Source organism: Artemia franciscana, unplaced genomic scaffold (genome assembly GCF_032884065.1).
Source record: "Artemia franciscana unplaced genomic scaffold, ASM3288406v1 Scaffold_253, whole genome shotgun sequence".
NCBI lineage: Eukaryota > Metazoa > Arthropoda > Branchiopoda > Anostraca > Artemiidae > Artemia > Artemia franciscana.
The window spans coordinates 1,139,607-1,283,785 of record NW_027063379.1 but is presented as its reverse complement, the minus strand read 5'-3'; the positions used below and the strand labels follow the sequence as shown (position 1 = coordinate 1,283,785).

The 144,179-nt window shown below is 34.5% G+C and overlaps 4 long non-coding RNA genes across 6 annotated transcripts; 2 read left to right on the top strand and 2 right to left on the bottom strand.

The window, feature by feature from the left end:
- Positions 1 to 27,090: 27,090 nt before the first annotated feature.
- LOC136042946 (uncharacterized) lies at positions 27,091 to 48,257 on the top strand. 2 transcript variants are annotated; one of them, XR_010621499.1, is made up of 3 exons: positions 27,091 to 27,305; positions 40,635 to 40,903; positions 48,078 to 48,257. It is a non-coding gene; the product is annotated as an uncharacterized LOC136042946 (long non-coding RNA). The 2 variants fall into 2 exon arrangements; XR_010621500.1 differs by lacking the exon at positions 48,078 to 48,257 and adding an exon at positions 44,152 to 44,267.
- Positions 48,258 to 58,873: 10,616 nt separating this feature from the next.
- On the top strand, positions 58,874 to 138,790 carry LOC136042945 (uncharacterized). Of its 2 annotated transcripts, XR_010621498.1 has the most exons (5): positions 58,874 to 59,705; positions 63,205 to 63,317; positions 70,355 to 70,506; positions 78,447 to 78,604; positions 131,046 to 138,790. It is a non-coding gene; the product is annotated as an uncharacterized LOC136042945 (long non-coding RNA). The 2 variants fall into 2 exon arrangements; XR_010621497.1 differs by lacking the exon at positions 131,046 to 138,790 and having other exon boundaries at positions 58,880 to 59,705; positions 78,447 to 83,036.
- On the bottom strand, positions 108,422 to 113,160 carry LOC136042956 (uncharacterized). The gene is made up of 3 exons (XR_010621513.1): positions 113,113 to 113,160; positions 111,328 to 111,629; positions 108,422 to 108,616 (listed from the first exon to the last, which is right to left on the bottom strand). It is a non-coding gene; the product is annotated as an uncharacterized LOC136042956 (long non-coding RNA).
- LOC136042947 (uncharacterized) lies at positions 129,514 to 134,002 on the bottom strand. The gene is made up of 3 exons (XR_010621501.1): positions 133,909 to 134,002; positions 131,684 to 131,777; positions 129,514 to 129,627 (listed from the first exon to the last, which is right to left on the bottom strand). It is a non-coding gene; the product is annotated as an uncharacterized LOC136042947 (long non-coding RNA).
- Positions 138,791 to 144,179: the final 5,389 nt, after the last annotated feature.

Below are 144,179 nucleotides of genomic sequence, written 5' to 3'. Positions count from 1 at the left end.
TCTGTTCGTTTTAAGTTTTAATGTTGCTCCTTACTTACAGTTAAAAAAACAAGTTTTTTTATTTAATTTCTAAACGTTTTTGAATTAATGCATGCTTGATTTTTGCTCTCCTCACATAAATTATTAAAATGAAATTTGCATATTAATTCCTTTTTTTGGCTAAATGGCTTTCTCTTAGTTTTGATCAGACGATTTTGAGAAATAAAGGGTGGGAATGGAAGCCTAGTTGCTCTCCAATTTTTCGGTTACATAAAAAGGCAACTATAGCTTTTAATTTTTAACGAACGTTTCTATTAGTAAATTAAATAAAAAACCCTAGTTTTTTTAACTGAAAGTAAGGAGCGACATTAAAACCTAAAACGAACAGAAATTACTCTGTATATGAAATGGGTTTTCTAATCCGTAATCCCTCGCTCTTTACGCTAAAGTTTTTAATAGTTTTAAAAATTAGAATTGTGGCAAAGAGTCAAACTTTAGCGTAAAGAGCGAGAGATTGCGGAGGGGAAAACCCATTTCATACACAGAGTAGTTTCTGTTCGTTTTAAGTTTTAATGTCACTCCTTACTTTCAGTTAAACAAAACTACGTTTTTTTATTTAATTTCTGAACGTTTTTGAATTAATGCATGTTTGATTTTGGCTCTCCGCACATAAATTATTAAAATGAAGTTTGCATACTAATTCTCTATTTGGCTAAATGGCTTTCTCTTAATTTTAATCAGACAATTTTGAGAAATAAGGAGTGGGGAAGGAGGTGTAATTGCCCTCCAATTTTTCGGTTACTCAAAAAGGCAACTAGAACTTTTAATTTTTAACGAACATTTTTATTAGTAAAAGTATACGTAACTTAAGAATTAACTTACGTAAAAAACTTTTATATTCTTATATTTTTATTATGTATATGAGGTGGTTTGTCCCCTTGTTAATACCTCGCTCTTTATACTAAATCTTAAGTTATGTTCCAATTCTTTAAGAATGAACCCTGAATCAGAAAGGCCATAGAATAAGTAGTTGAAATTACTAAAAATACTTTAGCATAAAGTGTGATGTATTTATCTTCTCCTAAATACCTCGCTCTTTATGCTAAAGTATTTTTAGAACCCCTCATATGCTTAACAATCTCTGTTGCTGATATAATAATCTCTAATGCTACTCCTTATTTTCAATTGAAAAAACTTTTTCATGTTTATGTTTTCATTGTTTTTTTTTTATATTAATGTTAGAAAATCCTCCGCCATTTTCCTTGAGTTTCTCTTCCCCCATGACATATTTCTCCAAGGAAAGATACTCCCACATAGCTCCCTCCCCTAAACACAACCCCCAGACCAAAAATCCCCCTGAAAACGTCTGTACACTTCCCAATAACCATTACTGTATGTAAACACTGGTCAAAGCTTATAACTTGCAGCCGCTCCCCTAGGGACTATGGGGGAGTAAGTCATCCCCAAAGACATAATTACTATGGTTTTCGACTATGAGCAACAAAATGGCTATATCAAAATTTTGATCTATTAACTCTGGGAAACAAATGAGCCTGGGAGGGGGCCTAGGTGCCCTCCAATTTTTTTGGTCACTTAAAAAGGGCACTAGAACTTTTCATACCCATTAGAATAAGCCCTCTTGCGACATTCTAGGACCACTTGGTCGATACGATGACCCCTGGGAAGAAAAAAAAACCTCTTATTTTAAATCCCGACCGGATCTGGTGACATTGAGGGAGGGGGGAAGTTGTGGGGAGGAACCTAAAATCTTGGGAAATGCTTACAGTGGAGGGATAGAGATGAAACTTGGTGCGAAAAATAAGAACAAGTCCTAGATACGTGATTGACATAACCGGAACGGATCCGCTCACTTTGGGGTAGTTGGGGGGGGGGGGGGGTTAATTCAGAAAAATTAGAAAAAACGAGGTATTTTCAACTTGCGAACAGGGGATCAGATCTCAATGAAATTTGGTATTTAGAAGGATATCGTATCTCAAAGCTCTTATTTTAAGTCTTGGCCGGATCTGGTGACATTGGGGGGAGTTTGGGGGGACCTAAAATCTTGGAAAAAACTTAGAGTGGAGGGATCGGGATGAAACTTGGGGGGGATAAGTAGAAGTCTTAGATACGTAATTTACATAATCGGAACGGATCTACTCTATTTTGGGGAATTGGGGGGGGGGGTTAATTCCGAAAAATTTGAAAAAATCACGTATGTTTAACTTACAAAGGAGTTATCGGATCTTCATGAAACTTCATATTTAGAAGGACCTCGGTACTCAGATTTCTTATTTTAAATCCCAACTGGATCCAGCGTCATTGGGGAGGGGGGCAGTTGGGGGGAAGACCGGAAATCTTAGAAAATAATTAAAGCGGAGAGATCAGGATGAAACTCGGTGGGAATAATAAAAAAAAGTCCAAGATACGTGACTGTCATAACCGGATCGGATCCGCTCTCTTTAGTTGAGTTGGGGGGGATAATTCGGAAAAATTAGAAAACTGAGGTATTTGTAACTTATGAACAGGTGGATATCAAATCTTAATTGAAATTTGTCTTATTTTATATTCCAACCAGATCCTGTGACATTGGAGGGAGTTGGAGGGGGATACCAGAATTCTTGGAAAACTTGAAAATCGGGGTATCTTTATCTTACGAATAGGTGATCGGATCTCAATGAAACTTGATATATAGAAAGATCTTATATCTTAGATCCTCAATTTCAATTCGGATTGAGTCCGGGGACATAGGGGGTTGGAGGGGGAAACAGAAATCTTGGAAAACGCTTAGAGTGGAGAGATCGGGATGAAACTTGATGGGAAGAATAAGCACAAGTTCTAGATACGTGATTAATAAATTGGAATGGATCCGTTCTCTTTGTAGGAGCTGGGGGTGTTAATTTGGAAAAATTAGAGAAATTAAGGTATTTTTAACTGAAGAAGGGGTGACTGGATCTTAATGAAATTTGACATTTAGAAGAGCTTCATGTCTCAGAGCTCTTATATCAAATCCCGAACAGATCTGTTTATATTGGGGGGAGTTTGAGAGGGAAATCGGAAATCGTGGAAAATGCTTAGAGTGGAGGAATCGGGATGAAGCTTGGTGGGTTGAATAAGCAAATGTCGTAGATACATGATTGACGTAACCGTACTGGGTTTGCTCTCTTTGGTGGAGCTAGGGGGTGGGGTTCAGTTCTTTGACGATTTTGGTGCTTCTGGACGTGCTAGGACGATGAAATTTGGTAGGCGTGTCAGGGAGGTGCACAAATTGACTTGATAAAGTCGTTTTTCCTGATTCGACCATATGGGGGGCTAAAGGGAGAGGAAAAATTAGAAAAAATGAGGTATTTATAACTTACGAGTAGTTGATCGGATCTTAATGAATTTTTATATTTAGAAGGACATCGTGACTAAGAGCTCTCATTTTAAATCCCGACCGGCATTAAGCCTCTGATTTTCCTTTTAAATCAATCTATTGATTCTTAGAATTTTGTTAAAGCTCATACCATATGAGCTCTTGGCTCTTCTAGCCTCGTCACAAGTGTCATATGAGCTCTTAGCTCTTGTTTGTTTTATTGATTGTTTGATAACAGCCAAAAATCATTTATTATGCCAAATTGGCTAATCATGACGAAACGAAAGAACTGTAAATATGAGAGACTGCAAATAAGAGAGAGCGACGATAATACCAGCCAGTAAAGAATGATAGAAAACTATGTAAATATTTCAGTCGACACCTTTACTTGACCGTCTTTAAAAGGCAAAAAAAATACAGGTGAAAGCACGATAAAATAAACCATACTAAAATAACTTTCAAGTTTGCAAAATTTAGGCAAAAACAAGTTATGGTGAAATGGTTCACCTATTTTAAGGGCATTGTGAAAAATTTAAAGTAGTAGATAAGGGCAATATAAAGGCAGTGGAGGGTAGCCTCATAATAATGAATTTTGATTCTTATAGTTTTTTTTTCAAGTGAATATTCTAATGGGGTAGCCGTCACACTCTTCCCAACTTAACTTAGGATTAAACGAAGTTACTTCTTTTGTGATGGTCTCCTTAGGAAATTATTCAATGAATCATTTAAAAATATTGAAAATGCCTAAACTCGAGATGGCAGCATTGCTTAAGAAGGTCATCTAAAATCGAGGAAGTCCCTGCGTTATGTGAGCTTAAATACCCTTTTCATTGTGTTGACTCGTCAAGTGAATAATTCCATTATAATATTAGATGACAGGTATTTGTATGGAGATCTTTAGTATTATTGAAAACAAATTTTATATGATAAAGAAAGTTGTTTATTTTGAATTACTGCGTTTTTCTCTGTGAGCTAGGGATTTTTTAAATAGTAAATTTAGTGTCAATTTCTAATTATTTTTATGCCTTTTAGGTGAGGCATGTTTTTCCCTCAGATCCATTGTTTGTGTTTAAATCAACCCAAAACTCGTGGCAAATCTTTAAAAATGTGCATGATTATGAACCTGTAATTACAAAAATAAAATAAAATTGTAGTTTATTATTCTTTTTTAGGCTAATCGGTCATTTTCGAACAGAATACTATGTTCGCTTCCATTAAATGTCACAATTGGCATTGGATGAATCATTTTGCATTTTATGGCCATCTACATTCTTTCATTTGGTCTTAAAAATCCTTGATTCAAAGCTGTCTTGGCAGCTTATAATTTACTTTCGCCATTCAGGTTGATATTTTAGACCTTATTGATTGTTCTGACGGTAGAGCCAAAACGCTCTTCAGCCTCTTGGAAAGTAATCCGAAAAAAAAGAATCACTCCTTTAAAGAATTGAATTGATTTTTTTGCGGATACTTGCAAGGTCAAGTTGTGATCAGACAACTCAGTACTAAGTAAAATTGAACTGAATATCCGTGGGCTGCTTGAAATAGTTGTATTAGCCTTGTCATTCATTTTGTTGCGTTGTACGCCTGTAAATAGCTACCAAAGTAACTGGAGGACTTTTGTAAAAATTATATTGTCTATTAACAAGCTATGTGTCAACAGACTATCCTCCTTACTGCAAAAAAAAAATCTAAATTTTCTTTTTAACTTCTTACATAGGGTTGAATGACTTAATTGTCTTCACTTTGCGTTCTTTTTGTTCTAATTTTATCTATTTAGCTAGTGAATACCTTAGCAATTAAGAATAAAATAAAAATTATCAAACAACGTAAAAACAAATAAGTTAAAATTTTGCATCGTTTTGTATTAATAAAAAAAATATCTTGTTCATTGATAATGGAAAAAATTATAATCTCGAAAAGATTTTATCCCAGCTAAAGAGGATTCTTGGCGGTAAACCGTTTAAGACCAAACGAAAAGCAGGTCGTCCTAGAATGGGACGGGAGAATGTCGTAAGGAAAAAATTGACATGTAGAGCTGTGTTGGCCTCAAGTGCCCAAATCTTCTGGGTTTCAATTAAACCCAGTTGATTTTTGACATTCTTACAAAATATTTATCATTTATTTATAACTTCTTTCTCCTTTAACACCAAACCCTATTTAGACAAGCTCCCCATCGTTAAATAATAAAAATTTTAAAGACTTTTATCCAAAACATAAACCATGTCAAATTTTATAACTTATTCTTTAAATTCCAAATTCCCCAATTCCACACCCAAATTTTCACCAAAATCAAGTTATTTTTAAAGTAAATCTAGAAAACAAGAAAAATTCCAACTTCCAGGTTGTAAATCTACTCATAATTGTCAATTTTTTGCTTCCTGGATATTTTTTCCAAGTTCTTAAGTTTTGCCTTACAGCGCAACTTTTGGTACGAGAAAGTAGTGAATATTTCAAATTTTGAAAACCTTGCTTCGATGGAAGCTAGCAAATGAAACAAAAAGGCAAGATCAAAAGATGTGTTTTGGAAACAAAATAAGCTTTATATTGAACTTGTGAGATATTTTGCTCATAGGTTTTCTTGTGTCGCATCCTCGCTACCTAGCAGATTTCAGAAAACATTAAAATCAAGAAAGCAGAAGAGAGAATTACTACTCATTGATAAAAAGTTATTTTCGTTTGAAAAATACTAATCCAAAACGTTGGAATATGCTTCAAGAATAATTTGGTACAAAAGCAATAACTAGTGCTATTTGTTTTTCTTTTTTGGCATGTTGTTCATTAGTTTTTAAACTTTACTTATTAAGAACCCAAAGAATCAGCTACAGCTGATGAATGTGAGGGCTAATTTTTTGTGTGATATTCTGCACTCATTTCTTATGAGTTCCCACTGTCTTTGTCCTTTTTTGTGCCAAAAAGAATGAATGAGGCTCTACTCTTCCTGGCGTTGAAATGTCAAAAATTTCAGTCAGCTAGAATCTTCAAACTGTCTTACTGACAGATTTGGTTTAAAACGTCATATTGCAATATTGAAAAACGAGTACATTTTAGCAAAAAATTTAATCTAAAGAATTATGACAGAATTGGAATAAAAAAAAAGAAAATTAGAAAGCTATCAAAATAAATCGTTTTTCTAATCAAGTAGATAATGAGCTTTTGTAAATTTTATTAACTCCAAGGACAACTTCAAGTAATAATCCTTTATAAAAACGGAATTATATCAATCGAAGAATGCTGTTACTTTATGCCTCTGTTAATAGTTAATTGTGGATTGTTTTTCGATAATATAACCCATAAAATAGTTGCTATTTTACTCTCTTAGTAGCCACTATTATTGTCTTCGTTTTTGCGTAGACGCAATGCAGCGTTATCAGCAGCGTATAATTTTTTTCCTTATGACTTGTTATTTCGTCGCTTCATACCACCCAGCTTTCTGATTTTCATTACCAAAATAATAAGTCGTTCTCGAAAGGGGATTTCAACACAAAATAACAAAAAATAACGCCCGTGTTGGACAAAAGGCTCATTATGTTTGAAAATTGGGTTCCAAAATATGTTTTTATTTTTTTAAATGTTAATTCCAAGACGGAGTGTGTAGGAACCCGTAAAATTCTTAGTATACCCCCTAACTGGCTCCTAATGGTGTCAGGTCAAGTTATTGGGGCAAAAGGCAGCTGCAGCTCTGTTTGACTTAAAATCACAATAATTATGTAAGGAGTATAAATTTTTAAGAACAATATTATCTTTCTTTTGAGACATTAAGCTGGTTTTTATTATTTACCGTTCCAAAGCTATGGCCCGATATGTCAGCGGCCGAAAATTGGATTTTTTCAAACTTTGAGTGAGGAGGGGGACGTGCTAACGTCGTCCATTCGAGCTCAAATTTCGGATATCTCAATATCTGGAAAAGGTAGACATTGCTGGGGTTAAGACTAACATAATTACGACATTGATTTTTTGCAGTCCCCCTTATCTACCTAGTAATGTAACACAACTTGGATTCGGGTAAGTCATTTAAAACCGACGATAATCTTGTACAGTAAATAAATAACAAAAAATATATAAAAAAGATGAAAAAAGGAGTAGCGGTATTATCTAGGATCTGTCACATGTTGAGTCCATTTTGATAGTTTTCTAAAATAACACGTGGAGGAGAAAAACGAGATATGAGAATAAAAAGGTCATATTTTGTTGCCTGAATCACCTTTCTCCATGAACCTCCCCGTTTAGTGAAATCTGTTGAGAAGGGGACAGTGTGTATATTATCCGTATTATTTCTTTTGCCCCCCCCCCTCAATTTTGAAAATATTTTCTTGGGCAATTTAGTTGGCAAATGCCTTTTTTGTCAAAAACCTTGAATACTAAAAAAAAAATTCCCCCACCCCTAGATTGAAAAAACAATATTTTGCTCCTCCCTAACTGTCAGGAATTGAAGCCAATTTCTCAATTTGAATTGTCGCTGAATACCGTCTGTAAGCAACTAATCGAGTCTGAATACTGTCTGAATTCATCTGAATACCTTAATAGATAACCGGTTTCGTTGTTTGTAAATTAGAACAAAGCCCGGTATGCATGTACTTAGCGTCATTGCCAAAAAAGGATGCAATTAAGCAGATTGTTTCTTAGTATTTGAAGAATTAGAATCTAACTGTTTATTTTCGCTTTACATATTGGGCTATATCGAGAAAATAAATAAAAATCGGTTATTGTAATGCATTCAGTCAATTTAGGTTTTTATTACAAAGAGTACAAATATCAAACTAGGTAAAATCATTTTATATTAAGCATTAGTTCTTTTTTCATTACTTCTTTCAAGTCGTTTTAACGGTTGGAGTAATTTTAGCTTACTTATCGGTTATATAATAGACACTCGGGAAGTGAAGTTCGATTAATGAAATGAATCAAAATACGATGAATGTATAATAGATTAGAAACAAATGTGGGCTATATATTTGCACATTAGGGGTTGGGGGTAAAGCGTAGCATATATTAAATGCTTAAACTAACCATTGCTGTATTTAATATATGCTATGCTTTACCTCCATCCCTAACTTGCAAATATACAGCCCAAACTTTTAATAAAGCTAATGAAATAAAACTAACCGGTTACTATCCCATCTGATCTTCGCCATCCAAATGATTTAAGGTATAAAGAAGTTACTTGACCAGTTTCTTGTGTCGAAATTTTATAGTGTCTATTATATAACCGATAATGACAAATTTTAGTTACAGTTTCTGTCAAAATTTGAAGAACTAAGCACATTGTCCAGCATTCATACATTTCTTGATATGCAAAAACGACGAAATAGGCCTTAACAATGTCATGCAGAGCCATTTGGAGGGGACAGAGGCAACTGAGAAAGCTGACATAATTACCATGACAAGTGGCTGGAGGAAGCATGTAACTGGGGGGGGGGGGGGTCTGTCAGAATTTGAAGAACCAAGCACATTATCCAGCATTCATACATTTCTTGATATGCAAAAACTTCGAAATAGGCCTTAACAATGTCATGCAGAGCCATTTGGAGGGGGCAGGGGCAACTGAGAAAGTTGACATAATTACCATGACTTAAGTGGGTGGAGGAAGCATGTAACTGATTAAGTTTTTACTTTGGTTTCCCTTTCTTTTCTTATTTTTGAATCGAGAGGGGGGGTTACATTTTACTTTCCACTTGCTTAATGATTTTTGTTTCTTCTATTTACCTATTGTGTATGTTTAACGAGACCATTAATTTTGATTTCTGATTGATTTTTTGTTTCTTGATTGTTTGATAGCAGCCAAAAATCATTTCTGAGACCACACTGGCTAATCATGACAAAATGAAAGAACCATAAATATGAGAGACAGTAAAGAAGAGAGAGCGAGGATTAATTTTGATATAGAAATCGCAACTATTTCTTTTAGCCTTTATTTTGTATTGTGCTCTGTCCTTTACTTTTTAATTAAATAAAAAACAAGTTTTCTTTAAATGAAAGTAAGGAGCAACATTAAAACTTAAAACGAACAGAAATTACTCCGTATATGGAAGGGGCTTTTCCTCCTCTACGCCAAAGTTTCTTACTGTTTTAAAAAGTAGAGTTAAGAGAAAGAGTCAAACTTTAGCGTAAAGAGCAAGGCGTTGAGGAGGAAAAGCCCCTTTCATATACAGAGTAATTTCTGTTCGTTTTAAGTTTTAATGTTGCTCATTACTTTCATTTAAAAAAAACTTTTTTTTTTTGTTTAATTTCTGGACGTTTTTGAATTAATGCATGTTTTGATCTTGGCTCTCCGCACATAAATAATTGGAACGAAATTTGCATATTAATTAATTGCAATTTGGAAAATTTTTGGAGGATTTTGAGAAAAAAGGAGCGAGGGAGGAGGCCTAGTTGCCCTCCAATTATTTGATAACTTAAAAAAGCAACTAGAACTTTTAATTTTTTACAAACGTTTTCATTGGTAAAAAATATACGTAACTTACGAATTAACTTACGTAACGAACTTCTATATTCGTATGTTTTTATTGCGTTTATGAGTGGTTCAACCCTAGTCGATACTTCGCTCTTTACACTAAAACGTAAATTTTGTCCCAATTCCTTAAGAATGACATCTGAATCACAAAGGCCGTAGAATAAATAGTTGAAATTACTAAAAATACTTTAGCGTAAAGAATGAGATATAACGAAGAGGTAAAACCCTCACATGCGTAATATTTTTTTTCGTTTAAGTTTTAATGCTTCTCCTTACTTACAGTAGAAAAAACTTTCCATATTTATTTTTTCATTGTTTTACAAATAATGCTAGAAAATCCTGCGCCCCCTTCATTGAAATTCTCTTCCCCCATGAGCAGTTTCTCCATGGAGATATCCTCCCACGTACCCCCCACCCTCAACTCTCCCCCCTAAACCAAAAAACTCCCCCTGAGAACGTCTGTACACTTCCCAGTAACCATTATTACTATATGTAAACACAGGTCAAAGTTTGTAACTTCCAGCCCCTGCCACGGGGACTGCGGGGGAGTAAGTCGTCCCTAAAGACATAATTATTAGGTTTTTCGATTATGGTGAATAGAATGGCTATCTCAGAATTTTGATCCGGTGACTTCTGGGAAAAAATGAGCGTGGGAGGGGGCCTAGGTGCCCTCCAATTTTTTAGTCACTTAAAAATGGCACTAGAACTTTTATTTTCCGTTAGAATGAGCTTTTTTGTGATATTCTAGGACCACTTAGTCGATACGATCAACCCTGGGGAAGAAAAACAACAAAAAACAAACAAAACAAGAGCTAAGAGCTCATATGGCACTTGTGACGAGGTCGGAAGAGCCGAGAGCTCATATGGTACGAGGTCGGAAGAGCCAAGAGCTCATTTGGACGAGGTCGGAAGAGCCAAGAGCCAAGAGCACTTGTGAGAAGGTCAGAACCTAAAGTTAAACTTTATAGCACAAGATCCTTCTAAATATCAAATTTCATTAAGATCTGGTCACCCTTTCGTAAGTTACAAATACCTCAATTTTCAAAATTACCTCCCCCCTCCCAATTCCACCAAAGAGAGCAGATCCGGTCCAGTTATGTCAGTCACGTATCTTAGACAGGTTTCTATTCTTCCCATCCAGTTTCATCCTGATCTCACCGCTTTAAGTATTTTCTAAGATTTCCGGTCCCCCCAACTGCCCCCCCCAATTACGTTTGATCCGGTTGAGATTTAAAATAAGATATCAGAGTTACGAGGTCCTTCTAAATATGAAGTTTCATGAAGATCCGATCACTCCTTCGTAAGTTAAAAATACGTTATTTTTATTATTTTTCAGAATTACCCCCCCCCCCCCCCGCAATTGAGCGGATCCGTTCCAATTATGTAAATTACGTATGCAAGACTTTTGCTTATTTTTCCAACCAAGTTTCATCCCAATCCCTCCAATCTAAGCGTTTCCCATCATTTTAGGTCTCCCCACCCCAAACTTCCCCCAATGTCACCAGATCCGGTCAGGATTTAAAATAAGAGCTTTGAGCCACGATATCCTTCTAAAAATCAAATTTCATGGAGATCCAATCACCCGTTCGTAAGTTAAAAATACCTCATTTTTTCTAATTTTTCAGAATTAACCCCCCCCCCCACTACCCAAAAGAGAGCGGATCCGTTCCGTTTATGTCAATCATCTATCTAGGACTTGTGTTTATTTTTCCCACCATGTTTCATCCCGATCCCTCCACTCTAAGTGTTTTCCAAGTTTTAGGTTCCCCCTCCCAACTCCCCGCCCCCATCACAAGATCTGGTCGGGATTTAAAATAAGAGCTCTAAGACACGATATCCTTCTAAACATCAAATTTCATTGAGATCCGATCACCCGTTCGCAAGTTGAAAATACCTCATTTTTCTAATTTTTAAGACTTACTCCCCCCCCCCAACTACCCCAAAGAGAACAAATAAGTTCCGATTATGTCAATCATGTATCTAGGACTTGCGCTTATTTTTCCCATCAAGTTTCATCCCGATCCCTCTACTCTAAGTGTTTTCCAAGATTTTAGGTTTCCCCCCTCCAACTCCCCCCAATGTCATCAGACCCAGTCGGGATTTAAAATAAGAGCTCTGAGACACAATATCATTCCAAACATCAAATTTCATTAAGATCCAATCACCCGCTCATAAGTTAAAAATACTTCATTTTTTCTATTTTTCCGAATTAACCGGCCCCTACTCCCCCCCCAGATGGTCAAATCGGGGAAAACGACTATTTCTAATTTAATCTGGTCCGGTCCCTGATACGCTTGCCAAATTTCATCGTCCTAGCTTACCTGGAAGTGCCTAAAGTAGCAAAACCGGGACTTTAGGTTTTCCCCCTCCGACTCCCCCCAATGTCATCAGATCCGGTCGGGATTTAAAATAAGAGCTCTAAGACACAATATCATTCCAAACATGAAATTTCATTAAGATCCAAATACCCGCTGATAAGTTAAAAATACTTCATTTTTTCTATTTTTTGCGAATTAACCGGGCCCCCACTCCCCCCCAGATGGTCAAATCGGGAAAACGACTATTTCTAATTTAATCTGGTGCGGTCCCTGATACGCTTGCCAAATTTCATCGTCCTAGCTTACCTGGAAGTGCCTAAAGTAGCAAAACCGGGACAGACCGACAGACCGACAGACCGACAGAATTGGCGACTGCTATATGTCACTTGGTTAATACCAAGTGCCATAAAAACACCCATTTGTGATCTGTCTTCTGGCAAAAAAGGCGAAATTCCACATTCTTGTAGATTGGAGCTTGAAACTTCTATAATAAGGTTCTCTGATACGCTGAATTTGATGATGTAAATTCTGCTAAGATTGTATGACTTTTAGGGGGTGTTTCCTCCTATTTTCTAAAATGAGGCAAATTTTCTCAGGCTCGTTTCTTTTGATAGGTATAACCGATCTGGATGAACTTATATATTTAAAATCAGCATTAAAATGCGATTTTTTTGATGCAACTATTGGTATCAAAATACCATTTTTAAGAGTTTCGGTTACTATTGAGCCGGGTCGCTCCTTACTAGTTCGTCACCACGAACTGTTTGATTTTGCCCTTTTCGAATTTGACGGTCGAGCCCGTTTTTAGCATAGTCAAATATGTAGCGACGGAAGAAAGAAACAGATAGAAACCTGTCAATTTTATTGACAATTGTAAATTAAAGACCTCTACTACAGGTTAAACTAAGCTTAAAGAGAGCGAAGCTATAAGTTTGGTCGTTGTTTTCCGACAAAAATCTTTTTCAAAAATTATAGAAGGCAAAGGATCAGCCACAGCTGATGAGTGTGAGGACCAATTTTTTCCATAATTTTCCACATTCATTTTTTATGAGTTCCTTTTTATTTGTTCTTTTTGTGCCAAAAAGAATAAACGAGTCTTTACTTTTTCTGGTGTTGAAATGTCGAAAATGTCAGTCAACAAGACTCTTCGACCTGCTTGATTGCCAGGTTTGATTAAGAAGCCATTATTGCAATATTAAAAAAAAAAACATATATGTTAGCAGGAAATAGGATCTAAGCAGTCTGTGTTTGCCAGGAAAAATTTTGGAATGTTGACATAAGTTTTGTTCAGGATTTTTTTTACCGAAAAATGATGGGTTATTATTTCTTTTTTTTAGCGTGGAAATACTGGTCTTCAGTTGCATAAAGGATTTTTCAAACAGTTCGTGGCAACGAACTGTAAGTAAGGAGTGACCCGGCTCAATAGTAACAGAAACTCTAAAAACGGAATTCCAATACCAATAGATGGATCAGAAGCATCTGATATCTTATGCTGATTTTAAATATATCAGTCTCATCAAGTTTAGTCCTACTAATCAAAAGTTACGAGCCTTAGAAAATTTGCCTTATTTTAAAAAAAGGGAAACAACCCCTAAAAGACATGTAATTGTAATGAAAATCGCACCATCTGATTCAGCGCATTAGAGAGCCCTAATGTCCAGATTTCAAGCTCCTATCTGCACATATGTGGAATTTTGTACTTTTTGCCAGAAGAAAGATCACGGATTGTTTTTTGTTTTTTTTTTCCAGTGTTAATCGTCTCGACCCAGTGGTTCTAAAATTTTGCGAGAGGGCTCATTTGAGCTGAAACTAGAAGTTCTAGTGCTCCTTTTAAGTGACAAAAAAATCGGAGGGTAACTAGGCCCCCTCCAAAGCTCATTTTCCCCAAATTCACCGGCTCAAAATTTCAAGATAGCAATTTTGCTCAGCATATTCGAAATATCTGATAACTATGTATTTGATGAAGACTTAAACCCTTAAAGTCCCTGGGGAAGGGTTGGAAGTTTTGAACTTGGCCCATTGTTTGCATATAACCTAGTATTGGTTATTGGGAAATATACATACGTTTTAAGGGGGATTTTTCTACGGGGGGGGGGGGCAGGGGGTCAAGAGAGAGGGTTATGTGGGAAGGTCTTTTCATTGAAGAATTTTTCATGGGGAAGAGAATTTTTGTGAAGGGGGTGCTAGATTTCCCAGCAGTATTAAAAAAAAGAAATTAAATAGAAAAACAAGTTTTTTCAATTGAAAGTAAGGAGTAGCATTAAAACTTAAAGCGAAAATAAATTATTACCTATATGATGCGAGTTGTACCCTCGTCAATGCTTCGCGCTTGACGCTAAAGAGCTATTTATTCTAATTAAACGGTCTTTGTGATTCAGGTGTTATTCTTAAAGAATTGGAACAAAAATTCGAAATTTAGCGTAAAGAGCGAGGTACTGAGGAAAGGGTGATCCCCCTCATATTACGTTTATGAGGAATTTCACCCCCTCTTCAAAACTTTCTTTACACTAAATTTTTAATTTTGTCAAATAACGGCCGATAATAGAAATAATTTGTCTGTGTTATTTTCTAGCCAATCTTAGGATTTAATTTTACTTTAAGCAGCATCATAAATTTGATTTTTATGTGATAATAAACCAAAGATAGTGTATATATTGGGCCTTTTACAACTTAAAGTAAGGAATATCATTAAAACTAAACACAACCAGAAATTAGTACGTATATCTTTAAGAGCCCCATTCATATACGGAATAACTTCTGTTCATTTTAAGTTTTCATGTCCTCCATAGTTACAGTTAAAAAAAATTGTTTTTTTATATTTAATTTTAGACAGTTTTTCAACTAATGCATATTCGAATTTTGCTCACTGTAAATGAAAAATAACAAGTAGTAGTACAGTAGTAGTAGTAGTAGTAGTAGTAATAGTAGTAGTAGTAGTAGTAGTAGTAGTAGTAGTAGTAGTAGTAGTAGTAGTAGTAGTAGTAGTAGTAGTAGCAGTACAGTAGTAGGAAAATAACAGTAGTAGTAGTGAAAATAACAGTAGCATATTTTTGTCAAAATGCTGGGGAGAGGGGCAAAGTTTATCCAATCTTCCAAAATCAATTAAAAATGGTGGTAAAAACTAAAAAAAAACAATTTTGGACCATAAAGGTACTATTTAGTACTACAAAAGTACTATCTAGGTACTTCATAGTACTATAAAGGTAAATATGCACTAACAAAACTGATCCGCTTCTGTTGATGCTTGAAATTTATAAGTTGATTTGGTTTTGACAAGATTTGGGAAGAAACCAAATTTTAGTTGGGGAGGCAAACTGAGATCTTATGGGGGGGGGCGTACTGAGATCTAAGAGGGGCAATGCCCCCTCCATCCCTCCCAATAGCAAGTTACAACCCCTGGTTCCTAATTCCCCTCTTCCCCTTCTTAATAATGCAAATTATTGTACATTACTGCCTAACTTTTGCTTACATTTGATTTTATATTACTGTCAAAAGCATAAATATTTGCCTACCTAAAGAAATTTCAGGTCTTACCCTTGATTGTAGTACGGCTGATTATTTGTCTCCGTAATATATCAACATTTTGATCATCGTGCGACATACTCTCAGGTATATTTAAAAAAAAAAAGCCTCTCTAGTCTGATGAAAGTAGCAATTAACTAATCCATTTTGGTTACTCCAGTACTGCGTCACGAAGTGTAAAAAGCTTTATCAGCTGGTGAAAATTTTTAGATAGAACTGAGTTCGAGATCAGGGTTGCAACCCCTAGTGGTTTATCACTAATTCTAGTGATATTTTATGTCACCTAGTGATTTTATTCTATCTAGTGATATATACTGATTTGTGTTCCAAAAATACCATTTTTTCCTAATTCTAGTGATTTTTTACGAAATACATTTTTCTTGGGAAGTAAGTAGAGGAAGGACTTAGTTCCCGATTTATTAGCTCCAACACATATCGTAGTCAACTGACATCTGTCTGTTGACGTGACCTTCCCTAATTACTTGTGAATTTGATGTAAAATGATATTACTTGGCGTGTGGATGTTTTCACACCCGATTCGTCAACATTCTAAATGTCCTCTGGCCTGAACATGTGATCATCTAAACATATAACTAGGCTGTTAAAGGAAGCGCCTACGCTGTGACAGTTGAAAGCAGTTGCACGTCACAAGCTTGTACCTTCTAGCATTCTTACTGATAGATTTTTAAGGGATCCATAAAACCAGCGTACCAATCTTTTCCTTTAATTCCTCCAGTGTTTCCACTTCAGTTATCTGATACTCTTAAAAATGGCATAAGTGTATGCATATTAACGTGCCTCTAGGGGAGTACTGTCGAGATGCATATTAGCTATAGTTTTCAAATCAGTTTTTAGTCTTTTTTCTTGTTCCTCTGTAAATATTTACCATGTGTTGGAAAAGAGTGTAAAGAAACTCATGTCCAGACTTTGTAAGGGTATATTCAGCTTCTCAAATTTTGTCATATAGTCTTGCAGAGTCACCATGTCATGGCCCTTCCAGAGAATCCGACTGACTTTTTGTAGATTAAAACAGGAAAAACTGCTGGTTTCTTTTCTGCTGCTTCCCAGCCACCTTTCTTTTCTCTCTCTTCTGTTTTGATTTTAAGAATTTTATCTTGAATGAAATTTAACAGGTTCACTTACTAGTTCACCTACTGGACTGACAGGATTAAACAACGCCAGAATCAATCAAGTTTTGTGTTTCGAGGTAGTCTTTAACCTTAAAATATGTTGTTTTCACGGCATTTACAAGCAAAGGTCACTTTTAGACACCTGGGTACATCATACCGAATCTACCCCGGATATTGTTTTCTAACGCAGGTGTTCACCATTCTACGGGATGGAAAAATGCTAACAGAAAACTGGTGAAGATTCCACATCTCGGAAGCTGCCAAAAGACAGGCAAATAATAAGAGGGTTAAACGTAAGTTTACAGCTTTTCTAATATTCATAATTAAGCATAGGTGTGCATACACAAATCAACAGAATTCCAGATTTAATCACCATAAGACGTGACCCAGTTTGGTATTTTAGGTAAAACTATTAATCAAGGCAAGACTTTTTTAAAACATACACTGCCATTGGTCAGAGCTTTTATAGTCCACCTAAAGTCCCCGCAGATTTTTATATTGAGATTATTTGCTTTGGCTAAGCGTGGACCAGTCTCCCCTATACTAATTTGGATTTTAACTTTTGTCCAACTTTGAATTTTTGAATGGAACTCTAAGAAAAAAAGCTGTTATCTAACCGTAATTTGATTCCTGTTAAATTGGTTTTATGGTATTTCTGTTGTCTGGAAAGCAGAAGTATGATAGTGAGGCTATTATAACGTAGCAGGGCAAGAAAAGTAGAACATGGAACATGCTAAAGGTCGAATCTTAGCGAAATATAAAATGACGGGTTTCTAAGAACCTATAATCGAAGGATCTTGGGAAGCTTTTTAAGCCCTTTCCCCTATATCACAGAATCGTCTGCCCCCTCTTGACAAGATACAGCCTACCTCCATGCCAAAAAAAAACTATCCTCGCACAAGAAAGCTAAACCTTCTTGAACCTGTTGGTGCCATATGTTTCCGGCTTAATTTTGATGATTGCTTTTTTTTTCTTCACCGATTTACTTTTTAATTTGGTGCGTAATACTGTCAAAATTGCAAATATTTACATGAAAATTTTTCAACAAAAATGAATTTACGGTTTCCTTTCTAAATTCTTAAGATACTTTTTGTATGTAAATTCCTCTTTTTCCCATTTCTTAGCACTTTTCATCGAAACTAAAATAAAAACTCAATTAAAATCATCAGGTTTAGAAACCTTATTTTCCTCAGGGAAGAGGGAGGGGGGCATTCTCTGGGGTATTTTCCAAGGGGGTATTTTCAGGGGATATTTTTCGCAGAGGCTATTTCCAGGAGGGGAGAGGTAAACGCCTTGGACCGTTTTTCATATTTGTCCATGAAATAATATTCATTCTTGAAGCTATGAGACAAAAGATACTGAAGTGTAAACAGGCCAGGGAAGAAAAAAGGTAAAAGGTCCACACATTAAACTATAGAATAATCTCTCTTCGTTTGTAAATAGTTTTTTTGAAATCCCTTAATATTTTTAGCTAGGAACTGCTTAATACATATTCAAACATCCAACTTCAATAATGTCGAAATATTTTGCTTTTATTTTATTCATCCGCAATTTAATATGTCCCAAAAATATTGGAACATCTAAAAAAATTTTTTCTTGGATGGAAAGCTGCTGGGAGATTAGATGGTTTGGGAAAGGGGAGGACGGGACGGTGGTCAGCAGTGTCCCCATGTAGCCCAAACTTATACTAATGTAAGTTGACCTTTTCATTGCAATGTGTTTTACTGACATCTGGCTCTAAATCTGGTTGATTTTTTGCCCATCTACAATAAAATGCCTCCGTCGGTAAAGCTTATAAATAAATTAAAGTTAGTCACAACAGATAAAAAGGATTGCCCATCTAAAGCCACGAGCCAGACAAAATTTCCTTTGAAAAAGGGGGAAGGACCCCCTGAAAGTGAAAGAATATTGACGAAACTCACACCATTAGATTTAGTGTATCAGAGAACTCTATTGTAGAAGTTTAATGCCCTTGCCTACAATAAAGAATTTTTTCCCCCGAAAGTTCATCTTATTGGACCAAAAGTCCTATCGCATTGGGAGAGGGATCATTCAAACGGATACTAAAAGTTTTACCGCCCCTTTTAAGCGATCAAAATATTGAAGGACAGCTAGCCCTTCCCAGGCTCTTTTTCTCCAAAAAATTCTGATGAAAGTTTTGAGATGGCCACTTTGTTCATAGCTGAATGGTCCAATAAATATGCTTTTGAAGATAACAAGACTTCCCAGAGCACCTGGAGATAGTTATTTTTAAGTTATGAAATATACCCATTGTTTATATATAGTTTTGATATTCGGCAGTATGCATACATTTTTGGGCTGGGGTATTTTTCTTGGAGACAATATTGTATGAGGGGGGGGGGTTGCAAAATTTTCAAATAGAATCCTTGAGAGGGGTTTGGAGCCACTTTCGCATTATCCAACGAATTTGATTGTGTAAACAGAATGGGACAAGTCCAAAAATATTAATCGATGAAATAATTTATCTTACTAGGAACCAAAATGATATGCTGGTGCCATTCACCCCTGCAGTTTGCTCATACTTGGGTCTGAGGATTGCCGTCGGGCGGGTCTGGAACTCCAGTCCTGTTGGGATTTGACAGGCCTGTACCTTAGGCTCTTTCAAGAAACAGTTAGATAATTTTTTATTAAAAAAAATTAAATTTAATTAAAATTATTTTCTTCAGATTTGTGAGGTCTGAGTGTTGGTTCCTCGATGTTTGTTTGGTTATTGATCTTTTTAGATTTTGAATCAGTATCCCAAACTCAGTTTCATTTAAAAATTACCACCAACTGTTAAAATTTTGTACGCTTTGTGACGCAGTTCTCTAGTTCCCAAAATAGATTAAATTTACGGTAGACTAGACAGACCGGTTTTTTAATATACCTGAGAGTACGTCACACGGTGGTAAAAATGTTGACATATTACAGAGATAATTAATTATTTGTACTATAAAGAAGGGAAACTATAAAGGGTGAAATTTCTTTAGGTAAGGACATATTTATGCTTCTGAGAAGATTAATGAATCAAATTTAAGCAAAAAATAAGCAATAATATGGAATAATCTGCATTGTATAGAGGGGAGGAGCGGAGTTAGGGAATCTCCCCGTACATTCCTAAGTCTGTAATCCATTCCTGAAAGTTCGTTTTCCTAATTATCTTTCAAGATAGTGAAAAGTAGCTACATATAAACCGAATAGTTGTTTATAAACAAAATATTTATAAATAAAAAGTTTATTATCTATGGCTATAAATTTAACTAAAATTACTATGCAATCTTTCTTATTTAGTAATACCTTAAAATTTTCATCTTTAAGTTTAAAACATACATATTTCGAATTGCCATAAAAGCTGATTCGTTGATTTAGTGCTATAGATACTTCAGTTCAATGATAGGGTCACTCAAAATAACCGCATTTATAGGGAAACCTCCTGGTCAGATTTTCTGTTTTATCAAATGCAACTCTGCTCCATTTTCCAAAACTCATTTTAATTGTCATCGTGATGTTGCGAGTTTCGAGCCGATGTTTCGTAGTCAAGCCTGAACGTTTAAAATGTTCAGTAATGTTGTATTTTTAAAGGAGTCTTTCCGCTGCACTGTCTGTGGATGCAACGTTTCGGAAAAGAAAATATTTCTTTTTGAGAGATTTTTAGGCATTGTGTATGACTTTTTTCTCAAAAATGATTTTTTTTTTTTCAACTACAGGAATTTCCAGAGAAAATTGACTACGAATAGGTAATCTGTTTTATAGAACAATTAAAATTGCAGATTTTAATACTATTTTTTCAATTTGTTCTAAGTTCTAATTAAATTTTTGGTGAGTGAGGTATGCATAAATTTGATCGAGAACGAAGGCCGAGACCGAGTCCATTGATTCTTAATTAAAATGAAGTAGGTTATGTTTAGATTCGTTATGTAGCCCCATCTGTCATTTTATTGTAGGAAAGATAGGACAAGAAGCTGAAGAAGGAGATTAAAATAAATGCAGAATTTCAAGAAACACGAGGCAGGGTAATGGTTTGGAATTTGATATTGCGTTATTTTGATAACTAGAACTAGGTTATCTCTTTTTCAAGCAAAGTAGGGCTACATAAATAAGTGTACAAATGCTGCTAGTCTCCAGTGAAAATATTCTGCCTATTTACCAAAGAGAATATGAAAGCCCTTTGCCTTATCTAGAACACTAGGCCTAGCCTCTTTTTGTGCCTGGTGCTTCTTATCTAGCCTTTTTGTCTCACATCAAAAGTAAAAATTGTTGGCTAACTTGGAAAGGGGTTAGGTTAGGAAAATGAAACTTTCAGGGATGGGTCTATGGTCTAAAGTAGGCTATGTCTTGGGAAGGTATTTTTGAAGTACCTACCTCCACACCTTCATAACTTCACAACTTTGATCAATCCCAATTTATAAAATTTTAAACATATGTTTGATATAGCCTATATGGCTTATAGGCCTATGGCTTAAAATACTAGGCTACATTCTGGTAGGAAAAGTATACCTGGTAGGTAAAATACCTTCCTATGACATACTTTGATGCTTCTTACACATGTGAAATTGTATTGCAAACATTAGAAAAGAAACTTGTATAGGCCTATCAACTTCTTGATAGCCCTACCTGATGTTTAGTTTCAGCTTGTTTAGAGAATACATTTTATTTAAATATTTAGTTGCTATTTTGGTTAGGTTATAATAGGTTTATTTAGGTCATGTATTTGATATATGCTATGCTTTACCCCCCCCCCCCCCTAATGTGCAAATATATTGCCAAAATTTGTTTCTAAACTATTATATTTTTATCATACTTAGGTATATTTCATTATAACTAACCTAACTTCAATTCTTAAGTGTGTTCTAGCTAACAAGGAAGTTCCCATACTTTAGCCCATAGACCCATCCATGAAGTTTCACTTTCTTAACCTAACCCCTTTCCAATAGTAGTCAATAGTAGCATAAGTAGAATTTAACAAAGGTCCATACTAAATTCTTCCCATTAGCGCCTACCCTCTCAATTATTTAGCGAACACAAATTTATAAGATTCTCGGAAGTTAATTAATGCTCAAGAGTAAAGGTAGCCTTAGTTATAAATAGTTCAAGGTCTGTAATATCTATGAAGTAATTAACCAAGCAGAGTGATTTGTAATATTCTGATTTAGCTACCTTTTGCTATTTTGGAAAGGTATTAGATTAGGAAAATTAAACTCAGCAATAAATCTAGGGCTAAAAACATAATCTGAGAAGCTAATACCAAGTTTCCATGTTAACTCTCCTCTGATTTTTAAGTCTAAAAAATTTGCCTACTTGATACAAATTTTGAACTGTTGAAATTTTGACAATACAACAAGTTACCTTAAATTTTAGTTATCAGCTTCTTATTGTATGTTTAGTTCTGAAAATACAATTCCTGTAATTTGAGTAGAATTTTAAGCCATATCTTTGGTTTTTCCTAAATTAAAGAAATGTAACCTATTTACAGATCTTTTAAACCTCATCAATTAGAATTGTGCAAAGATGTGAAGCTGAAAACAGTCCCAGTATTTCATTTGTTACTTGTCTGTTATAGTGCCAACCCCAAATATCTTTATCTAAGTAGAGCCTGTTTCTCTGATGCTGAATCCTATTGAAATATAAAAAAATATGATGAAAACACAATACTTTATCAACAACCTTATAGAAATGTCTAGCTCTTATTCATAACAAGCCATAGATGATCACTTGTAAAACTACAGATAAATGAAACAAATGGCATTCTGCCATAATCAAACTATATATTGACATGCAAATGAGCTTGTTTCTGACATGCCTTTCTCATACATGCTGTTTTGTCTATTGACAAGCTGTTTTGTTTTGGGCACCAGTCTCTTAACCTGGAAAAATCTAATTGCCTCTTCTTCAGCCTTCAGCAAAGACCAAATTTTCATTTGACATCTGTGGTCAGACACTATTCTAATGTAGATTGCAAACTAAAAGAATTTTATACATGGTAAAAAAACAAACAAACAATTCCACATAGGGTGTACTTTGATGAAGAATTTGAGTTTGGCACTATAACAGACAAATACCTTTCATTTAAGCAGATGATATGTTTTGCAAGATTACACTTTCATAGCACTAACAGTTTAAAGGTCATCAAAGGTCACTGCCATCTTTACAGACTTCAGTCTGTAGAACTATCCCTGGAAGTTTTATTTTCACAACAATCCCTTTGCATAATAACAAAAAGTAGCTAAACTAGAATCTTACCAAGATATTCCCAGAATAATTGGGTAGGTAGGATAAATAGCTGATTGAAGGTAACAAATTTGTTTTCTGGTGTTTAAGGGGTATATTATGAGGGAAAATTGTAGACAAGCTACTTTTTGTTATCCTATTGATGTTAAGAAAATGGAACTTTCATGGATGTATCTACTGGCTAAAATATGTCTCAGGAAAGTATTTTGAAGTGCCTACCTCCACTCCTTCTGCCTCAAGAGAGCACTTCAATAAAGAAGCATGGATGCTCTGAAAAGCAGACCAAAATTTACTAAATGTTTTACAGAGAAATTGGCTATGGATTGCTCTGGATACCCTGTTAACTGACCCTATTTCAAACAGTAGACTGTTCAAAAAATGTAGTTCAATGCTGTTTTTAGGGCTATAATTAAACAAAGGTTTAGTTGGCTAGGCCAGGTTCTGTCTATGAAGGATGACAGATTGCCAAAGATTGTCCTTCTCAGTTAACCTTCTAGGGCTAAACAGAAAGCAGGTTGCCCTTATCAGGGGGTGGGAGGGTGCCATAAATAAAGATTTAAAGGAAATGGAAACTTCCTGGGAGGGTGTAAAGTGGGAGGCTTTTAATAGATTGGGTTGGAGGAGGAGCCAGTATACCTGTGTTGGCTCCAGGCAGCTTGGTGCAGCAGTGAGTTATTAGTAGTAGCAGTAGTAAATAAAGAACAAGAAACTAGTTACAGCTTCTGACTTTAGATCAATCTCAATTTACGAGGTTTAAAATTTTTGCAAACAGAATTTCAAAATTTACAGAAAAAACCATTGAAATAGTATTAGAATCAGCAGTAAATATAATAAAATAACAGGGAATCCAGTAATAGCTTAAATAATTAAATCTTAAATAAAATTAAATCTTTCACATAAGGACAGATTTCAAGAAAACAATTCTCACTTCATAATATTTGTAATAATCATAGTTAACTCATTTTGCATGCTGCTAACCTTTTTCTTTACTTCTTACAATGTTTTACACTCTTTCTACCGAATTTTTGGAAAAAAGTATGGATTTGATGAGTATGTATTCTGTTTTTCAACTTGTGCTGAAACAAATTGGATCTACAAAGTTTATTTAAAGCTGCCACTACTTAGAAACTGCAGTGGCATCAACACTAACACCATCAAGATTATATTTTCAGTATGTCTTAAGAAAAACAATGTGAAATTAAAGTTGTATTAACCAGTCAATATAGTGAATCATGCTGTTGGTGAAAAACTTATGCAGTAAGTTCAATGATAAAGTTATGTCTTTTATAGTTTATATCCAACTTAAGATTACATTCAGCAACTTTTGATTTACCAAAATGTTCTGCCCAATAATTTTTTTATGATAATAATAATAATTTTTTTTTATAATAATAATTTTTTAATAATTATTTTTCGCAGAGGCTATTTCCAGGAGGGGAGAGGTAAACGCCTTGGACCGTTTTTCATATTTGTCCATGAAATAATATTCATTTTTGAAGCTATGAGACAAAAGATACTGAAGTGTAAACAGGCCAGGGAAGAAAAAAGGTAAGAGATCCACACATTAAACTATAGAATAATCTCTCTTCGTTTGTAAATAGTTTTTTTTAAATCCCTTAATATTTTTAGCTAGGAACTGCTTAATACATATTCAAACATCCAACTTCAATAATGTCGAAATATTTTGCTTTTATTTTATTCATCCGCAATTTAATATGTCCCAAAAATATTGGAACATCTAAAAAAAATTTTTCTTGGATGGAAAGCTGCTGGGAGATTAGATGGTTGGGGAAAGGGGAGGACGGGACGGTGGTCAGCAGTGTCCCCATGTAGCCCAAACTTATACTAATGTAAGTTGACCTTTTCATTGCAATGTGTTTTACTGAGATCTGGCTCTAAATCTGGTTGATTTTTTGCCCATCTACAATAAAATGCCTTCGTCGGTAAAAAGCTTATAAATAAATTAAAGTTAGTCACAACAAATAAAAAGGATTGCCCATTTAAAGCCACGAGCCAGACAAAATTTCCTTTAAAAAAGGGGGAAGGACCCCCTGAAAGTGAAAGAATATTGACGAAACTCACACCATTAGATTTAGTGTATCAGAGAACTCTATTGTAGAGGTTTAATGCCCTTGCCTACAATAAAGAATTTTTTCCCCCGAAAGTTCATCTTATTGGACCAAAAGTCCTATCGCATTGGGAGAGGGATCATTCAAACGGATACTGAAAGTTTTACCGCCCCTTTTAAGCGACCAAAATATTGAAGGACAGCTAGCCCTTCCCAGGCTCTTTTTCTCCAAAAAGTTTCTGATGAAAGTTTTGAGATGGCCACTTTGTTCATAGCTGAATGGTCCAATAAATATGCTTTTGAAGATAACAAGACTTTCCAGAGCCCCTGGAGATAATTATTTTTAAGTTATGAAATATACCCATTGTTTATATATAGTTTTGATATTCGGCAGCATGCATACATTTTTGGGCTGGGGTATTTTCCTTGGAGACAATATTGTATGAGGGGGGGGGGGGTTGCAAAATTTTCAAATAGAATCCTTGAGAGGGGTTTGGAGCCACTTTCGCATTATCCAACGAATTTGACTGTGTAAACAGAATGGGACAAGTCCAAAAATATTAATCTATGAAATAATTTATCTTACTAGGAACCAAAATGATATGCTGGTGCCATTCACCCCTGCAGTTTGCTCATACTTGGGTCTGAGGATTGCCGTCGGGCGGGTCTGGAACTCCAGTCCTGTTGGGATTTGACAGTTCTGTACCTTAGGCTCTTTCGAGAAACAGTTAGATAATTTTTTATGAAAAAGAATTAAATTTAATTAAAATTATTTTCTTCAGATTTATGAGGTCTGAGTGTTGGTTCCTCGATGTTTGTTTGGTTATTGATCTTTTTAGATTTTGAATCAGTATCCCAAACTCAGTTTCATTTAAAAATTACCACCAACTGTTAAAATTTTGTACACTTTGTTACGCAGTTCTCTAGTTCCCAAAATAGATTAAATTTACGGTAGACTACAGACCGGATTTTTAATATACCTGAGAGTACGTCACACGGTGGTAAAAATGTTGACATATTACAGAGATAATTAATTATTTGTACTATAAAGAAGGGAAACTATAAAGGGTGAAATTTCTTTAGGTAAGGACATATTTATGCTTCTGACAAGATTAATGAATCAAATTTAAGCAAAAAATAAGCAATAATATGGAATAATCTGCATTGTATAGAGGGGAGGAGCGGAGTTAGGGAATCTCCCCGTACATTCCTAAGTCTGTAATCCATTCCTGAAAGTTCATTTTCCTAATTATCTTTCAAGATAGTGAAAAGTAGCTACATATAAACCGAATAGTTGTATATAAACAAAATATTTATAAATAAAAAGTTTATTATCTATGGCTATAAATTTAGCTAAAATTTCTATGCAATCTTTCTTATTTAGTAATACCTTAAAATTTTCATCTTTAAATTTAAAACATACATGTTTCGAATTGCCATAAAAGCTGATTCGTTGATTTAGTGCTATAGATACTTCAGTTCAATGATAGGGTCACTCAAAATAACCCCATTTATAGGGAAACCTCCTGGTCAGATTTTCTGTTTTATCAAATGCAACTCTGTTCCATTTTCCAAAACTCATTTTAATTGTCGTCGTGATGTTGGGAGTTTCAAGCCGATGTTTCGTAGTCAAGCCTGAACGTTTAAAATGTTCAGTAATGTTGTATTTTTAAAAGAGTCTTTCCGCTGCACTCTCTGTGGATGCAACGTTTCGGAAAAGAAAATATTTCTTTTTGAGAGATTTTTAGGCATTGTGTGTGACTTTTTTCTCAAAAATGATTTTTTTTTCAACTACAGGAATTTCCAGAGAAAATTGACTATGAATAGGTAATCTGTTTTATAGAACAATTAAAATTGCAGATTATTTTAATACTATTTTTTCAATTTGTGCTAAGTTCTAATTAAATTTTTGGTGAGTGAGGTATGCATAAATTAGATCGAGAACGAAGGCCGAGACCGAGTCCATTGATTCTTAATTAAAATGAAGTAGGTTATGTTTAGATTCGTTATGTAGTCCCATCTGTCATTTTATTGTAGGCAAGATAGGACAAGAAGCCGAAGAAGGAGAATAAAATAAATGCAAGAAGAGAAGCAGAATTTCAAGAAACACGAGGCAGGATCATGGTTTGGAATTTGATATTGCGTTATTTTGATAACTAGAACTAGGTTATCTCTTTTTCAAGCAAAGTAGGGCTACATAAATAAGTGTACAAATGCTGCTAGTCTCCAGTGAAAATATTCTGCCTATTTACCAAAGAGAGTATGAAAGCCCTTTGCCTTATCTAGAACACTAGGCCTAGCCTCTTTTTGTGCCTGGTGCTTCTTATCTAGCCTTTTTCTCTCACATCAAAAGTAAAAATCGTTGGCTAACTTGGAAAGGGGTTAGGTTAGGAAAATGAAACTTTCAGGGATGGGTCTATGGTCTAAGGTATGTCTTGGGAAGGTATTTTTGAAGTACCTACCTCCACACCTTCATAACTTCACAACTTTGATCAATCCCAATTTATATAATTTTAAACATATGTTTAATATAGCCTATATGGCTTATAGGCCTATGGCTTAAAATACTAGGCTACATTCTGGTAGGAAAAGTATACCTGGTAGGTAAAATACCTTCCTATGACATACTTTGATGCTTCTTACACATGTGAAATTGTATTGCAAACATCAGAAAAGAAACTTGTATAGGCCTATCAACTTCTTGATAGGCCTACCTGATGTTTAGTTTTGGCTTGTTTAGAGAATACATTTTATTTAAATATTTAGTTGCTATTTTGGTTAGGTTATAATTGGTTTATTTAGGTCATGTATTTGGTATATGCTATGCTTTACCCCCCCCCCCCCCCTAATGTGCAAATATATTGCCAAAATTTGTTTCTAAACTATTATATTTTTATCATACTTAGGTATATTCATTATAACTAACCTAACTTCAATTCTTAAGTGTGTTCTAGCTAACAAGGAAGTTCCCATACTTTAGCCCATAAACCCATCCATGAAGTTTCACTTTCTTAACCTAACCCCTTTCCAATAGTAGTCAATAGTAGCATAAGTAGAATTTAACAAAGGTCCATACTAAATTCTTCCCATTAGCGCCTACCCTCTCAATTATTTAGCGAACACAAATTTATAAGATTCTCGGAAGTTAATTAATGCTCAAGAGTAAAGGTAGCCTTAGTTATAAATAGTTCAAGGTCTGTAATATCTATGAAGTAATTAACCAAGCAGAGTGATTTGTAATATTCTGATTTAGCTACCTTTTGCTATTTTGGAAAGGTATTAGATTAGGAAAATTAAACTCAGCAATAAATCTAGGGCTAAAAACATAATCTGAGAAGCTAATACCAAGTTTCCATGTTAACTCTCCTCTGATTTTTAAGTCTAAAAAATTTGCCTACTTGATACAAATTTTGAACTGTTGAAATTTTGACAATACAACAAGTTACCTTAATTTTAGTTATCAGCTTCTTATTGTATGTTTAGTTCTGAAAATACAATTCCTGTAATTTGAGTAGAATTTTAAGCCATATCTTTGGTTTTTCCTAAATTAAAGAAATGTAACCTATTTACAGATCTTTTAAACCTCATCAATTAGAATTGTGCAAAGATGTGAAGCTGAAAACAGTCCCAGTATTTCATTTGTTACTTGTCTGTTATAGTGCCAACCCCAAATATCTTTATCTAAGTAGAGCCTGTTTCTCTAATGCTGAATCCTATTGAAATATAAAAAATATGATGAAAACACAATACTTTATCAACAACCTTATAGAAATGTCTAGCTCTTATTCATAACAAGCCATAGATGATCATTTGTAAAACTACAGATAAATGAAACAAATGGCATTCTGCCATAATCAAACTATATATTGACATGCAAATGAGCTTGTTTCTGACATGCCTTTCTCATACACCTCCAGCAAGGCCTTTTATCAAAAGGTATAAAATAATTTTGTGTCTATTGACAAGCTGTTTTGTTTTGGGCACCAGTCTCTTAACCTGGAAAAATCTAATTGCCTCTTCTTCAGCCTTCAGCAAAGACCAAATTTTCATTTGACATCTGTGGTCAGACACTATTCTAATGTAGATTGCAAACTAAAAGAATTTTATACATGGTAAAAAAAAAAAAAAAACAATTCCACATAGGGTGTACTTTGATGAAGAATTTGAGTTTGGCTCTATAACAGACAAATACCTTTCATTTAAGCAGATGATATGTTTTGCAAGATTACACTTTCATAGCACTAACATTTTAAAGGTCATCAAAGGTCACTGCCATCTTTACAGACTTCAGTCTGTAGAACTATCCCTGGAAGTTTTATTTTCACAACAATCCCTTTGCATGATAACAAAAAGTAGCTAAACTAGAATCTTACCAAGATATTCCCAGAATAATTGGGTAGGTAGGATAAATAGCTGATTGAAGGTAACAAATTTGTTTTCTGGTGTTTAAGGGGTAAATTATGAGGGAAAATTGTAGACAAGCTACTTTTTGTTATCCTATTGATGTTAAGAAAATGGAACTTTCATGGATTTATCTACTGGCTAAAATATGTCTCAGGAAAGTATTTTGAAGTGCCTACCTCCACTCCTTCTGCCTCAAGAGAGCACTTCAATAAAGAAGCATGGATGCTCTGAAAAGCAGACAAAAATTTACTAAATGTTTTACAGAGAAATTGCCTATGGATTGCTCTGGATACCCTGTTAACTGACCCTATTTCAAACAGTAGACTGTACAAAAAATGTAGTTCAATGCTGTTTTTAGGGCTATAATTAAACAAAGGTTTAGTTGGCTAGGCCAGGTTCTGTCTATGAAGGATGACAAATTGCCAAAGATTGTCCTTCTCAGTTAACCTTCTAGGGCTAAACAGAAAGCAGGTTGCCCTTATCAGGGGTGGGAGGGTGTCATAAATAAAGATTTAAATGAAATGGAAACTTCCTGGGAGGGTGTAAAGTGGGAGGCTTTTAATAGATTGGGTTGGAGGAGGAGCCAGCATACCTGTGTTGGCTCCAGGCAGCTTGGTGCAGCAGTGAGTTATTAGTAGTAGCAGTAGTAAATAAAGAACAAGAAACTAGTTACAGCTTCTGACTTTAGATCAATCCCAATTTACGAGGTTTAAAATTTTGCAAACAGAATTCCAAAATTTACAGAAAAAACCATTGAAATAGTATTAGAATCAGCAGTAAATATAATAAAATAACAGGGAATCCAGTAATAGCTTAAATAATTAAATCTTAAATAAAATTAAATCTTTCACATAAGGACAGATTTTAAGAAAACAATTCTCACTTCATAATATTTGTAATAATCATAGTTAACTCATTTTGCATGCTGCTAACCTTTTTCTTTACTTTTTACAATGTTTTACACTCTTTCTACCAAATTTTTGGAAAAAAGTATGGATTTGATGAGTATGTATTCTGTTTTTCAACTTGTGCTGAAACAAATTGGATCTACAAAGTTTATTTAAAGCTGCCACTACTTAGAAACTGCAGTGGCATCAACACTAACACCATCAAGATTATATTTTCAGTATGTCTTGAGAAAAACAATGTGAAATTAAAGTTGTATTAACCAGTCAATATAGTGAATCATGCTGTTGGTGAAAAACTTATGCAGTATGTTCAACGATAAAGTTATGTCTTTTATAGTTTATATCCAACTTAAGATTACATTCAGCAACTTTTGATTTACCAAAATGTTCTGCCCAATAATTTTTTTTGCCCAGATTGCAAGAATAAATGTTATTTTGATGAAGCAGTACATTTGTTCTACTGTCAGAAAAGAACTGAGCATAGAAGTTTTAGTTGTCAAAAAAAGATACAATTACCAACAATATTGTTGTGTCAGACTTTGTGTCAAAACCCAAAAATTTTTCTTTAAATTTAGATAACAGAGATGATGTGGATTCCTTGCAATATGGGTAGAGGATAAATTAAAATTGTGATTAAGCTTTGTAGCTACAGTGAAAAATTTGGTTGTTCAGGGATAATTGTAGAAATTGGAAAAATAAATAATAACAGAGGACATTTTATTGAAGGGCAGTGGGTGTTTGGCACATTGAGGGGGCTGAGAATTTTTTTTTATTATTCCTGTTCCAGAATGGTCACACAAAAAACTTTGAAAGTCTTAAGACATTCAGTGCATGAAACAATCCCCAAGAGTGGTAAATCAGGAGAGCACATGGCAGGCTATCTAGCCAAGTTGTATTGGAAGACTGTTTTCCCAAATTAAGGTGCAAGATTACACCATTTATTGCGTCAGGTGGCTGAGCTGTACAAATCTCACATTCATCAGTCAGTTGAAAGTTCACTGACCACCAGCCAAGGGTCAAATTAAATTCTATCTTAATATTTCATTATTACCAATCATCTTTAAATTAATTCCGTTTTACCAAATTTATTTTTATCATCCATATTCGTTATATTTGATCAAAAATTAATCATCTGTATTTACATTATTTCATCTGACTGAGAAACTGCTATGTCACCCTTACCTTAGACCCTTAGATCCTCCTGTGCCTCCAGAGGCGCCCAGGGCGTTCAAGAAGAGGCTCCAGTTGTCTCTGAAACTTGCAGCTGCAATGTCTTCCCACTCCAGCTGTATTGAGGCATGACGGTCCTGCAGGTTATTGTTTTAGGTACAACAGAGTGTATTTTTGGGTCTTCCTCTGTGGTGGGTGCCATTGGGTGGGTACCAGAAAAAAGTAGACTTGGGAATTCTGGAATCATCCATGTGCAGCACATGTCCAAGGTAGCTCCATCTGCGCCTTTGTATGGTCTTGCTAAGGGATGGTTGACCTTTGACGTTTCTATTGTGCTCGTTTGTTACCTTCTTGGTTCAATGGATGCCAAAAAATGTACATAGGCACATATTTTCAAATGACTGAATTCTCCTCTCTTGTTCTTGATTGAGATACCATGTTTCAGTCGCATAGAGGAGGACGAGCAGGACGTTGCTGTTGAACAGGCAGGGCTTAAGCTGGACAGAGAAAGTACTTGATCTCCAAAATTTTTGGAGTCTGTTGAAGATGCTGCTAGCCTGCCCAATTTGGGCAATGACTTCTTTGGTTGTGGATTCTGTATTCTCAATGGTGCTGCCTAGATATTTGAAATGGACCACTAGTTCCACATCATTATTGCCGCATTTGATGTTCATTGGTGAACTGCTAGTTGCCATGCCTTTGGTTTTACTGGGGTTGATATTGAGGCCAAAACCTTCTGCTTTTTGTTGGATGATCAAGAGCAGTGCTTGAAGCCATGATTTGCAGGTTTTGAGGATGGCAATATTGTCAGCAACTTCTAGGTCGCTCAGCAGGCAATCATTTAGATGCAGCTCAGTTGAGTCAATGCTCCTCAGTACAAAATTTATGACGATTGCAAACAGTAGAAGGGATCTTCTGCTGTTAGTGATAGAAGGGAGTCACCCCTGTTTCACCCCGGAGAGGATGGGAAATTTGCGTGAATTTCCCTCTCCTGTCCTTGCACAACAGGTTGTATCTTCATACATCACCATGATGAGATTTACTATGATATCAGGGATACCATAGTGGCAAAGGAGCTTCCAGAGTGACTGTCGGTCTAATGAGTCAAATGCCTTTTTGAAGTCTATGAAGATCATGTAGAGTTTATTGCGCCATTTGCAGCTCTCCTTTATGAGCATTTGCAGTGTGAATATTAGGTTCATGCAAGAGCAGTTTGGGTGGAAGTCATGCTGTTCTTCAAGCAGGTATTCCTGTAGGTGATGTTGTATTTGGGACAGGATAATGTGGGACAACAATTTGCCAGGAATCAAGAGCAGGGTGGTACCTAGCCAGTTGTTACAGAGCATGGCATCGCCCTTCTTGAAGAGCTTCACAAGTGTACTGTGACGCCATTCTGAAGGTAATTTTGTTGTTGTACAGATGGTTACAAAGAAGTTTTTTCAATAGGTGACACAGGTGTGCATGGAGCATTTCAGCATTTCTGCTGTGATGTGATCTTCTGGTAATCTGCTGTTTTTCAGCATTTGACTGCCTTCAGAATTTCGTCTTCAGTCGGGGGCTCGGTGTTGATGTCTAGCAAGATCTGAGAATCTTCAGGGATGGAGATTGGTTCGTCCGGGGGGGGGGGGAGGGTCTGTTCATTATTTTGTCAAAGGTTTTGGCCCACACCTCCTTCTTCTCTTCAGGACTGGTAACCAGAATGCCGTTTTTGTTCTTCACTGGACCATTGCTGGCTCTCTTCTTCCCAATGATCTCGTTTCTTATATTGCACAGTGACCTGCTGTCTCTGTTCTAGGCAGCCTCTTCAGCTTCTGTGGCCTTTGCTTCATAGAAATGGCATTTGTCTCGGCGCGCGTTCTTTTTGACAGCTTTGTTAGTCCGTCTGTAATTCTTGGTCTTGTAGATCTGATTCACGTCATGGCAGGCAAGGATCTAAAGTTTTGCGACTTTTCTCTCCTCTATGAGCTGCCAAGTGCGGTCTGATAGCCACTGGTCCTTTGGTTTCTTGTGGTGCACAAGGGTCTTGCCTGCTGACTCAATGTAGAGGATCTTTATCTGGTCCCATATCATCTCCTGGTCATCTTGGTTACTGATGTAGAGTGCTTTGAACTTGTTACAAAGTTTGGTAACAAACTTGTGCCTGGTCGTTTTGTCTAGTAGCTTGTCAGAATCAAATTGGGGTTCTGAATAAGGGTGCCTTTTTCTCATTCCTCTTCAACTTTAGGGAGAATTTGGTTACTAGCAGGTTTTGGTCTGATCCAGTGTCCACGCCTCTATATGCTCTCACATTTTGTATACTGGAGAGGAACTTCTGGCTGACCAATCTGGATTCTAACTGCGCCACCAGGGGAGGTACATGACCACTTGTGGACGTCTCTTTGAGGAAAGAGGCTGCCTCCTACCACCAGATTATTGGCCATAGCAAAGTCAATCAGCATTGTTCCATTCTTGTTATGCATGCACATGCCATGCCTACTGAGTGCCTGTGGGCAGTAGGACTCGTTGTTACCAACGATGTCATTTAAGTCGCCAAGAACACACATGATGTCATGTTTTGGAATGTTTTTGACCACTGCCTGTAGAGTGTGGTAGAATTCTTCTTTGGTCCCAACTTCTGCGACGTTCGTGGGGGCATAGTAGACTACTACAGAAAGTTTTGCTTGTCACCCAGTGAAACGTTCTACGAGAATTTTGGCGATATGGCAGTCTATTTCAAGAGAGATCTTGAGGTTTCCCTTGTCATGATGAGTGCAACTCCTTGTTCATGCCTGCTTTTGGTGCCACTGTAGAGGATTGTAGAATGATTGTCAATTTGTTTCTCTCTGGAGCCAGTCCATCTTACTTTGGACAGTGCCAGGATGTCTAGATGGTATCTACACATCTCCTGGCGTACTTGTTTGGTCTTTGATAGTTGGGACATTGTGCAGACATTCAAAAATCCAAATTTTAGGTTGTTGTTGGCTTTTAAAAATCGTGTCCGGGGCATGCGTTTGTCGTTGTAGATAGGGGTTCTGATCCGAGGCTCTTCCTTAATGTTTCTGTTGCAAGAAAATGTTTCCCCAGGGGATTACTCCTCTGGTTCCCGAGAACGGATTGCAAGTCCTTTGCCCAACCCTCCTCATTTGTCCAGGCATGGGCCTTGCTGCTGAGAGGCACGATTTGTGCGTCCAACAGGCAGAGTTAAATGTCACCCTAGTATAAAAAAATAAATTTTTATCCACATTTGTTTAACATTTATTCTTAATTGTGTGTTGGCACCACTGCAATGACTTTAGCAACTTCGATAAGGTTGATGGGGTTTTATTCTGTTTTGACATCACTTCTGATTTCTAAAGCTGTGTTTATAAGCAAACTTTGAAATGGCAATTGTTTCAACACATTCTCTAAAACTAATAAAAATGCTTGTGGATTCCATGCTTTTTTTTCAGAAATTTGATAGGAAAAGTATAGAAAACTTAAAGAAGTGAATATAAAGGTTAGCTGCCTGCAAAATGTGCTGCCTATTATCATTCTGCATATTAAGATGTAAGAATTGTTTTCTTAACATGTTTCCTTATGTGGAAGTAGCTATCTAGGCAATTGCCATAATTCTATTTTCAAAGCTAAAACCTGAGAAAAAGAAACTAAAAACTGAAAAATAGGGTTTAATGTTGTGTCAAAATTTCAATAGGTAATAGACCTGTTAAGCACACCAATTTACAAAACTAGTAAGTAAAAAGATGATTAACATAATAGCTTGGCAATACCTTCCCAGAGTATTTTTTTGCCCTGGGTTCAATGCTTAAAGTTAGATTTTACTGACCTAATCCCTTTCCGAAATAGCAAAAAATAGCTTGTCTAGAATTTTATCATTTAATAACTTGTCAGGACAACTTTTTAAAAGGAGGTTTCAGCCATTTGTGCTAGACCAATGTAGATTTTTCATGTAGCCTTCTAGTTTTTCAATAGGCTTGTATTTTAGCTTTGGATGATGTATCTTTAATTTCTATAGGATATTTCTCTAGCCCTATTTCCTATCATCTATGTCCAAGAATAAGGTTGAGTTAGGACAAAATGTTTTTGCTATTCCAGGATTCCTAGTTGTTTTAGGCTTAGTCTTCTTGACATTCCACTCAATGTCCTACTTAGACTGATTTTAACCCCCCCCCCCCCCACTATTCTCACTGATGCCAACAGCCCTAGCCTGGTCTGCTTAAATTTGAAGGTCTTATTAGTTTGAATGGTCTAGGTTTCTACTTTAGATGTTCTCTAAGTATTAGAGCACAATTGGGGTAAATTTGGAGATGTTTCTATGGTAAAGGTCTAGACTTTCTGTTATTGAGAAGAAAACATGTAAATAAAACAATTCTTAGGCTACTTCATAATATGCAGAATAATTGTAGCTACCACGTTTTGAAACCAGCTCCACAAAAATTTACCCCTCCCTTCTTCCCTTATGTGAAATTATAAAGCCTGTAAAACGAAAAGAGTAGCAAAAAAAAAACAGGGAAAAAAGGGTGTTTGCTCATGTTCTGCTGCCTTCCTATAGGCTTTGATCCTAAATAGGGGTAATAAAAATTCTAATTTGTCTTTGAGTGATCCCTTTAAAAAATTTCCACAAATGTTTTTTTCTATATGATTTGGTTGGAGTAGAAATAAAAAATCAGTCTTCATAATGCTGAATTGTAAGTAAACAGCAATGCCATCAATAACAGAATAATAAGAACCCAAATATTGATAACATTAATTCACATATTAAGCATCTTATGGTGATTCCAAATATGTATCTGTTTGGAGTTTGGAGTCAAATCCTCAAATTATTGGTATATCAGATACTTTGAATAATTATAGAAAAAATAACGAAAACAATTGAAAAAGATGGCATTCTTTATCCAAACCTGCAATCAAATTTAGCAAGTATGCGTACTAATGAGCCAATATCTGAAGTTGATGTAACAAGAAATGTTTTATTTTGTATTTTAGCCCTGAACGAATATGTTTTTTGTGTCTTATTATAATTTCCTTGATTTTTTAACCAAAAGTAACTGTATTGGTCTAGCTCTACACTCTAAGAAAGCTATAATTTGTAATAGATATGTGGTATAAAACCATCTAATATATTAGTGATTAATACCCAAAATTGAAAAAAAAAATTAAGGCACTAAAATTCAATGAAGAATTTCTTAGTCTTAGTTTTAATGCTATAATTCAAACAACCTATTTTGAAAATGCTTTACTTTCTATAACTACGTTTTCTTAAAACATTAAATGTATTGGTGTTTGATAACCAAGTAAAAAAATATATGTGGGCTTTAATAATCTCTGTCCAACGCTTCAGCATTGCTCCATAAAACTGAATGCTAGGAATGCTTATCTTATTTTCAATAAGTAGGCTGCTTTTATATACTTTTTTGTAATTACTTAGTTTTTTTTTTTCATTTCTATATTTACTTGACGATACTGATTTCAAAACCTCTAAAATAATATTTGTTACTAAGCATTGCCACCCTTCAAAAACAAAACCAAGAGCTATGTTGGTATTTGTTTTCAGTTTTCTGCTCAAGCATCAAAATATTGGATTGCAATTTAAATATTGGACAAAATTTGGACATACTGTTCTTACAAATTTTGTGTTGAATAGTATTCTTCTTCAATTAGTCCACCAATAATTGTGCTACAGAATTTTTGGGAGATGAAGAGGTTAATCTTCTTAATATGTTCCACTGTATATCCTACTTTGACAGATTTTCAACCCCCCCCCACCCCGCCCCACCATTCTCACGGACGTCTTGATAAGCCAACAGCCCTAGACTAGGCTACTTAAAATTGAAGGTCTTGCTATTATGGGTGGCCTATATTACTACTTTAGATGTTATCTAGGTATTAGAGCACAATTGGAGTAAATTTGGAGATGTTTCCATGGTAAAGATCTAGATTATCTATTATTGAGAAGAAAATATGTAAACAATTCTTTGACTACTTCATAATATGCAGAATAATTGTAGCTACCACGTTTTGAAACCAGTTCCGCAAAAATTTACCCCACCCTTCTTCCCTGGTGTGAAAAATATAAAGTCCAAATTGTGTATTTTCAATGGGAACCCACAAGGGGGGGGGGTATGAACCCCTGGAAAACTGGGAATTTGAGGTATAAGAAAATCGAAGTACAGAGAAAAGAGTAGCAAAAAGCATGGAAAAAGTGTGTTTGCTGCCTTCATATAGGCTTTGATTCTTAATAGGGGTATTGCAAATTCTAATTAGTTTTTCTCTGAGACACTGAAGGTTCCCATATATGGGAGTATCCTCTCTTATGGAGGATACTCCCGCATTCTTTGTTTTTTTTCTGTTCTTTAAACTTAAAAAAAAAATAAACTTGTCAATTATTAGCGCCTTTGTCACATTACCCCCCTTCCCCTAAGATTTTGCTCTAGATCTAACTTTTCAAATATATACTCTGTTTTTTTTTCAATATTCAACACAGTTACTCATGTTAAACTGGATATATTTGAGGCTACTTAGCACAATTGGTACTACAATGGACCAAAAAAATGGGAAAAAATAAGAGAAAAATATATTATTAAGGCAATAAATGGGTTTATCAGGAGAAGGGAGTACACTGTAAGGGTAAGACTATTATCTTGAAAATGAGCATAAACTAAGGAATTCATTAGCAACAGAAATGACTTACAACCCCCTCATCCTTAATGTACAAGTATATACTCTGAATGCAATAGATTTTCTATTATTTTGAAAAAACCGTTAGAACAATTTGTGTTGTTGTATTCATAAAAAAATTTGTGAAAAAATAGATATGATGCAATCAAACCCTCTAAGTAATAACAGATCTCGTTAAGCGAAAGCATAAGACACCTCTGAGCGTATCATTATTTCAAATATAATTTTTACTTAAATGGGACAAATAACCAGGCTTAGTAAATGTTTTCTGGTACAATAGTTTTGATCTGAATATTTTAAACTTAAATTTCAATGAGTCGAAATTTGTTTTTTTCTACATTAATTTCTTCTTTTTTTTTTTTTTTTTTTTTTTTTTTTTTTTTATACTGAACCTTTTTTCTTAATGGGATCATTCTGATTCCCACAAATAAAAGGAGAATAGTATCTATCCGTGTCTCTGAAATTTTGGGCGTAAGTGCCTGGCTTTGTGGATTAGTAGATGCAAAATCTTCCTATACTCCCAACAGTTTGAGATATGTGAAGTTATGATAGACATAATTATAATTTAAAGTGCTAACTTTTTTTGGAAATAACGAGTGATTTTTAGACTGAATAATATAGTTGATTGCTATAAATATAAAAACAAATGGGAAAATACTTTGACAACCTTAAAAGAAGAGATAAAACTGCACTGACATCTGTCAAAGGGAATATGAGAATATTGTGGAGAACAAAGAGATGGGTGGGCCCAAGTGAATGGTTAAGAAATAAATTTACTAATAGAGGTGTTAAATGAAATGGGAAGAGGAACGAGGGATTGAAAGAAAACAGAGGGATAATGTAAGAGATAGAATAGAAGATGTTCGAGATTATTTGGATCTTGCTTTTGCTTATATTCCTTTAGAATTCTAATGTAATCCTTTATTTAGTTTATTCATCAGAAAGGAAACCAAACCATTAATATACGTATATTCTTTTATATCGAGGAGTTTTTCGAGAGCTCCCATGAACGATTAGCCAAAATTTCTAATTTCAAATCAACAAACAAATTAATTAAATATTCTGTTTCTCAGCCTATTAGGAGGAGTAAAACCCCAACCACATAGCCCAAATGAAAGAACTAAAAGAATCAAGAGTAAAAAATTCCCCTTTAGTATTTATCTGCGGAGGGAATATTTCATTGAGAGAGGAGGTTCCTAAGGGGAATTTTTGGTGAAGGGGTGAATTTTTTCCAGTTGAATTATCTAACAGAGAAAATTTTCTGCAAAAGAGAGCTTGCTTCAAAAGCTCATTTTTTTATTATCTGTTGCTATTTTTTCTTAGCTCTTGCTATGAGTTGGTGGAGATCCTTGTCAAAATATTTTTTTTTATTCTCTCTTTTTTTGCCCAATGGTTGAAAATATCCGTTGATTTCTAGATAATAATTTCTTGTTTATTGTATCACCTCATGCATCTTTTTGTATTTTTTTTTTTGCAAAAGCCTTTTATTTCTAGAAGTGAATGCATTTCTTCTCAAATTAAAGCCTATGCAGAAAGCTATAATTTGACGCTATTTTCAGGCCTATCTAAATCAGGATGGTGAAAAATCTGTTCTTTTTTGTCAAAAAGTAATGTCAATAAAACCCTACATTTTACGCGTCAATTTTATAATATTAATTTGGATTTTCTTATCATTCATACAAGTTTAATCTAAAAAAATGCAGAACAAATTGTGAAAATATAATTGGGTAGATGGATAAAATAGATTCAAGATTATTTATTAATAACAAAACTAACTCGTTAAGTTATGGGAAAAAGTTTCAATCTCCTTAAAAAAAAACAGTAATCAATCAGATGATCAATATAGAAAAAAAACCTTTTGCCAGCTTTGCCTCTTACTCAGACTATCAATCTTGGGTTTTTCTTCAATTAGCCATGGCCCTTAACTCTTTTATTCCAAGGCCACCAAGTTGATTTTAGTTCTAAAATCTATTTCTTTTAAATTTCCCTAAAGATGGAGATCCATTATAGGTGAGAAAGAAAAAGGACTATAAATAAATCCGTTTGTCAGTTGACTTTTGACTATTAAATGAAGGATATTAACTTAATTTAAGAATGTTTGGATTTCATAGTTTAAATTATGTTATGAAAGAGAGAGAAGAAGAAGAGGTAAAAAGTAAAACAACAGAAAAAACACATCAATTTAATTATATTTAAAAGAAAATTACAATTCCAAACAACTTTTTGAACAAAATTGAACATTTAAGTATAATTTTAAATAAAACTGAAATTAAACTAAAAAACAATACATTTTTTCTTGATTCCAGTGTGAGGCGCTACAACTTTGAAAACTGAAGCCTGTTTTTTAATTTAAAAGGTTGAAGTATTTATTTACGGACGTTAACAGTCCATAGGAAAAATTTTTGTACTAAAATCAATAATATTGTTCTTATTTGATAAATTTTAAATTTCAGCAAATGACTCACCCCAAATTCATCTGTCCAAAATGTCCGTTAGACAAATCACAACCATACCATCTAGAAGGAAATATCTTCTCCATGCGATCATGCTGACAAGCGATCTAGATCTGCGTTTTCCCAGTTGGAGCAACTGTCAAAAGTTGCCAGAAGAGCCTACCTGGTGTTGGTTACTACCTGAAGAAAACATAGAGATTGGCAAAATATATAGTCAGTGTTCTTGCTGTTACCTAACGGTGCAATTGAAGCTGAAACCGATATGACAGGTATAAATACATCTGGGAAAGCTTAGCTTTAAATAAAAAAGAAATATGGTTGTTTAGCCATTGAGGGGGAGGGGAGTGGAGGGGAGGCGGCTTTTGAGAGGTGAAAATTAATCGAATAAAAGGTATTACATACACAAGAGCTACTCTCCATGTTGAATTATTATTCAAGTTTTTAACACATTTGAAATAGTGTTTTTTCCCAATATTCATCACAGTCAGTCATTTTAAACTTGATATATTCGAGGCTACTCAGCACAATCGGTACTACGACAGACCAAACAATGGAAAAAAACACAGAAAAATATGATATTAAAGCAATAAATGGGTTTGTTAGGAGAATGGAGAACACTGTCAGGATAGGAAGTTTTATTTATAAAACGAGCATACACTAAGTGATACTAACCGCAGAAATGACTTTCCAACCCCCTCCCTTTTAATGTGCAAATATATACCCTGAATTGCATATAGGTAATAAATTTCCTATTATTTAGAAATACCATAAGAACAATTTTTATTGCAGTGTTGTTAACAAAATGTCAGACAAAATAGATACTACGCTGCCAAACCGTATAAGTAATTACAGATCTAAAAAGCGAAAGTATAAAACACCCAAAGAGTCCTATTATTTCAAACTATCATTTTTACTAAAATGTGACAATTAACCAGGTTTTGTAGTACTTTTGGTAAATTAGTTGTGATCTGGATTTATTAATCACAAGTCTCACTGGGTCAAAATTTGATTTTTCCTACATTCATTTCTTTTTTTTTTTTTTTTTTTTTTTTTTTTTTTTTTTTTTTTTTTTATTTTTATTATTATTACAGCCTATTTTCTGAATCCGATCAATTTTGAATCCCACAAATAAAAGGAGAATAGTATCCATCCGTGTCTCTGTGCGTAAGTGAAGGCTCTTTGAACCTCACTCCTATTAGAACCATGACCGTTTTTCAAAATGAATGTTTTTTTGTTTGCTTTGTTTTTACTGCCGGTTGCCCGAGATCCTTGTCGAAATATCTGTTTTTCTTTTAACCTTTCTTTATTTCCCCAAGGATTAAAATCACCCTCGATTTCTAGATTATAATTCCTTGTTTTTGTCAAATGTCATGCAGCTTTTAAGTAAAAAATTTTTTTTTTCCAAAAGCCTTTTATTTCTAGATGTGCATCTATTTCCTATCAAAAGTCCTACCTATACAAACAGCTGTAATTTGACACAAGTTGCATCTGAGTTCAAATTTCAAAAGAAATTCTTTTGTCTTTTTTTTCAGAATAGTAACGTCAACAAAACCCTACGTTTTATGCGCCACATTTATGATTTTAATTTGAAATTTCTTATGATTCATACAAGTTTAATTGAAAAAAATGCAAAACATTGTGAATATATAATTCAATTTAACCTCTGGGGCTGACATAGCTCCCAAGAGCTGGGGGGTAAGAGTTGTAAGTTGTGACCTAGGGGCATCTAAAGTTATTTTCGATGGGGTTGTCATATCAACTTTGATAATGGCTCATTTGTTTTGAAATTTCTAGTTTTATTTTAATAGTGAAAAGTGATTAGAAGGCAACTAGCCACCTAACGCTCTTTCCCCCGAAGTGTATCTGGCTAAAATTTTGAGATCAGCCTTTTGTTAATTGAAGTCCACTTCTTATATAACAATGCCTCTGGGGTTGCCACAGTCCCCTAAGGTTTGGGAAAGGGTGTCCTGGGGCATATAAGGTTATTGCCAATGGGGTTGTCATATAGATTTTGGATAAGGCTCATTTGATTGGGAATTTCAAGTTCTATTTTCACTTTTTTAGAGGTAAAATTGACAGGTTTCCCACGCATCCTTCCCCCAGCTAGTCCTTGTGTTTTATGACAATTACCCTTGGATTAACAGATCCCCTCAGAGCACGAGGGAAAGAGTTTTAAGTTTTGTCCTGGGAGTATGTAAGATTATTATAGAGGGAATGGTCATATCAAATTAGAAACAGTCTGATTTGATATGGAAAGTTCTAGTTTTCTTTTTAAGAGTCAAAAGTGATCAGTGGGCAACTAGCCCCCCCCCCTCCAACACCCTTTCCCCCAAATATATCAGACAAACTTATTTTCATCCAGAGGGCCATCGAATATTTTGATCAAATTTGAATGATTTAAATATCTGATCAAAATTTTAGATAGCTTTTTTTAATAGTCCACTTGTCATATAACAATGCCTTTGGGGTAGACACAGCCCCTCAGATCTTTGGGGAAAGGGTTATAAGTGGTGTCCTTAGGACTTGTAATCGTATTGTAAAAGCCTGTGAAATTCGCCTGAAAATTTGTAAAATTTAAAATTTACCGAAAACTAAATATATTTTGAACGTTTTAAGTTTTATAACGCTCATAATTCCAAAGTTGCCTAAGCTTTGAAAAACGGATGTCAGTATATACTAAACCATTAGTCTATGTTGTTCATTACTTCCCAGTAATTCTGCTTAATGTGATTATTTTCATTTTTTCTTCTATTATGACAGATAAAAACATACGAATCGAAATGAAATTTGTTAATTGTATGATTCATTTTTGTTTAAAGCTTAAATTGTTATTTAACATTATTTTTTCTCGTTTTTTATTTAATATAGCTCTTTACTTTTCTATGAAAAACTTCTTTGTTGGTAAGATTTTAAAAATTAATTTTTCAAAAACAAAGTGGATTTTTGCTGGGTTTTCTTTAATAGTTTTTTTTTAAAAGTCAATTCTCCCTCCTCTTGACTAAAGGCTAACAAAAAGATTACATATCAAAAATAAAATGGATGTTGTCTTGTCACAGATAATATTTTAGCATTTATTCCCAAGTTTTTTTAATAATGATTTTTTATCGGTTTAGTCTTTCCTTTCAGTTTCTATGCATCATTTGGGCTAAATATGGGACCATTTGGGTTGGGTGGGGATGGGATATTTTAACAACCAACTGGATTGGTATATTTGAAAAAAAAAAAAAACACGACAAAAGGAATTCAGTAGTGTGTCAACTTTCCCTATATCAATTATGAATTTTCGTATTAATTTACCAGAATTGCTGTTGATATGCTGTATTTCCTTTTGTCTGTCCATTGTTGTTGCCTCCCATGTGTTGGTATTGTATGGGGCGGGCACAATGTGTAGGAGGTTCGGTTGGAACCCCTTTAATGTGTAACTTTTTCTGGTTTCACATTCCATTTACTTCAGCCATATTCTTGTTCCCTCCGAGCCTTTAATCTCTCAAAATAACAATTTTGGGGACATTTATAGGAACGTGCAATGTCATCGAGTCACCAAGTTCTATAGGGATCCCCTGGAAGAAGATTGGGTTTTTACAAAGTGAGCCAGGGTTAAATATCTTCGAGTGTTACCTTTATAAATGTATGATTATGGTAAGAACACAGGATAAGACTCGTTTTTTTTATAATTTACTTTTAACTTTTTGTTATTTTTTTCGTTACCCTAGTAGCTAAATATCTCGACACATGTCCATATGACTATGGACTGAAACAAGTGTCATTTCGAACAGTCAAACCAGCTGGTAGAATGTAACACGTTCGATACTATGTAAGAAGTCGGACTGTTAGATTGCATGTTGTATACTTATTTTAAAGGGCAACACAAGTCATATCTGAGCCTTTGACAATGCAGCAGCCCCCCGCTCAGAACTAAGGGGGCAGGATCTTTCAATCCTTTCACTTTACATTTCACAAAAGTTCCTTGTAATAATATTAATCTTAAAAATATATTGAATCTGTAGTAAATAGACAACTTATTTCTTCAGAAGTAAGGGAGGAGGAGATTATAGGACCCTATATAGAGAGTAGCTCTTGTATATGTAAGACTTTTCCATTTTTCAGGGCAAATTTTTAACAAAAAATAGATTGATGAAAAGCCTTGCTAAAATGATCTACAAGTGGAACAGGAGGCTGGGGCATACCATAGTTTTCAATGTCCATATTTTTCTCTTTAATATTACATATTGTTATAAGCATTTTTGTCTGAAAAATTGGTAAGTGGATAAAATTAGAAAGAAGTAAATATTACAAAACGCATGAAGAGGTGCAACTTTTGATAGTTTTGCTTTTCATCTTATCCCTAGTAAAAAGAAGTTGAAATGTTTTAAATTTAAAGAACACAAATAATTTAGTTTAACCGAAGCTAGTTTAGGATAAGGCTATAGAAGCCTGCATAGAGTGTAGTTTATGTATATATATTGATCAATTCTCTTCAGTCAAATCATTTTGTTGGGGAAGTAAGGTATTTGACCGATGTTAAACTTCAGTTTGTTGTGTTTTACCCTACGTTTTTTTAAACAGAGGGTTTTTTAATACAGCAATACCCGTCTTATACGAGTAAAGAAAAATCAAAATAGAAATTCAAGCAAAAAATGGGCATAGGTACGGACATAAAAAGGGTAGTGCATACCCACCGTTTACAATGATTTTCGTTTGGTTAACGTTTTTCTCTCCAATTTTTTCAAAGTGCCCATCTTTTTTGGGGTTCTCAAATAGGCTGGGCAACCTTAGTTACAAGGCCACTTTCAAAAATGTCAATGGAGATGCTGAACTATATAAAAAAATACTTAGTGGATGTAGGGTCTCAAAAAATTGCATCAGCAATGTCTTAGGGAAGCCTGTTAGTACTAATAAAAAGTTTCAGGGCATAATTTGGGGAATGTTTAACTAGCAGAAAACACGATATGGATCATTATTGTCAAAAATATGGATCTGCAATAAATCAGAAGCGGCTGAAGATATCAATTTGAATCTTTCATGGAATGTTCTAGAAATAGTGAACTAAATTATAAGGCATTGTGTACCTCCAGGTGTTCTAAATTAGCTTTTGTGAGATCTTAGGAGCGGCTAATGGAAATAAGTTTGTACTTTCTGGGAATATTGTGGTAGAAATAGAACTTAATCAAAAGACACACTATGTGCTTCCTAGTTTTCAAGAGGGCATATTTGTAATATTGTGGGGATTTTTAATGGCATTATATTGAAACATTCAGGGTACGATAATTAGGGTAATGAAAAATGTCAAACGAGGCTTTGCGTCGTAGATCCGTATAACAGGTGGATTTGCAATGTCTCTGGAATAGCTAAAGGTATCTTGTTGAAACTTTCATCAAGTTTTGAAACAGATGTTGTACTATGTATCAATATTGTCAAAAATATATATATCTGTAGTATTTCAGGAATATCTATGGGTATTGAACAATTGTTCATATGGTTTAGTAGAACCATATTTTAACCCATGCATCTTTTTATACTTGATACACTGCTTTAAATTGAAACGTTCAGGGTACTGTAATTAGGATGCTGAACAATTTTGAAAAAACACTTTTTGTCCCAGCTCTATACAATAGGTGGATTTGAAACGTCTCTGGAATGGCTAAGGGTATCTTGTCATTAACTGTGTTATACACAGTTTAGTTCAACAGTCACAATTCACTTTCAATTAATGGTGAGAAGGCTGTTGAAGTCTCTTCTAGTGACGGAGGTATATCCAAGTTGTCTAAGGGTGCAACTGCAAAATATCAGAAATGCCTAAGTGCATTAAGCTGATATTCAGTGCCTGAAGAGGGGTATGTTTTGCAAAATCATAAGACAGTATATGGACATACTCTGTGTAAATGGTGTACCTGTAATATTTCAGGAAAATCTAAAGGTATTAAGTGGCAGACTATGACTACGTATTGATTTAAATCCAAATAAACTATTTACTTCCAATTTTTCACAAGGGGACATCGTCAACATCTCGGCAATAGCTAAGGATAATCAGTTAAAACTGTCAGGGAACAATGAGGGTAATATCCAACTAAATCCTAAGACTATATATACACACGTTTTAGAAAACGTTTAGATAATATACGGTATTTATTTTAAAAAAATCGCTATCACAAGCCCACAAATGGCCAAATTAGGTCTTTGAAATCGAAAAATCACATGGTTACACGAACACTGGCAAAACTACAAAAACAACAACGAAAGAGAAAAATTATCATGAATAATCAATTGTGAGTAAATAATTTAGCTGTAAAAAGTCAATGAAAAAGTTAAAACGATAAAAGCTAATCCAAGTAAACTTAAACAGATACAAGTATGAAAAAAAAAAATGATAAAGGACATTAAAAAAAGGGGAGGGAGAAATAAGTGAATAAGAAAAAATGAGATAAAAATATACATAGAAATTAAAAGGCACACTAAATAAGTGTCAATAATTCAACTGCATAAAGTAAATAAAAAAGTTAATAAGATATAAACTGGTAGAAGAGGGGGAGGGGTGGACAAAAATAAGCGAATAAACACAAAAAGGGAAACGAAATATACAATATATAAAAGTTAAAAGGGATACAAAAAAAGAGTTGGGGGGGGGGAACAAACAAAAATGCAAGAACATGGACCGGACCATCAGACAATAAAAAAACTAAAAAAAGGCGAAACTTGTGGGATATTTATTCATTTTTCTGTGATGAAAGGGGGAAATTTTTTTTTAATATCTGGATGCAATGAAGCGAATGGGGGACAAAATAGGGATAGGCTCTAAAACAGCCCCAAACGTCTGTAATCTGGGTTGGGAGTTAATTATTACAAACTTAGAGGTTTGACGACTATTTTTTTTTTCTGACAAATCTTAATTATAATTTTTATTTGGTTTTCTACTAGTTCATCCAGGGGCAAGTAATTTCGAGTGAAAACTATATAAATTTGGGACTTAAAATTATGTCGTTTTATTTGGATTTGTTCCTATCATCATTTTTATCACCCATAACACAAGTATGTATTATATAAGAGAACTCGATAAAAATTGCTTTAGATAATTTAGCTTTGAATCACTTTTTCTCACCCTTAATTAATGCATACATTATTAAATATTGTGAACTTGTATCCTATATTTGATGTTAAGTACATTTAAATTGAAATTGAAAATTTTATACTAGTATTTACTGATTTTTTGCCAAAATAGACAATTAAATTTTTTCCAAGTCCGTATTAAATATTTTTGGAAGCAACTAATCAAATATACCAAATTTTTGAAACGAAATACAATATTTGTAGTAAATTCTCAACTATAAAATATAAAAATTGATACTTATTTTATTTTGACCGGACACTTATTTTTATTTTGACCGACACTTATTTTACTGTCAACGCTACCTATGTTTGAAATACATGCTGTTTTTTTCCTTTAAGATTCCTTTCCGGCTTGATTCCACCGCCTTTTAGGAATCTCTCCCGTTTGGTAGCCGAACAGAATCTTCCACTTACAAGACTATCTGCACAGATCCATAATCGACATAAGCCAACAATGAGGCTGGATTTTTCGCCTGACATCGTCTGCGCTAAGGCTTACAATACCCTACCGCTTGAACTGAGAGGTAGGAGCTGCCTTGCTTCTTTCAAAAAGAGAATAAAAAATTATCTTGTTTTGAACTAGTTTTAATTGAATAAAGAATTTAAATATTTATGTGATTTTAGCCATAATTGAGTTTTTTTGTGTGAGGATTGGAGTGGTTTACTCCTGGATGAAAAGGCGGGAACTTGTAAGGATGTTTTAGTTGGTAGGGGCCATAGTTGTATCGAGAAGTGGAGGCAGAGCCATACTGTGTATTTAGTTTTGAAGCAATAAGGGACTCAGCATGCATTTGTTGCATAGAGATGAGAGATTATGTATGTTATAACTACTATAATTTTTTTTTTTATAAACCCGAGTGAACTGAACTGATCTAAAACTTTACCTCTTGTAAGGGACAGGTGCTAAACATTTATTATTGTTTTACAGGGACGTAATGTCATCGAGTCGCCGAGTTCTATTGTAATCCCCTTAAAGAGGATTGCATGCTGGCAGTAATTCTACATTTGACTGCGCATGCTTTTGCGAGGCTCTTAGTACTTTTGTTGACAGAAGATCGGGGGTGAGTAAGGTATTTAAGCCTTATATAAAATGCACATTAACTCCAACTAGATTAAAATTTAATTATTGGCCATCTGAATAACAAATAATAGTCTGCAAACCAACAGTACATCATTAAAGGAAGGGAAACCGGTTGTGGTAGTTCATTATATAGTATTTTGATACCTGAATAGAACAAGGTGAACATCCCTGTCGATCTGTTTTTATGGTCTTTTCCAATATACAAATCAATTAATGTGCAAATCCTCCCTCGTCTTTTTTATGATATTCAGGATGTTTCTGCTAATCACATAATCAGCTAATCTCAACCTCATTGCTAATAAGCTAATCCCATTTACTTGTATTTTTATCTCCATTTTAAAATTATTTTCTGTATTATTTATTATACAAAAAGAATATAATCAGTTAAATATAGAAACATAGGGGTGTGATTGCATTGATTAAATGAGATAGTTCTAGGGTTAAATATGACAAAATCATTGGAGAAGGGTAATTGAGGCATTTATTATGTAAGAAAACTTTACAAAAATTCTTTTTATAAAATTTACCGTTGTATCTTTTTTTCTTACCCTTAATTGATGCATTCGTTTTAATATATTGGAATATGTGTGTTATATTCCGTGTTTAATTGAAATTGAAAATTTCCAACTAGTATTTACTGATGATTTCGTAATTTTTTTTTTTTGCCAGAATAGACTTCAAATTTTTTTTTGTCAGGTCTATATAAAATATTGTGGATACAATGAATCGGATATGCCAAATTTTTGAGGCAAAAATGAATATTTCGTGTTAAATTCATAAGTATAAAATATGACAATTGATAATATAATTTTACTGGCATTTCATAGTCAACGCTACCTATGTTTCAGATATACGTTTGTTTTTTATAAAGAATATAGATGGCAATATCAGATTCTTATAAATGACAGATTTGTTGTATTTCCAATCCCAACGTGCCATCACAACTTTATGTTAGTATTGTTTGGATAAGTAGTAGTAGTAGTAGTAGACAGGTTTAATAGCAAAAACTTGACAGCTATCGCTGATATGTGTTTCTTTACATCATATTCAAAATCAAACTACGCTTGTAAATATAAATAAAATGATATAAATTAAATGATAAAGCTAACGAGTGAATATGATGGCTGAGCCCATTATTCTATCATTTTGTTTCTTCAACTCAAAACATAATAATTAAAATCAGGTTTTGCTAGACCCAATGCTATTCTATCAACATCTTCCTTTTCTCTGGTTTCATTTATATTATATACATTTCAACAGCATTTACCCCTATTTATCTTTTCAAATAAATAGATGTCATTCGCTTAAAAGGAAAGTAAAAATTCCATACGTACTATAATTTTTTTTTTTAAATCCTCGATCACTCTTCATCATTGTGTTATATTCTTTCCAAATTCGATGTATAATCTCTAAAGTTTGTTGCATATACTACTGTTTTTCTCACCGCGTTAGTTTTACCATTTTCTTAAAGCAGTAAATGCATACAGTTTTTTGTTAATGTTCACTTTTTGTTGTTTTTTTAATAAGAATTTTGCAAACTTCAAGTTTGAACGGTCGCATTAAATTCTCAAAACTGTCTACTGTAGATTCTTTATTGCTTTTTTCACATTATATTTCACAATATAGGGTCTGTTTTCTTTCTGCAAAAGCTATAGTCAAACAGTTCCTAAATTGTTCAATAGCCCCCTACCCCCCAATTCTTTCGGTAAGCCACTCATGAGAAATATCCTTGTGCCTGTAGCTATGTACAGAATTGACATATTTTCATAAATTATAAAATTTCTTTCTTATTCCTAGAGACTTCACGTAAAATGTCGCAGTAAAATGATATAGCTTGTTTTGAGAATTACTCCTTTTATATAAGCAAGAAAAAAATATTATAAACTTTTTAATGGTTATTACCTTGTAAAATGTTATTTCAAAGCCAGGTAAAAAGTAAACTTTAAATATAATTAAGAACATGGCATTTTTCAGTAAGAAAAGTGAAGGATTGTAGCTTCTATTTCTCCTTCGAGGGGGTTGACCATGGATAATAAGAGTTTGAGTTTGTTGAAACCGTAGATGATGAGTATCGTCTTATGTTCAGGGTAAGGTACGAGTTTTTTCTTGAAAATCCTTAAAAATTTTTTATTACCCTGATGCTTCAAAACTAAATGGCTTTTGCCAGCTTTGCCTCTTACTCAGACTATTGGTCTTGGGTTTTTATGGCACTTAGTATTAACCAAGTGACATATAGCAATCGCCAATTCTGTCGGTCCGTCGGTCTGTCTGTCGGTCTGTCTGTCTGTCGGTCCCGGTTTTGCTACTTTAGGCACTTCCAGGTAAGCTAGGACGATGAAATTTGGCAGACGTATCAGCGACGGGACCAGCTTAAATTAGAAATAGTTGTTTTCCCAATTTGACCATCTGGGGGGGGGGGAAGTGGGGGGCCGGTTAATTTGGAAAAAATATAAAAATGAAGTATTTTTAGCTTATGAATGGGTGATGGGATCTTAATGAAATTTGATGTTTGGAATGATATTGTGTCTCAGAGCTCTTATTTTAAATCCCAACCGGATCTGATGACATTGGGGGGAGTTAGAGGGGGGAAACCTAAAATCTTGGAAAACACTTAGAGTGGAGGGATCGGGATGAAACTTGATGGGGAAAATAAGCATAAGTCCCAGATACATGAATGACATAATCGGAACGGATCTGCTCTCTTTGGGGTAGTTTGGGGGGGGGGGGTAATTCTGAAATATTAGAAAAAATGAGGTATTTTTAACTTACGAACAGGTGATCGGATCTCAATTAAATTTGACGTTTAGAAGGATATTGTGTCTTAGAGCTCTTATTTTAAATCCCGACCGGATCTGGTGACATTGGGCGGGGGGAGTTGGGAGGGGGAAACCTAAAACTTGGAAAACACTTAGAGTGGAGGGATCGGGATGAAACTTGGTGGTAAAAATAAACACAAGTGCTAAATACATGATTGACATAAACGGGACGGATCCGCTCTCTTTGGGATAGTTGGGGGGGGGGGTATTTCCGAAAAATTAGAAAAAATAAGGTATATTTAACTTACGAACAGGTAATGAGATCTCAATGAAATTTGATATTTAGAAGTATATTGTGGATCAGAGCTCTTATTTTAAACTCGACCAGACCTGGTGACATTGGGAGGGGGGAGTTGGGAGGGGGAAACCTAAAACTTGAAAAACACTTAGAGTGGAGGGATCGGGATAAAACTTGGTGGAAAAAATAATCACGAGTCCTAGATACATGATTGACATAACCGGAACGGATATGCTCTCTTTGCGGTAGTTGGAGGAGGGGTTAATTCTGAAAAATTAGAAAAAATGAGGTATTTTTAACTTACGAACTTGTTATCGGATCTCAATGAAATTTGATATTTAGAAGGATATTGTGTCTCAAAGCTTTTATTTTAAATCCTGACTGGATCTGGTGACGTTGGGGGAAGTTTGGGGTGGGGGAACCTAAAATCATAGAAAACGCTTAGATTGGAGGGATCGGGATGAAACTTGGTGGGAAAAATAAGCAGAAGTCTTACATACGTGATTTACATAATTGGAACGGATCCGATCTATTGGGGGGGGGGGGTTAATTCTGAAAAATAAGAAAAAATGACGTATTTTTAACTTACGAAGGAGTGATCGGATCTTCATGAAACTTCATATTTAGAAGGACCTCGTAACTCAGATCTCTTATTTAAAATCTCAATCGGATCAAGCGTATTGGGGGGGGGGGGACCGGAAATCTTAGAAAATACTTAAAGCGGTGAGATCAGGTTGAAACTGGATGGGAAGAATAAAAACCTGTCTAATATACGTGACTGAAATAACCGGACCAGATCTGCTCTCTTTGGTGGAATTGGCGGGGGGGGGGTAATTTTGAAAATTGAGGTATTTGTAACTTACAAAAGGGTGATCAGATCTTAATGAAATTTGATATTTAGAAGGATCTGGTGCTTTAAAGTTCTTATTTTAAATTCCGACCTGATCCTCTGACGTTGGGGGGAGTCGGAGGGGAAACTGGAATTCTTGGAAAACGCGAAAATTGGGGTATTTTTGTCTTATGAATAGATAATCGGATCATAATGAAATATGATTTTTAGAAAGACTTTATGTCTCAGAGCTTTTATTTCAAATTCCGACCAGATCGTTTGACATTTGGGGGAGTTGGAGGGGGAAATCTTGGAAAAACACTTGGAGTGTAGGAATCGGGATGAAGATTGGTGGATAGAATAAACAAATGTCCTTGATACGTGATTGACAGAATCGTACTGGATTCGATCTCTTTGGGGGAGTTGGGGGGAGGGGTTCAGTGATTTGGCGAGTTTGGTACTTCTTGACGTGCTAGCACGATGAAAATTGATAGGCGTGTTAGGGAGCTGCACAATTTGACTTGATAAAGTCGTTTTCCCAGATTGGACCATCTGGGGGGCTAAAGGGAGAGGAAAAATTAGAAAAAATTAGGTATTTATAACTTACGATTGGGTGATCGGATCTTAATGAATTTTGATATTTAGAAGGACATCGTGACTCAGAGCTCTTATTTTAAATCCTGACCGGTATTAAGCCTCTTATTTTCCTTTTTAAATCAATCTATTGATTCATAGAATTTTGTTAGAGCTCATACCATATGAGCTCTTGGCTCTTGTTTCAATTAGCCATGGCTCTTAACTCTTTTATTCTAAAGCCACCAACTTGATTTTAATTCTAAAATCTACCTGTTTTAAATTCGCCTAAAGACACAAATCCATTAGAGGCGAGAAAGAAAAAAATGACGACAAATTATTTAGTTTGTCAATGAATTTCTGTCAATTAAATGAAGGATATCAACTTAATTCAGAAATGTTTAGATACCATAGTTTAAATTATGTTATGAAAGACAGAAAAGATGATGCAAAAAGTAAAACAACGGAAAGAAACACATCAATTAAATTATATTTAAGACAAAATTTAAAAATAACTTTAAAAGTTGTTTTCCCCGATTCGACCATCTGGGGGGCTGAAGGGAGAGGAAAATTAGAATAAAATAGGTATATGTAACTCACGAGTGGGTGATCGGATCTCAATGAATTTTCATATTTAGAAGGGCATCGTGGCTCAGAGCTATTATTTTAAATCCCAACGGGCATTAAGCCTCTGATTTTCCTTTTAAATCAATCTATTGATTCTTACAATTTTGCTAGAGCTTTTTAAATATTGATCCACTGATTGATTACTGTCTTTTTTGAAGTGATTGAACCTAACGAGTCAGTTTTGTTAATAATCAATAGCCTAGAATTTATCTTTTTCATCTGTCTAATTATATTTTCATAATTTGTTTTGCATTTCTATAACAGTAAAATTGTATGTTTCGACTGGGATCTCCACCAATCTACTGTAAAAAAAATTAAACCAAAAAATCGAACAAAAAAAAAAAAACAACATTTGAAGCAAAATCTGTTTTGCGGAAAATCTTTTCCGTAAGAAAATTCCGCTGGAAAACCCCTTACTCTCTACGGACTTTTCATCTGCGGAAAATCACTGAAGGAAATTTTTGACATTAGCTTATTTCTTTAAATCTTTTCTTTGGGTTTGTGGTTGGGGTTTGAGCTCCGTTATTGGATTGAGAAACATAATATTTTAATTGATTTACTTGTTGATTTGAAATTAGGGATTTTGGCAAATCGTTCATGCGAGCTTTCAAAAGACTCCTAGATAAAGAAAAATATACAAAAATTAATGGTTTGGTTTCCTTTCTGATTAATAAACTAAATGGAAAATTACAGTAAAATACTAAATGAATATTTTGCGAAAGTAAGATCCAAATAATCGTAAATATCTTCTATTCTATCTCTTACATCATCCCTCTGTTTTTCTCTCTATTCCTAGCCCCCTCTACACCTCGTTCCTCTTTCATTTACCACCTCTATTAGTAAATACATTTCTTAACCTTTTACTTGGCGCTCCTCTTTTCGTTCTGCACAATACTTTCATATTCCCTTTGACAATGATAAGTCTAGTTTTATCTTATCTTTTAAAGTTGTCAAAGATTTTTTTTACATCTGGTTTTATATTCATAGCTGTCAACTATTTTATTCAGTCTGAGAAATCACTCTTTATTAAAAAAAAAAAATCACAGTCTTTAAATTATGATAATGTATATCATAGCTTCACATATTTCAATCCATTGGGTCAATAATAAGATCTTCAAAGAAAACATCCTTGCCGTATAATTTACAAGACATTTTAAAGTTTATTTTTTCAGTCACGGTTCTCATGGGAGTAAGGTCCTTCACTTATGCACAAAGTTTCAGAGACACTGATGGATACTATACTCCTTTTATTTGTGGGATTCAGAATGATCCCATCAAGAAAAAAGGCTCTGTAAAAAAAAAAAAAAAAAAAAAAAAAAAAAAAAAAAAAAAAAAAAAAAAAAAAAAAAAAAAAAAAAAAAAAAAGATTATGACTCAGTGAAACTTGTGTTTAAAATATTGAGTTCAAAATTAATGTATCAGGAAGTATCACTAAATCTGGTCAATTGTCCAATTTTAGTAAAAATAATATTTTGAAATAATAAGACTTTTATGGGCGTTTTATACTTTCACTTAACGAGATCTGTAATTACTTACAGGGGTCGGTAGTGTAATGTCTATTTTGTCGAGATTTCGTTATAACTGTTTATAACACAAATTTTTCTAATATTTTTCAAAATAATAGAAAATGTATTGCATATATGCAATTCAGGGTATATATTAGCACACTAAGGAGGGAAGGGGGTTGTAAAGTCATTTCTGTGGTTAATGAATTACTTAATATATGCTAGTTTTCAAAATAAAACATCTTACCCTGACAGTGTACTCCCTTCTCCTGATAAACTCATTTATTGCTTTAATAACATATTTTTCTGTTATTTTTTTCCATTGTTTAATCCGTTCTAATGCTGCTTGTGTTAATTAGCCTCGAATATATCCAGTTTAAAATTAGTGACTGTGATGAATATTTGCAAAAAAAACCACTTTCAAATGTTAAAAATTTGAATAATAGTCCTACATGGAGTGTAGCTCTTGTGTATGTAATACTTTTCATTTGATTCATTTTTCAGGGTAAATATTTTACCAATGATAAACTTGAATTTCCACTTTTTGTTGTGTCTGATTTTTGCAAGCAGAAACCCCTATGCTCTACAGACAAAAGATAGATAGATGAAAAGTCTTGCTAAAATATGGAAAAGTTTTAAGTGGAACAGGAGGGTCAGGCATACCACCATTTAGCTACGTCCACACTTTTTTCTTTGATATTGCATTTGATTACTCAATTTTGTCTTAAAAATCAATAAATATATAGAATTAATAAGGAAAAAATATTGATCAACATATGAAGAGGGCTGCAACTTCTGATTGTTTTGCTTTTCGTCTGATCCCTTGTAAAAACAGAACTTTGAAATGTTTTATATTTAAGCCAAAGTTATATTTAATTATTCCAGTTTAATTTTTTTAGAGTTAAAATTTATTAGAGGGTTACAGAAGCCTATGCACTCTTTCTTGCAGATAGTCGATGTGTCATATAACTATGCCTCTTGGGCTTACACAGCCCCCCCCCCCCTTTCTTTAGGGCTGCCATTTTCGCCTTGGGGCCTATAGTTATTATGGAAGTGGTGATCATGTCAACTTTGGAGGATGGTCGTTTGATTGATAATTTAGAATTATAGTTTTGTTTTTAAGAGCCAAAAGTGACTGGAGGGCAATAGGCCCCTGGAGCTTGGGGGACGATGGTTGTAAGTTTTGCCCTAGGGGTATATAAGGTTATTTTTGAAGGGGTGGTGATATATACGCTGGAAGAGGCTGATTGGATATTAAAAGTTTTCTTTGCTAAATCGTTTAAAGTGCTGCTAGCCCCTCTAGCTTCCTTCCCCCAAAATATATCTGATCAGAATTTTGAGATAGTTTTTTTTTGTTAAAAATAGTCCACTTGTCATATAACACTTCCTTTGTGGTTTACACTGGACCCCAAAGCTTACGGAAAAGGACTATAAATTTTGCTCTGGGGGTATATTAGGTTATTTTAGAAGGGGTGGTCATATCAACTTTGAAGGAGGCTTGTTTTATAAGAAATTGGAAGTTCTAGTTTCCCTATCTTATGAGTCAAAAGTGATTGAAGAGCAACAGCCCCTCCATGCCCTCTTTTTCCCAAGTATATCGAATGGAAATTTTGAGAGAGCAACGTTGTTCAAAATAATCCCTGTCAAACAGTTGGTGGTAACGAACTGTAGTAAGGAGCGACCCGGCTCAATAGTAACCAAAACTCTAAAAAATTGAATTTTGATATCAATAGCTACATCAAAAGAATTGCATTTTAATGGTGATTTTAAATATATAAGTTTCATCAAGTTTAGTCTTACCCATCAAAAGTTACGAGCCTGAGAAAATTTGCCTTCTTTAGGAACATAGGAGGAAACACCCCCTAAAAGTCATAGGATCTTAACGAAAATCACACCATCGCATTCAGTGTATCAGAGAACCCTATAGCAGAAACTTCAATCCAGCGTATCAGAGAACCCTACTGTAGATGTTTCAAGCTCCTATCTACAAAAATGTGGAATTTTGTATTTTTTGCCTGAAGACAAATCACGGGCGCGTCATTATTTGTTTGTTTGTTTTTTCTTTTTTTCCCCAGGGGTCATCGTATCGACCAAGTGGTCCTAAAATGTCGCAAGAAGGCTCATTCTAACGGAAATGAAAAATTCTAGTCCCCTTTCTAAGTGACCAAAAAAATTGGAGGGTATCTAGGCCCCCTCCCACGCTCATTTTTTTCCCAAAGTCAACGGATCAAAATTTTTAGATTGGCATTTTGTTCAGCATAGTCGAAAACCATAATAACTATGTCTTTGGGGATGACACTCCCCCACAATCCCTGGGGGTGGGGCTGCAAGTTACAAACTTTGACCAGTGTTTACATATAGTAATGGTTATTGGGAAGTGTACAGACGTTCTCAGGGTGATTTTATTTTGTTTGGGGGTGAGGCTGAGGAGAGAAGGCTATGTTGGAGGATCTTTCCTTGGAGGTCTCTGTCATGAGGGAAGAAAAATTCAATGAAAAGGGCGCAGGATTCTCTAGCATTACTATAAGAAAACAATGAAAAATAAACATGAAGACCTTTTTTTCAAATGAAAGGAAGAACTAGCATTGAAACTTAAAACGAACAGAGATTATTACGCATATCAGGGGTTCTAAAAATACTTTAGCATAAAGAGCGAGGTATTTAGGAGGAGATAAATACCTTGCTCTTTATGCTAAAGTATTTTTAGTAATTTCAACTATTTATCCTACGGCCTTTCTGATTCAGGGGTGATTCTTAAAGAATTGGGACAAAACTTACGATTTAGTGTAAAGAACGAGGTATTAACGAGGGTACAAACCCCCTCGTATACATAATAAAAATATAAGGTTATGAAAGTTTGTTGCGTAAGTTAATTCTTAAGTTACGTATATTTTTTACTAATAAAAACGTTCGTTAAAAATTAAAAGTTCTAATTTCCTTTTTAAGTAACCGAAAAATTGGAGGGCAACTAGGCCTCCTTCTCCACCCCTTATTTCTCAAAAACTAAGAGAAAGCCATTTAGCCAAAAAAAGAATCAATATACAAATTTCATTTTAATAATTTATGTGCGGAGAGCCAAAACCAAACATACATTAATTCAAAAACGTTCAGAAATTAAATAAAAAAAAAACTAATTTTTTTAGCTGAATAATGAGCGACATTAAAACTTAAAACGAACAGAAATTACTCCATATATGAAATGGGTTGTCCCCTCCGCTATCCCTCGCTCTTTACGCTAAAGTTTGACTCTTTGCCACAATTCTACTTTTTAAAACAATTAAAAGCTTTAGCGTAAAGAGCGAGGGATTGCGGAGGGGACAACTCATTTCATATACGGAGTAATTTCTGTTCGTTTTAAGTTTTAATGTCGTTCCTTACTTTCATCTAAAAAAATAAGTTTTTTTTTATTTAATGAAATATAAAAATGCTCCTGGGGCTGACAATGCTACCTATCTAGGGGGCAAGAGTTTTAAATTGTGACCTAGGGGCATATAAGGTTATTTTCGATGGGGTGGTCATATCAACGTTCATAGAGGCTCATTTGATTTGAAATTTTTATTTTTATTTTTAAGAGTCCAAAGTGATCAGAAGGCAACTAGCCCTCCTAACGCCCTTTCCCCCGAACTGTATCTTGCCAACATTTTGAGATAGCCCTTTTGTTAAATGAAGTCCATGTCTTATATAACAATTTCTCTGAGGTTGATACAGTCCCCTAAGATTTGGAAAAGGGCTGTAAGTTGTGTCCTGGGGCATATAAGGTTATTGTGGATGGGTTTGTCATTCCAATTTAAGAGGAGGCTTATTTGATCGGAAATTCCAAGTTCTATTTATTTCTCCGACGAGTTTAGTATCCACACAAAAACCATTAAAAAAGAATTGACTTTTTTGTCGCTATTAAAGAAAACAAAAAAAAATTATAATTCTTTATTTCGTTCCCTACAAATAATCCATATTTATCACTATATTTATCACAAATAATCCATGTTTACTTTTCTTATTTTGTCAGTCCATGACGGCTAGAATCTTCTTAAAGGATTTAATTGATACCTGTCCTGGACTATAGAATACTGTTTATAATACTGTTATAGAAAACTGTTCTGTAAATGTGAGAATTAATTTTTGAAGTGAAATTCATGTGAATTTCAGTTGCAGCAAAGCAAGATTCTAACGAGTATTCAAACAACTTAAAAACTGACGAAAGGAAAGAAGAAAAGGAAATAGCAAGCTCTGCCAGTGAGGAAAAATTTCCTGACCAGACCTAGAACATTAATACCCTAAAGCTAATCTTCTTTTAAAAGGTTTTTATAGCCAGTTGAGGTGCTATTGATTGAAATGAATAAAAAAATTGATATAAATCGACATAATTTGAGGTTCCATCCTGGGACTATTCAGTCCACATGGACAATGAAATAAGAAAATTGGTTCTAAAGCAAAAATTAAATTAGAGTATATTAAAGTTAAATTAGGATTTGAGGGAAAGAATTAGGATTGAACTCTAAATGTATTTGAATCAGAAATCAAAAGCTAAAGAAATTGACTTTAAAGGCATTATAATTAGGATTTTAAAATAAAAATGGAATGCAAAAAGTAGATATAGAATCCAAACAACTACATTAGAAAGCAAAAATGAAAGTAGGAAATTCTTGGCCATTTCTCTTGGTTTTGTTCGGGCTCTTATGAGCCTTTGACAAAACTCAGAAACTAAGAAGAGGTTAAATAAAAATATTCCTTCCACTAGTTTACATGAGTTGTTCAGAAGTCAAATCGATTAAAAAGAACTTCTCAGATTTTCTAGTTTGACGTTTCTGTGTTAAAGGACTTAATTGAATAAAGTCAGTATCCTATTCCCTAATTACAGAAATCTGTTCAAAAAGTCGCAGAGTAATTGATTTATTGATTGACTATTTGACGAGTTGTTTTATGCCAAATAATACGAAAATATTCTCCTTGCTAAAACGCAAATAAATAAACTTTTTAAGAATCCTTGACATCTCTTTAAAAGAATAGCTGGAAACGTATCATGTGCTTTTTTTATTTGTTCTATAGAATTCTTCAAATTAGCTTCTTACCGGTATATACCATGGTTAGCATCAGAATTTGAAAATGTGAAACTATTTGGTCAGAAAAACTTAAAGGTGTATGTGGCATTTCCCTAAAAGAAATCGGAAAAAGCTATTGAACAAATTGTTGAGTTGTCAAACTGAGCAAGTTCTATTGTTAAGCTAGCTTGTTTGTTCAACTATTCTCATTTTGTTCTCAAGTTAAATATAAGTTTCTATTGTTTCGTTTTCATAAGGGTTTTCCTGTGGAATTTACATTATGTAACATACCGTATTTGATACGGTAATAATATATTCTCCGAGCCTTTAATCTCAAAATAAAAATTTTGGATACGTTTTGAGTAAGGGACCTCAGAAGCAGTGATGGATCCAGACAGGGAGGGGGGGGGGGGCAAGGGGTGTACGCCTCTCCCCTTGAAAAGGTGGTGGATTTGTGGTTTGGGTAGGGACGAAAGTAATTTTTTTTGTAATTGGTTTTTATGGCACTTGGTATTAACCAAGTGACATATAGCGATCGCAAATTCTGTCGGTCGGTCTATCGGCCTGTCTGTCTGTCCCGGTTTTGCTCTGCCTATTTGGATAGATTATTTTGATGGACTTGGGCCTAAGGAGATAAGCAAAGGCTCATGTAAAACATGGAACCAATGGGGGAAGTAAAAATTTTTGGAGTTAGATTTTGTTGATGATTTCAGCATCCTAGATGAAAGTATGAGGAAAATGAATGAGCTTCTTGACGTTTTGCAAGTTCAGGGTGCTACATTAGGTTTGAAAATTAATGTTTAGTAGACTAGGTTGCTAAGGCTAGGAGTAAGTCAAAATGAACAGGTGACATTGGGTAACGAAACATTGATCAAGCAGACAGCTTAATTGACCTAGGTAGTATTAATAGTAAAAATGGTGGGTGTATTGAAGATATTAAAAGCTGAATACCTAAGTCCCAGGATATTTTTCCACAGTTGAAAAAAGTTTGACAGGATATGAAGAAAAGTCTTCAAGCCCAGATTAGAATATTGGAAGCTAAATTGATGATAGAGTTAAGTATGGTTCTGAAGTATAGGTGCTTCTAAAAACAGGAAGATTTTAAGATGCTTTCCAGAGAAATTGCCAATAGATTGTTTTGGGTACCCAACTGACTGACCGTATTTCAAACAGTAGGCTATACAAAAATATGGTTCTAGTTTGTGTACCTATTATTTGTTTCCTGTATATTTGATGGTAAGACCAATTTGGTCTCAGTGGTAAGAAATGTAAGGGATTTAACAACTTAACAACTTCAGCGTTTAATCGAAGCGAGGCAGCAAAACCAAAGTGTTGCGAGTGCTCTCGCAACACTTTAGTTTTGTTTTGTCTCGCAACACTTTCGGTTTTTGCTCTCGCAACACGGTTGCCGTATCACCTCACGTTGGCCTTGCAACGTAGATCTAGTTTTTTTCTTACTCTTAATTGATTCATTCCTTATAGTATATACGGAATGTGTGTATTATATTCGATTTTAAGTACATATAAATTGAAATTGAAATATCCAATTAGTATTCACTGATGATATTGTAATTTTTTTTTTGGTTGCCACAATAGACTATTATTTTTTTTTTTTGCCAAGTCTGTATAAAACATTGTGGGTACAACGAATCAGATATACCAAATTTTTGAACAAAACTGAATATTTCGTATTAAATTATGAACTATAAAATATAAGAATAAATCATATGATTTTACCAGCCATTATTTTCCAGTCAGCGCTACCTATGTTTGAGATGAATGTTTTTTTTAAAGAATATAGATGGCAATATCAAATTGATATAAATGACTGATCTGTTGTATTTCCAATCCTAATGTGCCATCACAACTTTTTGCTAGTATCGTTTGGATAAAACTAACGAGTGAGTATGATGTCTTAATACAAAATCCATATTTCTTGTTGCTTCAACTCAAACCTTAATAATTAAAATCAGTTGTTGCTAGAGCCAATGTTATTTTATCAACATTTTCCTTTTCTCTGTGATATCATTTATATTGTAAATATTTCAATAGCATTTACCCTAATCCATCTTTTCAAGTAAATAGATGTCACTTCCTTTAAAAGGAAAGTAAAAATTCCACACCTACTATAATTTTTTTAATCCTCGATCACTCTTTATCTGGGTGTTATATGCTTTCAAAATTCGATCTATAATCTCTATAGTTTGTTGCATATACTACTTGTTTTCTTGCTGTGTTTGTTTTATAGTTTTCTTAAAGCAGTAAATGTATATAGTTTTTTGTTAATATTCACTTTTTGCTGTTCAACTTTTAATAAGAATTTTGCAAACTTCAAATTTGAAGGGCCATGTCAAATTTGCAGAATTAACTGTCGATTCTTTGTTTTTTTTTCTCATTATATTACAAAATTTATAATTTTTTTCTGCAAAAGCTATAGTCAAACATTTCCCAAATTGTTCAATAGCCCCCCTTCCGCCAATTCTTTCGGAAACACACTCTTGACACATATCCTTGTGCCTGAAGGCACAGGTTTGTACAAAATTGACACATTTTCATAAATTATAATTTCTCTTTCTTATTCCTAGAGACTTCACGTTGTTGCAGTTAAATGATATAGCTTGTCTTGAGAATTGCTCCTTTTATATAAGCATAAAAAAATTAGTGTAATCTCTTTAATGATTATTACCTTGTAAAATGTTCTATCAATGCCTGGTAAAAAGTGAACTTTGAATATAATTAAGAATATCTTATTTTTCAGTAAGACGACAAGACAGTTATAGCTTCTATTTCTCCTTCGCCGGGCTTGACCATGGATAATAAGAGTTTGAGTCAGTTGAAACCATAGATGATGAGTATCGTCTTATGTTAAGGGTAAGATGCGAGTTTTTTCCTGAAAATTCTTTAACATATTTCTTGTCCTGATGCTTTAAAAGAAAAAGACTTTTGCCAGCTTTGCCTAAGGATATTAACTTTATTCAGGAAGGTTCAGATTCCATAGTTCAAATTATGTTATGAAAGAGAGAAAAGAAGAAGAGGTTTTGAAGTAAAACAACGGAAAGAAACACATCAGTTAAATTATATTTAAAACAATATTACAATTTAAAATAACTTTTTGAACAAAATTGAATATTTAAGTATGATTTTAAACAAAACTAAAACTTATAACTGAAACCAAATTCAAAAACATTAATTTTTTCTTAATTCCAGTGTTAGGCATTAAAGCTTTGAAAACAGAAGCCTTATTTTTAATCCAAAAGTTTGATTGGCCATAACCAAAAGTGTATGTACTAATGTCAATGATATTGTTTTACGTGAAAAATTTTCAAGATCTGTGTTTTCCCAGTTTGGAGCAACTGTCAAAAGTTGCCATGAGAGCCTACCTGGTGTTGGTAATGACCCGAAGAAAAATCTGCAAAAATCAGGTTGGCAAAAATCTGCTATCACTATTCTTGCTATTACCTAAACGGTGTAATTGGAGCTGAAATAGGCCCTAATTAAAGGTATAAATTCGTCTGGGAAAGCTTAGCTTTAAATAAAGGAGAAATAAGGTAGTTCGGCCATTGGGTGGGAGGGAGGTTTGAGCAGTGAACATCAAATTTTGAAAGGTAAAAACACGCGTGGAATGTATAAAAGCAGTACCAAAAAGTAAAAATTTGAATGAACAATGTATGGTAGCAATTTAAGGAGGAAGGTGAGAAAGCTACCCCGAGCTGGAGGCATGGGGATTTAGATTTTAAAAATAAGTTATGATATTGAAAAGCAAACATTAGCTGGTACAAAGGAACAATACAATTTATTGAGAGAGACGGGGTTATGTTTAGCTGAAGGGAAAGGAACCAGAAATAAGAAACAGAAGAAGCAGATCTAAGATCTAAGAGGGGCCTAAGAGAGTCCCCCTGATAACATTGATGCAAAAATATGCATGGAAAAGGGATGTCAATTTTAATAAGATTAATAAAAACCTGAAGACTGGGGAGGGGGGGGGGTGGGGCTTAAGTAAATAAATAAATAAATATCAAACCAAAAGGCTCAGAATTTTGAATTTTTTACATATATTCAAGACATCTGGAAGGGTTCGTTCTAGGAAGTAGTTCTATTATAGGAAATAAATCATTAAACAGATCCAGAACCCTTTTCTGGTTTTTCAAATAGAGTAATTTAAAACCAACGTTTTTGAAACATAATAACAATTCCGTGTAGTAAGTAAAGTAGGGACATATGAGAAAGTATTGGTAGACGAATCAGAAGGTCCTCCCAGTGAAGAGGGAAATGGACAGGAATATGTTAGTCTAAGAATACGCAAGCGCCTCACATTCTGGGTCCATAAACACTTTTAAATTCAGGTTTATAGATTTTATATTTTTTGATCCTATTCGGATTTTGTGTAGTAGCTTTCGCATGCGGTGTAATTTGATGTGACATAAAAAAAATCAATAAAATTCTAGTTATTTGAGTTTTACCTTCATTATCTCCTGGGCTCAAAGTAAAGCTCCTATGATGTTAAACACTCTAGGTCACGGACCTTTTGAATCCCCCCTCTCCAAATTGATATCGCAAAGATTGCACCTAAGGTTTTTTATTCCCCAGTAAAAGTTTTGCTGTCCTAGCCAACCTCGGCAATGTTTCAAAACTATCCTATACGATCTAGTATTGCTGCTCTTAATTTAAAGAAATGGTTGGGTCCCATTATCAAAGAGGCAAGACGTGCCTCAACAACCTAACCCAAAAATGGATACTTGGAAATGGACAAGTTAAAATATTTGAGATGTGGTAGCAACGGAAACTGAAACTTTCGCGATAATAAATGATGCCCAAAAGCTTTACCAATTGCTTGCTGAGGCCGTTTCCAGAAAGCAAGAAGAGCGTCCCACTTCAAAAGAAATAGACTGGAAATTCTTTGCTGAAAATCAGTTGAGAAATGAATGATGTTGTACAGGCTTTAAATCTGTTCAGTCTGCAAACACTAGAGACGAATCGTTACTGGCCTCAAGCATCACCTACTTCTCCCCATCCCCTAAGCGTCCAGGACCTTCAAGAACATATGGGGTAATGAATGTGGATCACTTGACTCGTAAAGAGTAGCAAATTACCTAGCAAAGATTCAGTACTACCTGAAGAGTTGCCTATGCCTTTTGGATTTGATCTTAAAATTCGATAAAACAGTGAACGAGATCCAATTTTTAATACAGTGCTGTTTTTTCAATTTAAAACAATTTGGAGGCTGGAGGGGGGAGTAAATTTTAAAACTCGTCTCGGTTTCTTTTCAAAACTGAGCTGTTTTTTACTTTCATTTGACGCGTTTTCTCTATAGGTTCAGCATATATTTTTCCCAACATATTCAAAAGGCGGGGCAGTAATAAAGATACTGTAATAAAATTAATCGGTGTTTTTTTTTGGTCATCTCAGGATAGTTTGATTTTTTTTTCCTAGGACACCCCCCCCCCCGCACCAAATTGCTGTTAGATTCTAAGAGCGTTCATTTCTCAATATTAATTAAAATCAATAAGGGGGGAGGCCTTATTGATTTTACATACTTGATTTACCTGATTATATAGATGATTTACCTGATTATACCTGAATTGATTTACATGACAAACAAGGTTTTAACAAGTCTTTAGTTGTTTTTAAAGCGTCTTTATATACTCTGTATGTCTGCGTATACTCTGATATAATTCTAATGACCCTTAATTACCGTTGTAGTTTTTTTTTTAAATATTGATCCACTAATTGATTGTCTTTTTTGAAGTGCTTGAACCTAACGAGTCAGTTTTGTTAATAATCAATAGTCTAGAATCTATTTTATCCATCTATCAAATTATATTTTCACAATTTGTTTACCGTTTTTTAGATTAAAGCTGTACAAAGTTGTATTCCCCGATTCGACCATCTGGGGGGCTGAAGGGAGAGGAAAATTAGAAAAAAATAGGTATATTTAACTCACGAGTGGGTGATCGGATCTCAATGAATTTTCATATTTAGAAGGGCATCGTGGCTCAGAGCTATTATTTTAAATCCCAACGGGCATACAGCCTCTGATTTTCCTTTTATATCAATCTATTGATTCTTAGAATTTTGCTAGAGCTCATACCATATGAGCTCTTAGCTCTCGTTTTTTTAAATATTGATCCACTGATTGATTGCTGTCGTTTTTGAAGGGATTGAACCTTACGATTCAGTTTTGTTAATAATCAATAGCCTAGAATTTATTTTTTTCATCTATCTAATTATATTTTCACAATTTGTTTTGCATTTTTATAACAGTAAAATTGTATGTTTCAACTGCGATCTCCACCAATCTACTGTAAAAAAAAATTACAACAAAAAATCGAACAAAAAAAAAAGAAGCAAAATCTGTTTTGCGGAAAATCTTTTCCGTAAGAAAATTCCGCTGGAAAACCCCGCCCCTTCACCGGATATTCCCTTTGGGACCCTCCTCTCTACGGAATTTTCATCTGCAGAAAATCACTGAAGGAAATTTTTGACATTAGCTTATTTCTTTAAATATTTTCTTTGGGTTATGTGGTTGGGGTTTGAGCTCCATTATTGGATTGAGAAACAGAATATTTTAATTGATTTACTTGTTGATTTGAAATTAGGGATTTTGGCAAATCGTTCATGTGAGCTTTCAAAAGACTCCTAGATAAAGAAGAATATATAAAAATTAATGGTTTGGTTTCCTTTCTGATTAATAAACTAAATAGAAAATTACACTAAAATACTAAATGAATATTTTGCGAAAGCAAGATCCAAATAATCGCAAATATCTTCTATTCTATCTCTTACATCATCCTTCTGTTTTTCTCTCTATTCCTAGCCCCCTCTACACCTCGTTCCTCTTTCATTTACCACCTCTATTAGTAAATACATTTCTTAACCTTTTACTTGATGCTCCTCTTTTCGTTCTGCACAATACTTTCATATTCCCTTTGACAATGATATGTCTAGTTTTATCCCATCTTTTAAAGTTGTCAAACATTTTTTTTTTACATCTGGTTTTATATTCATAGCTGTCAACCATTTTATTCAGTCTGAGAAATCACTCTTTATTAAAAAAAAAATCACAGTCTTTAAATTGTGATAATGTATATCATAGCTTCACATATCTCCATCCATTGGGTCAATTATAAGATCTTCAAAGAAAACATCCTTACCGTATAATTTACAAGACATTTTAAAGTTTATTTTTTCAGTCACGGTTCTCATGGGAGTAAGGTCCACAGAGTCATTCACTTACGCACAAAGTTTCAAAGACACTGATGGATACTATACTCCTTTTATTTGTGGGATTCAGAATGATCCCATCAAGAAAAAAGGCTCTGTAAAAAAAAAAAAAAAAAAAAAAAAAAAAAAAAAAAAAAAAAAAAAAAAAAAAAAAAAAAAAAACAGATTATGACTCAGTGAAACTTGTGTTTAAAATATTGAGTTCAAAATTAATGTATCTGGAAGTATTACTAAACCTGGTCAATTGTCCAATTTTAGTAAAAATTATATTTTGAAATAATAAGACTTTTAGGGACGTTTTATACTTTCACTTAACGAGATCTGTAATTACTTACAGGGGTCGGTAGCGTAATGTCTATATTGTCGAGATTTCGTTATAACTGTTTATAACACAAATTTTTCTAATATTTTTCAAAATAATAGAAAATGTATTGCATATATGAAATTCAGGGTATATATAAGCACACTAAGGAGGGAAGGGGGTTGTAAAGTCATTTCTGTGGTTAATGAATTACTTAATATATGCTAGTTTTCAAAATAAAACATCTTACCCTGACAGTGTACTCGCTTTTCCTGATAAACTCATTTATTGCTTTAATAACATATTTTTCTGTTATTTTTTCCCCATTGTTTAATCCGTTCTAATGCTGCTTGTGTTTAGCCTTGAATATATCCAGTTTAAAATTAGTGACTGTGATGAATATTCGCAAAAAAGCTCTTTCAAATGTTAAAAATTTGAATAATAATCCTACATGGAGTGTAGCTCTTGTGTATATAATACTTTTCATTTGATTCATTTTTCAGGGTAAATATTTTACCAATGATAAACGTGAATTTCCACTTTTTGTTGTGTCTGATTTTTGCAAGCAGAAACCCCTATGCTCCACAGACAAAAGATAGATAGATGAAAAGTCTTGCTAAAATATGGAACAGTTTTAAGTGGAACAGGAGGGTGAGGCATACCACCATTTAGCTACGTCCACACTTTTCTCTTTGATATTGCATTTGACTACTCAGTTTTGTCTTAAAAATCAATAAATATATAGAATTAAAAAGGAAAAAATATTGCTCAACATATGAAGAGGGCTGCAACTTTTGATTGTTTTGCTTTTCGTCTGATCCCTTGTAAAAACAGAACTTTGAAATGTTTTATATTTAAGCCAAAGTTATATTTAATTATTCCAGTTTAATTTTTTTAGAGTTAAAATTTATTGGAGGGTTACAGGCGCCCATGCCCTCTTTCTCGCAGATAGTCTATGTGTCATATAACCATGCCTCTTGGGCTTTAACAGCCCCCCCAGAGAGTGGGGGATAGGGCTGCCATTTTCGCCTTGGGGCCTATAGTTATTATGGAAGAGGTGATCATTTCAACTTTGGAGGATGGTCGTTTGATTGATAATTTAAAATTCTAGTTTTCTTTTTAAGAGTCAAAAGTGATTGGAGGGCAATAGGCCCCTGGGGCTTGGGGGACAATGGTTGTAAGTTTTGCCCCAGGTGTATATAATGTTATTTTTGAAGGGGTGGTGATATATACGCTGGAAGAGGCTGATTGGATATTAAAAGTTTTCTTTGCTAAATCGATTAAAGTGCAGCTAGCCCCTCTAGCATCCTTTCCCCCAAATATATCTGATCAGAAATTTGAGATAGTTTTTTTTTTGTTAAAAATAGTCCACTTGTCATATAACACTGCCTTTGTGGTTTACACTGGACCCCAAAGGTTACGGGAAAGGGCTATAAATTTTGCCCTGGGGGTATATTAGGTTATTTTAGAAGGGGTGATCATATCAACTTTGAAGGAGGCTTGTTTCATAAGAAATCGGAAGTTCTAGTTTCCCTATCTTATGAGTCAAAAGTGATTGAAGAGCAACAGTCCTTCCATGCCCTCTTTTCCCAAGTATATCGAATGGAAATTTTGAGAGAGCAACGTTGTTCAAAATAATCCCTGTGACATATAAAAATGCTCCTGGGGCTGACAATGCTACCTATCTAGGGAGGAGTTTTAAATTGTGACCTAGGGGCATATAAGGTTATTTTCGATGGGGTGGTCATATCAACGTTCATAGAGGCTCATTTGATTTGAAATTTTTTGTTTTATTTTTAAGAGTCAAAAGTGATCAGAAGGCAACTAGCCCTCCTAACACCCTTTCCCCCGAAATGTATCTTGCCAACACTTTGAGATAGCCCTTTTGTTAAATGAAGTCCATGTCTTATATAACAATTTCTCTGAGGTTGACACAGTCCCCTAATATTTGGAAAAGGGCTGTAAGTTGTGTCCTGGGGCATATAAGGTTATTGTGGATGGGTTTATCATACCAATTTAAGAGGAGGCTTATTTGATCGGAAATTCCAAGTTTTATTTATTTCTCCGACGAGTTTAGTATCCACACAAAAACCATTAAAAAAGAATTGACTTTTTTGTCGCTATTAAAGAAAACAAAAAATAATTACAATTCTTTATTTCGTTCCCTACAAAAAATCCATATTTATCACATATTTATCACTATATTTATCACAAATAATCCATGTTTACTTTTCTTATTTTGTCAGTCCATGACGGCTAGACTCTTCTTAAAGGATTTAATTGATACCTGTCCTGGACTATAGAATACTGTTTATAATACTGTTATAGAAAACTGTTCTGTAAATGTGAGAATTAATTTTTGAAGTGAAATTTATGTGAATTTCAGTTGCAGCAAAGCAAGATTCTAACGAGTATTCAAACAACTTAAAAATTGACGAAAGGAAAGAAGAAAAGGAAACAGCAAGCTCTGCCAGTGAGGAAAAATTTCCTGACCAGACCGAGAACATTAATACCCTAAAGCTAATCTTCTTTTAAAAGGTTTGTATAGCCAGTTGAGGTGCTATTGATTGACATGAATAAAAAATTGATATAAATCGACATAATTTGAGGTTTCATCCTGGGACTATTCAGTCCACATGGACAGTGAAATAAGAAAATTGGTTCTAAAGCAAAAATTAAATTAAAGTATATTAAAGTTAAATTAGGATTATGAGGGAAAGAATTAGGATTGGACTCTAAATGTATTTGAATCAGAAATCAAAAGCTAAAGAAATAGAATTCAAAGGCATTATAATTAGGATTTTAAAATAAAAAATGGAATGCAAAAAGTAGATTTAGAATCCAAACAACTACATTAGAAAGCAAAAATGAAAGTAGGAAATTCTTGGCCATTTCTCTTGGTTTTCTTCGGAGCTCTTATGAGCCTTTGACAAAACTCAGAAACTAAGAAGAGGTTAAATAAAAATATTCCTCCCACTAGTTTACATGAGTTGTTCAGAAGTCAAATCGATTAAAAAGAACTTCTCAGATTTTCTAGTTTGACGTTTCTGTGTTAAAGGACTTAATTGAATAAAGTCAGTATCCTATTCCCTAATTACAGAAATCTGTTCAAAAAGTCGCTGAGTAATTGATTTATTGATTGACTATTTGACGAGTTGTTTTATGCCAAATAATACGAAAATATTCTCCTTGCTAAAACGCAAATAAATAAACTTTTTAAGAATCCTTGACATCTCTTTAAAAGAATAGCCGGAAACGTATCATGTGCTTCTTTTATTTGTTCTATAGAATTATTCAAATTAGCTTCTTACCGGTATATACCATGGCTAGCATCAGAATTTGAAAATGTGAAACTATTTGGCCAGAAAAACTTAAAGGTGTATGTGGCATTTCCCTAAAAGAAATCGGAAAAAAGCTATAGAACAAATTGTTGAGTTGTCAAACTGAGCAAGTTCTATTGTTAAGCAAGCTTGTTTGTTCAACTATTCTCATTTTGTTCTCAAGTTAAATATAAGTTTTTATTGTTTCGTTTTCATAAGGGTTTTCCTGTGGAATTTATATTATGTAACATGCCGGGGCCTTTAATCTCTCAAAATTAAAGTTTTGGATACGTTTTGAGTAAGGGACCTCAGAAGCATTGATGGATCCAGGCAGGGAGGGGGGGGGGGTGCAAGGGGTGTACGCCTCTCTCCTTGAAAAGGTGGTGGATTCGTGGTTTGGATAGGGATTAAAGTAATTTTTTTGTAATTGGTTTTTATGGCACTTGGTATTAACCAATTGACATATAGCGATCGCAAATTCTGTCGGTCGGCCTGTCTGTCTGTCCCGGTTTTGCTAGTTTAAGCACTTCCAGATAAGCTACGACAATGAAATGTGAAGATGATTTATTTTGTGAGGAAGAATTAGTGACTAATAAGATGATAAAAACATGATAATGCCCCAGGTGCTGATAATTGTTTTAGTTTAAGTGAAATTTATGATATACTTTGGACTTTCTTATGATTCATGTGAATCATAAGAAAGTCCAAAGTATATCATAAGTTTGACGCATAAAATGTAGGGTTTTGTTGACATTACTATTTTCAAAAAAAGAGAAAAGATTTTCTCTTGAAATTTCACATGAAACTTCTGTCAAATTGCAGCTTTTTGTATAGGTAGGACTTTTGATAGGAAATATATCTACTTCTAGAAATAAATTGGCTTTTGCAAAAAAAAAAATGTTTTGTTTTGACTTAAAAGCTGCTTGTCGATTGACAAAAAAAAAAAGAATTATAATCTAGAAATCGAGGGCGATTTTACGCATTTGTGAAATAAAGAATAGTTAAAATAAAAACAGATTTTTCAACAGGGATATCCACAATCCTGCAGTAAAAAAAACCCTTCGAAACACTGTTTTGCGGAGAATCCGTTCCATAAAAGAATTCCGATGGAAAACCCTCGCCGCTTCACTGGAAATTCCCTTTGGGACCTTCCTCTCTGCGGACTATTCCCTCTGCCGAAAATCAGTGAAGGAAATTTGTGACATTAATTTATTTCTTTTAAATCTTTTCTTTGTGTTTTGTGGTTGGGATTTGAGCTCCATTATTGGATTGAGAAACATAATATTTTAATTGATTTACTTGTTAGTTTGAAATTAGGGATTTCGGCCAATCGTTCACGTGAGCTTTCGAAAGACTCCTAGATAAAGAAGAATATAAAAAATTGATGGTTCGGTTTCCTTTTTGATAATTAAACTAAATAGAAAATCATACTAAAATGGTAAATAAATATTTTGCTAAAATATGATCCAAATAAACGCAGTATCTTCTATTCTATCTCTTACATTATCACTCTGTTTTTATGGCACTTGGTATTAACCAAGTGACATAAAGCAATTGCAAATTCTGTCGGTCTGTTGATCTGTTTGTCGGTCTGGGTTTTGCTACTTTAGGCACTTCCAGGTAAGCTAGGACGATGAAATTTGGCAGGCGTATCAAGGACCGGACCAGATTAAATTAGAAATAGTCATTTTCCCGATTTGACCATCTTGGGGGAGTGGGGGCCCCGTTAATTTGGAAAAAAAGAAAAGAAAAATAGAAGTATTTTTAACTTACGAACGGTTGATCCGATCTGAATGAAATTTGATGTTTGGAAGGATATAGTTTCTCAGAGCTGTTATTTTAAATCCTGACCAGATCTCCTGACATTGGGTGGGGGATTTGGGAGGGGGAAACCTAAAATCTTGGAAAACATTTAGAGTGGAGGGATCGGGATGAAACTTGGTGGGAAAAATAAACACAAGTCCTAGATACTTGATTGACATAACCGGAACGATTCGCTCTCTTTGGGATAGTTGGGGGGGGGGGGTAATTCTGAACAATTAGAAAAAAATAGGTATTTTTAACTTACGAACGGGTGATCGGATCTCGATGAAATTTGATATTTAGAAGGATATTGTGTCTCAGAGCTCTTATTTTAAATCTCGACCGGATCTGGTGACATTGGCGGGAGTTGGGAGAGGAAACCTAAAATCTTGGAAAACACTTAGAGTGGAGGGATCGGGATGAAACTTGGTGGGAAAAATAAGCACAAGTCCTTGATACATGATTGACATAAACGGAACGGATCCGCTCTCTTTGGGATAGTTGGGGGGGGGGGGGTTAATTCTGAAAAATTAGAAATCCTGAGGTACTTTTAACTTTCGAACTTGTGATCTGATCTCAATGAAATTTGATATTTAGAAGGATATCGTGTATCAAAGCTCTTATTTTAAATCCCGACCGGATCTGGTGACATTGGGCGGAATTTTAGAATAGAATAGAATAGAATGTATTTATTCACTACAATAGCCGGAGCTAGCATTAGCATGTCATGACAAAAATAATTTATACCTTCAAAAACACTCACAGGAAAATTTAAACAAACAATATATTAATCAAACATTAAATATTAGTCGCGTCAATATTATTAAAATGACGGGTAAAATATGGAACAAATGATTTGCGATATCTCTCAGTACTATATGCTGAGCAAGTCAGTAACTTTGGACAATTGTTTTTTATTTGTCGAAGTCTTTTAACTGGTCCGCCAGTTGGGGGGCTCGTAAAGTTGGGTAGTAGACGACAATGAGCTGGGGAATTTAAACAATTTAGTCCAAATCTATATGTTAAGCCGTGTCTACGACTATCAAGTGAGTCCAAATTGAGTTGTTTCAGTGCATCTTCGTAAGTTGAGTAGTTTTGTCCATGTATAATTTTTACAGCTCTTTTTTGTATCGTCTCAAGTCTATCTGTTTGATCTTTTGTCAATCCCGGATGCCAAGCAGGGCATGCATACTCGAGAGAAGGTCTAACATAGCTGCAGTATACAGACTTTAAAACCTCAGTTGGTGTACCAAATCTTTTTAGGTTGGAAAATGAATGTAAAAGCGAGGCGCCTTTTTTAGTCAGATAGTCAACGTGCGAATTCCATCTTAAATCATCGTCCAAAAGAATCCCAAGTATTTTAACAGTTTTCTTTGTTGGCAGTATGGAATTATGAGAAGAGTGGTTGTTACCCTTTAGGAAGGAAAATGTCATATAAGAGCTCTTAGTTTCACTGACCGCCAGTTTTACCTTTCCTAATTCAGCTTTTAGATCATGATAGATTTTGATCAAGTCAGACTGTTCAGTAGTCGGAGGGCTTAGTCGCAGTGATAAAACAGTTAAATCATCAGCAAATTTAAAACGCTCACGTATTGTTGTTAAAATACGGTTAAAAACAATAAGAAAAGAAAGCGGGCCTAATTTAGTCCCTTGTGGCCAACCACAAAAAATATTTACAAATTCAGATGGCTCATGATCAGGAAGTTGGACACACTGAGATCTTTCAAAAAGAAAACTAGCTAGCATTCGTACAACAAATGGAAGGGCACCCATAGCCTTTGCTTCTTCCACAACTACATTATGATCAAGACTATCAAAAGCCTTAACTATGTCTGCAAATAATGCTTCAACATAGGCCCCATTATTCTCTAAGTGCTTAAGGATAGTATCCAATAATGCAACCAAATAATGAACAGTACTATGCCCGGATCTAAATCCAAATTGTTGGGGATCAATATTATCATTTATGTCCTCAAATAAACAATCAAAAATAAAACTTTCAAATACTTTTGAGAGAGCTGGAGTTTTCGAAATCGGCCTCATCTCGGTTATATCTTTAGGTGCCTTGCATTTGGGGATTGGCGTTACATATGCCTGTTTAAAAATACATGGGAAAACACCATCAATAAAACACTGGTCAAACATTGCCGTTAAAGGAGTAGATAAAAGATCAGCACACTCAATAATCAATTTAATTGGTATCTCACTAGGATAACTAGATTTACGAGAATCAAGTGCCTTTAACTTTTTAGCAACTGAACAAATCTCTAGTATAGGGATATTTGAAACTGAATCATTCGGTGGTAATGTTCTTAGTTGCGGATGAATTTTACAAACAGATGCAAAAAAGTTATTAATTTCACTAGGTAACAGGGGTTTACCATTGACATCTCTCACTTCAACTCTGGCTACTTTTTCCCCGATAATGTTCTGAACTAAGTCATGGAGCTTCCTTGGGTTGGTTACGGATCCAGTTAAATTCAATTCGTTCCTCACTTTTATCGGATTCCGAATCTCTTGAGTAATCCATGGTTTATCATTAGATTTCACATATATTTTTTTTTTTGTGGGAAAATTTCACAGTATTTTTCGAATAGTTCCTTACAGAATAAACTTGCCATTTTGTCACCGTCAGACAATGAGAGAATATCACGCCAGTCAGGATCTGTGAGCCAATTCTTGTAGAGATTTACTAGTTCAGGTGAGAAAGGCCTGTACACCACACTATTTATTTGTCGATTTGTCGACCGGGATTAAGCCTCTGGTTCCCCTTTTAAATCAATCTATTGATTCTTAAATTTTTTTTTGAGCTCATATCATATGAGCTCTTGGCTCTTAGAACTTCTTGCCTCGTCACAAGTGCCATATGAGCTCTTAGCTCTTGTTCTCTCTATTTCTAGCCTCCTCTCCACCTGGTTCCCCTTTCATTTACCACTTCTATTAGTAAATTTATTTTTTAACCTTTTACTTGGGTGTATCTCTTCGTTCTGGACAATGCTTTCATATTACCCTTGACAAATATAAGTCTAGTTTTTTCTTATCTTTTAAAGTTGTCAAAGTTTTTTTACATCTGGTTTTATGTTCATAGCTGTCAACTGCTTAATTCAGTCTCAGAAATCACTCTTTATTTCAAAACAGAGTTTGCAGTCTTTAAATTGTGATAATGTGTACCATAGCTTCATATATCTCAATCCATTGGGAGAATTATTAGATCTGCAAAGAAAACATCTCGGTCCATAGGTCCATAAAGCCCATTTATTGCTTTAATAACATAGTTTTTTTCTATAGTTTAATCCATTCTAGTACTGATTGTGTTTTTCGGTCAAGGTTCTCATGGGAGTGAGGTCCATAGAGCCATTCACTTACGCACAAAGTTTCAGAGATACTGATGGATACTATACTCCTTTTCTTTGTGGGATTCAGAATGTTCCCATCAGGAAAAAAGGTTCTGTAAAAAACAGAAGTTAACGTTGGAAAAACCAGATTTTGACTCAGTGAAACTTATGTTTACAATATGCAGATCAAAATTAATGTTCCAGAAAGTATTACTAACGAGATCTGTAATTACTTACAGGGTTTGGTAGCGTAATGTATAATTTGTCAGATATTTTGTTAACAACTCTACAACACGCATTGTTCTGACATTATAATAGAAAATCTATTGCATAAATACAATTCAGGGTATATATTTGCACACTAGGGGGGGGGGGGGGGGTAGTTGTAAAGTCATTTTTGTGGTTAATGAATCACTTCGTCTATTCTCGTTTTCAAAATAAAACTTCTTACCCTGACAGTGTACTTCCTTCTCCTGATAAGCCCATTTATTGCTTTAATAACATAGTTTTTTTTCTATAGTTTAATCTATTCTAGTACTGATTGTGTTATTTAGCCTCGAATTTATCCATTTTAAAATGAGTGACTGTGATGAATATTCGCAAAAAAAAATTTCAAATGTGCTAAAAATCTGACTAATAACCCTACATGGAGAGTAGCTCTTGTATATGTAATACTTTTTATTCGATTCATTTTTCAGGGTAAATATTTTACCAATGATTAACTTTACTTTCCACTTTTTGCCGTATCTGATTTTTGTAGAAGAAACCCGTTCTTTGTGCTTCACAGCCTCAATTTTAGGTGATATGTCTGCTGCAGCCTAATCTTTATTAGAATGAAATTTTTACTTCAAGAAGAAGGACAGGTTTATCAATCTTTTACTACTGTACTCTACATACAAGGGCCCAGACCTAATTGCTTTTTTGTATTTGATGGGCTATTCCTTCTGATTTTTCGACATTTTGGACTGTGAGTTACCATAGTAGAACCATACTAGCCTAGCTCTCCTTTACTTTGTTGACAATTGCAAACTAAGTTATTTGATCATTCCTTTCTAATCTTATCCTGGCAAAAAGTCTTACTCTAACTTTCCTAAAATCCCAAATTGGCAGCAGCAGCAAACACACATGTGTGAATTTTCAAAAATTCTGCCTTTCTCAAATTAGTTGTAAGAGGCTTTTGAAAATCACTAACAGAACGGCCCACAACACTTGCTAATTTGAATATCCTTCTCTAGTAAAAAAAACAAAAACAAAACAAAAACAAAAAACAACTGGAACCATTCAGAATAGGATACATATCTGTTATTGAAAATAAAGTCCCGACACAATTATTTTTTTTTCGACAAGAGGGCCAAAAATCCGACAATATCGGAAAAATCCGCAATAGTGGAAGCGCTGGTTCGGATAATCCTCTCAGTACTATCTAAATAAAACACTGAATTTTATCTTCTTGCTTACTTTCCGTACTCTACATTTTTAAAGCAACTGTGGTTAATTTCGCCTATTTTTATTTTTGTTTCGCTTTTAGTACTTCATTTTTGCTTGTCTTCTCGTTTAGATATATTTCAAGTTTTGTTTCGAGTCTTTTGTTGCGAAACGATCTTAGTGGTCTATAGTCAAACAATAAGAAACTACGTTTTTTGGTGAAAGGATGGTGGGATTGAATTCCCCTGCCATGGAACGTACGCAGGAATGTGTTTCGCGGGTCCTTCAAATCCTTCAAATTCCTTGTTCTGTAAGATGTATCAGAAAAACATGTAACACAAATTTCACAAGATTTCGGGGGGGGGAGAGGCTGGACCCCACCCCCTGTGTACGTGCCAGCCCATTTCCCCTGCTCACCATTTTGGAATTGTGTTTCATCTGATACTGATTGCTATATTGCTATATATTACTATATTTCTATTACTGTAAAAATAGATACTGATTTGCTGATTGCCGTACCAAAGCACGGTGTTATGAGGCAAGCACGGTAGAAAAATGTGTCTGTTTACTTCACATAAATTATTTACCTTTTTAGGCGCAGAATTCTCACCGTACTCTAGAAGAAGCACAACTTCAAAAAAGAAGGACAATGTCAATAGAAGTTGGAAATGGTAGTTGGATATTATTTAAGAGAGAAGATGAGACTCAGCGACATCCAATGTGGTCCCAATGGCTGACAAAATAGGATACAAGGTAATAGCCATTAATCCGGAAAACAAATTTGCATTATTTCTTTGATAACGGTTGAGGAATATTGGGTCTCTTGGATAGAAGCCGGGGTATGAAACTTTTGGAAACTCGATTGAATCCTGAAACTAAATTAAATATGGTTGTCTGGCAATTATCTATTTCTTTTTTAGCATATTATTTGCAGTTGTTAGCATCGTTCTGTGCTATTCTCTTTCTAAGGAGTCTTTTTCTTTTGGAGTTATACTAGGGATTAGGGAGAGGCTACCAATTTTCGTGTCACGGGTGTTTAACAAATAATTCTTACTTAGAATTTTGTACTTAGAACATTTTTCTTACTTACAGACTGAGGACAAATTTGTACAATCTATTCTTGAGTTAAATCCTAATATCGGAAAAAGGGTGAATTCGCCGTTTATCCTTGAGTTAACTGGCGCTATTTGATTTCCAGACCCTTCTCTCTAGCGAATGCAAGTCTCAAAAGCCGCCCATTAAAACTAAAATGTAAAACAACTACTATAATAGTTCTTGGGAATTTGCAATTACTAGCGTAATCGTTTATGTGAACTCGTTCTTTGTCTTTCAATCAGGAAAATTATATATATAATAGAAGAAATTTCTTTTTGCTGATAGAAGTTTAAATGAGAATTATAAAAAGGGGAATTTAAAGGAGGCATAAGCTAAATTGGTATATTAGTGGCAATGTTAAAATTTGATTACGTGTTTGTTCATCTATAGATAGTCGATCAGTTAGAGCAGAATAATGTAACTTTGCTTACGCTTCAAATTTTCAAATGTTTAAAATTTCTTCTTTAACTAAAAAGAAGATATAAGTAAATGCAAACGTTAAGATAAAATTTATTTTAGATATAATTCACAAGCTTGGATGAGCCGAATTTTTATTCAGAAGTAAAACCAAAACCAGAACAACATATAAAAGGCTTATAAACGCTTCCATATGTAAAACAGGCAAGGGAATGCAACGTCATTTAATAAAAACAATCAATAAAAAGTTTGAGGACACCAATTTAAATTTTAGGTCATATTATATGGGGCAAATAATTTCTTTCATGAAAAAGAAAAGACTGTAAACTTGAAAATGGGTCAGGGGTACAAGCGTAAAAAGGAGGAATCTTTTTTTGATAATTTTCTCCATGGCACAAGGGACACTTCTTTTCGTATCTTGAAGTCAAGCAGCTTATCTTAAAGTGAACCAGCATATCTTGAGGTGAAGAGGCTATTCTTTGAATAAAATTAATTTGGTTTTCTTCCTTTGAAATTTGTTGGTGCCCAAATGGAGAAGCATATTCAAGATACAGATGGACAAAGGAATATATCTAGTGAATGAATATGTTTTATTCAAAATTAATAAGCAACTAGACTACAGAAAATAGTCCTTATGCACTTGATAACTCTCCCAACTCCTTAAGCCCCATATAGATTATCATTTAATATAACTTCCATCCATTCTTTCCTCATATACCACACATCCAAAAATTTCCTTCCTCTGTCGAATGAATTCCTTACAAACAAACATTTAATTATTCTACGAAATTCCTTCTTTTACTTTCTTACATTCGGTTCACTATTTAGTGCTTCTTCTTCAATCCTTTTATTTCCTGTCACAGAAGAAAGAAAATCAATGGCAATCAGTGTAAAATGTTTTAAGCTCGTTACTTTTAGCAGTATGTTGTTTATTTGTCTACATTTGTTGTTTGTTTAACCGGCACTTTGCCTTCCTTACACAAATGACAATATAATTTCGTAGTTATTTCGGAGGTGGCTCTCGGCATACATCTAAATTTTCATGTTGAAAGACACCGGAGATGCTTTTCTTCACAAATTCCAAGCCTTATGTTTGCAAGACTATCTGCATTGTGCTTGTCCTTTCTTTGCTTCAGGTTGACTGTCAGCTTATCATACTGAAATTCTTGCTATAGATTAAATGATCCCATGGATTCAAGTCTATTTCGGATCTCTAGACGAATAAGAGGAATGAAAGGTGGATTTACTGACACGGGCCTTAATTGAAGAAAATATCCAAAGAGAACAAAGTTGGAATTTCCCATTGGGAAACTATTAGATTTAATCACGTCCGTGACAAATGAATATACATCAGAATCAGAGACGAAACCTTGCTTATTTCATCCATAATGAAATTTTTTTTCGTCCAAGTTTTTCTCTTTAATTATCAGCAATCGTTTGATGGATAACGATGCATACTTTGCAGTTCTCTGCTAGTCAACTGGCACACTTAAACACCGATGAATGGTAACACCCTTTATATTATGAGTGGCAATCCAGTTGGGGCCATAACAAAAACTGGAAAATCCCCCTCGCTAATTCCCGACAAATGAACCCTTTAAGTACACTAATTATTCATGACTTCACAGCTCCTCCAAATCTAGACACTATCAGTGTGATGGGCTTGTCATTATTGCATTTTTTTAGGTTGCCTATTATTATGTCAACAATTTTCTTCTGACCTAAATTAAGTAAATTTAAGTCATTTGACAACTGACTTTAATAGAAGTGACGTAGCCCATCTGCCCAGACCTTTGTACGCATTATTCACTTCTTCCCATGTTTCATCAATTTCTAACTTTTTACCTTTTGTCATGCAGTGTGTTATATAGTTTGGCAACTTGGAGCCGATATGACCAATAATTGAACATCATTATTGCCTTTTTTTAGGTTGCCTATAATTCTGTCAACAATTATCTTCTGATCTAAATTGAGGGAATTGAAGTCATTTGACAACTGACTTTAATAGACCTTTGTACGGATTATTCACTTCTTCCCATGTCTCACCAATTTCTAACTTTTCACCTTTCGTCTTGCAGTCTGTTATATAGTTTGGCAACTTGGAGCCGATATGACCAATAATTGAACTCTTAGAAGAGTGAGGAATGCCGAATCTGTAATCACTAATCCATAAGCCTGAATTTCTTTTGAATTTCCCTTGGCAGTATTTGCTGCAGCGGTGCATCTGGTGATTAACAATAAGTTTGTGCAGGATCGGACTCGATAGTTTATAAAGAAAATGGCATGTGGTAAAGCTATCAATGTACCTTGTAACTTCATCCAGTGATGATTTTCTAGCGACTCGTACGGATTCTACCCAGAGAGTGTAATGCACATGTGGTGCATCACTCGTTTGGTATTCAGTTCGTCAATAGTAGTCCTTGATTTTACCAAAGACGGGATTCAACTTTGCACAGGATAGGTCGTTGAATACGGCTCTCAATTTTTTGTAAAAATGTGTGACCACAGACACAATGACTCTTGCTGTTAATTCAGCTGGTGTCATTTTATCGACGCCAACCACATGACTGTTGATGTCACTTGAGTGTTTTATGAATTCTGGAGAACACCATTCCGCACAAGAGGCTTTAATAAATAACAGTAATATCATAGACTTGACTTTTCCAACCAAAGCATGAAAATATTGTCGATATCTTCTCACGTTTGACGGGAGCTCTGTGTCGAAGTCGATCCAGAAAATCTTTTGCACTTTGATTAACCTAACAGTCCTAATCATGTGTGCAGCACTGTTACAAAAGTAAGAAAGGTCTTGATGCTGAAAGTTGTGAAATAGAGAGTTTGGTCTAAGTGGAACTGTCAATGTCTACTAAGAAGACGCCTCTTGATGTAGTCTGCATTTCGCATTGGAAAATGGCGGGACATGTCCCGCATATGGTCTTTGCCATAAGGGAAGAGATTTGAAAATGCTTTGATGTACAATTACTCTTGAAACTGATCCTCCCCTAAATCATGTAATCTTTTCAATTGAAATTTATTTATTTTTATTTATTTATTTAAAAACCCGTCAATCATACGAATTGAAAAAGACGAAGCACGAACATATAAATATAAGAAAATATATAAGAACACATCAGAAGAGACATAACTAGAAAGAGACTCAACTAATAAAAGGGCAAACAAAATAGCACTAAAATGAATAAAACGAAAACAGATCTATTGTAAAAGGAGATTATACCAATCGTGATCTACTATTTTAATATTGTGTCTTTTGATTACATTTTCAACTGCAACATGAGGGTCGGTTATGTGATACTTTTTAATGAGGATTGAGTTTCTGTACTAGGGAGGATAACGTAGGAGGTATTTAGCAAAACGGAAGAAAAGCGCACGGATTTTAGACAATTCAGCCTTCGAAAATAGTTTCCAAAATGGTGCCAGGTACAGAATATGAGGTAAAACAGTAGCGTTATATAGGATGGCAAGGAGGGGGCGACTAAAACGGAATTTAGCAGAGACTATGGAAGCATACGAGCCGGATATTCGTCGATTAAGGTGTTTGATCAGTAAAAGACGTGTATGCAGTATAAGTACAGTATAAGTACAAGTGTTCCGAACCTTTCGTACCAAGTGGGTTGGTAATCCCGCCCTGAGGGCCTGGCGGGAATACAGCTTTCCCCGCATTTCCCTCGATACTCTTGATTGACATTTTAGTAGACAATTGGTCAGTCTCAAGGTTTTTATAGTTCTTGAAGTTATCAATAAAGTCTTTCGGTTCTGACGAGTCAAGTTTTTGTATAGAGAAATGCTCTACTAAGGGTGATTTGGCATCATTTGTAAGTTTTTCCTATATTGCCTCCTCTGGTGCTTCATAAGTTTGCTCTTGTTCCTTTTCTTTTTCTAATGTGACTCAATAGTCTCTCAACTCTTCTAGTGTGTATGCTTTATTGTTCCTATGCACAATATTGTTTGCTTTCAACCAAAGTCGGGCTTTGTGTATTTTTCTTAAATCAATAAGTGGTGCCCAAACATTCTTGTTATTGGTTGTTTGTCCATTGACAAGTACGACAAAACTGTCAATGTTTAGCAATTTTTCTGGTTTTACATCTACATTTGCTTGAACACCTACAGGTAGATGTACAATTTTTCCTTTGAGAGCCTTTGTCAATTCGTTTGATAGTCTTTATGATCCCAGGATTTGTCCAAGCCTAGCAACTGTTAGATATGGTGTGACATATCTTATCATTAACAGTTCAAATTGATTCAAATTCTTAGTGCAACCTGGAGTTTCATAAGTTTTTGCTCATCTGGCAGTTACAACTGCTTGCAGCAATGATAAGGAACTGATGGGTATTCGTCTTTTGTCTCAGTTACTTTTATTGGCTTTTTCCCAAAGAACTTCATAATTTCTGATTCTTCTGTAGATACCTGAGGACGCATAGGCTCCAGAAAGCTTGTAAAGTTTTTCCTCCTCAGTTTTGAAATTGCAGCTTCTACAACGGATCATAATTATGCAACACTATTTTAGCTCCTAATTGTTTTCACCTCAATAATGAGTCCCCATCTTTCTACGGCCTTTTACAAGCAAAGTTTTAACAAAGTTTGCTAGAATAGGAAATTGTGGTGTTTATGCTCGCAGAGCACGAACAAAGCTGTAATTTCCTTTACATGGGTGACAATAAAGTGAATGTCCCATTTTGTCAAGTTTGATTGACTGGTCTGCGCAGCAATTGGATTTATCCAAATACAATTCTACTGAATCTTCATTAATGAATCTTCTTTGTTCATCTCGGAAACTGTCCATTAGAGCATAAGACTCATTTCAATGTCAATTGGCTCATATTTGCAGAGATCTCGATGACATTTCAATTTAATTTAGGGATTTTTGTCTGCCAACTAACTTTCGACAGTAGAATGTCTTTCGATCGTCCCTCTCTAAATTTTTTCAATTCAAATCCTTTATCATATATCATTTACAAATATCGATGAGAATTTTAATTTGTTAGTATTTCAGTCTTCATCATCAAATTTGGTAGAAGATTGTGTTTTTAAATCCTCCAGCTAACCTTTTGTGAAAAGGAGGTACAAAATTTGGAAAGCTATTCTCAGTATCATTATCTTGCTGGTTTTGTGTTGTTGTCTCGCACAAGCATCTATTACCAACTTCTACAGCTTTGTTATTACTATAGTAAAACAAATTTCCCCTTCCTCCCTCGTCAGTTGGCATTTCAGCGTAAAGGTCACCAGTGTGACCACTTCTCAAACAATGGTTGACATCAAAGATTTTATACACTTACTCGAGATGATAAGCTTCATTATGCAAAAAGTGTTCAATTGTATTTCCCATTGGAAGGGTAAATTCTTCAACATCAGAGAAAAAATCTGCTCTTGGTAGATTCTCCAAGATTTTAGAACACTGCTTTTGAATGTTTGCATATAGCTTTACTAAAGAGTTCGAAGCTATGTTAATGACTGCGTTAGCCTTTGCTAGCAGTAGCTTAATTTCAATGGTTGAAAACGTTCTTTCATTTGTTTGCACATATCAAAGTTAGTATTGAAATTTTCTAAATGTGACTTCATATTTACTACAGTCCTGGACCTATATGCCCACCTTTGTCAATAATTTCTTACAAATAAACTGGATTGCATTTTATTAGCCAGAGATGAATTGTGCGTGGACTGGCTTATGAAGCAGGACATATCAAAAGACTTGGCGCTGGTTTGTGCTCCGTTCTGACTTTTCTTTATCATTTTTGAAGAATAACTTTTCACTTTCTTTTATGTAGATCTCATTGCAAGCTTTGGCAGAGTTGAGCTATGTGGTAATGTTTCGTCATTGTTTTTCGTCGACCTGCGGCTTCTATAAAAATTCTTATAGAATTTGATGACTGTTTTTGATGTTTTCCTCCTCTGTTCCTTACTAGAAAAGTCAGTCCCTCTTTGTGTTTTCAATAAATTGTAAACAGTAACCTTTTCAATGTGATTCCTTTGATACAAATCATCTCTCCTGTATTTTGTTCTTGGTTTCCAAGAGACTTTTTTGATGTAATTTTGACGACACTCTTCTTTTTCTCTCTAATAATGGAATGATATTTCTCTGGATTGATATAGACTTGATGGCCTTCAGGCGATAAGTCGTCATTTTTATATTTATCCTTCACACGTTGTTATGCTAACTTGATAGTCTTCAGGCGATAAGTCTCTTCTTTTTTGCAATTATCCTTCACAGCTTTCGATGCTAACTTGATACTGCTCAGGTGATCAGTTTCATCATTTTTATATTAGTCCTTCATATGCTCTGATGATTAATTGATTAAATTCTGGTGATTGAGGAATATCCAAGGAAACCAAACACACTGAAAAATTTCTCTAACAATTACCCCAGAATATCTTCACTTGCAAAATTGAGTAGACAAAGTACATTGGTGAAAAAAAAAATACATTATGCAAACTTTATATTTCTTTAAAAACAAAACGTAAGAATTTTTCAATTAAATCTTATTTACACTCCCGATTAAAATATATATCACAGGTAGCGCAATAGCGCTGCCTAAGTAAAGCGCGAAGTTTGCATAATGTATTTTTGTAATACATTAAAATGTAGACATTTTATGCTGTACACTACCATAAAATGAACGATAATTTACCATGTGAGAATCCCAATAAACCCCAAAACATAATTTACCTCTCATATATCCCAAAAATCACTAGAAATCTTAAAAAAGTATGCAAACAAAATAATCTGTATGTTGTATTTAACAATAATTTCAAAATCAGAAATTTCCTAAATTCCAATAATGATAAGACTCCAGTTACTCGCCAAAGAGGTGTCTAGCATATACCATGCGATTGTGGCAAATTCTATGTAGGGAGAACCCACCAGAATTTCGAGAAACGCCTACAAACACATAAAGATGATATCACCAAATCTCTACATTCTAACACTACTTCTGTTTCTTTTGATTCTGCTTTAAGCAGCCATGTTTTCGAAAATCCTAGCCACAAAATACTCTTTGAAGAATCTGCCATTATTAGCAATGATCTAGGCATAAAGCAAGTAGTTCGAGAAGCAATTGAAATCAGACTTAAGATTAATAATAATATTTCCTTAAATATGGATTTAGGAGAATATTCACTGAATGTTCTATCCACAAATTTAATTAAAAATAAGCTTACGAAGTATTATAAAAAACCAATAGATATTAACACAGAACCTGTCACAAATAGAACTATTAAGATCAGCAGCGAAAAAAGCTAGGCTGGCATTAAAAACGTGTTTTCAATTCATTTTCTTTCATTTCAATGAATTGCCTCGTTTCATAACAATTTATTTATCAGTCCTGGTTGAACTGGTAAGGATGCTGGGACTGTTAAAAACTGTCCATTTTAGTTTTATTGATTTTATCCTCTTGTAAGTTATTTTTTCTTATTTGTATTGCTGAGGACAGCCCTTGGACATAGGGCCGAAATATTCATTATAATTTGTTTCTCACTGTCTTAAAAAATTCCCTATTGTTCTTCTTGTTTTTGGTATTTGTGATGGAAAGGCAGTGTGGTCTTCGTCGATATCTGTATCACTTGATTACCTCCAGTCTAAACATCCAAACGCTGGGATCCTACTTACCGGTGACGGAAATGAACTAGGTTAGGTTAGGTCATCTTTGTCGGGAAGCTAATTTAAAACAAATCGTTAATATGCCGACCACAAAAGGTGGTAGTTCCCTTAACATTATTTATACAAACCCACGTGAATTCTAACAAAGACCCATTTCCCTCCCCCCCTCTTGGTGGCAGTTACCAACTTACGCTTTTGCTAAATCCGATTCAAGATCATACCCGCAAGCATTGTTTTCGATTTGGAAAATTGTTTAATTAAATTAGAAACTAATAATGGGAGAAGCTTTTAAACGAAACGACAATAGAAATTAAATATAATAGAATTATAAGGAAAGAAGATTTAGATATTGGAATGGAATACACGATTATAGGAATCAAATGGGTTGCAAAATTATAAAATCAGACAAAGGTATGGTTTTAAAGGTTATTGAAAGAAAATAAAAGATACTATAAGTTATTTATGTCTTAATGTTGAACAGTCGACTAAATATTAAAGCATAATAAATTATTACATTTTATCAGTAGTATAAAAGAATAGAATATAATCAAACTAATAAACACACACAAGTTTTAACAGTCGACTGTTCAACATTAATACATAAATAACTTATAGTATCTTTTATTTTCTTTCAATAACCTTTAAAACCATACCTTTGTCTGATTTTATAATTTAAGAAATAAGAGGGGGGAGGGAATTGGGTCTTTATTAGAATTCACGTGGGTTTGTACAAATAATGTTAAGGGAACTACCACCTTTCGTGGTCGGCATATTAACGATTTGTTTTAAATTAGCTTCCCGACAAAGATGACCTAACCTAGTTCATTTCCGTCACCGGTAAGTAGGACCCCAGTGTTTGGATGTTTAGACTGGAGGTAATCAAGTGATACAGATAACGACGAAGACCACACTGCCTTTCCATCACAAATACCAAAAACAAGAAGAACAATAGGGAATTTTTTAAGACAGTGGGAAACAAATTAGAATGAATATTTCGGCCCTACGTCCAAGGGCTGTCCTCAGCACTACAAATAAGAAAAAACAACTTACAAGAGGATAAAATCAATAAAACTGAAATGGACAGTTTTTCAAAACAGTCCCAGCATCCTTACCAGTTCAACCAGGACTGATAAATAAATTGTTATGAAACGAGGCAATTCATTGAAATGAAAGAAAATGAATTAAAAACACGTTTTTAATGCCAGCCTAGCTTTTTTCGCTGCTGATCTTAATAGTTCTATTTGTGACAGGTTCTGTGTTAATATCTATTGGTTTTTTTTATAATATTTCGTAAGGTTATTTTTAATTAAATTTGTGTATTGAGCATTCAGTGAATATTCTCCTAAATCCATATTTAAGGAAATATTATTATTAATCTTAAGTCTGATTTCAATTGCTTCTCGAACTACTTGCTTTACGCCTAGATCATTGCTAATAATGGCGGATTCTTCAAAGAGTATTTTGTGGCTAGGATTTTCGAAAACATGGCTGCTTAAAGCAGAATCAAAAGAAACAGAAGTAGTGTTAGAATGTAGAGATTTGGTGATATCATCTTTATGTGTTTGTAGGCGTATCTCGAAATTCTGGTGGGTTCTCCCTACATAGAATTTGCCACAATCGCATGGTATATGCTAGACACCTCTTTGGCGAGTAACTGGAGTCTTATCATTATTAGAATTTAGGAAATTTCTGATTTTCAAATTATTGTTAAATACAACATACAGATTATTTTGTTTGCATACTTTTTTAAGATTTCTAGTGATTTTTGGGATATATGAGAGGTAAATTATGTTTTGGGGTTTATTGGGATTCTCACATGGTAAATTATCGTTCATTTTATGGTAGTGTCTTTTCACTCTACGTTTAATTGTATTATTATTAAATAAAAGAGGATACCCATTTCCAAAGAGTATCTCTCTGATAAAGTCTAGTTCAGCTGTGATGTAGGAATCAGAACAAATGTTTAGGGCACGATCGACGAGAGATATTAAGACCAGTCTTTTAACTTGTGGGGGATGGTTTGATTCAAAATGTAGATATCTATTGCTTTGTGTTGGTTTTTTGTAAATAGTAAAATTGAGTTCATCTAAGTTACGAATAATTAGAACTTTTAGGAATGAGATTTTATTTGCAATTTCGATTTCTAAGGTAAACTGTAAATTCCTATCATATTTTTTAAGGTGATCAAAAAAACCCCTAATTTCATGTCCCCCATAGTTCCAAAGTGAAATTACGTCATCCATGTAACGTCCCCAAAACATGTTTCAACAAATATGAATTTAATGCCCAATTTTCTATGCGCTCTACATAAATATTCGCCAGTAACCCGGAGAGAGGCGCACCCATGGATAAGCCATTTATTTGTTGGTAGAAAGAATTACGGAATTGAAAATACATTAAATATTTGTTACAAAGTTTAACCAAGGTCATTAAAACGTCACAATCTAATCATGTTGCAGAAGCTTCTATTAAGTCATAATTTTCTTTTTTTTTCGAATAATTTCTCGGATTCTGCTACATTAATAGTTGCATACATAGACACAGTGTCGAAGCTACTGATAACTGTATATAACTGATAACTGAAATATTTACGTTTTTGAGCTTTTCGACTAAATCAACCGAATTACATATAAAAGATTTTTGAGAAAAAAGCAAAGGTCTGAAGGTTGTACACAACCATTTTCCAATGTTAGAGGTGGGGGCTTTCATACAAGCTACAATTGGCCTTAAAGGAATGCCTTGCTTATGTAATTTTGGTAGACCATAAAATTTTGGACAAAAGCTGCCCCGGGGGGAAAATTTATTGTATTATTGTTGAGTAATTTTACCATTTTGTTTTAGATCTTTTAATTCTTTTATAATTTGATCAAAACTGATCAGTATGATCGTGGGTTATATTTTTATATGTAGTTTTGTCATTTAGATTTGCATAAATTTTTGTGTTGTAATCTTTCGTATCCATGACAATCAAAGAATTGCTTTTATCTGCTTTAGTTATAATAATGGACGGGTCTTTGCGGACATTGGGTAGAATTCTTAGGTCACACAAATTATCTGGTTTTATGTTGGTGGGAGGATTAGCATTTTTTTTTATTGTAAAGTATGTCAATAAGACAAGCCCCAACTTCGTCTAGGTTGGAAATAACATTTGTGCAAAGTAGACTCTAGAGAGGAAATCAAATCTAGTTACACTAAATCCTCCCACTTTATTTTTTTTAAGTTGTGCAAACGTAAACAAGCAAAACTTAAAGGAAAAAGTTAACAACCACTGTACTACAAAACAAAAAAAAACTAAACTGCATTTGAATTCACTCAAAAAGGAATACACCTGTCAACACTTTTTGTCAAGAATTCTTTAAAAATTTCTTCCATTTTATACATTTTTTCTAACCACCTTCCGGCATAATTTGTGGAGTATGTTCTTTAAACTGCTGCGCTATTCCACTAAGCAACTGATCCCCATTGGTATAAACAATAGTGGCTCTTGTTGTTGCTCTACTAATTGCTTCTATAAGGTCATGTATCTTGAGATTATCTCGTAATTCCTTGTCACTGAAATGTTTCATAATAGTTTTAAAGATAAACTCTGTCCTCTTGAAAGCTTTAGAACTCAATTCTTGAATAATTGTTTCTAGCTTGTTTTTCTCTGTAAATGATTCCAAGTTTTCGTTAACAAAAATGACACCAATTTTATATTCCTTTCCTCGAAGTGGAAAATTTCTTCCATTAAAAAAAAATTAGTGAATGAGCATCTTTAATTTCTTCATCGGAACTTCCTAGAGAACTCATAAGGCTCTTTACCTCCGAAATAGCACCTCCTCCATCCCTGGAATAAAAAAAGTGAAATAGATTATAAGGATTCTTGCAAAGAGCGCAAATAAAAATACAAATATAGTTTATAAAATAAAAAAAAAACAAAACAAATGTTTTAGGGATAATTCCTAATTATTTTTTCAACAACGTTTAGGCCTCGTCAGTGCTATATTGTTTTTAAAACTCAACGTTTATTTAGATCTGCTGCTTTCTCATGCTGCTTAAATCTAAGAACATCCTTGTTTTTCTCATTTCTACGTCTTCGTTTTACTTGTTACTCTTTGGCTCTTTTTTTCTTCTGCCTTGGTTCTTCGTCTTGACTTTGTCTTGTTCTGATATTGTCTTGTTCTGACTGGTTTTGACTTTGACTTTGTCTTGTTGATTCTGTCTTGACTCTTTGGTCTTTGATTCTTCTGTCTTGTTCGTCTCTGATTGTTCTTTCTTGTCCGTCTGCGATCACTGGGTTGCTGGGTACTAGGATTAACTTCAGATGTAGACAAAAGAAGATGATTTTAATAGATTTACTAACTATGGAAGTTGCACAGAAAGTTTTTTGTAAGTTCAGACAAAATAAATTCTTCTGCTGAGGTTTTTGAATTAAAATTTAGTTGCCATTAATCCATAGCTAATTGGAGAAAAATCTAAAACATATTTGCAAGTCAACTCGCGTATTAGTTTCTTTGGATCGTATTTTGATAATAGGCGATCCCTATCCCGATGTACTATATTGGAATTGCTAACACCTTTATTTAAAGCGTCATTCCAAGAAAATACCAGCGGGTATGTTGGTGTCTCACCAAGTTTCATCCTGATCATACAATTCTAAACCTCTTAAGATTCCCGGTCCCCCCTCCAATATCCCACCCCAACGACACTGGATCCGGTCGAGATTTGAAATAAGAGATCTGAGTTGCGAGGTCCTTTTAAATATGAAATTTCATTAATATCCAATCACTCCTTCGTAGGTTAAAAATACCTCATTTTTTTCTTTTTTTTCAAAATTAACCCTGCCTCCATCTCCCCCAAAGAGAGTGGATCTGTTCCGGTTTTGTCAATCACGTATCTAGGACTTGTGGTTATTACCGGTAACAGTTTGAATTTCCAATTCTGGAATTGGATATAAACTGTATCGTCTATTAATTGCCAAAGGATATGACATCTTCATATGTAGCCACTCCAATCACCATATCTTTTCCGAAGATATTTTGTCTCTTGACAAAGGCCAACTGGTCTCTTTCTCTTGACTGAGCTCTTGGGAGCTTGAGCTCTGGTCTCTGGTTTCTTGATTGAGCTCTTGAGCTCTTGGTTGAGCTCTGATCTCTTGAGCTTTTGGTTGAGCTCTCTTTGAGTTCTGAATTTTTCATTAATTCTAATCCATCTTCACGGACATTATGGATTAATGCATCTTTTATAATCAAATTATCAGTTATTTAAATTTCCTCGTCCTGAATCAATTGGCTTCAAATGTCCTGAAGGCGAATATATCTAAGATAGTCTTTGCTTTGCCTTGTTCGACCAAAGCTATGGAATGGCCCCTGGCGAGCATTATTAATAAAATCTCTCGTGACAAAGAAGCTGTGGTAATATGGCCACTGCTGGTGGATCATTTTTTCTCAAGTTTTTTTTATTGGTCTCATATATTTCTTTAAAATTTCCAATTCTGGAATACTTTGGCAATGTACTTATGGCTTGCGCATCTTCGCTTTGCAGTTCATAACTACCTGCGTCAAAACAACAAGTACAAAAGAAGTCCATTATTTGGCTTACGAGACTTCCCATATAAAGAGGAAAGTGGCGGCAAAAGACCTCTGGAATAAGGATCTCTATGCCAAATGCCAATCCTAAGGATAAACACACGGCCAAAGGGTTCCCGTTAAACACATGGTCGTAGGCAAAAAACAAAGTCTGAGCGATTTCTACTCCAAGATTTAAAACAAAAACCAAACTTGTGAATAAAAAATTAGTTTTTAATTTTAACATGGCCTTGATTTTTTTTCTTGATTTTTATCCTTGTTTTCTAGAGCAATGGTCTATCTGATGCGTAATTCTATTATAGTATTGATTCTATCTATCGCCATTGATAATACATCCATTTAGCACCAAATATAATAATGTAGAAGTGAACACCAAAAGTAGAAAAACCCATGACAACCATTTTGGGTACACAGGTTCTTTAGCCTCACTGCTGAAATGGTGGGAACCATAAAAATAACAATGAATCATTTTGATGCTCATTTTGGTGCTGATATAATTGAATGGACTCAAATGGAGCTTCCAGAATTTCCTGATTTGCGATCTGTATGCCGCTTTTATTGATTACTTTGGTAATTTCTTCCAAAACAGAGCCTAAGTGAGCCTCAACTATATTCTCATTAATTTCGCGTACAGAATTTGTTCATAATATTTTCCAATGCCTTGAAAGTCAAGATGTAGTTGGTTACTGGTAAGTTCTTGTGGAAAACTAGCTATAGCCTTTGCGAAAGCATTCTTTATGAGTTCAACTTGCCATTATCTTTTAGGTGAACGACTTTTAATGTAAGATTTGGAACTTTGATTATGGCCTTTGTCAGACTGGGATCTTTTTCAATTATTTGTTTTTGTAATTCTGAAGCTTTTGTCCTTATTTGAGCGTTCTTTATTTGAATGGCGAGAAAATAATTAATTTGGTGGAGGTTCTTTCATTATTCCAGATTCTTTGACAAGCCCAATTAAAAAAAAAGAATTAGGAATTGCATTATTTGAATGTTAATTAGGTGAACTTAAAAATTTTCTTTACATAAATTTTTATAGGGTTAACGCTGTGGTTAATATTTGATTTAAATCAAGCATTTCAAGTATTCTGGGGCCTACAAATCTGTATTACAGTCTATTTATACTTATTTGGGATAGGTCTCTTTCTCTTGATTGAGCTATTGGGAGCGTGAGCTCTAGTCTCTGGTTTAAATATCGTTGTAGATATTTAGGAATTCGAAGATTATTTAAGGCACGATTTATGTTTACCTTTTGCATGAGAAGACGGATGTGTTTTCTGAATTGTTCCTTTACAGTTGGCTGATTTGGGGCATTACGAACTATTTTAAAAATTAATCTTTTGTGGAAATATAAAGGATTTTTATAGTTTATTAGTTTCTCATATATGGTAATATCTATTTCCGGTGCTATCTTAGACGCAAAAATTTTTTGTCGTATTTACTACAATTAAAAATTACTTTCTTTAATTCGTCATAGTCCTCTTCATATAGGTAGAGTTCTTGACCATAATTCATTGAATTATTTACTAAATGATAGTTTTTGTAATTCTCATAAATGCCGTATAGTATATTTGGTATTTCTAGTATAATATTATAATTTTTTTCTATGAGCATTGATAAAAATCTTAAGGGCCAAACGATCGTTTAGCATCCGTCGTTAAATATTCTCCAGAAATTTTCGTGAATCAGGGTTGCTATTAGAGGATTTTTTCTTAGGGGGGGGGGGGGCTATTGTTGAGTAAAATGGTAAAAGTTAAACGGTAAACACTGGCGTCCAAGACACCCCACCGATCGCAGATTTCCCGAACTTGTATTTTGAAAGTTGCTTTCTCTAACTTATTTTCAATTATTAATGAACTCTGTACTTATGTATTGTTAGCAATGCTCCAAAACTATATAGTGTCTCAACTTCATATGGCAAAATAGAGCAAACACCAAACGTTAAAAATTTTATTCCATATTCAAGCCAACACAAGGATTTTAACTTATCAAAAATTAAAATTAAAAAAATGTACAATGAAAGACCTGAAGGAATACCAAATCTACTTTTTTTTTAAATTCCAAATTAGAATTATTTAGAATACACACAACGACCATAATGTTCGTCATAACTCGCATCTAATGTTCGTCATCACTCAAAGCGACTTTCACATTCACTTTAACTCTAGAGAAACACTTTTTTCTTTTATGCCGAGAAGTGTAGTAGGTCTCAGGTAGGTCTTGCATCTAAAAAATAAATTCAAGATATTAATCATTCAGCTTATATACTGCCTTTGATGAAGGACACACTGTCCTTTGTGTGAGGTTTCTTATAAGACATTTAAAAGGCTTTCAAATTATGCAAGGAAGAAGCGAGGAACCTCACACCTATAGATTTGGCCTAAACTTAGCAAATACCCCAAAATACTGACCCACAAGAGTGGAAGTAAAAATAAAGTACTCCTGGCTGATAGTCTCCTTGTTAATATTCTAATTTGTCTGGTTTTTTGACGATTCTGCCTGACTTGGTTGTTACCTTTTCGTCTTTAGGTTCGGCATCCTTTTTCTTTGGTTTTGCTAACGATATTAAATCGATTTTTTTATATTGTTTCTTCACCATTTGCTGGACTAGCATCAAATTTACTTTGTCTAGTCTTAATCTTAAAATTAATAAGATCCATGGCTTCTCGTAATGTTTGTCTTTGGGAGGCTGTTTGACCTGTTCTGGCTTTTTGTCCCCAGGCGTCTGTATAGCCTTATTTAATTCATCGTATAACGTAAGAGATCTGCCTATTGGTGTAACAGGGTTTACTATATCATCGGGGAAACGTTGTGGGGGGTAAGAAGTTGAGATTTTATCTGGGAAAAATTGTGTTTTTGGTGAAATTGTATAGTTCAATTCTTCTGATTCTTTACTTGAAGATGAGTCGGTTTCCTTGCGTCTCCACGTGATAGGTGTACTTTTTTTTTTTTGGGGGGGGGGGGTAATCATATTTGTCATTGTTAGAAATTAGTGAAATTTTTCTTCATCACTACTATTTTGGAAATATCCTTGTTTAAAATTGAAAGGTTTTAGCTCACTTAGTCTAGATTGAGGTGTTTCATTTTCGTCTTCCGAGGTATTCGATGTTGACGGTTGCGGGGTCCATGTTTCTGTGAATTTTGCCCTTTTTATACGACTAATATGCGTCTAATAGACTTTTCCCTTTTTTGCTTTTAAGAGTTTAAATATAACTTTGTTGTCATATTGTTTTATTATTCTCTAAGGTCCTGAATATCTATCAGAGAGTTTTTTGCCACCGCTTTATTTTCATATTTTAAGTAAACGCAATCTTCTATTTGAAAATTTAGGTCGCCCTTAACATTTTGAATATTTTTGGCTTCTTGTTTTGTTTTAGATATTTCGATTTCTTGTTTCACAAGTTTATAAGTTTTTCTCATTCTGTTAAGAAATTCTTGTTTATTAATTTCGGAATCATTATAGTATTTTCTTGACTATAATTTCATTATACGGGATTCGAAAATCTCGTCCGAATAATATATAAAATAAGTTATCACGCATAACTGGGGAGTAAGCTGTATTAATCACATTTGTCAAATAGGGTAAGGTTTCGTGCCAATCTTTTCGATTACCTTTTGTGTAAATACTCAAAATATTAGAGAATAGCTTATGCCTGTTTTCAATTTTGCCATTTGCTTGGGGGTGATATGGGGTTGTTACCAATTTATTTACTTGAAGAAAAGACAGTAAATCCTTGGTTACTTTTGATACGGAATTAGGGCCTATTTTGCTTAATATTGTATTAGGAATACCGAAACTAAGAAATATTTTAGCAAGGGCTTTGCTTGTGACGTAAGCGCTCCGGTTTTTCAATGGCTTAGCAAACTTGGAACTAGAAAAAATGATCGATTACTGAGAGTACGCAAGTATGTCCTTTGTCAGACTTGGGGTACCCTCCGCTAGTACCATATAAATCAAAAGAAACTATATCAAATAGAAACCTGGCCGTAGGCGTTCTTCCTATTGCTGGATTAGGGTAGATTTGAGGATTTTTTCTCAAATTATATGTTACACAAGGTGTAACATAATTCTTCAACTTTTTTAAGGCTGAAGTGACGAAAAAGTATTGTTTTAATTTATGGAAGGTTTTGTCTATACCCAAGTGTCCACCTACTTCAGAATGAAAAAATTCAAAAGCGGGTTTTTCTAGAATTTGGGGTAAAACTGGTACGATGGAAGTTTGATTTCTATTATTATTATTATCGGTCATTATTCTACATAATATATTTTCATCTAAATTATAATACAAATTATCAATTTCTTTTTTGAAAGATTTCATGGTATCAGGCAGTTCTTTATCATACAAGAAATAGTCTATTAGAGCAGCGCAGATATTGTCTTTCTTTTGAAAGTCAAATTTGACGTTATCACAAAGATTCAAAATTGACGTTATCACAAAACAGCTTGAATCTTGTTTCTCAGTCATACTTGTCAACTAAAAATAGTTCTTGGGTATCAATATCCGTAATATCCTTGCCAGCTTGTCTTTAATAAAGCGTAGTGTCTTCTCACTTATGTGAAAAACGATAATTATATCTTTTATCTTATAATATTTTGTTCCTGGACTTGTCTGTTCCCTCTCAAACAGTTCCAAAAACATACTGATCATTTTAGATATTAAACAATAAATCTTGCCAGTGCCTGTCATACCCATGATTTACAATGCGGTATACATGATAGCTTCCGGTGTGGAAGTTACGAAAATTCCTGCAACATCTTTTTGTTCGTTCATTTTCTTCTTTTTATGCTCTTGGTTTAAATGTGTCTCCACATTTAGTTCTGGGATCAGTATATCGCAGTGATGTGCCAAACCATAGAACCTGAAAATAAGATACTGATATTATAAAGAAAAATAAATCGCTGGAGTAGGAACCACTGTGGTTTCAATGCAGATGCTGAAGCTTATTGGGGAGGAATGCAGCCATGGACCAAGTCAAAGCACGGAATCAAAACTTGAAAAAAAACATTAATCTTGAAAAAAGGACATTTTCTTACGGCAAATGTATGCATATTGGTTTACACAATGATCCGATAGACTAATCTAGCAACTACTGTTGCTTCTATTACTAATAGGAATACTGCTACTCCTGCTACAACATTTACAAGTCTTACTACTGCTAAGGCTAAGAGTAAGAAGGCAAAAACTTCGCAGAATGTGAGAGAAAAGTACTGAGAAAAATCAAACCACTTCGTGTATTCATGTTATCAAAACGGCGTATCTCAGGAATGCCTTAGGGTATTAAGTTGGAACTTTCAGTCAATATTGAGGGGTTAATGATAAAAAGGGCTCTATTCAGATAGAGAGCGTACAGTTTCTTCATATGAACGGCATTCTGTTTTCCAGACTTTCAAACACCATTGCTCATATTTCCACTTCTTATTACTTACTTACTTGTACTTGTGGCGGGAATCAGGTGTCTCCACCTCGCCCGGCAACGATGATTTTGGAGATATTTGGGATAGGTCTCTTTCTCTTGATTGAGCTATTGGGAGCGTGAGCTCTGGTCTCTGGTTTAAATATCGTTGTAGATATTTAGGAAGTCGAAGATTATTTAAGGCATGATTTATGTTTACCTTTTGCATGAGAAGACGGATGTGTTTTCTGCATTGTTCCTTTAGAGTCGGCTGATTTGGGACATTACGAACTATTTTAAAAATTAATCTTTTGTGGAAATATAAAGGATTTTTATAGTTTATTAGTTTCTCATATATGGCAATATCTATTTCCGGTGCTATCTTAGACGTAAAATTTTCGTCGTATTTACTACAATTAAAAATTACTTTCTTTAATTCGTCATAGTCCTCTGCGTATAGGTAGAGTTCTTGACCATATTTCATTGAATTATTTACTAAATGATAGTTTTTGTAATTCTCATATATGCCGTATAGTATATTTGGTTTTTCTAGTATAATGTTATAATTTTTTTCTATGAGCATTGATAAAAATCTTAAGGGCTAAATGATCGTTTAGCCTCCGTCGTTAAATATTCTCCAGAAATTTTCGTGAATCAGGGTTGCTATTAGAGGATTTTTTCTTAGGGGGGGGGGCATTGTTGAGTAAAACGGTAAAAGTTAAACGGTAAACACTGGCGTCCAAGACACCCCACCGATCGCAGATTTCCCGAACTTGTATTTTGAAAGTTGCTTTCTCTAACTTATTTTCAATTATTAATGAACTCTGTACTTATGTATTGTTAGCAGTGCTCCAAAACTATATAGTGTCTCAACTTCATATGGAAAAATAGAGCAAACAACAAACGTTAAAAATTTTATTCCATATTCAAGCCAACACAAGGGTTTTAACTTATCAAAAATTAAAATTAAAAAAATGTACAATGAAAGACCTGAAGGAATTCCAAATCTACTTTTTTTTAAATTCCAAATTAGAATTATTTAGAATACACACAACGACCATAATGTTCGTCATAACTCGCATCTAATGTTCGTCATCACTGAAAGCGACTTTCACATTCACGTTAACTTTGGAGAAACACTTTTCTTTTATGCCGAGAAGTATAGTCGGTCTCAGGTAGGTCTTGTATCTAGAAAATAAATTCAAGATATTGATCATTCAGCTTATATACTGCCTTTGATGAAGGACACACTGTCCTTTATATGAGGTTTTTTATATTGTTACTGGAAAGACATTTAAAAGGCTTTCAAATTATGCAAGGAAGAAGCGAGGAAAAAAATAACACAAAAAAAAATCAAGACACAGGGAGATTTTTGATTTTTTCCGCCACTTTTTTCAGCATCACCTTCAACACACGATGAAATTTTCAACTTGAACCAATTTTCAACCGGTCCTGAAGTATTTTTAATCATTTGAACTTTTTGATTTTAGTTTATTTTTGTACGCGTCTATTTTTGCTTCCATTGACTTTTTTCGCTTTTTAGAAAATGTTATTTTCCCTTAAGGCGTATTCTTGGGATGTCGGATCGTGCATAAATTTTGCATAATGTCGGATTTCATCTAAGGGGTAGTGTACTCCTTCGTATTTGGTAAAATTTTTATTTTCCTCGATTTTGTACCATATTTGGGGGGTTTACATTTGTTGATTAAAAGGACTTCAGTTTGAGTAGGGCCCTTGCAAAACCGATATTGAATATTAAATCTTTGTTGTAATTTTCTTATCAATAATTGAACTTGTTAAATTTTTTCCTTTTTGTTTTAAATGAGTACTTTATTTTTACTTCCACTCTTGTGGGTCAGTATTTTGGGGTATTTGCTAAGTTTAGGCCAAATCTATAGGTGTGAGGTTAAAATTTTGTAAGATCATAATTGAGGTACAACGTTTCGGCATACAGGTAGTGACATATTTTGGTAGTGAATTGGGTAACCAATTAAATTGAGAATGTTTTTAACAACTTAGAGAAATTGGAAATGATAAAAAGAAATGTTTTGTAAATTGTAAATTGGAAATGTTGAATGACAAGCAGAGAAGTACAACGTAAGAGAATTTCTATTTAATTTTGTTTTAAAACGTGCACGTATTATATACAATGAGGAGAATAAGATGGGGTAACATCAGCTGAAGCAACGACGGGAATCCGTACAGACACGGCGTACGAACCAAAATAGAATCTTATGTTAGGAACATTTTATCGGACTAGTTTGAAATAAGGAAATCGCAATTAGGAAAGTATGGATGACAAACCGGACCACATTTTGTTCCTCGGCAACGGCTTGCGGGGGCGCTTGTCTGCAATTTACTTCTTTGATGTGTTTTTAGGGATAGTAATGCACTTTAGTTTGGTATTTGTTAAATGATGGTACACAGCTATAAGATTACCTTAAATGTAAGATTGAAATTCCTGTTGGGCCAGCGTTGTTTATAGAGGTATTAATAAGCTTTAACGTTAAAGAATTTTTTTTGCGGTAGAATATTTTATTAAAACAGTTGCACATTTATAAGTATATTCTTGTTAGAAAGAGATGATCCGGAACTTACTTAAAATACTGAGCACTTTTTGACCAAGTATGCCAATTTTTCAATCTGAGTCTTAGCAAACTTCCTGAAAAGTACATTTTTTTTAGGGATCCTATATTACGGGTGGTTCCTTTGGGAATTTTTTTGAGTCATTTCTTGATTTTATGGTAAATGATTTGTTTACTTTACTCCTGGCTGATAGTCTCCTTATTAATATTCTAATTTGTCTGGTTTTTTGCCGATTCTGCCTGACTTGGTTGTTACCTTTTCGTCTTTAGGTTCGGCATCCTTTTTCTTTGGTTTTGCTAACGATATTAAATCGAATTTTCTATATTGTTTCTTTAGGAGCTTTTGACCTTTCAGTTGTGCCTTTTTGGCTGAAGCAACAGCACTATGTGACCTGGCTCTTTCTGAGTCCTTGAGCTTATCTGCGTCTGATTCACTTTCTGTTTCTGAGGAACTGGTACTCGTAGATTTAGTACTTATTTCTTTGGAAGATTTTTGAGATTTAGGAGTTGACCCTGCTTGACCTTCAAAAATTTCTTCTCCTCGTGATATAGAGGGTTTACTACTTCTTGTTGAATTCTGTACTCGGGGGAGTTGAAGGATTCTTGGGAATTAATTGAGGAGTCAAACGTTTTCTTAGGATGTCTCCATTGTTTAAAAGCCATATCCTCAGGAGGATGGGGAATTGATTGCATTATGGTTTCCTTCCAAGATAGCCAGTCCTTGGTTTTGCATTTGAAACGGTTATATCATGATACTGGTGTTCACCATTGGCTGGACTAGCATCAAATTTACTTTGTCTAGTCTTAATCTTAAAATTAATAAGATCCATGGCTTCTCGTAATGTTTGTCTTTGGGGCTGTTTGACCTGTTCTGGCTTTTTGTCCCCAGGCGTCTGTATAGCCTTATTTAATTAATCGTATAACGTAAGAGATCTGCCTATTGGTGTAACAGGGTTTACCATATCATCGGGGAAACGTTGTGGGGGGTAAGAAGTTGAGATTCTATCTGGGAAAAATTGTGTTTTTGGTGAAATTGTATAGTTCAATTCTTCTGATTCTTTACTTGAAGATGAGTCGGTTTTCTTGCGTCTCCACGTGATAGGGGTACTTTTTTGGGGGGTAATCATATTTGTCATTGTTAGAAATTAGTGAAATTTTTCTTCATCACTACTATTTTGGAAATATCCTTGTTTAAAATTGAAAGGTTTTAGCTCACTTAGTCTAGATTGAGGTGTTTCATTTTCGTCTTCCGAGGTATTCGATGTTGACGGTTGCGGGGTCCATGTTTCTGTGAATTTTGCCCTTTTTATACGACTAATATGCGTCTAATAGACTTTTCCCTTTTTTGCTTTTAAGAGTTGAAATATAACTTTGTTGTCATATTGTTTTATTATTCTCTAAGGTCCTGAATATCTATCAGAGAGTTTTTTGCCACCGCTTTATTTTCATATTTTAAGTAAACGCAATCTCCTATTTGAAAATCTAGGTCGCCCTTAACATTTTGAATATTTTTGCATCTTGTTTTGTTTTAGATATTTCGATTTCCTGTTTCACAAGTTTATAAGTTTTTCTCATTCTGTTAAGAAATTCTTGTTTATTATTTTCGGAATCATTATAGTATTTTCTTGACTATAATTTCATTATACGGGATTCGAAAATCTCGTCCGAATAATATATAAAATAAGTTATCACGCATAACTGGGGAGTAAGCTGTATTAATCACGTTTGTCAAAAAGGGTAAGGTTTCGTGCCAATCTTTTCGATTACCTTTTGTGTAAATACTCAAAATATTAGAGAATAGCTTATGCCTGTTTTCAATTTTGCCATTTGCTTGGGGGTGATATGGGGTTGTTACCAATTTATTTACTTGAAGAAAAGACAGTAAATCCTTGGTTACTTTTGATAGGAATTAGGGCCTATTTCGCTTAATATTGTATTAGGAATACCGAAATTAAGAAATATTTTAGCAAGGGCTTTGCTTGTGACGTAAGCGCCCCGGTTTTTCAATGGCTTAGCAAACGTGAAACCAGAAAAATGATCGATTACTGAGAGTACGCAAGTATGTCCTTTGTCAGACTTGGGTTACCCTCCGCTAGAACCATATAAATCAAAAGAAACTATATCAAATAGAAACCTGGCCGTAGGCGTTCTTCCTATTGCTGGATTAGGGTAGATTTGAGGATTTTTTCTCAAATTATATGTTACACAAGGTGTAACATAATTCTTCAACTTTGTTAAGGCTGAAGTGACGAAAAAGTATTGTTTTAATTTATGGAAGGTTTTGTCTATACCCAAGTGTCCACCTACTTCAGAATGAAAAAAATTCAAAAGCGGGTTTTTCTAGACTTTGGGGTAAAACTGGTACGATGGAAGTTTGATTTCTATTGGTATTATTATCGGTCATTATTCTACATAATATATTTTCATCTAAATTATAATACAAATTATCAATTTCTTTTTTGAAAGATTTCATGGTATCAGGCAGTTCTTTATCATACAAGAAATAGTCTATTAGAGCAGCGCAGATATTGTCTTTCTTTTGAAAGTCAAATTTGACGTTATCACAAAGATTCAAAATTGACGTTATCACAAAACAGCTTGAATCTTGTTTCTCAATCATACTTGTCAACTAAAAATAGTTCTTGGGTATCAATATTCGTAATATCCTTGCCAGCTTGTCTTTAATAAAGCGTAGTGTCTTCTCACTCATGTGAAAAATGATAATTATATCTTTTATCTTATAATATTCTGTTCCTGGACTGGTCTGTTCCCTCTCAAACAGTTCCAAAAACATACTGATCATTTTAGATATTAAACAATAAATCTTGCCAGTGCCTGTCATACCAATGATTTACAATGCGGTATACATGATAGCTTCTGGTGTGGAGGTTAAGAAAATTCCTGCAACATCGTTTTGTTCGTTCATTTTCTTCTTTTTATGCTCTTGGTTTAAATATGTCTCCACATTTGGTTCTGGGATCAGTATATCGCAGTGATGTGCCAAACCATAGAACCTGAAAACTAGATACTGATATTATAAAGAAAAATAAATCGCGGAGTAGGAACCACTGTGGTTTTAATGCAGATGCTGAAGCTTATTGGGGAGGAATGCAGCCATGGGCCAAGTCAAAGCACGGAATCAAAAAATGGCAAAAACATTCAAATTAAATGTAGAGATACCCAATTTGTTCAGCATAGTTGAAAGGTCTGGCAATTAAGCCTTTAAGGATGGAACCCTCACCCCAAGAGCCCTCAGTAAACGTTAAAGGTTTTTATGGAAAGAATGATCATATAAGCTTTAGAGGTGGCTCATTGAATTAGGAATCATAAGTTTCAGTGCCCATTTTAAGAGTCAAAGTGATCAGAGGGTAGCCACCCTCCCCACGTCGTATTTTCCCCAAATGTGCCCAATAGAAATTTTGAGATAAACATTTGTTCAAAAATCAATAAATAATGAAATTCGAAACAAACAGATTTTACAATAAATAGCCAAGTGAAACTAAAAACCAGTCAATATTAAAATAAGGCTGATAACTCTCCTACCTACTCTCAATACCAGAGCACAATTTGCACTGAAATGAAAATAAAATACGTTTTAAATGTTGTTAATTTTTACTGTAATAAATATAAAATTATTAAAACTTTAAGGAATAAATATCAGTACATGAAAATTAAACTGACAATCCACGGTCATTTGTGTTTTGTTTTTGAACTAATCAAACAGTTTGTGGCAACAAACTGTAGTAAGGAGCGACCCGGTTCAAAAGTTTCATCAAATTTAGTACTACCCAGTAAAAATTAAAAGCCTGAGAAAATTTGCCTTATTTTGGAAAATAGGGAGAAACCCCCCCTAAAAGTCATAGAATCTTAACACAGCATTAAAACTTAAAACAAACAGAAATTATTACACATATGTGGAGGCTCATCTCTTCCTAAATACCTGTTTTTTACACTACATTTTTTATAGTAATTCCAACTATTTATTCTACGGCCTTAGGGATTCACGCGTCATTCTTAAAGAATTGGGAAACAAATTTAAGCTTTACTTAATTGTATGTTAATTTGTATGTTACGTATAGTCATATTTATTACAAATAAAAACGTTCGTAAAAAAACTAAAGTCCTAGTTGCCTTTTTAAATAACCAAAAATTTTAAGCTAATTGGTAAGTTATGCATAGTCATATTTATTAATAATAAAAACGTTTGTAAAACAATTAAAGGTTCTTTAGGTGTCTTTTTAAGTAGCCAAAAAATTGGAGGGCAGCTTGACCTCCTCCCCCATCCTTTTTATCGCAAGTTTTTTTTTATAGCTATTTATGTTTGGAGAGCCAAAATCAATCCCTGTATTAATTCAAAAACGTTCAGAAATTAAATAAAAACAAAAAGTTTTTTCAACTGAAAGTATGGAGCGACATCAAAGCTTAAAACGAACGGAAAATTACTCCGTATATGAAGAGGGCTGTTCGCTCCTCAACACCCCACTCTTTACGCTAAAGTTTGTTTATTGTTTTAAAAAGTAGAGCTGTGAGAAAGAGTCGAACTTTAGCGTAAAAAGCGGGGTGTTGAAGAGGGGACACCATTTTTCATATAAGGAGCAATTTCTGTTCGTTTTAAGTTTTAATGTCGCTCCTTGCATTCAGTTGAATAAGTTTTTTTTTTATTTAATGACAAAAATATCTTTTTTTACAAATTAAATTTTTAAGACAATTTCAACGAGTTTTTAACTTTTTTTAACTTTACATACGTTTTTACTTATTTCGCTCCTAGTAGCTAAACAAAGAACCACTCTATATTATTTTATGTAAGAGACTTTGGACCGAATTATTGAAAAGATCATTGAAAAAAATCTTGGTTTTCTCATCAAAAAGTTTGACGACAGTGTGGTCGGGCATAAGAGGTAAGGGGATGGATAAAAAATTACTTTTTGTCTATACTGGTTTGCAACAAAATACCATTATTATGGAACCCTTTTTTGCGACAAAATTTGATATGGCAGTCAAATATGAAATTCATTTGTTTCAGCAAGATAATCACAGGTCAGGATTTGACCAGCTTCGATGTTATTTTTAACCACTTTTTAACCCTGTCTGGGTAGTCATATATAAAAAAATATAGAAAATGAACAAACAAAGTTATAATCCTTATATAACATGATTCATAGTAATTCAAAGCTTAGAATAATAATAAAAAAAATCCAGAAAATAAAAGTTTAGAAAACTAAACATACAATTTTTACATTTTTGGATAAATAACAAGGAGTCAAAAAATACTAAAAACTAGTAATTGTCAAGACAAATTTCTATTTATTTTTCTTTCTTAGGTTGATAAGAAGCCACACAGATTTTCCAAGTATTTATTCTATAATTTCTAGAACAATTTCGTTGCATCCTTGACAATTGTTTCTTTTTTCAGTTCTAAATATGTAAAAGTGATCAGATTTAGTATAAAATTTGGAAATTTTAAATTTTCAAACCTTGTGAGGGATACAGGACGCTTTACGGCTTTGCAAAATATATAATTAGGGAAATCTCTCTTTGCTTACTGTCGGACCTTTTTTGCTGAGCAGCTTTTATAAGTAAATTTATTCTTCAAACCTTTTATTTATTATAAATATTATCTTTGGGTTAAACTAGATTTTTTTTTCAGTAAAATATACTTTATTTATCATATATCCAACCACACTTAACATTTTTCTTATTACCTAGGGCCCATTTTTGTAATAATGTCTGTCCCCTGAAGGTATGCAATCAAACAGTTCGTGGTAACGAACTGTAGTAAGGAGCGACCCGGCTCAATAGCAAACGAAACTCTAAAAAACGGAATTTCGATGCTAAAAGATATATCAAAAGAATAGGATTTTTATGATGATTTTAAGTATATAAGTTTCATTAAATATAGTCTTCGTCATCAAAAGTTACGAGCCTGAGAAAATTTGCCTTATTTTGGAAAATAGGGGGAAACACCCCCTAAAAGTCATAGGATCTTAACGAGAATGACACCATCGCATTCATCGTATCAGAGAACTCTGTAGAAAAAATTTCAAGGTCTAATCTACAAAAATGTGGAATTTCGTATTTTTTGCCAGAAGACAAATCACGGGTAGGCTACGTGTTTATTTTTTTTTTCCCCAGGGGTCATCGTATCGACCAAGTGGTCCTAGAGTGTTGCAAGAGGGCTCATTCTAACGGAAATGAAAAGTTTTAGTGCCCTTTTTAAGTGACCAAAAAAACTGGAGGGCACCTAGGCCCCCTCCCACGCTTATTTTTTTCCCAAAGTCAACGGATCAAAATTTTGAGATAGCTATTTTGTTCCGCATAGTCGAAAACCTTAATAAATATGTCTTTGGGGATGACTTACCCCCCCCCCCCCCCATAGTCCCTGGGGGAGGGGCTGCAAGTTACAAACTTTGACAAGGGTTTACATACAGTAATGGTTACTGGGAAGTGTACCGACGTTTTCAGGGGGGATTTTTTTGGTTTGGATGTGGAGTTCAGGGGAGGGGGCTATATGGGAGGATCTTTCCTTGGAGGAATATTTCGTGGAGGAAGAGAAATTCAATGAAAAGGGCGCAGGATTTTCTAGCATTACTATTAAAAAAAAACAATGAAAATATAAACATGAAAAAGTTTCTTCAATTGAAAGTAAGGAGAAGCATTAAAATATAAAACGAACAGAGATTATTACGCATATGAGGGGTTCTAAAAATACTTTAGCATAAAGAGTGAGGTAATTAGGAGGAGATAAATACTTCGCTCTACGGAATTTTCTACGGCCTTTCTGATTCAGGGGTCATTTTTAAAGAATTGGGACAAAACAAGATTTAGTGTGAAGAGCGAGGTATTAACGAGGAGACCGAGCCCCTCATATATAATCAAAAATATAAGAAAATAAAAGTTTGTTACGTAAGTTAATTCTTAGGTTACGTATATTTTTTACTAATAAAAACGTTCTTTAAAAATTAAAAGTTCTAGTTGCCTTTTTAAGTAACCAAAAAATTGGAGGGCAACTAGGCCTCCTTCCCCACCCTTTATTTCTCAAAATCATCTGATCACAACTAAGAGAAAGCCATTTAGCCAAAAAAAAGAATTAATATGCAAATTTCATTTTAATAATTTATTTACGGAGAGCCAAAATCAGACATGCATTAATTCAAAAATTTCCAGAAATTAAATAAAAAAAACATGTTTTTTGAAATGAAAGTAAGGAGCGACATTAAAACTTAAAACGAACAGAAATTACTCCGTATATGAAAGGCGCTTTTCCTCCTCGACACCCCACTCCTTGCGCTAAAGTTTGATTCTTTCTCACAACTCTACATTTTAAAACGATAAAAAACTTTAGCGTAAAGAGCAGGGCAAAGCCTTTAAACTTGTAGTAAAAGAGATCCAACTTCAACAAATGCATGGAGCTAAATAGCCAATTTGCTCATCGTGATGGTATAATTAACTGATTGTAGAATCTCTTATGTTCGACTGATTTATTGTCACTTTTAGCAGACAAGTTGGTAAAAGAATTATTGTTTATATACTATTTTAAAGCTAATATACCATATTCTTAAGTCAATAATATTCTTAAAACAGCTAATAAATTTTATTTTAAATTACAAATTTTATTTTATTTGGAAATTAGCAACAATCAAAGCCAGGTGAAAAAATTAATTCTTTTTTCTTGACAATCCGTTTTGGGAAATTATTATTAAGGTTTTACATATTTTCGTCAGATTCAAAGAATAGCGTATACGCAGTCCGAATCATAATTTATAAGGATGGAGCTATGACAAATAGCTCAGAAACTTTTCTGCTAAGTATTTTGTTTCAGCGCCACTCCATTCAACTCGTAACAATTCAAGTGTGGCCCTACGCGTGGTCACATTATTTTCGTAAATAACTGGCTCAGAAAAACTGTTAGATGAAAGAAGAAACAATATCTTATCAGATTGAAAACACTTACTTTCCAAAACTCCTTGAAAGACCCATGAACAATATTTTCCAATATCCACGCTAGGCCCCAGGAGATTGGCCATGTACAGCAGGACAAAAATGTCACTATAAATTTTGCAATCCACGAAAACAAAGGAGGATGACACCAGAAGAGAAGCTGAAACAAAAAAAAACCTAAACATATGACATGATGAAGGTAGAAATAAGAAATCAGTATTTGAACATTAATACTGGAAATAGTAATTAGAATGATAATACTCACGAGCTTCTGTTTTATTATCAATTTTTTACGAGGCATTAAAAATTTCAAAGTATTGTCCTTACATTGACCCTAATAACTAGCTGCTCTAATATACGATAACAACCTCTAAAAATTGATCTAAACGGCAGGCTCTTTTGTATTTTCTTTCTCTTTCTTATTTTCAGCACAGGTCTATCATGAATAGCGTACTGAACTAAAGAAAAATAGTCACGAAAAACTTAAAACATTCTTATGTCTAAACGGGCTCAAAATTAAAAAGGATTTTTTTTTCGTTGCACCCTAAAAAAAAGATTTTGAAGTAATTAAGGCGTAAAACGTCACAAAATTGAAATTTTTACGCTGAACTGTCATTTTTTCTTTTTGCTTTAGATATATCCTTAACATTGTCCCTCTTGTCATTATTTGAATTGTTGTGAACAGATCATTTAAATTAAATATAAATAGAAACTACACGCCTAAGAAGCAATATTTTTGACGGAATGTGCACTTTTTCAGATATGCGTCAAGACGCAGTAGGTCCTTGTTATCATTAAATAATACCAACAGCAAAATTTTTCCGACTGAAAATAAGGACTAACCTAAAAACTTAAAGCGAACACAAATTATTCCGTATCTGAAGGGGTTTCCTCCATCCCCTTCCTCAACACCTTTCAATCTTCACGGTAAAGTTTTTAGCATTTTTAGAAAAAGCTTCGTATTCTATTTAAACTGCCATTGTGTTCAGGAGTCGTTTAAAAAAAAGAAATGAAAAAAAAAACGGTCAAACTTCAGCTCAAAGAGCAAGATATTAAGGAAGAGAGGGGTAACCCCTTCACATACGGAATGCTTTGTGTTCGTTTTGAATCTTAAGGTTGCTACTTACTTTCAGTAGATAAACATGTTTTTTCATTTAGTTTAGGAATAAATCAGAGGTTTAATCTGGGACTAAAGCTAATTTTGAAGGACAAATGTTAGAAGTTGATCAATAACCTGTTTATTTGGGCGCAAAGTCAGTACGCTAATGGGAATGATTAAGCATGTAGAGGATTGTAATTGAAAGGGTAATAGGCAAATAAATATCCTATTGAGAAGTAATTTAGGTCATTTAGTTGATTTGAAAATTCAGAAAAGACAACTTCAGATCAAAGAAGTTGCAAGTCTTCATTATGGGTCAGAAACTTGCTAGGAAATCTAGCTTGTGAGTCAAAATTTTCAGAAGTTGAAATCAGAGAAGTTGCAAGTCTTCAAAATTTTTCAACATGTTGGACGATTTTGTCGACACAATATTTAAATCCTATCTAGATATCTGGGAGTCACTTTTCGCTACTTAAGCAGATATTTGAGAAGAACGTAGGGTCTACTAAAGGGTTTAGAGCCCCACGGCTGGCCGGTACATCATACCGATATTGGAGTCAGTGTCATAATCGAATTTCAGCAAAAAAAAAAAAAATACCAGATATCAGCCGATTTTTTTTTTCATGGGCAACTTATCAAGAAAATGGTGTCAGATTTTTTATGGTTTTGCTTGTCCACTCCTTGGAAATGAAGCTACCAGCTAAGTCTGACCATATTGGAGAGATCAGCAGAAATGCGTCCAATGAAGTCAAAGAATGTTTGTTGTAAGTACTTGTCAATACACACCTACTTGTCAAATCATAAGTGGTGCATCAATATTTGAAATGCATGTTGAGTTCAAGAACGTACTACTTTTACCAAAACAAACTAAAAAGAATAAAATAAAGCATAAATTTTGATTTAATGAATGTTCACATACGTGGGTAAGAGATCCAAGAGTCAATCAGTTCAAACCATGATATCCAGTCAGGGGCGCAGCTAACAGAGGGGATGTCGCTAAATGGGGATAAAAAATGTAACCATTTATGTTGGAAATCTAGCTGGTGTGTTGAAATTTGTCAACATGTTTGGCGATTTTTTCGAGACAATATTTAAATCCTATCTCCAAACTTATAATCCTAGCTGCACCCCTGTATCCAAACAAAGGAGAGGAGGCACAGCAGGTTTGATTGACAGCATGGTTGCTAACAGACTTGCAACTTCGACAAGTGATGAAGAAGATTCAGCAGATGATATTATTTATCAGGGACTAAAAAGGTATCTGAGTGAGGATGTCATAGACAGAAAAAAAAAAGAAAAAAAAGACTGTCCGTTAGAGTGACGGTGAAGATGCAAAATTTGTTTCAAAGACTAGCAAAACTTGCTTGGAAGTATCTCTGCTATCCGCAAGCAAGAGACAATACCCAAGCAAGAGATTTCAGCTTAGTTGGGAGGTGGAACGAGCCACGCGCCCTAGGCATGATGGAGCCGCAATTAGCATGACAGATATGTGCCAGCAATTAAGGGCAGAAAAGGCTAATTTTTTTGTTTGTTTTTTTAATGTCCATTGGCTTTAGTACCTTGAGTGGATTTACATCCACTATTAAACTTAATGGCTTTTATACCTTCATTACATATTAAAATTAAGCTTAAAATATAAATTGGATTCCAACCATATAGTTGATAAAACAGGAATTGAATTTGTATTTTTTTTTGACAAATTCAGCTTTCAAATCTATTTATTATACCATGTACGCCAAATTTTAAAAAAAAAGAAATTAAAGGTTATGTACCCGTGGAACATAGGACTCGAAAATAATTGAGGTCAGTATTTGGGTCACGATGAACCAAACTTTTTCCCCGCTTAGGACGTCGATTGAAAAGAACAGGGTCTTCCAAATATTGATTGCTGTATTACACATGCCCTGGACAATCTGGAACTGCGTGACCAATATGGGACCTGCTGTTGAAGGGGGCTCGAAACGGACCCATGTAAGTGTGTGGATGATTGACACCAACATTAAAAAACAGAAATGTATCACTCTTCCAATGTTTGCAAGCCATGTAAATTTACTCGAGTATCCACGGGCCTCTCCTGAAACATAGAATGGTCAAAATTAAATTGCTGAAATCTAAATCACTTTTGTTTTCAAAATTATTGGAAGGAGCTGCAGGTAGCAGGTACTTGATATTAACTAATAATGATAATAAAAAATAACACCAGCAACATAGTCGCAGTTTTAGAAACGGTTCCAAGGTACCTGGACAAATAAGGAAATTTCAAAAATAGCAATTTTACTTAGAAAAAATGTATAAATATAAACAGTCAAAACTGCCAATACCATTTGTCAACCCCTATCCTCACGGACAAAAGATTTCAGGTTTAGCACGCAAGTCAATTAGTATTAAATGCTGTCTATGAAGTACTAACGAAGCGGGGAGTAGACCGTAGAAACTACCAATTGTCTTGCTGTGCATGTCTCTTTATGGATGGAAAACAAAAATAAAACCAAGCTGAAAACTGAACACGGTCAACTGAGCACAAAGTGTGGAATTATTCAAGACATCAGCAAGTTTAAGTTTATCATGGCTGGAACACATATATTGTTAATTGAACTTTCGTTTTTAATTCGCTTCTATCCTTGTTGTTTCATGTCTTCTAGACAAAAATGTCGTTTTACTTTATTTTTTTTAGTGACTCGTTCTGATTCCCGCTGTCACTCATCTTCTAACCACAATTTCTTTTTTTCTTCATTTTCGATTATGTCCGATATCTTTGATGCAACCCTTGATGCAGCGCAGTGGATTGATACTGTGCTTCGCAATTCTGGGCCAAAAGTTCATTTTCCACCATATTCACCCATCATTTTCAACCATCGCGAATCCCGGTGTCGTCCTTTTGGTCCAATCACGTTTTGTAGTTCAAATGCTGCGACAAAATGTTTCTTATTCCAACGAATCATAATTTATAACAGTTGTAAATTTTATTTTTCTGCTTCTTCATCAACGGCCCGCTCTTTACCCTAAAGTTTGACTCTTTCTCGTAACTCTATTTTTTAAAATAGGAAAAAACTTTAGCGTAAAGAGCGGGGCTTTGACGAGGATGCAGAACCTTTCATGTATGAAGTAATTTCTGTTCGTTTTAAGTTTTAATGCCGCTCTTTACTTTCCGTTAAAAAACTTGTTTTTTTCATTTAATTTCTGAATGTTTTTGAATCAATGCATGTTTTGATTTTGGCTCTTCGCAGATGAATAATTACAACGAAATTTACATATTCATTTTTTTGGCTAAATGGCTTTCTCGTAGTTTTGATCGAATGATTTTGAGAAAAAAGGAGCGGAGGAGCTTACGTTTACATTAATTAAGAGACTTGTGGCTTCACGAATATGGGCTACAGACTAGTTGTATAAATCTCTCTGTTGAAAGTATAGGGCTCGGGGGAAGAAGGTCTTTAAGGAATTATTCACCCCCATAGAGCAACACACCCCCATAGGAGGTTGTGTTGAATACAACACAACCACCAGATCATATGCCTGCTTTCTCAATTAATTAACAAAACAGTAAGAAAATTACTTACTTTCTGGTTTTTCAGTAGTGGTCTTCTGTTCCATTGCATTTGAGATCTGCAACAAAGTAAAAAAGATAAGTCAAAGCGAAGGAGAGCAGTATAAATACCCCTTGTGTCTTCTTATACTAGAGCAACATTTATGCATTGCGGAAACTAAGAATTATCTCCAGTATTTTCCAACTAGATGCTGAGAAATTTGAATTATTCTTTAATGAAAATTTTTTCCAAAACTGTCAGAGCTTTCTTACTTTTTCTACAAGGAATTCAACAGCTGTATCCCTTCCATAACTAGGGAACCAGTTAAGAATTGAATAAGGATGACTTGAAGGGGCAGCAACATATTCTTCGGTTCTTAACTAATTTATCTACTTTGGGTTGCCTCCCCGTAGTAGCATAATATTCGTAGGCATGAATATATAATAATAATAATAATAATTTATTTATCACCCACTTTACAAAACAGAGGTTAAGTGGAGTAAAATGCAAAAGAAAAACAGCAAAAGTAATTACAAGAAACAAATTTAATCACATACAGAAAAAAGACAGATAAGGTGATGAAAACATCCTAGCCTATAAATCGCTCCAATAGCTAGATTGGCAGATAATTTTTCGAAAGCACCAGTAATATCTGTCACACAATATTTTTTAACCAGTTTTGTATTCTGGTAAGAACAAGGTAGATATAAAAGAAATTTGCAGTACCGGTAATAATCTGTGCGAATACGTTTTAGATCACTATTCAACAGAAGTGGCCTAATACCAGAACAGAAGAGTACAGAATGATCGCAAAAATTTGAGTAAAGCTGAATTAGCGCTCTTCTCCTATAGTGTCCACGATTTGCTACAATCTTAGAGCAACCGACCCTCAGCTTATCACTAATATCTTTGACAGCACGAAACAGGAGAGCATTCATAGAATCGCAAACTGTTATACCAAGCCAACGAAACGATTTAACACGAGGAATACTAAAATCACCGCAGTGTAGTGATTCTGAACAATTATTACCACTGAAAAGAAGAAACTCGCACTTGTCTATATTTAGGTACAAGCCGATATCGCGGAAAGCAGAAGTAACTGACTTCACTGACCGGGCAAGAAAAGACTCAGTTTGACTAATCAGAAGAAGGTTATCCGCATAAGCCAGATATGAGATATCAGATGGTACTAGTAGGCACGTATTCGATATTTTTGATACTACATTTTCAACACAAGCATTAAAAATATACGGCGAAAGAGCTCCCCCTTGTCTTACACCGCAACAAACAGGAATATGACCGAAATAAAAATTATCTAATGACTTAAGGCGAAGGTAAGAATGGGAGTACCATAAACGACGCACGTGAATTACCGACGGATTTTCTCCTCTCTGGCATAATGTTCTCCATGCTTGAGTATGACAAACACTGTCAAATGCTTTAGACAAGTCTAGGGTTTCGAAATGAAGCACACGACGAGTGCGATGGGCATCTTTTAATAAAGAAGTCAAAGCACGGTGAGCATGCCGACAGCCTAGCCCCGATCTAAAACCAAATTGATTATCATCATTTAGAGCAAGCTTAGTGACATAAAGTAGTAGGAGGTGTTCAAAAAGCTTGCTAAGAGTACAAGCTACCGTTATGGGCCTATAAGAACTACAAGAAACCGGATCTTTTCCTTTTTTTAGAAGTAACGTAACGCTACCGCGTAAGAACGAGTTGGGCACAAACAAACTACTAAAACACATTTGAAAAAACAGTTGGAGATGAGATACCAGTTCAAAAGAATTCGGAACAAGATTCAAATATCAATCTCAAATATAAGAGTTTGGAACAAGATTCACAAATATCAAGATTCAAATAATGAATCGAAGGTAATGGACTTGGGACTGTCTGTTCAGGATTTCGACTCTTGTTGATAGAAGAGCATCGCCAAGTGCTGAAAACTATGTTGTGACCAAGATGGGCCCAGGATTGCACAAAGCTTCCAACTTACTGGAGGTCCCAGGGACTTCTTGCTGTCTGGTTCTAGGCCGGCTTAAGCGCTGTCGTTGTAGACTTGAGAAGATATGTTGGTCCCCGCCCTGCACTGGTATCCGGAATCATTACTTTTCCTGAGGCCAAAATAATTTCAAAAATTTAACGAACATGAAAATTGGAACTTGGAATGTTACGACGTTAAAAAATGACTATCGCATTGACATTTTGACTGACGAAGTACGACAGTTTAAACTGTATTTATTGGGAGTTTCAGAAAGTCATATCCCAGGGGTAGGAAGCATGAAATTAGGTGACAAAGAATTTATTTACTCAGGCAAGAAGGATGGGGTACATAGACAGGGAGTAGGGCTCATGATGAATAAGGAAGCTGCTAAGTCTTGTTTAGGCTAGGAAGGTATTAATAATAGAACAGGCTCAACTAGAAGTATTTGGTGAGGCAGGTACTCTGGCGGTTTCCGTAATACATGGCCCAACCATTTCAAACGGCGTTTATTTAATAGGGAGCGCCACATCTCTCTGAATATTGCACATTCGAAGTATATCCGAGTTGGAGATACGGTCACGTAGCTGTACTCTGAGAATTCTTCGCAGACAAGTATGCTCAAATACTTTCAGTGTATTCTCATGCTGTAGTTTTACCGACTATGTTTCACATCCCTAAAGGAGAACGGTGCGGACTAGTGCCATGTAAATTCGAACTTTCGTTCGGACACTTGACTTCGCGGGGATTCCTTAAGGGTTTCCGATATTTCCACTTTAGGATAGCACAAACTAAATATCTAGACATTTTATTATATTATTTCAAATTCCCCATTGATTTTCAGAAATATTTTGGATTTGTAACCCAAAAACATATAAACGTTTTGGCGAACCGTAAAGAAGCAAATTGAAAGATTACACATTTCTGTTGTCATTTTAAAGACAATAAAAAAACAAACAACATTCTGTTTCATCATGGTAGAACCTTTGGTTGCTACCTAGCAAAGCCCAAATCACGGCTCACATTGTTGTTGCTGCGGTAGGGGCACCTAGTATGATGCTGCCTCTTTCGAACGTAGTAAGAAACACCCTAGAGTAAGAAATTTGGTCTAATAGTAAGAAATACAATAGCACATATCTCCTAAAGATGGTATAAAATCGAATCCCATATTAAGCATTAGAATTGCCTTGTCCGAAAACTCTATAAAGGAAAATTAAAGTCCAACGGCTTGAGCCACAAGGAAAATCCATTGGCTTGGAAAACAAAGGAAGGCGGCTGCAATCACGGTATTGTCCATCGACAGCATCTTTTTTCCCCGTTTTTCCTTGTCCTAAGCTATCTGGACACTGTAATATCATATATAGCCATTTTTTGGCTCATTTTAAAGAAAATTGCCCTATCTAGTGCCTTTTGTAGTTAACAAAAGATAATATTTTAAATAAAATCAATTACTTTACAAAGGCTGCCTTTTCATACACAAGATGATGACTGACGTCATTATCATAGGTTATAACCATAAATGACATAAAAAGTAGAATCTGCATTGCGATGTTAGTTATGATGACGTTAGAATATAATAAACGTTATACCACTAGGACATAGATTTTAGATTACACCACTAGCCAGTTTAGGTCAATTCATTATGGTGTTAACAGAGCGAGCTAAGCGAAAGAAAAACCGAGTAAACTATCAAAGTGGAAACCTAAATATCTACTTCAAGAAAATAGTACCACAGAATAAATAGAGATAGCACCCTGGAGTCTAATTGAGGTAATTCAGATTCCACCCTGCCAGTCCAGTTGAGATGATTTTCTTAGGAAAACAAGTTAAAAGGGCAGTTGCAACTTCTCACATTGATCGAGCCCTGAACATTTGCCCCAATTGCCACATAAAAGCAGAGCTTTATTAGATTTTCTATACACAGCATCATTTAAGAAGATTTTTTCACTAACAGGTTAGGTAACAGGTTAGGTTTCACTTAACAGGTCAGATAAACGTAAACTCCGTTCACAATATTTCGAATTTTGTGAAATATTTACTGCATTTACCCCTGTAGGCCCGAAATTCAGATTGATCCGTAAAAGTAAAACTGCCAGTCCTTTGATAGCTCTATCAAAACGTATTTTAAAACATAACCGTAAAATCAGTTTTCACTTACGGATTACGGATCTTATACGGTGTTGTTTAAAGTTGTAAATATATAACTGTTGTTCAGTGTTTTATAAATGATCTTCATTCATTGTCCTGATAAACGTTGTGATGTCTTTTTTCTTATTCTCTTTTTGTAATTTTCTCTATTTTAACTTCCGTCTTTGTGTGGTTTCTTTATATCGTATGAAGCATTCGAAATATATAAATAAACTAGCTGTTTGGGGCGGCGCGAAGCGTCACCCCAACAGCTTGGGGTGCTTTGTGCCCACCCCCACCCCCAAACCCCCCGCGCGCGTAAGTCGTTACGCGCCATTGTAGTTGTGTCCCTGTGTACCACCTATGAATATAGTTAGATTTATATATGTGTTTTGAACGATGTAAAACTTGCCAATATACAACATTCTTGGCTTTCCCATTGTCTGTGCATATAAAAAGCCTTATGTACTGATAATGACGTCATATGCAAACGCTCTTTTTACATACAAACAAACATTCATACACACAACTCGTTTTTATATAGATAGATAGATAGATAGATAGATACAATACACACTAACTGCGTAAGACTTGCGAATATACAAAATTCTTCGCTGTCCAATTGTCGCTGTATATAAATAGATTGTCAGGTTTACCGACCCTCGAACATGCAACGTACAATTGTCCATGGGAAAAACAATCAGTATTAAGATCTATACCACATTTTTGTAATGATTGACCTTGAGCTTTGTTGATGGTGATTGCAAATGCTAATCGAATTTAGAATTGCAATCTTTTCAATTGAAAAAACAGATCCGTTGGAATCATGGGAATGCGAGGAATAAGAACAGCCTCATCCTCAAAAGGCCCTGTCAAGATTGTGGCCTCTATTATGTTTCCATTGTTTTTTTACGGTTAGTCGCGTGCCATTGCAAAGCTTTGGTGGGTTGATATTTCTTAACAGTATTATTGGTACGCCTATTTTTAGTTGTAGCACGTGTGGTGGAAACCCTGAAAGATCCACGGAATTTAAAAATTCAGACGGATAATTAACCGCCTCATTTGGTTCCAAAACTGTTTCGACTGACTTGTAAAGGACTGCCTGGTCTCGAATCTTGGCCAAAACAATATTTTTGGTTTCGTGGACGTCTATATTTTTGGGTGCAAGAATCGCTCTCTCACTTAGCCATTTATTATTTTTATAATTTTTTAGAATATTCGGAAATACTTTTTCAATCAATTCATTTTTGGACGTCACTTAATTACAGAATTCAGCAGGTAGTTGTATACGTCCTGAAATTGAGTCTAGTGGGAGCTTTCCGTTTCCAATTGCCAGCAATTGATCAGAAAATGTTTGCCCAGAGTCATCGTTTTGCAATCAGACACGCATATTTGTAGTTAAGTTTAATGTTTTTACGTGTGCCCATAAATTAGAATTTTTCAGGCAAGCATTCATTTCGTCTGCAGGGGTTGATCCCTGTGTACCACCTATGAATATAGTTCGATTTATATATGTGTTTTGAACGACTTAAAACTTGCGAATATACAACATTCTTGGCTTTCCCATTGTCTGTGCATATACAAAGCCTTATGTACTTATAATGACGTCATATGCAAACGTTATATTGATAGATCCCAGTTCTTATATTTTTAGTTTCAGTTTTCTTTTTCTTCTTTATTTTTCAAAAGTAAATACATGTCGCCGAACCTTTGTTTTTAAGTAAAATCTGGTAGGCATTGATAACCTTATCCAAGTCAAAATCCCAAACCCAATCATCATCGCTATCATTTTCAGTTTTTATACATTTTGACTCTCGCTGTCCAGGTTGATCTTCTTCTAATTGCGCGGTTTTGCGTTCTTTAGCCGCAAGCCTTTTGGCATTAACTCTTTGAGCAGCTTCCTCGGCTGTTTCTTCTTTTGTAGGATTTGGTAACATTCTATCTTTTTCAATGTTTTTCAATTTGCCAGTGTTCATTCTAACATTGACTGTTAAAAAAAATTTTTCGTGCCAAGCATGCTATCACTCAACAATTTATAATAAACCTCAAAATAATAAATATGTGTTATAAGGTTTTCGAATTGCTTTAATCTATTGTCAAAATATACAAAAATATTTATGCAATTCCCAGTTTCTACATTTTTAGTTTCAGTTTGCTTTTCAGTTTAGTTTCATTTTTATATATAGATAAGATGTAATCTGGCGTAACGGACAGACAACTTATTTTTATATATAGATACTAGCTGTTGGGGTGGCGCTTCGCGCCACCCCAACAGCTAACACAAGCCCCCCCGCGCGCGTAAGTCGTTACGCGCCATATTAGTTACGCGCCATTGTAGTTTAGGTCCTTGTGTCCCACCTCTGAATATAGATAGATTTATATATATGTTTCAAACTACGTAAAAATTGCGAATATACAACATTCTTGGCTTTTCCCATTGTGCATATACAAAGCCGTATATACTAATAATGACGTCATATGCAAACGCTCTTTTTACAAACAAACAAACATGCATACACACAACTCGTTTTTATATAGATAGATAGATAGATAGATACAATACAAATTAACTGCGTAAAACTTGCGAATATACAACATTCTTCGTTGTCCAATTGTCGCTGCATATAAATAGATTGTCAGGTTTCCCGACCCACGAACATGCAACGTACAATTGTCCATGGGAAAAACAATCAGTATTAAGATCTATACCACATTTTTCTAATGATTTACCTTGAGCTTTGTTAATGGTGATTGCAAATGCTAATCGAATTGGGAATTGCAATCTTTTAAATTGAAAAGGCAGATCCGTTGGAATCATGGGAATGCGAGGAATAAGAACAGCCTCACCCTCAAAAGGCCCTGTCAAGATTGTGGCCTCTATTAGGTTTTCCATTGTTTTTTTTACGGCAAGTCGCGTGCCATTGCAAAGCTTTGGTGGGTTGATATTTCTTAAAAGTATTATTGGTACGCCTATTTTTAGTTGTAGCACGTGTGGTGGAAACCCTGAAAGATCCACGGAATTTAAAAATTCAGATGGATAATTAACCGCTTCATTTGGTTACAAAACTGTGTCGACTGACTTGTAAAGGACTGCCTGGTCTCGAATCTTGGTCAAAACAATATTGTTGATTTCGTGGACGTCTATATTTTTGGGTGCGAGAATTGCTCTTTCACTTAGCCATTTATTATTTTTATAATTTTTTAGAATATTCGGAAATACTTTTTCATTCAATTCATTTTTGGACGTCACTAAATTACAGAAATCAGCAAGTAGGTGTATACGTCCTGAAATTGAGTCTACTGGGAGCTTTCCGTTTCCAATTGCCAGCAATTGATCTGAAAATGTTTGACCAGAGTCATCGTTTTGCAATCGGACACGCATATTTGTAGTTAATTTTAATGTTTTTACGTGTGCTCATAAATTAGAATTTTTCAGGAAGCATTCATTTCGTCTGCAGGAGTTGATCTAGGTATTATAGGTAATGTTTGCCTGAAATCTCCCGCAAGCAATTTTAATGTGCTGCCAAAGGGTTTCGACTTCCCTCGCAAATCTTTCAAGCATTGATCCAGAGCCTCGAGCGCTTTTTTGTGTGCCATTGTGCACTCATCCCAAATAATAAGTTTGCATTGCTGCAATACTTTACCCATCCCAGATGATTTGGAAATGTTGCACGTGGGAGTTTCTGTAGAATGCAAATTCAGAGGCAATTTCAAAGCGGAATGAGCAGTTCTTCCACCAGGCAGCAATGTTGCGGCTATTCTGGACGACGCAATTGCCAACGCTATATCATTTTTTGATCGAATTGATGCCAGAATCAGTTTTATCACAAACGTTTTACCAGTACCTCCTGGCGCATCCAAAAATAAAATTTCTCCAACGTTGTTATCGACACAATGCATTATCGTATCATAAATGTCTTTTTGTTCCGACGTTAACTTGGAAATGTTATTTTGTACATACGACAATAGATCACTCGTACTGTAACTTTGTTGGACCGTTTACATTCACCAAAAGTAGGCGTAGAAAGAAGCATTCATGTTGATTGGGGTGAACGGTGTAGAGTCTTCCTATCGTGGTATCTTTGAAGATGGTAGGTTGGCCGTCGACTGACTTACCCTGTTTTCGACGTTCAAATACTTTATTTTTAGTATTCCACGTGTAATACGAAGGCACTTCAGTATACAGAATTTTTTTTTGCAAAAGAATCATTTTTGCAAAGCGAAAAGATCCAAACACTTCAAGTTTTACTATGTAGTTTATCAGTGATTTCAACTTTTGCCGGAAGAAACGGGCCGTAATGTCATGTCTATAAACCACCGATTGTCCTTGAAGTAAAAGCTGCAGTGTCTTGTCCCAAGATTGATTACATGTAAATGTAACAAATAAACCTGGACGACCATAGAGACGAACATACGCAATAGCTTCTTGAGCATATTCATGCATATGACGGGGACTGCCAGCATATGACGAAAGTAAAATTGTTAATCTTCCAACGTTTGTGGTATTACCGTCATTTATAACTGCATCTCGCAAATGAATGTATTGTTCAAAGCGGAGCTTGGTCTGATTCAGGCGGATATATAGCAAACGTTCTGATTCAATTTTAACATACATATCAACGGCGACTTGGTGAAACAATTCACGGCATTTTAAAATATAATTTTCTTCATCCTGCCGAATCATTAGTCTATAGGAATAATAATGCATTGCACTGCATTTCTTATTCATTTCTTTGTTAGTGGCTGGATTCATCAATTTAATATTAAAGTGATAGCCGTCGGCTCCATCCCAAAAAATGATAGGATATTGTAGGGCATCGTAGCATCGATGAGTTTCAGCAATTCTTAACAACTGAGCGTTTTGCTTATGAAGAATAGTAACTCGAGGTAAAAACTGATCACCGACCATAACGATTGCCACTTCGTCGATAGTTGGAGCATTGTATCTACGCACATGTTGGCCAGGAGGCGTTTTGTCAGCGGAAATAACAATTTTATGCGTATTAGTAGGCATCAAATCGATGGCTGTTTTGAACAGACGCACTAAATTATTATTTTCGTGGAAAAGATGTTGCAATTGGGAAACTTTCGCAACGTGCATTCAAATCAGAATCTTTATCACTGATGAAGTAATATTGTAAAAATTTATGATTCTCGCCTGAGAATGGTAGAAGGGACCCTGCTCTATGATAAATTTGCCCTTTTACTTTGAAAGTAGACATAAATTGATCTGGATTTTCGATTTGGAGTCCAAATGACGTCATTTGGAAACATGAGTTATATTTTCTGATTTGTGACAAAAAACGCTTAGATTCTGACGTAGTTCCAGTAAGGAAAGTCTTCAATGGATCTGGTGGTGCACCCAATAGAGGAAGTTTGACTTTTCCTGAGGCGCAACACATTCCCATTGTTTCACCATTGAATTTCAAGGCCTTGCAATAGGGACAAATTTTAGACATAGTCCCGATTTGAACACATCTACTCAAGCAATAATCATCGACTGGGCTGTACCTGAATGCCAGGCGATAACTTTCAGGTTGCTCTGATTCCTCGGCACGCTTTCTTTTCTTACTTTCTCTATCAGCAGCAAGCCTGATTTCTTGCTGTTCTTGTGATTCCTCGGCACGCCTTCTTTTTTCACTTTCTCTTTTAGCAGCAAGTCTGGTTTCATGGTGCTCTGGTAGTTCCTCGGCACGCCTTCTTTTTTCACTTTCTCTTGTAGCAGCAAGTCTGGTTTCGCGTTGCTCTGGTAGTTCCTCGACACGCTTTCTGTTCTTTCTTTCTCTATCAGCCTCAAGCCTGTTTCCTTGCTGTTCTTTTGATTCCTCGACACGCTTTTTTTTTACTTTCTCTATCAGCAGCAAGTTTTTTGGAATAGACTCTTTGAACATCTTCCTCGGCTGTTGCCATTGTAAGTTCATCCGTCATTTTAAAGTTAAACATTAATAGATTTCTACGTGAACGCATGTCTTAAATATCTTTAATGACGTCACCGTCATAACAAAAATGACGGCAACTAACTTCATGACGTCAGTCAACACACAAACATGACGTCACCTGATAGACACATCCACAGACAACTTATTTTTATATATATAGATAAGACTAACATCTTTTAAAAAGTTGTTTCCCTGGTTCATGATTGCAACGGTATCATGGTTGCAGCTTCAGCTGCAACCTAATAAAAGGCAAACCGTAGCCCATATTAACGTATATTATTCCTACAGTAGAATTTCCAAGCTGCTACACCAAAGATGCCCAGAAGAATGTGACCAATCGTCCAATACCATTTCTTGCTTCTCATAATGGATCTATAGCAAGAAAGGTGTTGTCTAGGAGGTCAAAACCGCCCATACTTTAGTTATAGCTCTTGACAATGGCTGGCTGTTGGATAAATATATCTTTACAAGCACTCCTTGACAACGGTTTGGCATGAAAATTGGGCTCAATAGTATTAAAGTTGGTTGCAACGCATACAGCTTTGCTGTCAGTCCATTAGGCCGCTAAAATAGTTCTTAGAGATCTGAAATCAAAGAACCACCGCTCCTTCTTTTTCAGAGCCTTAGAGTATTTCAAAGACACACTCTTAGGCGATTTTCACGGACTGTTCCAATCGCCCTTAAACCAAGGGGTTGAAAATGAATAAGCAAGTCATAGCCTGTAAATAAGTTGTCAAAATAAACTTAATGCTAGATGGGTCTTCAAAAGTTGATAGCAATTTTGTTACAACTATTGTACTGAGTGGCCAAGAGGGTGGCTGCTGCTTTCCCTTGATAGAGATCGATGTTGAAAGAATATCCATGAGATCAAGCTAATACCCAGGCCTTGTAGCAAGAACGAATTGGCTCACCCTTGATAAACGTTTTGTAGCTATGATGCCCGTAGAATGGTATTATTTGCTCGTCTGTGGAGAGTTTATGCAGAAGGTCTCAAACTGTTTCAACTTCGAGTTTACAATCTCTAAGAGTGGTTGCACTTTAGCCATTTTATCGCCAAGGCCAAGACTTTCATTGTTCGCGAGGTGCAGATACTGCTTTATCTTAGTGAAAGTGTTTCTACTAATGGCTTTGCCTACTATACCGACACTCTTGTCATCTGACTTGGACCAGAATAAGCGTTCACTTGGAAGCTTATTATACTCAGACAGCAGTATAATCGCCAAGAAAGTATTTAGGTCTTCAAAGGCTTAAAGTGAAGCCAAGTCACCTTTTTAAGTGACGTATATCTGATAGTCTCTTTGACAATCAAATCAAGAATATCGTCATTGAAGAAATGACAGAAGATCTCATACTCGGACATCAAATAAAAAATTTATCAAGAACTCTTTTATGGTGCCAGCAAAGGATTGGCAATGTACAAGTTGTTTTTTTCCATCGTGGGGCTAGATTGGCTTGACTTTAAGGAGTAGTCTAAGCTTTTCTCTTGAGTGTTGGGCTAATGATGGGCATATCATCACTAACGGGCTCAGGAACAGCAAGCACTACATGAATCTCTATCGTGCCGGCAACATCACGTGGAAAACTCTGGAATACATCAGCTTCTGAAGTTTCATCGTTTACCTCCTCTTTGTGAATCACTCCAGCCACCTCAGAAGGGATTGTAATCATATCGGCAGGGTCCCCATTGTCACCAGACATCTCTTCTAATGCGGCAACAGCTCCCTCAGTATTTCGAAATGGTTTGAATCTCACTTATAAGCAAAACTATGTTTTAGCCCCTATCAACCCATACTCGATTTTGCCCATTGTTTCCAATTGAGAACACTTTCATAAAAACCCTGAGATATAGATTTTCATAGTAGACTGACAAAGAGCGTTCCACAATCCTACTCCCTAATGAACTGGCTTTGCCATGGACTCGGCACTAATGGGTAAAAGTTTTTTTTTATAGGGATTTCAGAAAAAAGCCTAAAACCCCTCAAAAATGGCATCATTCGAAATGAAAAGTGCATCATTAGAATCAGCATGGTCGAAAACCTTAGACTGGTACACTGGTCTAACTGGCTACACTGGTATGTCTCTTGTTTTTCAACAGACCTATCGGGCTATGAGAACCTCATAGAAGGATTTATAATGACTCATTTAAAGAAAATCGATACTTTAAGCCAATTTTTTATTTAATACAAAGCAATTTTTAGACTAAGTAAATGTAATTGAAATAAATAATTATATACATTATTATTTAATTTTTATGTTATTATTTTATGTTATTTAATGAATTCGGGCTGTTCTTGAAGGTCTGTAAATATCATAGGCTTTTATGGCCGGAACGTAGTTTCAATTTTCTTCCTACTGAATAATGCCTAAACTTATCGAGATGATGTATAATTGATAATAATTCAAGTTGTGTATCAGAGTAATTACTTTTTCCGGGGGTTTAGGTACGAAAAGTGTACGCAATAACTTTTTCTTCTCCATTTATTATTTGGGAGAGAATCACCCAAATTCCCTTTGTTGAGGCATCCGTTGAAACAACGAATTGTCCTGATTGGAAAACTGGTAATGCTAATACAGGCTCTGAAATAAGAGCCTTTTTTAAGTGATCTAAGGATTCTTGAGCTTTCCTAGACCAAATAATTTTTTGTTGGTTGCCTCTAGTAAGGTCAGTGAGGTCAGTTAGTGGTTTCGCTACCTGTGAGTAATTGCTTATGAATTTTCTAAAAATAACTCATTAATCCTAAAATTCCTCGTAATTGCTTAATAGTTTGGGGGGGGGGGGTTATATTTTTAACAGATTTTATTTTTTCAGGGTCTGGAGAAATTTGTGCTTATGTTACAACTACTCCTAAAAATTTTTGTTTTGTTTGAAGAAGATTTACTTTTTTTGGTCTACATTTTAAATTACCTTCTCTAAATTTCTCAAATACTTTAGCTAAGGTTACTAAATGGTCTTTGGGATCTTTGTCCATGCAGATCACATCGTCCAAGAAGTGTAAGGGTCTACATAGTGCACTTGAACTAGTTTTTAGTCCAAAAGGTACCCTTAAATATTCATAAGAGCCTCATTCTGTTATAGAAAACGCGGTTTTGTATACATCCCCCTCTGCTATTTTTACTTGATGATAGCCTTGTGTCAAATCTAGGGAAGTAAATATTTTATTTTTATTTGATATGGAATCTAGAATTTCATCTATTCTAGGTGGGGAAATTTGTCACTGACTACCTGCTTATTCAGGGCTATATAATCTACTATTAACCTAAGATAAATATTTTTCTTTGGCACAAATATAACGGGCGCAGAATATGGACTTATGCTTGGTCTTATAATCTGGTTTCTTTTGAGGATTATACTTATCATCTGATACGAAAAGTGGAGGATATTTCGGGTGTTCCAGCATAATGGATATAGTAAAAAAAAATTTAAGTATTTTTGGTATTGTAACACCAAGAGTTCATTAAGTATTCACAAGAAAAATAGCATCAATTTAACCTCACAAGTAACACCCTTATCTAATATTAAAGAAAACATTAAAAAAAACTTCAAAAATCTTTAAATTATACCCAGAAGAAAAGCTGTTCCATATTCCCATCAAAGTAAATGTATTTATTTTTTAGATAGCGTCAAAAAGTCACAGATGAATTATGAACATTATTTAAATCCAAATAGCAAACCAATGAATGAACGTCTGAAGATAATATCGAAAATCAGTTTAGAACATAAATTTTTCATTCTGTAAAATTTTTACATTTTACAGGCTTCCAAGTATTTCAATAAATAAAAAAAAAATTCGAATGTTTTTACCGATTCTGTGCCAGATGCTTGGACCTGCTATATCGACTGCTAATGTATAAGAAACTGTTAGATATTCGCTTTTCAACTTTTCACAACATAAAATGTAATTGTCACCATCACTTTGAACTTAACCAAACAACTTCAAATGCCATCACTTTGAACTTAACCAAACAACTTCAAATGCCATCACTTTGAACTTAACCAAACCACTTCAAATGCCATCACTTAAAATAATTATGCTTAGTTTTGACTCACTATTAGTTTCACGGACTGTCGACAATTATGGTATATTTGAAATCTTAAAACTCATTAATCCTTTTCTACAGGATTAGCCAACAACTGAACGATTCATTAATGAATTACTCCTCTTGAGGATGAAAAATGTTGTGGCAAAATGAGAAGAAATAAGCTTACAGACGAATAGATATGACTCAATTTATATAAAAAAAAACGAAAAATAAAAAATAAGTCCTTAGAGTGGAGCATTCTATATTTTCAGCTTGGATTAACGAAACACTTTTAGAAGTTGTAGTCGGAAATAGATAGTTATAGCCGTTGGAAATAGAAAATCTATGGTTATATTAAGATTGGTTGAAATTAAGCCAAAAACATTCAGTATTCAGTAAAGTGTACTTGTAACAACTAACTTCTGTTATTGGACCAATAAGAAGTTTCATGACCCAATGTTATTTATCATATAATATCCCAAATTTTTATTCCATACCGTAGCGCATCCAAGCTTTTCGTCTTTTCCTCTTCACATACCCCTACTTTATGTCCACTATCATCGACTCCAATGTAGTAAATTGCTACATCATTGTTTTCCGATGTACGTCATTTCATATAAAAATGAAAAGAAAAACCTAGTGAAGTTCCACCCTGCGAAATCTATTCAAGTCCAGTTTTCAGATATAAAAAAAGGAAAATGATCAGCGAATTTAAAAATTTCAACGAACAAAAATTATAGTTTCATCGATTCAGCAAGATATATTACAAAACTAGCTCAAATAATGGCCCGTGATACTTCCTAATACTTGTAGAATCATAAAAACTAATACTTTACTAAAAAACAAATCCAAATTGCCACCTCCCATAGAAAAATAAAACAACAACAAAAATAAGAAGAAGAAAAATAACAAAAAAATATGATATTTTTTCAGGAGCAGAAACTTCTATATCTGCTCTTGATTCCGGGGAGAGATAGTAGACAGATAGATAAGATTTTATTTTCACCAAAGTTTTCATGGTACTGCCAAATGTCTTTGGTACAGTCACATTAATAAGCGACGCAAAAAAAATACTTATCAATCCTTCTGATTTTCTTTATACATTTTTAAAAAACTAGGTATAAAAATCTTTGTTAGCCGCTGGTGGGCACAGCGTACCGGCTGAAGTTTGTCAACAGGCACTGCAACCCTGCACGGGAGTCGTTTTGTTGTGGATTGAGGGGGGAAAAGGGTTTTGTGGATTGGGTGGATCAAAGATTTTCTTCCGAAATCCATGCAGAGTTTCTCTCTTCTTTTTTCTAGAGTTTGTATTTTAAACTTTATCAGCAGCTCTTCATACAACATTTCTGCCTACTTCGAAACTATCATTAGAGCATCTTTTCTGAACTCTTTCGTGCCTGGCCCCTTGCTCAGCCGTCAATCCAAAATACCGTACAAGAGCTGTATATTCCACAATTGGGCGAATAAAATACGAAAATACTCGGAGGAGTTGATCTGGAGGGACTCTATGTTTCGACATAAGCTTGAGCATCCGCAGGCCAGCACTACCCATTTTACTAGACTAGTTGTGTTTGCTTCCTATTTTAAATCACTGGTTATAATAACTCCCAAGAGTTTAATCTTACTGACTTTAAGAGAATCAGAGCTAGTTGGTTGGAAATTAGGTTAAGAAGAATTAAAAAAGGAAATAGTTAAAATAGAAAATTTACTGTCATATTTGAAACGGTAGCTTTAGTCTTTACATACTCAATTAAAATTTGAACTTTGCTACATTCATTTGCTTCACAAATTTCGCATCATTTCTGATGCGAGAAGCTGATATTGCTTTCCGGTTCAGCAAATTTATTTACGAAAAAAGGGAAGAGAGATATAAAAAACGGATTTAGTCCTGAAAGAATAGGAGCAAAACATTATCCTGATTTATTTCAACCATGCTCTTTCAGCTTTGAATGATTTGCCAGTAAAAGTCGGGCGACTTGATAATGTTATGTGAGCTTAACAGCAATAAAACTTTTCTTTTCTTTGCAGACCAAGGGTAAGTGTTTACAATTAGTACCAATACGCAGCTTTACAATTCGTTTTTTTTTTGCAGGAGAGCTAACTTCTGGATCAAAACTAAAAATTCTAATTTTAAGAAATGTGGATTATTTCACTTCTTACTTTTCGCAAGTATTTACAGTTTTCTACCTTTAAAGACCACACTTTTAAATTTTTTTTTAGAAAACTTACTTCTTGATCAAAACCCAATATTACACTGTTGATCGAGGAGGTATTTGGGCGTGTGGGTTTTTGGTAAGACAGGTATTTGCATCGTGATTTTTTTCAAGAATCACGTCTTTTTAAGGCGTCTTTACACCTGCTACCATGCCCGTCATCCAACATTCCTTTTAACAGCACATGGATTAATGTCGACTTCCCAGCGTCTTTATTTCCCAGAAGAGCGATTCGTGTTTCTGGGCAATTTTGGTCAGCTTTAGGTCCCTTTAAAAGAAATAAGATTATTTTACAAAGTTGGAGGATCATCATTAAGGTTAAAAAGACACAGCCCAGTATTAATAGAAGAAATTTCAAGGCAAAAGCCGGGGAGTGATGCAATATCCGATATGTACCGTTTCAAAAGGTGAGAATATTTTTTTGACATAAATATCGAGATCACCATCCAATGCTCAATGGTCATTTATGTATAACTTCCACATAAATTATTGATGAGCAAACCAAGCGTTCTGAGCTTTAAAAATGATTCAGAACGAAAAAACTAGGAACATTGAATAGCCCACAAAATAGCCTACCTTTGTAAATACCAGAAAAAATAGTCACACATGTCAAAAATACAAAGGTTAAGGAATACTGCAGATTCTCCTTTGATTTTGACATCAAACTCGCGCTATAGATGCAAAAAATTTAAATGGCGAGAACCTTGTTTAATTCAACTACGGATATATTCCTTTATATTTTTTTTGTTTTCAATCAAGACAGAGGTTGTAACAATAATAGCCGCATATCTGAATGGCCTAACTAAAATATATATATATATATATATATATATATATATATATATATATATATATATATATATATATATATATATATATATATATATATTTTCAATCCAGACAGAGGTTGTAACAATAATAGCCGCATATCTGAATGGCCTATTTTTTAATCTTGTATTTCGCGATATTGTATTTCGTGATCGCAGCCACATTGGTAGCAGCAACATTGGGAGTCATTCCTCACATGAAGCACTTGACGAATTTCCATATTAGTAGACCTATCTGCTTCTTCGTATTCGTGCTCAGATAATACCATAGTTCTCGACTTAGAAATTTGCTGAGTCACTTACAACTTTTTTCTCTTCGGATCAATCACTTATTTAATACTAATAGCTGGTTTGGTTTGTTTTCTCAAAAATCTGACTGGCCTAACTAAAAAAAAAAAAAAATCTGAATGGCCAATATCTGAAAAAAAAAATATCTGAATGGCCTAACTAAAAAAAAAAAAAAAAAAAAAAAATATTTTCATTAAAACTGATAGCTAGCCGAAAGTCAGCCAATAGGAAATAATTGCAATTTCACACTCCCAGGACAAATTGCACAGAACCCAAAAAGTACAATTTTCCAGATTGGGATCCATGTACCCTAATAAAACCGTTAATACCCTCCTCTTTCCAAGACTAATGCCTAATGAACCCATAAAATATAAAACCCAATTCACCCCTATAGCTCTTATTGACCCTCGGCCTGCATGAACCATACATAAATCAATGTAAAATTTAATTGAGCAATAAGACGTACTAGTACAAGAAGGAAATTCTGCAAAGCGAACAGATAATAGTATATCTAACTGGACATTATGCACATTATATTCTGATATAATTAAGAAGATTGTCACTTTTTCAGGCCGAAAACATGAGAATAACCCCCAATTTCTCTCTGTGAAGGTTCAATATACCCGTCACGGCTACCAATGAATAATTTCCGAGAACCTGGAATCGCTCGAGCTGACCAGAAACCGAGCCCTTAACCCAAAAAGAACCAACAATTTTCTTTCAAGGATTTTTGAAACTAATTCGATTGCCCTTAACCAAAAAAGAAAAATACCCAATAAAAATACTTCTGGGCAAGGCCCTGATAACAGAAATACCTGGAAAGACCATTGCAAAAATGAGAAACACACAAGCGTAAGTACTACACTTCTTGATTTCTTCGTATTAGGCCCAACTTGCATGTGGTTTCGTCTTTTCACTAATGGAACTGTTTTTTTTCTCTTTTTTTCTCTGTTACATCCTTCTTTTTATTTTATTGCAGACAAGTTTGTATATAACTCAAATAATTAAATTGGTAATTACTAGAAGTTAAAACTTCTATTGTCATTTTTTTTACGTTGAGTATAATAGAGAAGACTGTTCATTTAAGTGAAGAAAAAGAATGGTCTATTACACAGTATTTTTATTCATCTAGGCCCTAAGGAGAGTTAAAACTAATTTTAAAAATGCCGGAAGCAAAGTTTTATCGTAGGAGAAATGAAAGTGCCTCACCTTCCGAACAATCACCTTCGCAAAGCTTTTGTTTTCAGCCACTGACGTTTGAAATTCAACATATGCTGTAGCTCCAATTTCCGACGCTATTTTCCTTAAAAAGATCATTCTATTGAATTTGTTATTCATAAGACATGAAACTAAAGAAAAATTAAGAAAATCTGCACTCACTACAGATTTTGAAAGGATTATACTGTTCATCTGATACGAAAAGTGGAGGATATTTCTGGTGTTCCGCCATAATGGATATAGTAAAAAAAAAAATTTTAAGTATTTTTGGTATTGTAACACCAAGAGTGACTCAATTATATATAATTCAATTTATATATATAAAAAAATAAGTCCTAAGAGTGGAGCATTCTAGATTTGGATTAACGAAACACTATTAGAAGTTATAGTCGGAAATAGATAGTTATAGCCGTTGGAAATAGAAAACCTATGGTTATATTAAGATTGGTTGAAATTAAGCAAAAAGCACTGTTGCTTAATTTCAGGCATAATAGAATATTATACCCTTCTTTCACGTGCACAAGGACTAGATTCGAGCTGTGCGCCCTCTGATAGGACAAGAAATGATATCCCAGATCACAGAGGTTCTAATAAACGTTGAAATTCACCATTCATGCATCAGGCCGCTTGTTTATCTCCAAGCTATATGCAGAGAAGGGAAGCTCAGACACTTTAGCTCAGGAAATCGAAAACTTCACGATAACGACTAGCTTCATTGGACACGAAGTCATCAGCTAAATAGCATAGAAGATTCACAAGGTTGTATTTGCCATTCATATATGGTTGTGTCGGGAAAAGATATGAGGGACTCGCAAAATTGGTCAGTCACTTTTGTTGTCGTTTTTGTTGGTGCTATTTTTTTTCAATCCAGACAGAGGTTGTAATAATAATAGCCGCATATCTGAATGGCCTATCTTTTTTCAATCTTGTATTTCGTGATCGCAGCCACATTGGTAGCTGGAACATTGAGAGTCATTCCTCACATCAAGCAATTGACGAATTTCCATTTTAGTAGACCTATCTGCTTCTTCGTATTCGTGCTCAGATAATACCATAGTTCTTGGCTTAGAAATTTGCTGAGTCACTTACAACTTTTTTCTCTTCGGATCAATCACTTATTTAATGCTAATAACTAGTTTATTTTCTCAAGAATCAGAATGGCCTAACTAAAAAAAAAGAAAAAAAAAAATCTGAATGGCCAATATCTGAAAAAAATATATGAATGGCCAAAATATCTGAATGGCCCAAAAAAAACAATTATTTTCATTAAAACAGATAGCTAGCCGAAAATCAGCCAATAGGAAATAATTGTAATTTCACACTCCCAAGACAAATTGCACATAGAACCCAAAAAGTACAATTTTCCAAATTGGGATCCATGTACCCTAATAAAACCGTTAATACCCTCCTCTTTCCAAGACTAATGCCTAATGAACCCATAAAATATAAAACCCAATTAACCCCTATAGCTCTTATTAACCCTCGGCCTGCATGAACCATATATAAATCAATGTAAAATATAATTGAGCAATAAGACGTACTAGTACAAGAAGGAAATTCTGCAAAGCGAACAGATAATAGTATATCTAACTGGACATTATGCACATTATATTCTGATATAATTAAGAAGATTGTCACTTTTACAGGCCGAAAACATGAAAAATACCCCCCAATTTCTCTCTGTGAAGGTTCAATATACCCGTCAGGGCTACCAATGAATAATTTCCAAGAACCTGGAATCACTCTTGAAACCAATTCGATTGCCCTTAACGAAAAAAGAAAAATACCCAATAGAAATACTTGTGGGCAAGTCCCTGATAACAGAATTACCTGTAAAGACCATTGCAAAAATGAGAAACACACGCGTAAGTACTGCACTTCTTGATTTTCTCGTAATAAGCCCCACTTGCATGTGGTTTCGTCTTTTCACTAATGCAACTGTTTATTTTGTCTCTTTTTTTCTCTGTTACTTCCTTCTTTTTATTTTATTGCAGACAAGTTTGTATATAACTCAAATAATTAGATTACTAGAAGTTAAAACTTCTATAGTCATTTTTTTTACGTTGAGCATAATAGAGAAGACTGTTCATTTACGTGAAGAAAAAGAATGGTCTATTACACAGTATTTTTATTCATTTAGGCCCCAGGGAGAGTTAAAACTGATTTTAAAATAACGGAAGCAAAGTTTTATCTTAGGAGAAATGAATGCGCCTCACCTTCCGAAGAATCACCTTCGCAAAGCTTTTGTTTTCAGCCACTGACGCTTGAAATTCTACATGTACTGTAGCTCCAATTTCTGACGCTATTTTCCTTAAAAAGATCATTCTATTGAATTTGTTATTCATAAGACGTGAAACTAAAGAAAAATTTAGAAAATCTGCACTCACTACAGATTTTGAAAGTATTATACTGTTCATCTGAAACGAAAAGTGGAGGATATTTCTGGTGTTCCACCATAATGGATATAGTAAAAAAAATTAAAGTATTTTTGGTATTGTAACACCAAGAGTTCATTAAGTAATCATAAGAAAAATAGCATCAATTTAACCTTACAAGTAACACCCTTATCTAATATTAAAGAAAACAATTAAAAAACTTCAAAAATCTTTAAATTATACCCAGAAAAAAAGCTTATCCATATTCCCACCAAAGTAAATATATTTATGTTTTAGATGCACCAAAAAGTCACACATAAATTATGAACATTATTTAAATCAAATAACAAACCAAGGAATGAACGTCTGAAGATAATATCAAAAATCAGTTTAGAACATAAATTTTTCATTCTGTTAGAATGAAAACAGAATGAACCCGTCGTGAGGTTCCCGACATGGCTCATCTGAAGTGGCGGGCTGAGTCGAAGCTTGGAGAACGCTTGGAGGGCTGAGTCGAGGCTTGAGTTGGAGAACTTCAGGTTTTGATGCAGTACTGTTAAAATATGATTATTATGTCTTTCCCTTCCCTCCCACCCTGTTTGTTTTCCAAATTCCAAAGTTATCTACGTTTCTATCTATTCTATCTGTATATCTATTTATTTCGCATACATGTATTTCACTTACTGGATTTTATACCACTTCAGCTTTACTTTTTCTTCATTATCAATTAAGCATAATGCTTAATTGACAATTCCTGTTGTTGGTTTCTTTCTTGTGGTAAAGAATACCCCAAAAAGAATAAATCAAATGCTACCCCACTGTCTACTTTTATTAGAATTGGTTTAAAAAAATCAATTTTCTTTAAAACCATATCAGTCTGATCTTCATGAATTTTAAATATTTTGCTGTATGTGTATACTTTTGATTTCTAAAGATACACAGACAAATTCCAAATTCAAGTCTAATTCTAAGCGAATTACTAGCTTAAACATGATTAAAACTTTCCACTGAAGTTATTAAAACTTTCTGAAGTTATTAAAACTTCCACTGAAAATTAAAACTTTCACAAACAATAAATATTGACACCGTTTAGAATTTTCTTTTTAAATCAGATGCTTCTTTATAGTTTGTTTAGTAGGATTTAGAGTCAAAATCATACACATAAAAACTGAGTGGAAAAACCACCAAATACTTTATTGATTACGTGGATATTACTTACTCATTGCCACGTTCAAATTCCTAATAACTTCTGGAGGAAAACTACTTAAAGTATAGTCCTCCCACCATGGCTTTTTCTTCCCATCTGTTTCATTTGATACATCCATTTCAATTGGTCTCCACCATTTCATTATCAGAGGCACTATTTTATAAAAAATCCCAAACTTGAACAAATTGATTATTTTTTGTCCAAACATAATTGTGACCAATTGTTTCGTCAATTCGAGCATGGAGCCTCCCAGAGCACACTAAAAAAATGAAAAATTAGACTTGAGAATTTCTAACCAAGGGAGCTACAGGGACGAAGGGAACAAAGAGAGCCAAGGGCTATGAAAAGTCTTCAAGCTTGATTTTCTTGTTTTTAACTCATCTAATGGATAACTTATATACGGTGCTGATTGCAGAACCTGAATTTACAGGCATTGACTTTACAGTCAAAGGATAGAACCAAAAATCTCGAACCCCTTTTTTTAGCTATAAATTTTTGATAATTTTCACTAAATTTTCTTTTTCTATGTAAAATATCCGCTACCCAAACTGAAAACTGCCTAAAAGTCCCTTGATTTTTCTGATGTACCCAAGACAATCTAAATACATTACATATTTCACTGTTTACTTCTGCATTTATTCTAATTCACCCTTTTCTCTGAACTAATTAAACACATAATTAAGTTTTTTTTTAACTGAAAGTTAGGAGTAACATTAAAACTTAACCCCCTCGTCAATACCTCGCTCTTTAACGCTTTAGCTCTTTAACTTGCTCTTTAAATAGATCCAGCAAATTATCGACGGATTTTATTTTTATCAGTGTTTAATAAAATCTTCGAAAAGGCTATCATTTCTCGTCTCCTTACTTTTCTAAATTCTAGAAACTTTCTTCATGATTTTCAACTTGGTTTCCGAACAAGGCACTCCACTGAACATGCCTGCATAACCCTTTTGAATTTTATACATTCTGCATTAGATTCGGGATTAATTCTGGCTGCCTTATTCGTAAGGTATTTGATTGCTTAACCACTGAAATTCTTCTATCGAAGATGTCGTATTTTGGCATTAGGGATAATGTATCATTTTGGTTTGTCTTAATTGTTGTATATTTTGTAATCCAAAGCCATCCTTTGTCCATAGTGCCAACTATAGTTCACTATCTTCTGATGTAATTGTTTATTGTGCTGATGACAGCTCATTTGGCACTTCTAAAAATTATGAATCGGAGCTTCGAATAAATTTTGAACTTTCCAAATCACAAATACTCATCATAAACTTTAAATCCACGAAAAAAAAATATTAAGCGACTGTTTCTATCTATTACGAAAGTAAAACAGTTCAAAATAGGGATGATACCTTTTTATTGACAGTGAATAGATAAAATAAAGAGACTGGGGTCTATTGAGGCGATAAACCATCACTGAAAAGAAAGCCAATCTGTCGCCAAAAACTTTCCTCCAAGTTTGAAACGATTCCTCGTTCAGTCGTTATTCTTCTCAGCTGCTGAACAAACAGCCCAAACACAGGAATCCTCTGATGGTGATACACCAGCATTGAAACTGTTGCTCCAAAGATTCCTACGCTCTATGATATACCTCTAAAGGTTGTTGCTGATACGGCAGTTTGGAACGCATATCGTGCTCCCATTGTGAGGGTACAAGCAACTATTGGGTTTATCTGATTTAGAGATTCCCGACGGGGCTTATCTGAAGTGGCGGGCTGAGTCGAAGCTTGGAGAACGCTTGGAGGGCTGAGTTGAGGCTTGAGTTGGAGACCTTCAGGTTTTGATGCAGTACTGTTAAAATATGATTATTATGTCTTTCCCTTCCCTCCCATCATGTTTCTTTCCAAATTTCAAAGTTATCTTCGTTTCTATCTATTCAAACTGCATGTCTATTTCTCATACATGTATTTCACTTACTGGATTTTATACTACTTCAGCTTTACCTCTTCTTCATTATCAATTAAGCATAATGCTTAATTGACAATTCTTGTTGTTGGTTTCTTTCTTGTGATAAAGAATACAAATCAAATGCTACCCCACTGTCTACTTTTATTAGAATTGGTTTTACAAAATCAATTTTCTTTAAAGGCATATCAGTGTCTTCTGATGTCATTGTTTGTTGTGCTGATGACAGCACACTTGGCACTTCAAGCACACAGCACACATTAGATGCTAATTCACCGAAACCAGGCTCCTTTTCAATTTGGTTTCGTAATGCCGATGTTTCCTGCTTGAAACTAGATAATTCATTTTTTTGGCCCGTTCTTGGTAATTCTAGATCTTCCACGCGAGAATTTTAGGAACTCTAAACCAGCTTTAATTTCAACGGTTTCAAATTTTATTTCTAGGAAATCGTTTTTAGTTACTCCGACTATTTCAAGGATTTTATCTAACTTTGAGATATTATTAGTCGACTTCGTGGATCCTCTTGAATCCTCTAAATCACTTTGTCTTGATCGCTTCCCACTTTTGTTAACCATATTTATATTCAATAATGTTTATAATTGTCAAAAAATAGATTAACGAACACCCAAGATAATTCACATCCAATTTTGTAAAGCGCTCGCAAAAATTATGCTATTACTCCGAATTCATTAAACAAATGTTAAAGAATTTACTTGTCAGAGTTAATCTGGCTGAAAATTATATAGTGCAAATACAGATGTTCACTGAATGAATGTTTGTTCAGAACTGTTGAAACAACTTCTTTTATACATCCTCCTCCGGGGGACATAACTACGCCACCAAACGTCTCCAAGAAGCTCTCTCTGTTTCATAACGGACTTGACGTGGTATGGCGGGTTTGGTATAGTCAACAAGCCACACTATAAGTGCCACAACACTCTGAAAGAAAAAGACTTACCCTAGGACTGTTGATAACAACAAAGGTGACCATCACCCTTCAATCTTTCTGTAAAATTAGAGTTTAATATTCGTTTAAGGATTATTAAATCATTCCTGAATGGTTTAACGAAGCTATGAAATGGAACGACGTATTTTTAAAGTCCGTCAACTCAAATCAAATTTGACTTAATTAATAATTTTAAATTTTTGTTAGTGTCAGGATTCATGTGTTTATCTATAGTCTACTATATATTTACTATGTTTTTGCTTGTCACGGTCAATCTTTATTGGAAAGAACTTGAAACGAGAAGTAAACGAGTATTACTGTTCTTTTTCTCCAGAATTTTCTCCCTGCTTTTTCGATTGATGGCCATGGCCTTGACCAGTATTCTGTTCACTGGAATCGTCTGCGTAATTCTTTTTTCCAGTAAGAGCCGTCTCAGTAATCATTAATTTTTTTTTCATTTTTAATTTTACAGTAATTTCTAAGTGTTTTTAAGCTTTGATTTATTGTATTACTTTATTTCTCCTCGCCTTGAGTTTTGATATGGCTCTACTTTTTGTATAAAAAATTATTTTTTGGAAAACTCGCTTTTTTATTATTTAATACAGAATAAGAAGAGACGAACATGAAAACACAAAATGTACTTGTAAAGAACGCACTTATTACTAGCGATCAAATATTTTTTTGTTTTTTCCCGTCAAATTGTGATAGCATGTTTCACGAAAACAGGATATTTTTACCGGCATTTCCTTCAAATCTTCTTTGAAAATCAAATTTAAGCGAAACCATGCAACAAATTATGTAAGTAAAACCTGATTTAAAGAAGAACTAAATGTGGTTTACGTTAGTTCTGATCGAAACCTTTCCAATCAGGTCCATTACGTCGCCTAAAACACCAATGCCCTTCACAATGTGTGCGACTGGCCTCTGATAACGTTTCAAGAATTTCTTCACCTCCAATCTAATGTTAATGACATTGGAGATGAAGAAAATAAATGTAGCCAATGGAAGGGTTGTCACGAACACGGTGCAAAACTCAAAACTGTAAAACTAAAAGAAACCGAAAACTGAAGACATTCCTTTGTTATGCACAAAAAACTTAGTTTGTTACTTTTTTGTTTTCCTGTACGAGATTTTTAAGATTGTTCTCTCTATTTAACAGAAACACAATGAAAGCATTAATAATTGAAACGCTGTGTCTTTCTCAGCATCTTTTAATCCGTCTTTAAAAACTTGGGTGGTCAAATAGGCAATTTGGAAGAAATGACGCATGTCTAATTGGTTACTAGCATCCGTAGTCATCACATATTGTGGCTCGATCTTAGGCACAACATAATCGGGCGGGATTACCAGATACTCTTTCTTACGGAGTGGACCAATAGTGACTCTTTCATGTCAGTATGTGTCCTGTCCATTGAAAAGAGATACAAGTTCTTTGACATCATTAGAATCAGGCTTCTCACCATCGTATTCAACAGCCTTCAGAAAATGTAAGATGACTAAAGGACTCCCATTTTAATGCCTTCTACTAAACTAGTCGGGTAAAATATATTTTCCAAAACATTAGGGGGGGGGGTCCATGTCCTAAATGAAATGAACCATGAACCAAAAAGGTATTTTCAAAATCTAGGGGGATGCGGACCGATGATTGTACACCCATTGATATTTCCAAAAATGCATATTAGTTTAAATATACAATTCTATTACTCAATCAATCCCATTGGCTAAAAGCTGCAAATTGGGCTATGTACGCTGGCTCTATAATCAGTCAATCACGATACAGGGTAGGTGTATTCAATCCGTACCAATTTTTGGCTGCGGTTTATTCTTATATTTTGTAAATTATTTGAGGATCTCATCGTTATCTGTAAATATCCCACACACAGAAGCACTTTTATCCTTTTGAGTTTTTGAGAATACTTGTTGTTGGTTTATTTCTTGTGATAAAGGATACAAATCAAATGCTACCCCACTGTCTACTTTTACTAGAATTGGTTTAAAAAAATCAATTTTCTTTAAAGGCATATGAGTCTGATTCTCATGAATTTTAAATATTTTGCTGTATATTTATACTATTGATTCCTAAAGATACACAGACAAATTCCAAACTCAAGTCTAATTCTAAGCGAATTACTAGCTTAAACATGATTGAAACTTTCCCCTAAAGAAAGACAAACAATAAATATTGACACCGTCTAGAATTTTCTTTTTAAATCAGATGTTTTTTTTATAGTTTGTTTAGTAGGATTTACAGTCAAAATCTTACACATAAAACTGAGTGGAAAAACCACCAAATACTTTCTTGATTGTGTGGATGTTACTTACTCATTGCCACGTTCAAATTCCTAATAACTTCAGGAGCAAAACTACTTAAAGTATAGTCCTCCCACCATGGCTTACTCTTGCCATCCGTTTCATTTGGTACATCTGTTTCAATTGGTCTCCACCACTTTATTATCAGTCACTATTTTATAAAAAATCACAAACTTGAACAAATTGATTATTTCTTGTCCAAACATAATTGTGACCAATTGTTTCGTCAATTTGAGCATACAGCCTCCCGGAGCACACTAAAAAGCTTCAAAATTAGGCTTGAGAATTTCTAACCAAGAGAGCTAGTGGGATGAAGGGAACAAAGGGAGCCAAGGGCTCTGAACACTCTTCAAGCTTCATTTTCTTGTTTTTAACTCATCTAATGGATAACTTATATACCGTGCTGCTTGCAGAGCCTGAATTTACAGGCAATGATTTTACAGTCAAAGGATTGAAATAAAAATCTCGAACCCCTTTTTTTGAGCTATAAATTTTTAATAATTTTCACTAAATTTACGTTTTCTATGTAAAATATGTAAAATATCCGCTACCCAAACTGAAAACTGCCTAAAAGTCCCTAGATTTTTCTGATGTACCCAAGACAATCTAAATACATTACATAATTCACTGTTTACTACTGCATTTATTCTAATTCACCCTCTTCTCTGAACTAATTAAATAAAAAAGCAAGTTTTTTTAAACTGAAAGTAAGGAGCAACATTAAAACTTAACCCCTTCGTCAATACCTTGGTCTTTAACTCTGTAGCTCTTTAACTCGTTCTTTAAATAGATTCAGCAAATTATCGACAAATTTTAATTTTATCAGTGTTATAAAATCTTCGAAAAGGCTATCATTTCTCGTCTCCTTACCTTTCTAAAATCTAGAAATTTTCTTCATGATTTTCAACTTGGTTTCCGAACGAGGCACTCCACTGAACATGCCTGCATAACCCTTTTGAAGTTTATACATTCTGCATTAGATTCGGGATTAATTTTTGCTGCCTTATTCGTAAGGTATTTGATTGCTTAACCACTGAAATTCTTCTATGGAAGATGTCTCTTTTTGGCATTAGGGATATCCTTTGCCCATAGTGCCGACTATAGTTCACAATCTTCTGATGTAATTGTTTGTTTTGCTGATGACAGCTCATTTGGCACTACTAAAAATTATGAATCGGAGCTTCGATAAAATTTGGAAACTTTCCAAATCACAAATACTCATCATAAACTGTAAATCCACCAAAAAAAATACTAAGCGACTGTTTCTATCTATTACGAAAGTAAAACAGTTCAAAATAGGGATGATACCTTTTTATTGACAGTGAATAGATAAAATAAAGAGACTGAGGTCTATTGAGGCGATAAACCATCATTGAAAAGAAAGCCAATCAGTCGCCAAAAACTTTTCTCCAAGTTTGAAACGATTCCTCGTTCAGTCGCTATTCCTCTCAGCCGCTGCACAAACGGCCCAAACACAGGAATCCTCTGATGGTGATACACCAGCTTTGAAGCTGCAGCTTCAATGACTCCTACGCTGTTTGCTATACCTCTAAAGGTTGTTGCTGATACGGCAGTTCGGAACGCATATCGTGCTCCCATTGTGAAGGCACAAGCAACTACTGGGTTTATTTGATTTAGGGGTTCCCGACGGGGCTGATCTGAAGTGGGGGGCTGAGTCGAAGCTTGGAGAATGCTTGGAGGGCTGAGTCGAGGCTAGCGTTGGAGAACTTCAGGTTTTGATGCAGTACTGTGAAAATATGATTATTATGTCTTTCCCTTCCCTCCCACCATGTTTTTTTCCAAATTCCAAAGTTATCTACGTTTCTATCTATTCTATCTGTGTGTCTATTTCTCATACATGTATTTCACTTACTTGATTTTATACCACTTCAGCTTTACTTTTTCTTCATTATCAATTAAGCATAATGCTTAATTGACAATTCTTGTTGTTGGTTTCTTTCTTGTGATAAAGAATACAAATCAAATGCTACCCCACTGTCTACTTTTATTAGAATTGGTTTAACAAAATTAATTTTCTTTAAAGGCATATCAGTATCTTCTGATGTCATTGTTTGTTGTGCTGATGACAGCACACTTGGCACTTCAAGCACACAGCACACATTAGATGCTAATTCACCGAAACCAGGCTCCTTTTCAATTCGGTTTCGTAATGCCGATGTTTCCTGCTTGATACTAGATAATTAATTTTTTGGCCCGTTCTTGGTAATTCTAGATCTTCCACGCGAGAATTTTAGGAACTCTAACCCAGCTTTAATGTCAACGATTTCAAATTTTATTTCTAAGACATCGTTTTTAGTTGCTCCGACTATTTCAAGGATTTTATCTAACTTTGAGATAATATTAGTCGACTCCGTGGATCCTCTTGAATCCTCTAAATCACTTTGTCTTGATCGCTTCCCGCTTTTGTTAACCATATTTATATGCAATAATGTTTATAATTGTCAAAAAATAGATTAACGAACACCCAATATAATTCACATCCAATTTTGTAAAGTGCTCGCAAAAATGATGCTGTTACTCCGAATTCATTGAAAAAATGTTAAAGAATTTACTTGTCAGAGTTAATCTGGCTGAAAATTATATAGTGCAAATACAGAAGTTCACTGAATGAATGTTTGTTCAGAACTGTTGAAACAACTTCTTTTATACATCCTCCTCCGGGGGACAAAACCATGCCACCAAACGTCTCCAAGAACTTCTCTCTGTTTCATAACGGACTTGACGTGGTATGGCGGGTTTAGTATAGTCAACAAGCCACACTATAAGGGCCACAACACTCTGAAAGAAAAAAAAGACTTACCCTAGGACTCTGTTGATAACAAAAAAGGTGACCATCACCCTTCAATCTTTCTGTAAAATTAGGGTTTAATATTCGTTTAAGGATTATTTAATCATTCCTGAATGGTTTAACGAAGCTATGAAATGGAACAACGTATTTTTAAAGTCCGTCAACTCAAATCAAATTTGACTTAATTAATAATTTTGAATTTTTGTTAGTGTCAAGATTCATGTGTCACCCTTCAATCTTTCTGTAAAATTAGAGTTTAATATTCGTTTAAGGATTATTTAATCATTTCTGAATGGTTTAACGAAGCTATGAAATGGAACAACGTATTTTTAAAGTCCGTCAACTCAAATCAAATTTGACTTAATTAATAATTTTGAATTTTTGTTAGTGTCAAGATTCATGTGTTTATCTATAGTCTACTATATATTTACTATGTTTTTGCTTGACACGGTCAATCATTAGAATTTTTTTCATTTTTAATTTTACCGTAATTTCTAAGTATTTTTAAGCTTTGATTTATTGTATTACTTTATTTCTCCTCGCCTTGAGTTTTGATATGGCTCTACTTTTTTGAAAAAAAAATTATTTTTTGGAAAACTCGCTTTTTTTCATTTAATACAGAATAAGAAGAGAAGAACATGAAAACACATAATGTACATGTAAAGAACGAACTTTTTACTAGTGTATCAGATATTTTTTTGTTTTCTCCCTTAAAATTGTGATAGCATGTTTCACGAATACAGGATATTTTTACCGGCATTTCCTCCAAATCTTCTTTGAAAATCAAATGTAAGCGAAACCATGCAACAAATTAAGCAAGTAAAACCTGATTTAAAGAAGAACCAAATGTGGCTTACGTTAGTTCTGATCGAAACCTTTCCAATCTGGTCCATTACGTCGCCTAAAACACCAATGCCCTTCACAATGTGTAC